Source organism: Rhineura floridana, chromosome 8 (assembly GCF_030035675.1).
Source record: "Rhineura floridana isolate rRhiFlo1 chromosome 8, rRhiFlo1.hap2, whole genome shotgun sequence".
Classification (NCBI taxonomy): Eukaryota; Metazoa; Chordata; class Lepidosauria; order Squamata; family Rhineuridae; genus Rhineura; species Rhineura floridana.
Window position 1 is genome coordinate 22,751,286 of NC_084487.1, and position 144,179 is coordinate 22,895,464.

Below are 144,179 nucleotides of genomic sequence, written 5' to 3' on the forward strand. Positions count from 1 at the left end.
GGCCTCCCGTAATGCCGTATGAGTGCGAAAGAGTACCTGCAGCACAAAATTGTAGTAGCCAATCTATATACAGCATCTCACTGGAACTTTTGAGGCTTTAAAAGAGGGATGATCTCTCCCCTACCTCCAATCTTCCCCCTCTATGATGCTGAAGAGCAGAGACAGATGGGCCATTATGAAATTCATAAAGAGAGCAGGCGATTGAAAAATGTTCATCCACTGCACTGTTGTGTTTGGACTGGGATTACAACTCTCGTTTGGAGCTTTAACTGAGTCATCAGCTGGATGAGATGAAATCGCCTTCATAATGTGACACAACTTGCGAAGTGAGCATTACCTGAGCTTACTCAAAGGGAAGATGCTCTTTTACTCCTCAGGCATCATATAAAAATGAATATATACATATATGTAAAAACAGCCATGACTGCTATAGTATCCAAAGGGCAGGGAAGCTACAGAGAAAAGTTCTCAGACAGTGTGCAGTCATTTAAACCAATCTAGTGCCCTCCGGACATTATGGACTACAACTCCCATCGGCCCAAGCTAGCACTGATCAAGGGGATGGAGCAACTCCCCTGTGAGGAAAGGTTGCAGCGTTTGGGACTTTTTAGTTTAGAGAAAAGGCGAGTAAAAGGCAACATGATAGAAGTGTATAAAATTATGCTTGGCATGGGGAATGTGGGTAGAAAGAAGGTTTTCCTCTCCCTCTCTCATAACATAAAAAGCTCATGCACATCCAATGAAGCTAAAATTCAGTACAGACAAAATAAAGTACTTTTCCACACAGCGCATAGTTAAACTATGGTAGTGATGGCCAACAACCTGCATGGCTTTAAAAGAGGATTAGACAAGTTCATGAAGGACAAGGCTGTCAGTGCCTGTGCTGGCTATGCTCTGCCTCCACGGTCAGAGGAAGTATAAAGCATGCTTCTGAATACCAGTTGCTTGAAGCCACAGGAGGGGGAAGAGTGCTTTTGTGTTCAGGTCCTGCTTTCAGGCTTCTCATGGGCACCTGGTTGCCCACTGTGAGAACAGGATGCTGGCCTGCTCCAGCAGGCTCTTCTTATGAGGGAATGAAGTTGACAAAGGCTGGTTTAAATTATGTGAAGTCACACAATTCTTATTCAGTAAATGAAGGTGCCCCAAGTAAGGATTAATCTAAAAGAGATGACTCAGTGCTATCTATGAGGTTAACAAATAAAATAAGGAGTTCCTCCCCAAGTCAGGCTTCACTGGCACAATAGACCCATAAATAGTATCACTCCCTCAGCAAAACAATGCATTTAAAAAAAATACAGGGAGTAAATGGCTGTATTATGGGTGGTTAATCTGTGGACCTCCAGATGTTGCCGGACAACTCCCATCTTCCTTGACCATTGTCCATGCTAGTTGGGGCTGATGGGACTTGGGAATCCAGCTTCATCTGGAGGGACACAGGCTAACCACCCACGTGCTGTATACTCATCATCAAAACTTTGAGAGGCTCAAACTGGTCTATTTTGGATGTTCTGTAGTTATGAAGAGAGCTCTACAGAAACATGCAGGCAGGAATCTCATATTCATTTTTATAGTTTTTTTTTTTTAAAGTTCTGGCTTGATCTTAAACGAATGAGAGAAAGGAAGGTTAACACATACTTTGGGATCTCCCACAATGCACACTTGTTGTCAGGTAAATTACATGTGCCTACCCAGAGCACAGCCTAAAGAAACGTTAGCAAGACGTTCAAGGCTGTACCCATCAGAGGATTATTTAAAATTCAAGCGTTGATCTCACATGGGAGGAAAAAACAATCTGACTGAGAGAAAGAATGTGTTTGGCAGAACATCTCCCACTTTCACTCTTCTGTTCCCTTCACAGAGCAGAACCAAACTAGATGCGGCAAGGCCATCAACCCCACGCCCCCTCCATTCACATATTTAAAAAGGCTAGGGGGATGTCACAGTAAGTAAACATTTACATGGGAGAGAGGTGCCAAATCCACTCCCCTCCTGTGCTTTTCCTTGCCTCAGTCTGTCGCTTCAAGGACCTTCCTCTATTCCCAACTTCAATATTGTAATGAGTCAGGAAAAATTGTTAAAGTGACAGAGTGAGGGGAGAGTTTTGCACCTCTCTCCCACACCCTTCTTTTTCCAATTAAAGTAAGATCTCCCCACCCCTCACTTTATATGCGGTACAATACCCTCCTACTTACAATTGCTTTATGGGTTTATAGAGATACATTTTCACTACTCTTGATCCTGGAAAAGTAATATATAACTATTTAACAACCAAATACCCAGGCACAGCCCTGGCTTCTCCAAACACAATATGCTGGACCACATCAGAACCCAGATGTATATGTTTCAGCAGTTCAGTCTTTGCCAACTAGGTGCCCTCCAACTTGGGGCTGATGGGAATTGTAGTCCAAAACATCTGGAGGGCAGCAGGTTGGCAAAGGCTGCAGTAGTTTAGTGCCTCTCTTAAAGTTATAGGTCAAAATCCCAATGAGGATGTAAAGAAGATTTTTAAAAAATAGGTTGACCCTTCCTTTGCACGTGCTTCACATGGGACGGACAACAGAGTGGATAGAAAAGGTTATAAAAAATTCTGTCAGATCCAGTTTGCTTATATGAATGATCCAAAAGAATTGAGGAGAGTATACAGAGTTCCTACAGGGTGTAATGCATAGGAGCTGCTGGTCTCTGAATGCAAGGAAAAAGCCCATCCAACTGCTTAAACCTGCTATATATTTTGGAAAGTTGTTTTGTCTCTTTGCTATGTGTTTAGACACCTCGAGACATCACAACCAAATTTTGCGTGCTGTTCCCTGAGATAAAGGAGCAAGTTTTCATCTATGTTCGGATACAATTGGACGCCATTTTGAGCCAAGATGGAGGACTGAACCTTTCAAAACTGCACTGATTTTAACCACCAATTTCAAAACTGCACTATTTTTTTGGTTTCTTAAAATTCCCAAGCAACACTGGGTACAAGGCTGCCAGTTATCTCGAAGGACAGCTTATATCCCATTTTCCAAAACAAAATTTAGAATACATTTTTTTTTAAATCAGAAGGGGGATTTGAAGTGGTACTGTTAACTTTCACCCTTATGTAAAGGTCAAATCTAACTAGGCTCATTCATTTTTGTAATGGTCCTCTCCAACATGGAAAGTAAAAACTTGGGAAAATTCAGACAATGTGAGCATTCTGGTGCACGTAAAAATATAAGGGCTTTATTTAAAATTATACCATCATCCATGCAATTAAAATACCTCCTGTCTGTTTAACAGAGATTAATCCGATACCAGAAGCTGCTGAATTACAAACAGTAAAAAACATTTATTCCACATAAAACCAACTAGTTTTCTGAATTAAGCATTACTGTGACAGTTTAATGTTCGTGAACCCAAGGACTTGCAACTCTCCCTTGAGGCCTATGTTAAAATCAGCAAGTGTTTTCCTCCATAGATAATGATGCTTTTTTACACTGCTCTACACTTCTCTTATAGTGTAAGACTTACACAAAGGATATGGGAAGTTTATACAACAGCCTTTGTTGTTCAAGATGAAATCAAGCCAATTCACTGTTACTTGTACTAGGATCAACACAATTGTTGGAAGGAAAGAAATGCCTTCCAAACATGGCGTGCTAAAATTCCAAAATCCACCACTTACTGAGAACTTAAAATTAAGCAACTCTGCACAGCGCAATCACAAAACATTGTCATTTTACCGCGCATGGTAAGAGACAAGGGGGAGAGCTTTTTGCAGAGTGGTCTTTCATTTCTCAACAGTAGGATTGGCTTTCCCTTGATCTTCCACTTTCTTGATGGCAGCTTGGATTGCTTCTTGGTCACCAAGAAACTGGTGCTGGCCAAGCGGATGTAGATTTTCATCAAGCTCAAGGAGAACTGGGATGCCAGTAGGGAGTGTCACGTTGACTATGGCTTCATCAGAGATGCCTGCAAAGGAGGAAACAGAACATTTATGTGTCCTTTATGCTCGGTTCATGGTATGCTCTTGGGCCAAAGTTGCTGCGAAGTGTATCCCTAAAAGAATATTTCCCAAAATCTGGAAAACCCTCTTTTCCAGACCAAACCTGGAGAAAAACTTCCATTTTCTACTCAAAAAGATACAAAATAGATTTTCCTCAGTCATTCCCCAGAACAATGGGCTGCTATCATGGATGTCCACTGGGGGGGGCAGTCCCTCCTTATCAGATGAACCATAATTCCCAGATTCTCAGTCTTCATTTTAAACAAAGAGTAAATTTCTAGCATTTGTAGAACCCGAGGTGTGATGTAAAATTTACAGGCACAATTCCCATCCATATAATATCAGTAACTGGTATTAGGAACACAGGAAGCCGCCTTATACTGAGTCAGACCACCGGTCCATCTAGTTCAGTATTGTCTAGACTGACTGGCAGCAGCTTTCCAAGGTTTCAGGTAGGATTCCCTCCCAGCCCTGCCCTACCTGGAGATGTCAGAGACTGAACTTGGCTCCTTCTGCATGCAAGGCAGATGTTCTACCACTGAGTTGCAGCCCTTCCCCTAACATGTGCTGGTATACAGAAGCATGTAGCTTTTGAACCTGCCAGTTCCATGCAGCCCTCACAGCTAATACTCATATCCTCCATAAGTTTGTCAAATCCTTTTGTTTAAAGGCACTTAAGCCAGTGGTCCATCACATCTTACGGGAGTGAACTGTGCAAGTCCATGATGCATTGTGCCTTCTGCAGCCCTTTTCCAAACCAGACCGGAGGCGCCACCTGTAATGTCAGTACAATCTCTTCATTCACAGTGGCCTCACCCTTTTCCTCAATGAGCCAGTTCTCTTTGCTCAAGCATCTGAGGGTAGCATCAATGAGTCAGTATGAACAATGGAGCTACTGTATTATTAGTCAAATTTCAGCAAAAGGCATAACTAACTACAGCTGAAAAGTGATGGGGTTTGCCCCAGTTGCTATTCTCAGTTGCTTGTGACTCATATGGGAACAGGGAAGACACAGAACAGCTTCAGGAACATCCATCCTCCCCTTTGGCAGAAGAAGTGGAACAAGAGAACAAATAGCGGGGAACTTGCTGACAGCTGAGCAAATAGGGAGTCTTCTCAGATTTGTCAATGGAGGCAGGAGGATATGCTGGGAAATTCACAGTTCCATTAAGGCTGCAATCCAACACAGCATGTCTTACTCTTAAATGTAATTAAGCATGCACCTAATTATCTTGTTAAAGCAAAAAACAATGACCTCAATTCACCCCAACAGATGTTATAGTACACACGTTGTAAAAAAGCACAAAAAGGAAGTTGTGTTGGTCCATAAGACAATAAACTGCCCAAAGTCCACAGTTGGGCAATATCTTTATTTGGGACCAATAAGATGTCACAAAAATGTTGCTTTCAAATTCTCCAGGACTCTTTATTGGGCAAAATGTTACCCAAGGGAGGAGGTGAGGGGGACAAAGAAAAACACAAAATACAGTGCCTTGCAAAAGTATTCAGACTCCTGTCCAATGCTCTCATATTACTGAATTACAACAAATGATACAGTTTTTTATGTTTCTTACAAACATTTCCCAACATAAAACCAATGTCACCTTACAATAATTGATTTTGAGTTTGTGCTTCAAAATAAAATATCATACAAAAAGTAATTACAATGTACCATTTGTAATTCAGTAATATGAGAGCATTGGTCAGGTGTCTGATTACTTTTGCAAGGCACTGCAAGTACAAATTTTCAGCTGATCAGCTGGTCAGTTTGAAGACAGTTCCAGGATGGAGGCTGCAGGCTGAATAACTCTTATTTAAGGCTGTATTGATTGCATGACCTTAACTCACACTAACAGATGCTTTAGCATACACCCTTATTCAAACTCTTATCAATTATAAGCCCTTCAGATAAGCTTCTGTTAAAAAGCTTTGCAAACATGTCCATAAACATCACTAGATAGCCTGTCCACCAGCATCTGTCAAATTTGTGGTACGTTCACAGCTTTCCTAAGATCAAGCCTTTCTCCTTTTGTTGATGGAAGGCAAAATGTGTTACTCATTACAGGCAACCAGGCAGAAGCAACAGCCTAGAGGTGGGGAAACCTTGGGGCCTCCAGATGTTATTGGACTACAACTTTCATTAGCCTTGACCATTGGCTATGTTAGCTGGGCCTGAAGGGAAAAGGCAGTTCAGCAACATCAGGAGGGCCAAAGATTCCTCACTCCTGGGGTCTACGAGAGTATTTTTAAAATATAGGAGTGGGATGTTTCCATGTCTGTGTTTTTAAATCCATTTTGTCAAGCTGAAAGGACAGCACAAAATCATAAAGACTGTGCAGCAGGAATCCAAATGGCACTACTATAAGGGTTGCCTGTTGCAATAAGGAATGTGATGGTTTTTGCCAAGTCCAGTTAGATAAGGGGTTCCCAATCTTTTTGGGAAGGTGGGCTCAGGGGCACATCTGGAAATCTAAAGCTGTTGTGGGTACCACAAGATACCCATTTCACAGCACAAAAGCTGGCAATTCCCCCCCTCAAAAAACAGGCAGAACACCTAAAACACACAGGCCAGAAGCAGGAACCCCCCCCCAAACAACCAACCCCTTCTCAATCAATCAACCAACCAAAAACGCAAAACCCCACATCCTTTTTTATGAATAAATAAAAGTTGAGAGGGGCAGGGGGACTTGACGGGCCAAGGGAAATGTGCAAGCGTGCTGTTATGTCCACAGGCATCACACTGTACAACCCAGGATTAGACCATGCCTTTAGAATAGGGAATAGTCATCAAGTCCTTTTAAATACACATCCTTACCTTTCTAAAACAAAGCCAAGAAGTGGCACCTCCTAAGCTTTTTCTTGTAGGGTATCAAGATAACAGGTCCAGATTTGTTTAAAGAAACAGAGGGAGGATGGGGCACTTTTGGTGGTTCCCCATACCTGAGGTTCAGCCAGCCTTTACTCAAGGGCCATACCTTCAGCATGGCGGGCCCCGAGGAACTCCTTGCCAACAGATGTTTGGAACGCCTCTCCTGACATGAACCCACCTGTACACTACGCTAAACATCAAAGGTCTTCCTCCGGGTGCCTACTCTGAGGGAAGCTGGGAGGCTGGCAACAAGGGAGAGGGCCTTCTCAGTGGTGGCCCCCAAATTATGGAATGATGTTTATATATATCTTTAATTTGCGGTCAAAGACCCATATCGGCTATACAATACAAACAGTATAAAGGAAATAAAAAGAGATATACAGTACATTTGCAAGTATCATACAATCTCATTTAAATGTTAGCACGAATTGGGCGGCGTAAAGGAATTTAGCAACTTGAATAGTAATTCCTTTGTCTAAACCAGAGAGAGCAAAAGCAATCATATCATCAGGAGATTGGTGATAGGGAATTGAGAATATAGGGTTGAGAAATTTATATCTGATCTGAGTATAAAAAGCACATTCAAATAAACAGTGATAGGGAGTTTCGATATTATCAGTTCCGCAAGGGCAAATGCGGAGATCATATGGAACTCCATTAAATCTTCCCTCAAGGATTGCAGAATTTAAACAGTTAAATCTTGTTTTAGAGAAGGCTAAGCGAAGTTTGGGAATAGTAAGGAAATGCAGGTATGGAGCAATCTTACCATACTGTAACGGTAATTTTAAATGTAAGGGGGACCATATTTTCGTAGCCCTAGTGGTTGAGTTCTGGTAATCCATGTCTTTAAAGCGAGAGCGAATTGAGACTAAAGCATCACTTGGCAAATATTGAATTAGATGTTCTTTAGCTAGGCCCATTTTCAGTATTTTTAGTTCAATTTTGGTATTCCAGAGGGAAGGACTAGAGTCTTTCCAGTATGCAGAGAGAAGGCCCAGCGAGTTATTAGAAGAGATTTTTACCCAATAATTGGCCGTCATTAGCCAGGCTTGGCATTCCAATGAGGAGAGACCACATTCAACCCTAAGTGCCGCTGATGGAACACATCTCGGAACGCCTAGCAACTGGCGTAATAGGCTAGAGAGAACTGCTTCAACTGTATGATCCATAGAGTGGATCCAGAGTGGAACTCCATACAGAAGTTGGGGTATGATCTTATAGTTGAATAATTTAAGAATTGCTGGAACAAAACAACCTCCTTTATAATAGAAAAACCGAAGTAAGTTCTTAACAGAGTATCTTGCTTTCGATATTGTGTCTTTTATGTGCGTAGTCCAGCCCATAGAAGAATGAAAGATTATCCCTAGATATTTATAATGGGCAACTTGGGCAATTTGGCAGCCGTTAATTTTCCAAACAGGAAGATTTCTTTGTTTGGAGAAGACAAGAATTTTAGTTTTGTCCAAATTTATAGAAAGTTGGTTCTCGGCACAGTAGGACATAAAAGCTCTTATCATGCGTTTGAGGCCAATCTTTGAAAAAGATAAGAGTACAGCGTCATCGGCATATAGGAGCAGAGGGCAGCGCACATCAGCAATTTTAGGGATATGAAACTCCTGAGAGAGACAGTGGTCTTTCAGATAATTTATGAAGAGGTTAAAAAGAAGAGGGGCTAAAATGCAGCCTTGCCTCACCCCTGTAAACGTTGGGATACGGTTTGTTAGGCCCCCGTCCTTAGCACAAGAGACTTGTATAGAAGTGTGTTGGTGCAGGTTATAAATAAGGAAAAGTAATCTTTTATCAATAGATGTACACGACAATTTATGCCATAGTTTGTCACGGGGTATAGAATCAAAAGCAGCCCTTAAATCAATAAAGGCTGCGTATAGGCCGGTACCCTGGTATTTCCTATATTTCATTGCCAAATGATGTAAAATGAGGCAGTGATCTATGGTCGAAGATCCTTTTCTAAAACCTGCTTGTTCCATACCGAGGATATTATAGGCGTCTATCCAGGACTGCAGTTTTATTCTCAAGAAGGAAGCATAAAGTTTTCCTGTTATTGATAATAAACTGATGGGGCGGTAGTTAGAAGGATCTTGTCTATTCCCTTCTTTAAAAATGGGAATCACTATTGCTTCCGTCCAAGATTTTGGAAAACGGCCGGAGTCATTTAGACTAGTAAACAGCTTGACTAATAAGGGGGCCCACCAGTCTTGGAAATTGAATGATGTTTGTGATGAGGTGCGCCTGGCGCCAACACTGTTATCTTTTTGGTGCCAGGTCAAGACTTTCCTCTTCTCCCAGGCAGTTTAGCATGTGTTTTTAAATTGCTTTTTAAAAATGTGTTTTTAAATTTGTATATTTGTTTTTAACTGTTGTAAACCACCTACAGAGCTTTAGCTATGGGGCAGTATAAAAGTGCAATAAATAAATAAATAAGAGTCATCCTTATCTTCATTTAAGACATTTTTTAAAACTGTACAGTATTTTAGGCCTTTCAAATGAGGTGGTTTAAAAAAAACCCAACCAGCCTTCTTTAATATTTTTATTGAAGTTATTGCTGTATTATATTTTTAGGCTGTACGCTGCCTTGTTATTTTTTTATGAAAGACTTACACATATTTTAAAAAATAAAATAAGAGGCCTTGGATAACCTAGGGCTCTTTCCTCTCTTGCCTTGTCTCCTCAATCATTAGCAAATGCTGAAAGCCAGTGCTGGGAGATTTCCACAACATGCTGATGGCACAACATGAATGTCAACTAAGGCTAGGTTCCAGTTACTTCACACACGTGTAACATGAGCCAGTTGACCTTTCATAGGATTTCTGCATCCATCTCTCCTTGTGTTGCAATCCCAGCAGTTTTCAGCCAGCCAAGCTGAGCAAAAGCAATGAAGTCTACATTGAGACTAACAGGAAATCATCCATGATTATCTTCTACCACTCCTACATTTCACGCTGTTCATTGGCTGTATTTTGGTTCTTCTTGTCAAGGATCACTATTTTTTCCCCAAGAGATGATCTGTACCAGAATGTTCTGCCCTCCCCACCCTCAAAATGAAAAAGGGTTTTGGAGGGAAATCATAAGAAAAAGATCCATTTAAAACCAGAATGTATCAGCTTTGCAAAAACAGAACCACAGAAATTACTAGCTAAAAATTAAGCCTGTTCCGAAGCAGGCTTACTCACAAGCAAGCTCCATCTAGTTTATTCATAATCGTATAGCAATAATGGGTCTTGTTTCTCCAAGTATCAGTCCTCATATAGCCAAACCATCACCCCAAGTACAAAAAGTCTCAACAAGTTCAGGGGAACCCTAAGGTTTGTAGAAGTATAAAAAACTTTTTAGGGAAAAAACCTTAAGATGGGAATTCCAAAAACCATATGAGTGAGCTCAATAGGTAACTTGTATAATTTAAACTGGGATATACATTTGTAGAGCAAAGAACCTGCAAATCCAGCGCAAAGTTCCTTAAGGACTACTCACAGGTCTCATATAGTTTAAAGTAGCCCCTACACCAACATGGCCATAATTCACTAAGAGGCTGTCATAGCTCTGGCATGACCTATTTGCTTGGAACTGCTCTTGCAGACCCTCCATCACTTCTGTGTCTTGAACCCAGCACAAGGAAGAACCTACCTCTCCATCAATAAAGTGAATCTGGGACTGACTTTAGTGGCTCAGTACAGAATGCCGTAATGATTAAAATGATAAACACCTCAAAAGGTTACTACAACAAATACCTGCTGCAAAGCATAATCGTGCATTGCTCAGTCTGTGGGAGACCCATATCAGTAGTTCTCAGTTGAATCGTGGGGAACTTGGGGATTCAACTTGGGGAACCACTCAAAAAGCTCACCACAGTCAGCGCACCATTAACCTACAGAGTCTAATGATCCTCAGACTTCCTCCCAAACTCGGAGCTCCGTGTGTCTCAGAAGCACAGCGCCATTAACAAATCCCAGGCCACATCTCCAGCGTGTAAAGTGCACCTTGAAAGCTACCAATTAAGAAACCATCTCCTGATGGTTGTCCATGACCAGATTCTAACTTTCAGAGGGGGTGACACAAGGTCAGGAATAAAACCCCATCCCTTGGGAAGGGTTCTGGGGACCTCAAATTTGGGACTGAGTAAAGATGCCAACCCTTACAAGGTATCTTGGTGCTCTTCAGAAGCTCATCAAAAGTTCCTTGATAAAAAAAAAGATCAAGAGTAGTTGGCAAATTTCCTCAGAAAGCTGTTTTGCATACCACTAGCAAACTTCCCCTGGACTGTGCAGCCACAGAGAAGCAGTAGCTGTGTTCTAGGGGATGCACCCAGGAATATACACCAGAACCATCCTCTGCAAGTGGATAAATCCTCAACCAGGAAGGTGGCCTTGGGCCATTCACTCTCAGCCTAGCCTACCTTGCAGGGTTGTTGTAAAGGTAAAACGGGAGCAGGGAGATCTACATATGCCACCCTGAGCTTCTTGCAGCAAGGATGGAATGAAAGAAAATCAGTAAAGTAATAGTCCAGGCTCAGTCACCAAATGGCTTGTTTCTAGCCGAGATGTTTTCATCAACCATCCAGATATGACATGATCAGTACATTATTTAGCCAAGTTCCCTTGCCAACCTTCGGAAGCCACACATCACTCAAGAGATAGGTGGCTCTTGTCTTAAAATCCACTGTGCTGATCCAGCGTCTTAAAGCAGAAGTGGGTCTGAGTAATTTGCTGTAAATATACAACTGGGAGTCAGAAACCCTTGCCTAACAATAGCAACTAAGAAGCTTCCACTCCCCACCTGCCTGGTTGCTGAAGAAAAACCTTGCAGGAAAATACATGTGGGTGTGAAAGGGTTTGCAAGTTTGGTTTTGGTACTAACTGCAAATTCCTGAGCTTACCATGTGCTCAGAAAGACCCTGTTCTTTAATTCTTTGTGTATGTATGTCTACAGGAACCGCTATTTGGCACCTGCCTCTGCCTGGTGGACCTCAGGGTTCTAGCAATAAACAAGCAAATAATCCCACAATCCTGAATCTGCCCACCTCTACCTTCTAGGATAAACTAAGGATCCTAGCACCCATTAATCCAAAAATGGGAAAACCTCTGGCTTTCCATATGCTGTTGGGCTACAACTCCCATCAGCCCCAGACAGCACAGCCAATGGTCAGGGATGATGGGAGCTCCTGGTTCCCTAATCTTGCAATAGCCCAAGCGTCCGCTGCAATGCTGAGAGTTACTGCTTGCACTCATGCTTCTTAAGCCAATTCCATAGGATTGCCAACCATACCATGCTACCATGTTTCAGAAGCTAAGATACCCCCAACAATAAGAGACAAAGACGGTGAGGGAATGTAGGAAGCCACCTTATACCAAGTCCTACCATTGATCCATCTTGGTTGATATCATCTACGCTGACTGGCAGAAGCTCTCCATGGTTTCAGACAGGACTCTCTCCCAGTTCTACCTGGAGATGCCAGCGATTGAATCTAGGACTTTCTGCATGTAAAGCAGATGCTCTAGCACTGAACTACTGCCTTTCATTATATCGGACCCATATCTGCACAGACACAAAAACAGTTGTTTAACATTGAGCACTTTCTCAAAGAATAATGATATGGGTAGAGGTTAAAAAGGACGGGAAGATCTACAGCTCCGTGGCCAAGCACATATGCTCAACGGCTGAGCATGCAAACCACTCCAAGTTTAGTACCTGGCAACTGTAGGTAAGGTATTTGCCCAGTACCTTAGAGAACCACTGCCAGTCAGTGAAGGCAATACTGAGCAAGATGGCCCAGAGATCTGAATTATTTTAAGGTAGCATCATGTGTTCAAAGACATTTGAGCTGTCTGGAACAGAGACAGACTCAGAGGCCCAACGCCGCAGATGCTGCCTGCAAGGCTACCAGTTGCTAATATACATTTTAGTGCATGGTGTCCTTCCCACCAAATCTGATACTACACAATTTTGGCATTAATGGGTTCATTTGATGCTGTTCATATGCAAAATTGCGTATATCAGCAATTAATTATGAGCTGCAAACTCTCTTCTGTGTTACCCCTGAGTTTTAGGAAGCCGTTCCATAACCTCTTAGAGAACATTTTCTTGCCAAGGAAAGAGAACAGACTGGTCCAGGCTGCAGAATTATTTGAATAGGCTTTCAAGATCAGTAGCGCTCCAGCAGGTGCCAACTATTACTAAATCTTCCAGATTCAATTTACCACGCTTAGAACAGGACATGCATCCATTCTCCAAGATGAGAATGGCTTCCTATTCCAACCATAAAAAGTAGCACAGTGAAAACACAACCTTACTAGGAGGGGAAAATGCACAATTTCATTAACAATGGAGACCTTGGCCATAAAACAGCTTGTCGTGGCTATGAATAAAGCCTCCATGTTCAGAGGAAGTACATCTCACTGAAAACAGACAAACCAGGGAATAGTTACCTCCATGATGTATTGCTTGAATTCAGAGCTGTTCGCTCCAGTTGATCACTACTGAATGCAGCTACTGCATAAGGTGGACTTTGATCTGATCCAGCAAAACAAAGACAATTCTCTTCCTACTTTCTCTCACATTGTTTCCCCCACCACTACCCAAAAAGAGAATTGCCATCACCAAACTTTCTTCAGGCTTATTATTTGGCAGCAACCAAATCACACATAGAACACTTCACTTATTCAGCTGGCAGTCTAGACTGCAGGGACATACTACAGTAGGAGGATCCAATACCTCCCTTCCTTATCCAGTTTCAGACAAATTCATTCACACGTAGAATGGAGACCCTCCATTTTGTCACTATTCAGGAGATGAAGCCAACTGCAGCCACTTAGCATCACATGGAAATGAGACTACATCTCTAGCTCAGAAGTTTTGTTGTTGTTTTTTAAGGCCAGGGATGGGAAATATGTGGCCCTCCAGATGTTGCTGGACTATCATCAGCACCAGCCACCGTGGCCGATAGTAAGGGATGATGGGAGTGGTAGTCAACATCATCTGGGGGGGGGGGAGAGGCACAGGTTCGCCATTGCTGCCTTAGACAAACTCACAGAGAAGGATATGTGATTGTATATCTCTGAATACCAAACGCCAAGGACAAAAAACAGGGAAACAGCACCCTCTTCACGCCCTGTACATGTGCATCCCATAGACATCTGGCTGGCTGCTGTACCAGAATGCTGGAGCAGATAGATATTCTGTTCTGGCAAGGCAATTGTTTTGTTCTCAGGGCATAACTAGAACAGAACAGCATCCAGATTCATAGCATCTCAACAAGTCAAAATTCCAAGAATGGATACATGTCACTTTCCCTAGTTCCTATACACATAAGCCCATAGAACAAACTCCACCTTGAATTATAAGAGTTGTAAGTCAGAGATGCTATCAGGGAAGAATGCCAAGAGACAATACCTCTATTTAAGAAGAGAGAAAGACGTGAATGGATGACTGATGAAACTCTTAAAATGGTTAAAGAAGGAAAGCAAAAGCAAAAGGAGATAGAAACACGGTCAGAACCCTAAATGCAACAATACAGTGACTAGTACGTAGGGACAAATAGAACTATTACAATAGTCATTGTATAGAAATAAAAGAGGACAACAAAAATGGTAGAACAAGAGCCCTATTCCAAGTTTAGAGAAATTAAAGGGAAATTTAAACCCAGAGTAGGGATGTTGAATAATCAATAGGGGAACACACTGACTGAGATAAAATTTTATTTATTTATTTATTTATTTGTTAAATTTTTATACCGCCCCAGTAGCATAGCTCTCTGGGTGGTGTACAACAAGAATACAAATATATAACAATAAAATTCCATAATATAATACAACAAAAACATAAATAAAAATAATAAATCAGAATCAATTACAGCAAACTTAAGAACTAAATTAAAATTAGATTAAAATGCATTGGAAAAGAGGAAGGTTTTAACTTGGCGCCAAAAAGATAGCAATGTCGGCGCCAAGCGCACCTCATCGGGGAGACTATTCCACAGTTCGGGGGCCACCACCGAGAAGGCCCTAGTTCTTGTTGACACCCTCCGAGCTTCGCTATGAGTCGGAACTCGGAGGAGGACCTTCGATGTAGAATGCAGTGTACGGGCAGGTTCATATTGGGAGAGGCGTTCCAACAGATATTATGGTCCCGCGCCATATAAGGCTTTATAGGTTAAGACCAACACTTTGAATCTGGCCCGGAAGCGTATTGGTAGCCAGTGCAAGCGAGCCAGGACAGGTGTTATGTGTTCAGACCGCTTGGTCCTCGTTATTAATCTGGCCGCCGCGTTTTGCACGAGCTGTAGCTTCCGAACTGTCTTCAAAGGCAGCCCTACGTAGAGCGCATTGCAGTAATACAATCGCGAGGTTACCAGTGCATGTACAACTGATGTAAGGTCCTCCCTGCTCAGTAAGGGACGTAGCTGGGCCACCAACCGAAGTTGGTAGAATGCATTCTGTGCTGCCGAGGCTACTTGAGCCTCAAGTGACAGGGAAGGATCTAAAAAGACCCCCAGACTACGAACCCGCTCCTTTAGGGGGAGTGTAACCCCATCCAGGACAGGGTGTATATCCACCATCTGATCAGAGAAACCACCCACCAACAGCATCTCAGTCTTGTCTGGATTGAGCCTCAGTTTGTTAGCTCTCATCCAGTCCATTATCGCGGCCAGGCAATAAAAGGAAGATGGAAGCATACACTGAAAAACTATATAAAAGAGATGCAAGGATGACAGATTCATTCACGGAGGAACCGTATGATGAAGAATCAGAAATTTTAGAATGCGAGGTGAAAGCTGCTCTTTAAATACTTGGAAGAAACAAATCACCAAGAATAGATGGCATACCAATAGAGTTGCTACAAGCTACTGAGACTGAATCTGTCCACATTTTGACAAAAATTTGTCAACAAATATGGAAAACTAAACAATGGCCCACAGACTGGAAGTGTTCGGTATATTTCCCCAATTCCAAAGAAAGGCGATCCCAGGGAATGCAGTAATTATCAAACAATTGCCTTAATATCCCATGCAAGTAAAGTAATGCTCAAAATTCTACAACAAAGGCTCTTACCATATATGGAGCGAGAAATGCCAGATGTCCAAGCTGGATTTAGAAAGGGAAGAGGTACAAGAGATTATATGGCAAACATATGTTGGATAATGAACGGACCAAGGCATTTCAGAAGAAAATCACCCTGTGCCTTATAGATTACAGCAAAATCTTTGATTTTGTAGATCATGAAAAGCTATGGAATGCCTTAAAAGAAATGGAGGTGCCACAGCATCTGATTGTCCTGATGCGCAACTTATACTCTGGAAAAGAGGCTAATATAAGGACAGAATATGGAGAAACTGATTGGTTCCCCATCGGAAAGGGTGTGAGACAGGGGTCTATTTTATCACCCTATTTGTTTATATGCAGAACATATCATATGGAAAGCAGGATTGGACCAAGATGAAGGAGGTGTGAAAACTGGAGGGAGAAATATCAATAATTTAAGATATGCTGATGATACCATACTAGTAGCAGAAACCAGTAATGATTTGAAACGAATGCTGATGAAAGTTAAACAGGAAAGCACAAAAGCAGGACTACCGCTGAACGTCAAGAAGACTAAAGTAACAACAACAGAAGATTTATGTAACTTTAAAGTTGACAATGAGGACATTGAACTTCAAGGATTATCAATAGCTTGGCACAATCATTAACCAAAATGGAGACAATAGTCAAGAAATCAGAAGAAGGCTAGGACCCGGGAGGACAGCTATGACAGAACTAGAAAAGGTCCTCCAATGCAAACATGTATCACTGAACACTAAAGTCAGAATCATTCAGACCATGGTATTCCCGATCTTATGTATGGATGTGAATGTTGGACAGTGAAAACAGTGGATAAGAGAAAAATCAACTCATTTGAAATGTGGTGTTGGAGGAGAGCTTTGCTAATACCATGGACTGCAGAAAAGACAAATAATTGGGTGTTAGAACAAATTAAACCAGAACTATCACTAGAAGCTAAAATGATGGAACTGAGGTTATCATACCTTGGACACATAGTAAGACATGATTCACTAGAAAAGACAATAATGCTGGGGAAAACAGAAGGGAATAGAAAAAGAGGAAGACCAAACAAGAGATGGATTGATTCCATAAAGGAAGCCAGAGATCTGAACTTACAGGATCTGAACAGGGTGGTTTATAACAGATACTACTGGAGGTTGCTGATTCATAGGGTCGCCATAAGTCATAATCGACTTGAAAGTACATGACAAAAGGTACCTCAAAGATCATCTAATCCAACCTCTGCCCATACAGGACATTGACTGCTAAAGCATCCCTGATAAGTTGCCATCCAGCCTCTGCTTGAAAACCTCTAGTTAACGAAGAGTCCATCACATTCCAAGGTAGACTGTCCACTGTTGAATAGATCACAGCATCATGGAATTCTTCCTAATGTTTAGTCTAAATCTCCATTCTCCTAATTTGAACTTGTTGGTTTGAATCCAAACCTTGGGGTGCAACATCTATATGACAGCTCTTGCAGTAATTGAAGATGGGTAGCAGAACAAAAAAATGGCATGCAGTCCCGTTTCTACGCTTTACGTAATGTAACCTATAGCTTGGGCAGTAGACATGCCATTTGATTTATGGAGACTTTTAGACTTGGAGTCACCTCTATTTAAAAAAGTCCTGCTATAAGTTTAGCAATAGCCTAGACATATTATGAACTAAACACCGCCCTTTCCACCTTGAGGAACCAGCTGACATCTGCACAATTGAGACCTGCTCGTTTCATTGGCAATCAGTAGGTAAGCTTGATATTGGGAAAGGTTTGATATTTGGAAATATTGTGCCTATGGAGGTCTGAACCATTAAACCTGATAGTTTAATTTTGATCAATTACTCATGGAAAAATGCCACACTCAAAAACAAAAGATAACATCAGCTCTCTGTACCAGTGATGAGCAACCTGGTTTGCAAGAGTGCCACAAGTCACACAATACATATTCAGCCTCCCATGCCTTTGGTGGTTTTGCCTCTCATCTATTGAAGAGCAAGCAACAGCACAGTGCTGGTGAGGCAGGCATGAGTGGGCATATGAATTTATGCCATAGCCAGGCCTGTGGGCTCATCTGCTTACGTTTCCACTGCCTGCACCATTCATGGTGTCCATGCTCTACCGCACCAAATGTAACACAGGACAATTGCACTGTATATTATGCTGGGGTCAGAGAGGTGTAGTGGAAAAAAGCTAAGATTTGGCTGCAGGATCGTCATGGAAAGCCAGGCGCAACACACACTTCCGCAGCCTCAAAGATGGGAATGACGAAGGCAAGAATTGCATAAGGCATTCTGTGAGCTGAAAAGTGCTCCAGAAATTGTAAGCAATGATAATCAGGCTACCTAGTTGCAAAGCTGAAGAAGCGCATACCTTATACTCTAAAGCAGGGATGAGGAGCCCATAGTACACCAGATGTTGTTGGACCTTTGACCATGCAGACCAGAGCTGATGGAACATCTGGAGAGGCACAAATTTCCCGATCCCTGCCCTGAGGGCATATCCACACAACACAAAATTAAGCTCAGTATTTGCTCCCTCCCTCTAGTGAACCAGGGAACTGTAATCCTCCAAGGACAAGAGATCTCCAAAACAGAATTCTCAGGATGCTTGATACACTATGATTCTCAAGAGTCTTTGAGAGAAGTCATGATAGCTAAAACTGGTATAAAAACTAGTAGTATGTTAAATATGGCCTTTTTTAATTAAAGAAAGGAAAGAATTTCTTTCTGAATTAGGATCCGAAGAAAATAGGATGATCAATAACAAATATACTGTACTTACCAAGTTCAGAACAGATTAATAGTGAAAGATTACCTTCCAAATGTTTCAGCAGAGCCCTCGTGCTATTCCCATGAGCAGAAATTAGAACCGTCTTGCCCCTCTTCACCTCTGGAGCTATCCTCTCATTCCAATAGGGAAGGAGTCTATCAAGCACTTCTTTTAAGCTCTCAGCCTTCGGAAGTTTTTCCAGTGGTACATCGCAGTGCTTATACCTGCAATCACTATAGATTTCATGATAGTAAGGATGGGACTCGGTGATGGGAGGTGGAGTGACGTCGTAGCTCCTTCGCCACCTTTTCACCTGCTCTTCACCATGGTTCAGAGCCATTTCTGCCCTGTTGAGACCTATCAGGGCACCATAGTGCCGTTCGTTCAGCCTCCAGGAGGATTCAGTGGGAACCCACTCCTGCCCCATCTCTTCCAGCACAAGCCAGGCAGTCTGAATAGAACGGCTGAGGATGGATGTAAACACAAGGTCAAACTCAATACCGAGAGACTTGAGGTGCTTGCCACAGTTCTGTGCCTCCTTTATCCCATCGCTGCTCAGCTTCTGGTCTACCCAGCTGCAGAAGCGATTCTCTTTGTTCCAGGCCCCTTCACCATGCCTCAGTAAAATGAGTCTGTACTTCGCCATTTTGTCTGGAATTTCCTTGGGTTTGTGACGGGGGTAGCGTCTAATGGGAAACCATCTATATAAAAATGAAACAAATAGGTCAAATGCCTTGGGCAGCTGTGTTGCAGGAGACCCTCAGGTTTCTCAGAAACTTGTCAGGAATTCCTGGATGAAGTGATCTGTAGTGACAGATGAGCTGCCCTTGAAGGCCTCTTATCTACCATTCTGCAACATGCAGCAGCATCATTACACCCAAGTGCCTCAGGCTCACATGCCCACCCTCTCCTCCTCCAGTGTCGTTGTGAGGAGCTACGTTTTTGCTTCTGAATTTCAATTAACCACAGTTTAGTGTTATAAAATGTAAATGTACTGCCTTCAAGTCGATCCTGACTTATGGCGACCCTATGAATAGGGTTTTCATGAGGCTAAGGGGCAGTGACTGGCCCAAGGTCACCCAGTGAGCTTCATAATACATGGTTTGAAGTTGGCTTGTTTCAGTAAACTGTAATCAAGTCTAAGCACAATTTCTCAGGTTTGGACATAATGCTTAGCTGTGGCTATTTATTTTAATTTATTTATTAAATTTATATCCCACCCTTCCTCCCAGTAGGAGCCCAGGGTGGCAAACAAAAACACTATAAAACACCTTAAAAACAGACTTTAAAATATATTAAAACAAAAGATCTTTAAAAACATATTTTTTAAAAAAGCAATTCCAACACAGACGCAGACTGGGATAAAGTCTCTACTTAGAAGGCTCGTTGAAAGTGGAAAGTCTTCAGTAGGCGCCAAAAAGATAACAGAGATGGCACCTGACTAAAATTTAAGATGATGGAATTCCAAAGGGTTGGTTCCACTACAGTAAAGGTCCATTTCCTATGTTATGCGGAACAGACCTCCTGATAAGATGATATGTACAAGAGGCCCTCACCTGCAGAGCATAGTGATTGAATGGGTATATAAGGGGTAAGACGATCTTTCAGGTACCATGGTCCCAAGCTGTATAGGGCTTTGTACACCAAAACTAGAACCTTGAACTTAGCCCAGTAGCTAATGGGCAGCTAGTGCAATTCTTTCAGCAGCGGGGTGACATGTTGGTGATACCCTGTCTCAGTGATCAGTTGCGCAGCCGCATTTTGCACCAGCTGTAGCTTCTGGACCATCCTCAAGGGCAGCCCCACATAGAGCGCATTACGGTAACACAGCCTGGAGGTTACCAGTGCATGGACAACAGTGGTCAAGCTATCCTGGTCCAGAAACGGCTGCAGCTATCTTACCAGCCAAAGCTGGTAAAAGGCACTCCTAGCCACTGAGGTCACCTGGGCCTCTAGCGACAAACACGGATCCAGGAGTACCCCCAGACTACAGACCTGCTCTTTCAGAGGGAGTTCAACCCCATTCAAAGCAGGCAACTGACCAATTATCTGAACTTGGGAACCACCAACCCACAGTGCCTCCGTTTTGCTAGGCTGGCTAAAAACAGAAGTGAGTTTCCAAACTTCTGCTTGCAGATGCAATCGAGGACAGCACACACACCCACAGCTCACCTAGGCATGATGAACCTTTATTGATCACTATCTCCAAACAAGGCCACTGTGTGAGAGCAAGGGGGTTACCTAGGACAGGACCTTCTCAACAGCGGAGTCAAGACTCTGGAATTCATACCCTAGGGAAGTACAGCCTGCTTCAGTCTTTCCCAACCTAGATACTACAATTCCCATCAGCTCATCTCAGCACAGTTCAATACAGCTAGAGGGTGCCAGGTGGTTTGCCTTCACATTGTGTTGAAAATCAGTTTTTCCAGAGGGCATTTGAGGACCTTCTTGAGTTTGAAGTGATTTCCTTTCCTGGCTGCTTTAACTGAAAGCCCCCACACACACACTTCTGCTGGTTTTAAGGTTTTTTCTCTCTCAAAAATAAGCCGATAAATTAAATGGGACTTGCTCCCATGTAAGCAGGTAAAGGACTGCGGCACTAATTAGGTAATTTGTTCTTGAGATTTTGTTCTGGTATTATGTGTTAGCAACACACAGATAGGATACAAAAGTTTCCCTCCCAAGTTTGAGACCTCATATGTTCTTTTGGAATACCTGAACAAGGTTTATGTTTCAATATATTCACTAGAACCTACCTAATTAGAAAACAGATTATGAAACCTCTTTCTTCCAATACAGCTGGTTAATTGCTGTCACTGGGGGAAGGCCCAGGCTATGGTGACCCTTTTTCTCCCTATCTCATTAATACAGGTTAAGCTATTAAAATGCTGTATTTGTGCTTGCTCTTCTGATGCTTTGGGAGTCGCTGGCACCTTTGCTGGTTCAATAGAAGACCTCTGGAAGATTCCACTAGTCCTACTGATGCTTACGTCTTTGTTAGTTTCATTTGTCTAGCAGTAGGCCATTATGTAGGGGTAGATTGTTAATAAATCACTCTTCTGTGGCCCTCTCATTGATAAAAGTTCCTTGATAATAGACCCTCTGCCAGGATCACTGGAATGTTAACATTCAGGAAGCGCTGACTAGCAGGACTGGTCAAACCTTGTGGAAGTTCAAACCCAAAAGAACCAAGATCCACTCGTATTGGTAGACAAAATGGGACTAATGCACACTCTACACACTGGCTTAGTTTGCACATTATGCTAAACCACAGTTTGTTCAGGTTTCCTTGAAACCACAGGTTTCTTTGAACATGCAAACCCAGCCCAGCAGGGTAACTATGGTTTGTTTTCTGCCAACAAACAATGATGTGAAGCTATGTCTGTCATTGGCTTACAACCATAGCTTGTTTTAACTATGGTTGACATTATGGCGAAACCCAACAGCTTTGTTACACCATGGTTTATTTGGCCACCCCATCTGAAGCTCAGATGCTACAAAGGGATGAGCAGCTGGAAAACAAATCTAGCTTCGATGGCTGTGCTCTGCCACCCTAGTCAGAGGCAGCATGCTTCTGAAAACCAGTTGCCGGAAGCCTCAGGAGGGGAGAGTGTTCTTGCACTCGGGTCCTGCTTGCGGGCTTCCTCCAGGCACCTGGTTGGCCACTGTGAGAACAGGATGCTGGACTAGATGGGCCACTGGCCTGATCCAGCAGGCTCTTCTTATGTTCTTATGTTCGAAGAACAAATCAGTTTGTCTGTGAAACAATTCATGGTTTCTTGAACAAACTATGGCTAAGAGTTATGTGTGAATGCAGCCTTCATGGAATGATTGCTGTTCCTGCATGATTGGTTCCCATGTTTCATCTATCAGGTGGGTCTTCCAGATCATACTGGTATTTTCCACTCCATTGCTACATTTAAATTGGGCCTAACATTATCAAAGCTATTTCAGACTATGAAACTGATCCCCTTTTAATCTAAACCACACACATGCAACTTTAAAAAAGACACCACACCACACAAAAACAACTTACACTCACCTTATCTGTTGAAAACCCTTTCACAAATCTCAGGCAGAAGACTGTACAGGTAGACTGCAGTATTAGAAGAGAAAAAGAAGAAATTAAAGAGTGCTATTGGTACTTCTAAAGCAGCCTTGTACATAAGCACACAAAAGTTACTAGCATGCAAAACATGATACTAGCCTTCCAGGGGCTGGACGAGAAGGAACAGAGAGCCGCATTTCTACACTGATGTTGAGGAGGAGACATGGTGCTAGCTCTATATTTCTATGTAAAGGGTGGGGAACCTCCAGCCTGCAGGCCAATCATGACACCCCAAGGGGTCCAATTTGGCCCTGAGCCCATTTCCCCCAAACCTGCTGACATCACACACACACCTGCTGACATCGCTAGTGAAGCATGTCACAGACTTTATTTTCTTACTCCTCCAACCTGATGCCCTCCAGATACCGCATAATTCCTGTCCATTGGCCATGCTGGCCCAGGCTGATGGGAGTTGGAATCCAACAACTTCTGGAGGAGAAGTCTGATTATACTGCCTTTATGTCAGGGCATTCAAAGCAGCTTACAATCTAAAATACTAAAAGCAAAGTTACAAGAGAGAAAACAATAAAGTTTCCTCAGGCCATTGGTAGTCACTTCAGGAATGGATGACCTGAGCCCCCTGGCCTATATTTGCCCCCTTCTGCCTTCCCCTCAAGGACCACAAATCTTAGGAAGTCCCAGGAAAAGGGGTGGGGGCTATCCCAGGTGGATTCTCAGGCCCCCTGGTTAGGAGCCAATGGCATCAGACTTTGTGACAAAGCCACTTTGTTCCAAGCATCACAGGAAGCACAGGGAACACTAGCCAGAGCTAAATTTATGGTTGCCCCTGGCAACTGTATCTGTCTGGCCAAGGGGGGTTAAGTAATGCTGCTGGAAGGTAATGGGATGCGAGGGGCCCAGAACATGAGGGGGAGGTCAAGGACAAATGGGACCCTTGTGGAGAAAAAAGCTGAGGAGATAGGGAAAGGAAAGAAAGGGGAGAGGATGGAGGAAAGCAGATAGTGATGAGCAGAAATGGAGAAGCAGGAACTAGTGTCATTTAAAAAACTCTTTTATGGTGTCTGATTGCTAACATCAAGCTTCTGATGAACATTTGACACCATTTTTGATGAACTCTAAAAACATTGGTTTGGAGTTCTTTTGTATAATTATGTCCATGTTGTTCTAATTCAGCTGTGAACTGTGTACATTTATATTACAGAGACCAGAGTTTAAATGGCCATCAGTCCAGAGACTGATTACCAGCCTGCCTCCATTTGTGCCTATAATTGAGAGAGCAGCTTGCAGGCAACCATCTGTATTCAATGCTCAATTGGTGTGAAATATCCCAATTTGTGTATAGCCACTGAAAAATAAGGAAATGCTTAACAGTGTGATGTAGCATCCTACTTGGTCATATATTTGTACAGAGAAGCACCATCTGACATTCCCAATCCCCAGCTCCAGAAATTATTCCCTATCCCTAAGAGTAGAAATGTAATCTAGCCAATGTACACATGCAGGTTAAAATAAGTAGCTTTCAGCATTAACTGAGAAGGTTTACATTCACTGAGATTTACTAAAGGGCCGTATTTTCCCATATGAGCCTGTCCAAGCCCCGAGATCATTGGAGGAGACCCTTCTCTCGGTCCCGCCACCCTCATAGGCACGTCTGGTGGGAACATGGGAAAGAGCCTTCTCAGTGGTTGCCCCCAGGCTTTGGAACTCCCTTCCTAGGGAGGTTAGGCTGGCTCCCTCCCTGTTGTCCTTCCGTTGGCAGGTGAAGACTTTCCTGTTCCAACAGTCTTTTCGGAGCTGTTTCCAAAGGCTACTAAATAGGGTGCTGTTTGTACCAATTGGTATTTCGTAGTTTTTTAACCACTATATTTTAATTGGTTTTATTTATTTATTTATTTATATCCCACCCTTCCTCCCAGCAGGAGCTTTTAATTTTATGGTTAGTTTAATTACATTTTAATTAACTTCTGTGTGTTTTGTTTATATGTTTTTAATTGTATTCATTTTAATTTTTGTAAGCCGTCTTGAGCCCAGTTCTGGGGAAAAGGCAGGATATAAATGAATAAAATAATAATTACATGCTAGTGTATAAAAATAAGGAAAATGTATAACTTGTTTGTCTGTTAAACTGCAGGTCATTGAACTCAGCACCAAGCAAACCAAGTCTGTCGACAGTCAAAGAGAGATCTCATGATGAGATAACATTTGAGCTGCATTAAAAGAAGATTGCATATGTATTGTAATTAGATTAAAAGATTCATGCCACTCTTTCCCAATTTATGCAGCACCATATTCTGGACTCTGAAGACTATTGGTTAATTTTAAGAGAACTGGTCAATGTACAGTCTTAACGTTTTTCTATAACTCAGGAGGAGATGATTTCATTGAGGTTTTGAGCTCCACCACCACCATCTGCAGCACAGGGAGCTACTAGAATAGCTTACTGATTATGCAGCACACTACATAGTCAGACATCTCCTTTATTTATTTTTTAAAAAGGACACAACAGAACAGAATGTGGGAGATCTGAGTCTTTTTTTCTGAGTAGGCATGTATAGGAATGAACTCTTAACAAAAAAATGAAGCAAGGAAAAGTTGACAAACACACACACGGCTATACAGCAATCTGGATCCCACACTGATTCATCCAGCAATGCTAACCATCCCAATTATATTCATCCTGCTATTAATTTCTACTTCTGCTCCAGCCTTTGAGCCAACCTACCACACATCCACCGCTTGGTTACCACAGAGGTAGGTCAGTCAGACAAATGGATTCACTACACATCAGGGGCAGATGTATGGTAAAAATGTGATACAACAAGCAACAAAATGGTCATCTGTACCCAGCCTCTCTCTTGTCTCCTGTAACCTCTACATAGATCAGAGAAGGGGACACTGACCCTCTAGGTGCTGCTGGAATCCCAGCTCACATCACCCTCAGCCATCATGGCCAACACTCAAGGATGGTAGAAGTTGTGGCCTACATAGGAATGGAGGGCCACAGGTTCCCCATTCTTGCCATAGACTGTTTTTCATGAATATTGCAGATAATGGTAAAACAGAAATAGTGAGGATTCTCACCTAAGATGCACAAATGCTATTTGCTAATGAAAATAATGCAATCTACCCTTCTGTGTGTGTGCCAAATTCAGAACTCCTCAAGGCCATCATAATTCTTTAACAGTGATGCTAAGAACTGGCTTAGAGCTGAAATTGTGATAAGTTCTGAAGATCACAAATCCTTGACACTTACTCCAAGGAGAGGAGGATCCAAATTTCCTCAGCTAACCAAATAGCACCGTGCCTCATAGATATTAATAGAAGCCATATATGCCAAGTTCCTCTACAAGGTTAACCTTTAACATGAGAGGTCTTCTATAGCTTCCGCTTTCATTTACTCTCCCAAGTTTAAATAAAGGCAGATTTCTTCAGAGGAACTCTCAAACGGTTAGCTTTCAGTGCTCTATTAAGGCTACTAATGCTGCTAGTCCCCTTGGAGATTCCAGATTACAGTTAACCCTTTAAAATATTTGTCCTGCTTCTGTGCCTTTATGCAGAAATTAAGCAGATAAAAAGTTTTCCCCATCAATTTTATCTCTATAAAGCTTTACATGCTTATACCTCTGGATAATGAGACACTGGATTAGGGCTACAGAGAGATAACTCTATTTCTCACATACCCAATCTCAGAAAGAGGTTTGTCACCATATTTCTGGCAGAGATCTTGTGCCTTTAACACCTCCACAACAGACAGGAAGACCAGCAACTGAAGTTTCAAGTTATCACTGCATCTCCACACCGGAGAAACAAAAATCTTATGTTCAATTTCTGCTTTCTCTGCAGCTGTTCAAGGGAAAAAAGGTGGCAACCCTAGACAAACACTTTCAAAGTACAGCTGAATCACCCAGTACTTAACCATCCAGAGTACTTTGAGAATTACAAAGCCATCAAGGACACAAAACAAGGACCAATTCAGCGCACACACTGTGATGGCTAGAGCATTCCTTTTGTCCCTGCTGTTCCTTATTTGCCTAGGAGAATAAAGGAAAGCTTTCCCATGAGGCTGCTGGAGAACAAAAAGGCAGGGGCAATCCAGGATAAACCACTTCTGCAAAGAACATCAGTGTACAAACAAGACAGGTGGTGTGTTGTTTTTTTACTAACAAGAATACCTGGGCGGCTTGGAATGGGGTTGGGGATATATATACATCAGTGTGTGCACATGCAGTCATTACCACGTATTAGCACTTTTAGCCAAATGGTGCTTTACTGAAACAGAAGAGAACCTCTGGTGGGTGAGCCTAATTAGGCCTGGGAAAGTCAAATTTGGCCCAAGGGGCTGTTCCTCATAAATCACACCCACCTGCCCCACAACTGAAGTCCTATGTTACATAAGCATGGGGCAAGTACAGACATGGCCATAAAGGAAAAGTGAGCTTCTGACTGTTCTTTGCAAGCAGGGCTTGCTGTCAGCGCTGATCAACTGAAGTTCCATTGGGATTGGCTGTGTCCCCAGTGGCCAAGGGGGGCTTGTTTGCTCTGCTTTGAAGCAGGTTGGATTCAAACCACTTCCTAAATGTTGAGGAAGCGGCTTGAAATGGAGCAAGCTCCATTCAAGGTGTGCTCCCAGTGCCAATGAGCGGACTGGTGCAGGAAGCCTTCCTTCAAAGGGGCTTGCTCTGTTTCCATGAAGCAGTTTGCATTCAAATCATTTCAAGCAAACAGAGCACACCTTCAAAAGAGGTTACTGTAATCTCCAATCACCTGTTATAACAGTTTAGTTTAATTAATGTATTTATTGCATGTTAACTCGCTCTGCCTCCAAGGAGCTCAGGACAGCAGACATGGACATCCCCCCCCACTTTTATATCCTCACAACAACTCCATGAGGTAGGCCAGGGAGAAATGACTGGTCCAAAGTCACCCATAAGCTCCATGGGTGACCAATGATTTCATGGTCTCCCCAGTCTTTGTCACTCTTACCATTACATCAGGGGTAGGCAGCATGGCCAGAGACCATGGACAATTGCACTCCACCAGTACCTGGGTACCCCTGCACTTTTTGTTGTTGTTATGTGCCTTCAAGTCGATTACGACTTACGGCAACCCTATGAATCAGCGACCTCCAAGAGCATCTGTCATGAACAACCCTGCTCACATCTTGTACGTTCAGGTCTGTGGCTTCCTTTATGGAATCAATCCATCTCTTGTTTGGCCTTCTTTTTCTACTCCCTTCTGTTTTTCTCAGCATTATTGTCTTTTCTAGTGAATCATGTCTTCTCATGATGTGTCCAAAGTATGATAACCTCAGTTTCATCATTTTAGCTTCTAGTGACAGTTCTGGTTTAATTTGTTCTAACACCCAATTATTTGTCTTTTTCACAGTCCTCCAACACCACATTTCAAATGAGTGGGTTTTTTTCTCATCCGCTTTTACATCCATACATAGAGAGCAGGAATACCATGCTCCGAATGAGAGTTTGGTGTTCAGTGATACATCTTTGCATTTGAGGACCTTTTCTAGTTCTCTCATAGCTGCCCTCCCCAGTTCTAGCCTCACCCAAATCCATGGCATTCTGCCCATGCTGACCCCGTGGATGTTTTGACTGCTAACAGAGCAACTGCCAAGGCCAGCATAGACTTTGCAGAACATGGCCAGATCACAGTCCTCTCCAGAACCTTTGCACATTTGTTCGCCATGGTTTAACTTAATGTGAGAAGGAGGGCTTTGTATTAATGGGACACCAAAGCTCAATACCATCATTACAAAGCAATATTTCCTTTTGCTAAAAGTGTCAGAACAAAGGTAAGTTTTCCTTTCAAAATAACAGGTCCTAAAAATGTTATTTAGGGGCAGAATCTGATTTTTTAAACAAAAACAAAAGTTTGATTGACTAAGAAGGTGCTCCCAGTGACTGAACAGTGGATCTTGTTGTTTTTAAAGGCCTTACAAGAACTACAGATTGCAAGCACAACCTTTCAAAACAGGCCTTCTCTTAAACATTATCTGTTTTTAGGCACCAGACAAAAGCCTTCCTTTTCACCCAGGCTTTTGGCCCTCAATTTGAAGGGCTTCATAGATCAGCAGCCTCTTTCTATGTGGCAGGTTTTGCAAAACCTATCTTTATATGTCCTGATATGTTTTTAAGTTATGTTGTTTTTAACGGATTTGTTAGTTATAATTGGTGTTAACATTTATTGTTCTGTAAGCCATCTTGGGTTGTTTTGCAAAGAAAGCAACGAATAAATATAGACAATAATAATGGAAGAACACCTCTTCCACAATCATGCAGGCATGCATCATCTAAAAACAAAGGAAGTGTGTATCTTGCTTCGGAAATACTGTTTTCACCCATACTCAAATTTAATCTATCAACTCATTATCAATCCATATCTTCAGTCTATTCAGATGTGTTTAACTGGACTGCAGCCCACTATTAATATCTTATTATTTTTATAGGACACACGTTATTATATTATGAGAAGTAAGTTCCTAATATGGCCTTAGGCAAACTATCCTTTCAGCTACAGTGGCCTGATAGAACAGAAAACAGGCCTCCTGCACATGTAATAGAATAGAAAAAGGAATATCAGTAAGTGCTAGCAAATGACAGAAATATGTTGTCTATGCAGCTAGAAAAGCCTGGTCTCCTCTTCCATCTAGCAATCCCACTCTTGGTCTAGCCTCCCGCCCCCCATGAGAAAAATGGTATTGACCTGTGTAACAGGGGAGCCTGCCAGCCAATAGAAGTAAAATACTTGTCCTGCTCTTGAGTTTTTTAAACTGTAATCAGAGGAAATCAATTCAAAGAACCCAGAATTATCACCTCCTCATTGTCTGTAAATTTATCGGCATTCAGCAGAGACTGATAAAAGAAGGCGGCAATATAAGGCTGTTGTAAGTATTACTGAAATAATGAATATAAAGCACTTTGAAATACACACACATATAATAAAATATTTTGCATGATAAAATTCCCTCCTATATTCATGCTATTTTACATGGAATAAAAAGTTCAGGAGTACCATGTATGTTTATATTAGTTTTTATGACTAAACCAAAAATGGCATGGCATGTACACTTAATACATCTGCATACAGAGATCCAACCCTGACTCAGATCAAAAGGGAAAACAACCTATAAATTTCCCCAACACTAACACCCTTGTATGGTTGCAAATCAGCGCAATCCCACCCACATCTACTCAGAAGTGGGTTCAATGGGCCTTAATCCCATAGCCCAGTCACAGAGCATCTGCTCTGCATGCAGAAGACCTCCTGTTCAATCCCCAGCATCTCCAAGTAGGGTTGGCTAAAACTCCTGCCTGAAACCCTAGAGAGCTACTGCCAATCAGTGTATACAATACTGAGCTAGATGACCAAAAGACTCAGTATAAAGCACCTTCCTATGTTCCCGGTTAGTGGTCATTGGACTCCATCCTGCATCTCAGTAACCTAGCTCCCAACATCACTAGGCACCCTTTTAAAGTCACCTTTTTAGCTGAGCTTTAGAAAAAGAGTCAGATAAGATGAACAGGAGACCTGTATGCAAAATCAAGATAAAAAGATGCATTTCAAGCCAAACAAACTATCCTGATGAATCATCCTGTTAAATTAAATGGGAGAATCTATTCTTCATTAAATTACTTTGGCTTAATTTAAAGCTACATGAGAATTTTGAAAAAGAAAAGCCCTCTAGATTACCTTGAAACCCGAGCCAAAAGAACCGTGCAAATACCTCTGATGCAGTTGCAACAACCAACAGCTATTACCAGCTTCAGGTTATTCTGCTAATGGGAGTTAAATTGTGACCATACTCGGCCTCTCCCTTTGATTGGAGCTTTGGGTTGTCGCTCATTGATAGGCGGCCGCTCTGCTTCCTATCGGGAAGAATTCAGCGATGACAAGAGGATGGATTACGTGACCTCATATATTTAATTCCGCTTCGATACCATGTGACGCTACGGAAGACGGTGCTAGATTGGCTGAATGAAGATTGACGCAACCCAGAGCCAATGAACAGATTGTTTAAAGGCCGTCACAGTTTTTGGACCTTTGTGTGGGTAATCTAATAGCAGGGATGGTACTCTTTGTGGAGAACAACCGTGCGCGTGTTTGCTGAGCGCAACTGTGATTTTAGGGTTGGACATGTAAGCAGAGAAGGCATGGAGCATTTGGGCACGAATCACATTCACCCCTAAATTGAGCATTTTTAACAGCCCGATCCTGTCATTTACTTACGAGTAAGCTCCCTTGATTTCGGTGGACCTCACTTTAAAACAGGTGTAGCCAACGTGTTGCCGGGTTACATCTCCAATGCTGACTGGGACTGATAGGAGTTAGGAATCCAACATTACGAGGGCACCACGTTATCTACCTCTGCTTTAAAGTATACTTGCATTGATCTGGACTGCGGGTTCCAGGGATTTCAACGGAATTTCAAATTCTGCTGAAAAATCGGTGGTACTTTAAAGCGCTTACCTTTGGCTAGATCCTACCTGGCTCTGTTAAACTGTTTGAAACAATACTGCATGCCTTTCTGTGCTTTTTTTGAAAGCATACTTTCTCTTCTGAAAAGAACAAAAACAGCTTGGGCTTATTTCCCCATTGCAATCTAAAGGAAAGCACTTTCATGTATAATTGCCAGATTTTTTCTTGGAGCAGACATCCTCTGTTTTTATCAGGTCTATAAGGCGGAAATTAAGCCTTCCCCCCCCCCGCCATTATCACCCCTCCACCAAAAGGCATATTCTGTTTTCTAGCCTGTGTACTGTTTGCCAGTCCACCATCTTCTTTACAAGATTTTTACTATCCTAGAGATCTTTCTGTAGATCTTTGCCCTACCTTTTTCCTTGCTTTTCATTTACGTGCATGCAGCAGAAGCCAACGTGCATTTACTCAGATGTAAGTCCCACTGAATTCAATATGACTTACTCTCAGGTAAGCATGCATAGGATTGTAATCTTAATTTACTTTGGCCCATACAAAATTGTTGTTAGCTGTATAACCAGCTTTGTCACATTTACAGAGACCTAGAATGGTCAGATGTGAAAGATAGGGTTCCTGCACCTTTAATGGTTGTGTAAAAAGGAATTTCAGCAGCTGCAGCTTGTATGACAATCTACACCTGAAATATAATCTTCTGATCCAGGCACTTTTCCTACTGGTGTTCCCTCTTTAAGGCCTAATTGGGCACATACATTTGCCACTGTTATAATCAAATGTAACTGCAATGTGCACCAAGAATCACAGCCCAGGCATAACATAGTGGACTGGGGATGCCTTGGGGTTTTTTTATCGTAGGAATGGTTCCTGACCTATCTCAAAATGCTACATTGACATCTGTCACTCTATGCATTCTGGATCATGGTAACTGGACTTCATATGTGGGCTTGACATTTATACTAGCATGCCCATCTGGATGCTTATGTGAACAGCAATGGGACATGACTATCAGAAGTGGGAGGAGATTGCCTTAAACCATTTCTATTCATATGAAAGGTCAAAGTAAACACATAGTTCAGAAAAACAATTTCAAAGGTAGTGACCGCTCTGTACACATGGGTGCACATGGGTAGAAAGTTCCAGCTTTTCTATAGTCAAGGCTGCCCAAAGAAGAGTCATGAGGATGATCACAAAGAGCGTCTCCAATACACAGGTTTCTTATTCTCCATTTGATTATTATAAATTCAGATGAAGACTTGCAAAAATGCAAAGAGCCATCACAATTAAAAATGTTTGCTACCTTCTAATGTAATTCTTTTCATTAGAAGTAGTTCATATATCTGGCAGAGCAACCAAGTTGCACATATGTACATGTATGTACTATGTACCTGCCTTCAGACTCCAACTGCAGAGTTGTGAATGCAAACACATCAGTTTGGTGTGACATTACAGTCAACAGACACTGCCACCTTGTGGATACTTTGTAGTGGAATTTTCCACCTATTCGTATTCGAAGCAGTCAACTATTTTTGGCAAAAACAATGATGAATCTTTGGGCACTTTAAGCTCTAACAAATTAATTATAGCTTAGGCTTTTATGGACTAAAGTAAAATCATTTGAGGCATTAATGACAGGTGTGGGATAATGAAAACACTGCAAATTCAGTCACCATAGAACTAAAAAGATTGAATTAAGTCCCATTAATCCACTATCGCCCACCGAGAATGCAACATTATCATCAAACAACCCCCCCAACAATAAGTAAAAAAAATAGACATTAAAATAGGACTTTAGACAAGGCAACTTTATTGACTAAAGGAAAAAATGGGTTCTCAAATAAATGTGTATTTATTTGAGCCTGACTAGCTTTTTGGGGGGGGGGGATCTGCTTGTTGTGATTTTGCTATTACCAAGCCCCCTTCATTGTTTTCATCCTGGAAGCTCACCACACATAAGTAGGAATGGATGCAGTCCTGGAGATGGGGGAGAGACAGAGAACTAGAGGTGGAGGGACCACCTCATCCAGTGCCCTGCTGAGCCAACATCCTGCCACTCTTGTGCTCCTCCATCCTTTTTGGAGGTATCCCCTTCCCCTTTCACAATCTTAGTACGCCAACACTAGGGCTAGTATGGCTGGTGCAGTTTCCTCCCTGATTTGGGGATGTGTGTTGGTGGACTGGGTAAGCTATGGACGCCTTCCCCCCATTATGCCCCTAATACGCTCCCAGCATGCTCCCTTTTGGGTCCCAGCCAACATTAGAGCTTCAATGTTGGTAGATAAAGAGCCACAGAAAATCCTGAAGTAGTGGGGAGGAGCCATCTGACAAAGGCTTTCTCTCTCAGGTCGCACCTCTCTCTTCACCCTTGGAGAGGAAGACCTGATGCTTCCAGTGACCCCAGGGAAACCCTCCCAAGGATCACCCACAGGAGTGCAAGGCTTAGCCTCATTGTAAATGAATGGAGGAGCATTATCCTTTTGCTGGTTTTTGCCCAAAGTCAACATCAGGAGGTGGCATTGCTCTTTGATATATTCCAAGCCTTTTTAAAGAGCGTGGCTGGGGAGAAATCTAGGATCTTGGAATTTTTTGCTCTGGGTAAGGTGAGTAGTATGCAACAACTCTCTACTAGCTGTCAGAAACCATTGCACAAGGCATCCAAAATCCTGAATGCCCCGACTTCCGGGAAGGGTGACTTAGCCTGTGCCTGCTTTTGAGACGGGCTCCTGCCTCAAAAGAAGCTTATTCAGATATATCAGTCAGTTTTTTTTTTTTTTTGACTGATTAAACTTCTCCCGGGTAGGGAGAAACGAAGAGATTAACCTCAAAGCCTATTTTTGTTGGGACGACCAGATCTCATTAATTTATGGGACGAGGTCCAGCCGACGAAGGTGGGACGGATTTTCAACAACAAGCTCTATCTGATAAAGCGAACGTTCATCTTATCTTCTAAGAGAGAACGCACTAACAGGCAAGCACCCTTCTTTCTATATTTTTCTTTTACTTGACTTAAATTGTTGCTGTTTAAAAGAGATTTGCCAGATTGATCGGTTTTTGACATCTCACTGGGGAGCCATAACTTCTCTCTGCTACTCACTAATTAATAGCTTATCTCTGTTTTTGTTGCAAAAAGCTGTCCTGGATTTGCATTCTAAAGATATACACAGAAGAGGGATTTCTATTCCAGATTTTTATTTTGAAGAATATTATATTGTCTGAGACTACTCTCTTTTTGGTCTATTTTATTTTGACGAATCTGTTTCCTGACGACCGCCATTAATTGTTTCGATCCTGGGAACTGCATTTTGTTTACTTAAGCATGGAGAGATAAGGCTGTCTGCTCTGTTTATACTGTGATGTCACCAAGTTTGGAGTATTAACCCAATTGTTGCTGAAATAAGAAGTGGTTTTCCTATATTTTTCTTTTAAAATGGCAATTAAGAAAGTGGCTGAGAATCTGGAAATAACTATGTTTCAGAAAATAATGGATGAGATTGAGATAACGAAACAAAACCTGCGACAGGGTTGTAAGGAGCTGAAAATTGAATTGAGTAAAATGAAGCAGGAGATTAAAGATATAGGGGTCCCTGTGAGAGAGGTGACCCTGGAAGGGGTCCCTGTGAGAGAGGAGACCCCGGAGATTGGAACAAACGTGGAACAGGAAAAAGATTTGGAGTCTATGGACTTTAGAAACAAAATCTATTGTTTGGAGACACAGGAGATTAAAGACATAGGGGTCCTTGTGAGAGAGGAGACCCTGGAGACTGGAACAGGGGTCCCTGTGAGAGAGGAGACCCTGGAGACTGGAATAGGGGTCCCTGTGAGAGAGGAGATCCCGGAGATTGGAACAAACGTGGAACAGGAACAAGATTTGGAGTCTATGGACTTTAGAAATAAAATCTATTGTTTGGAACTCAATGTTATCTCTGAAGAAATTAATGAAGATTCTAGAGATAAAGTTATCAATGGCATGGATAATCTTCTGGACTGGAATGATGTGATGGAGCCCAATATAGAGAAAATCTATGGAATTAACTGCAGCCATGTGACAATGGAAAAACTTTCAAGAGATGACCCAGTGTATTTTGAAAAAAAGAACAGAGATATGATTTTACAGCAGTATTTCAGCAACCTATTCAGAATGGATGGCAAGAAAATATTTGGGATAGAGGTAATTCCCATCAGACTCTTACTATATGACTATGGCTTTGACAGCAAGATTATTATGGAATACTGATAATGGAAGATTGGATACTGAAATTACTGGACTTAACAAGACTACTGAAGATGGAAGATGGAAAATGGAACTAATAGGGATAATAGAACAATGGCTACTGAAATTACTGAACCTAACAGATTCTGATGTGATGGATTAATTGAAATGTTTATTTTGACTATGGTTATGACAATAAGATTATCATAATTAGTAATGAGATGGATTAATCGATATGCTTATCTGGAAAAAAAAATTGATAGATATATTTCTTAAAGAATTGAAACCTCTCTTTGACTTTTTGTGGAAAGAATAAAGTAATGTTTATGAGATTTGATGATTAAGTAAGATAACTACTGGAGGAAAGTGATTTTATAATATGACTTAAGAGACAGGATTGTTATATATTATAGACTTATAACTGATTTGATCTTTGACAAATGGGAAGTCAATATTTTACTCTTTATTTTTTATTTTTGTTTTTTTTCTTTTTTTCTTTTTGTTTAACTATTTTTGATTTTGTTTTTTGTCTTTGAATGTTTTATGATTTCGTCTTGTATGTTTTATGAAAATCTGAATAAAAATTATTGAAAAAAAAAAAAAAAATCCTGAATGCCCCCTCCCCATTTTTCTCAGAAGTTCAGAATGGATGCCCCCACCTCCAAAATTTGTAGATTGGCTTCTGTTAAGAAAGACAGGTAAAAAATCTACATACATACACACTACTGTGCTTTTATTATATAAGCCTACTGATTGTAAGGGTTCCCTGTAGAGTTTATGGTATACCCAATGTTTAAAAAGGCCAGTTACTATGGCAACAGAACAGGCCTCCTGTTTCTGGGCCTAGACTTTAAACAGAAATGCTAGAAGGGGTACAGCAATGGTGAGGAACCACAGACCCCGGGGACAAATGCAGTCCTCCAAGCCTCTCTATTTGGCCCTTCGAGATTATCCTAGACCATACAGTCTCCCAAGGCCACATCCATGCACCAGCTCTGCTCTGCGCTCTCCTTGAGTGCTTTTGCCAAGCCTGAATGTATTTCCTGAACTGTGACAACGCTTCTTGCTTCCCTGGATGGAGAGGACCGGAGTGTGTGGGGAGCATTCTGACTTTTGCCTGGCAGGAACGTATCCTACTGTCCAAAAGTAAAAGTCGCAGCTGCTCACTTTTGCCTCTGACCCCATGCACCTCTGGCCCACAAGGGAACGTGGCCTTCAACGTGAAAAAGTTTCACCACCCCTGGTGTAGAGAAATTAGATTGTTTTTAATTGCTTTTAATGCCCTATTTTAAAATTGTTGTAACCCATCATGGGACCTCTGGGTGAAGGGCGGGTAATAAATAATGATTATGATGATGATGATAGCAGCAGCTTAACACAGAGGAGTAGATCTGGAATAGATTTCTCAGAGGCCAGGTCTACTCAGGTCTTGCCACTGCTCAGTCACCAGATTTACCAGAAATGTAACAGTACTCACCAGCACAGAGTACTGGCACATCTTCTTTTTTGGTGCCCATGGCAGGCATTTTGTGCTGGCACCCACAGCACTTTTATCAATATATGAGTAGCAGCACTTCCATTTTTTTTAACCAAAAAAGCACTGGGTAGGCCTGTTCTCTGATACTAGTTATGATTTGTTTGTTTGTGTGGAGCATTAACTTTGGAAACCCATGGAAGTAAGTTAGAACATTATTGATTACCCAGAGAAAACGAGTAGAACTGAAACATAATGATAATTAAAGTTATGGCTGTGTACACACCATACATTTAAAGCCTATGGCTTTTCCCAAAGAAACCTGGGAACTGTAGTTGGTTAAGTGTGTTGGGAACTGTAGCTCTGTTGAGGAGTAAACTACGGTTCCCCAGATTCTTTGAGGAAAGTCATGTGCTTTAAATGTATGGGGTATATGCGGCCAAAGTCTGTTAGGACATTAATCAGAAATCAAATATTCTATGTGTCTGAACAATAAATATACCTTCAGTGACAATATTTACACCTAAAAGCATTTTTAAAAATCCAGATTCTTCTAATATTCTTACAGATGCCCACACATCTAGACCAGATTTGTCCAATCTCCACCCGTGCCAAAAAGTTTCAGGTTTGGCCCACAGAACCCATACATCAAACAAATCTAGAAATGAAAAGAAGATACACGGAACACCAGACCTTTAAAGGCCTCCTTTTCATCTCACAGTGACAGTAGTTTCCACAGAGATTTGTAAAAATTGCTAATGCTGGTTGCAAGGCCATCCCTGGGGGAGGGGGGCAAATTGCACTTGCCACCCACCAACCTGCCTCGCCATAGGGCTCTCCAGAGTCCTGCAGAATGAGGCCTGCTGCCACCCCCACTCCTCCTCTCCTACGCTCCCCATCCTGTTTTAAAATTATTTTGCCACTTCGCCAACGCTCTCTGGGCGAGGTAGCCCAGAAGAGTGTGTACTGCTGTAGCTAGAATTTTTTTTCTAAAATTAAAGTAACTTTTAACTCATTTTTTTTAATTGTAGCTACTGTGACAAAGCAGCAGCAGCAGTGCAGGCACTCTCTTGGGCCATCTCTCCCAGAATTCCTCCCTCTGAAAAAAAGAGGACCATCACCTTCCTTAGAAGCAGAGAGAGAGCACAAAAGGTGCTGCCACCATGTTGGCAGTGGGAAAACAATTTCAAACTGGGGGTGAAGAGAGGCTGGCAAGGGGACGTGGCGCCAGCAGTGCCTGCTTTGCACTGGCCCCGCACTACCCCCCCAAGCTTGGGATCCAAGAGTTTACACCCATTCATCCTACCCTAGGGACAGCATTAGCTGATTGTGTTTCAAGCCCTTATTTCTTGGGTGACCAAGCCTTCACCAGATCTCATGGACTGTATGATGTATTTTTAAAATGACAAACAAAAATTCTTGAACCTAGTTGCTCCATCTGCAGTCCAGCTGGCTAATTATCCTGAACAGCCCCATAATGCCATGCTGCGGGTGCCTTCAGAGTTGGAGATATGCTGGTCCATTGGGACCAATATCCTGTTGGCAGGAGGATATTCCCTTGGCTTACAAACCAGCTTCCTCTCATATATGAGTTTATTTATTTAGACCATTTATATACCGCTTGTATTTAAATAAAACTCTAAGCTGTGTACAATGTAAGTTAAACATCTTAAAACAGCAGATACAAATAAACCACAATAGATAAAATGCAATTAATAACTGAACAAAACATCCTCTTTAGTATCAACATGTAGTATAAGCATTGCATTTAAAATTAAGAACAAGAAATACAAGGGAAAAATCAGTAACATACTAGACTAAACAAAATAGTCCCTAGGTTTCAAGAAAAAAATAATCAAGTTTTTAAAAGCTTATTTTTAAACATAGATTAAACAAAATAAATCAGCTCATTTCTTAATCACAATATAATAAAAAGCAGCCAGCCCCCTTTATAACAGAATTTCATCTAACTACAGTTGAAAATAGGTATCATTCTGTTTACTCAAACACACCTTAAAAGATCAGCACATGATGTCACAGAGGATATTGGCAATTAAGGGTTTGGGGTCCCTTGATCAGTGCAGGAGTTGTGCATTGAATTTTAGCCGAAGTGTGGTTATTGTTAACTGGAAACTTTTCCCACTAATGAGGGTTTGAAACACAGCCAGCATAATGCACTTTTGCCAGTCTCTGTGGAGGCTGCTGACTCTGAGTGACCAAAAGCAGAACAGCAGCTATTAAAGTGCTTTTTGCCTTGGGTGGTATCTCTCTGCATTCAGTTCAGTGTTCAGGGTTCCTTGTAGTCCCTGATCTATCTTGGCATGGGAGTACAATTTGTTCTTTTTGCTTGGTCTATGTGGGACTGTGGGACTAATAGAAATATTAGTGTGACGAATAGAAATAGTTGAAGTGAAATAATGTTGGAAACATTTTGCACATTTTCCCTGCATTTTTATCTTTGTGTGTATTTTACTTCTTTTATTCATTCTGTGTAACAAATGTTAGTAAGTCATGGTTATTCAGTTAATTGCTGAATATGCTACCAGATAATATAATGCACCGCTTTGCCTCTTCAGCCACCAGAGGTCACCTTTGCATTAATTTAAGGAAGAAATTAAGAAAAGTAAAGATTCCTTGGCCATTTATCTCTATTGATCACAGATAATCTGAACTGCATGTTTATGTGTGTGTACCTATCCTTGGTATATCATTGTCCCTATTGTTCCTATTCTACCTTTTGGGGAGTTTAGCTTTAACATTTTTGTTATTATATGTACTAGAGCACTAGTAGTGACATTCTTATGGGGCACTGTCCATCCCTCACATCTTCATCCCTTATATCTGGTGGTACATTATCTAAGTAGTTTCAAATGACACCCCCCCACACACACACTTCAAATAACATTTGAGGAGGTTGCAGGGCCCCACTGGCTAGCCCCACCCCCGGACACCAATGCCACACACATACCCATTGTCCACATGTTCAGTGCACATCAGAAGAGGCTTTATGCAGCTACCAATGTACATGCACTGAGCTCCACCATGTAAAGGAGGATTCTGGTCCCACCTGCCACTAGCATGTGGCTCCCAGAAGGTTGCCCAGAGGGAAATGCAGCCCTTGCTCTGAAATAAATTCCCCATTCCTGCTATAGTAGCTCCAAGTCAGATGAGGTTTTTATTAATCCCTGTTGGATGGGAGCCTAAAATGATTAAAGCAGCAACAGCCCTGTCCTATATCCCTTGTGTTCGCTCAGCTGACTCCTTCAGGAAGATGATAATAGTATCATCCGCACACTTCTACAAAAAGTACCCAGAGTGGTATACTACATAATCCTAACACCATGTAATATAATCAATAAATAATCCAAGTGCAAATAAGAATTTCTAAAATACAACCAACATTTAAAACAAAACAGAACAAAACCCCACTGGCAGCAGGAGTACAAGATGTTTATATATTAAAATTAGCAACAAACCTAGGTCTTACACATTTAAAAGCCCATTGAAATAAAACTGTAATTTTTGGTGAAACACACAAAAGAGGGAGCTTGATAAATTTAAACTGAGAAGGCATTCCGGAGTCACTGTACCACCACAGAGAAGGCCCTGTCTCTTGTGCTCAGTCACAGAATCTCCCCAGGCAGCACCCTGTTCGTAATTCCGTGGGCAGGCCTATATGGGAGCAAGCTCTTACGAAGAGGATGAGTATGACAAGGGATTATTGAAAGAATGTTTGGGCTCCAAGGAAAGCAACACTTGTTGCTTCAGAATAGTACTTAATTTCTAAAAAAGGCAGGTGCTAGGGCTTACAACTGCTTAGAAACCACACTTCTCATGAACCTGCAAGTTCTGCCCTGTGTGCTATAGAATTGCACTCTGCGCCTGCTCAGACACCAGCAGCTGTCCTGCAAGCAAGATGTGACATTGAGAGGAAGAGTTCCATCTCATATAGGCAAACTATTAGTGGCAGGAAGGTGAGAAGCAGGCAGTTCTTTTTCTCATTCAGCATTCTAGCCAATGATGCCCATCAGTGTCAAAGTGTTGCTTTGTATTTCTATCTTTTCTGGTTGTAGTTAACATTTTTCAAAATGGGCTGCAGGGTGAGCAGCAAAATTGTGAGATATATTAACATCTCAAGTACTGGAAGAGTTTTGGTGCGTAAGATTTAGCTTTGAGTTTCTGAAATGGAAATGGACTGCCTTCAAGTTGATCCAGACTATGGCTACCCTATGAATAGGGTGTTCATGGTAAGCAGTATTCAGAGGGGGTTTACCATTGCCTCCCTCTGAGGCTAGTCCTCCCCAGCTGGCTAGGGCCTGCTCAGCTTGCCATAGCTGCACAAGCCAGCCCCTTTCTTGTCCGCAACTGCCAACAAGGGGACAACTGGGCTCCTTGGGACTATGCAGCTTGCCCACGGCTGCACAGGTGGCAGGGCATGTAACTCCCGAGCCACTCACTGTGGGGTGATCTTTAGCTGGCCCTTTACACCCAGGAGACACAAGTGGGGATTTGAACTCACAGACTCTGAACTCCCAGCCAGGCTCTCCTCCCCACTGTGCTATATGCACAATAAAGCACATGATTCCCCATGGGGCTGTTTAGCAGAGCAGAATTTCCCCACGAGATAAAATTAATTATTATTTACAGCTCTGAGGTGGTTGTTCTTGAACTGCCTTGGCTAGATGATGGTAGAACCTTGGGATTATTTATGAATAAGTGGAAAGCTGAGGAATATATTTCATGGTTTACATAGGGAAGGGTTTCCTGGTTTAAATGTATGCCCTCCAAAACCAGTTTTCAGGCCAGCAGGAGGGCTTGCATTTGGTGAAGTCAATTCTCCTCTTCCTATGAGCTGTTCAGTTGCAAATCCCTCTTATTCCTCCTGTAAACCTTTCAGTTGCAAATATGGAGTTCCTCTCATAGTTTGAAAAATGTTAGGGATTAGAGGGGTTACATATTATGCCTCCTCTGAGGACAATTGCCCCACTGAAGAGCAATCTCACTGGGGATGGGGGACCAGTGACCCTCTAAACAATGCTCACAGCATGGAGGATTATCCTCTCAGAAGCCATTCATGTTGAGCAGCTCACCATGCAGGTTTCCAGGACACCATAAACCACCAAACTTACTTGTGCACGTGAATACCACTACAAATGGACCAAACCTGAGCTGAGCTTACTCACATATGCTTATTACGCACACAAGCCACAATTTACAGTGAAAGCTCTAGGCCAGGGGTAGGAACCTGTTGTTGGACTACAACTCCCAGCATCCCTTATTATTAACCATGCTAGCTGGGTCTGATGGGAGTTATAGTCCAATAGCATACGGAGAGCTAGATTCCCCACTCCTGAAAATAATCCTTTGATAAGGGGGCTTGAGCAGAAGGCCAGATTCCTTCCTCCTTTAGACCCAGGCCAAAGGGGACAGCTTAACTTCCAGCATCAGTGGCTGAGAACTTGTGTCAGCACATTGCTCTCCATCATTGGCTCCAGCCAGTTTGTTACGTTTTGAGGGGACAGGGTGTGGAGCCAGTAGTTTCAAAAAGCATTACTGTCTAGCTAAGAAGTTCCCCATCCCCCCCCCGCATTTGGGCACCCTGTACAACTTTACTAATATGAGTCCGAGTAATGCACACGACCATGGCCATTATCCACTTTTCCTTCTCAAGTCTGCGTATTTTCTGCTGGTGATATAAAGAGAATTCTCTCCCTGCTGCTACCCTTTTCCCCCCAGGCCTAGTTTCTTTATAGAATGAGTACAATCAGCTAACCTTGCTAAGGGACAGATTGCTGCCAAGAATGGAGGGGGTGAGAAGAAAGTAATGGGGAAAATGTCATTTTCAGAAACTTATCAGAACCAATGTGTCAACAGATTTTGATTTTTAAAAATGTGTCTTAAACAGAGAGCAAATTCTGAATGGGCAACTGGAAACAAGTGAAAAAGTATAAGGGGGGAATATAGTGTGTAGAATAAATGGTTTATTTCCATTTATAAATTGCTTCCTATGTTGAAGTGATTAAAAAACATATATATAGGATAAGAACTTGAAAAGGATTTGTCTATATCCACTCCACACCCACGTTGTTTGATAAAATAAGAAAAGGTGTACACGTTAAAATCTATTTTTCCCTGGTTTAGAGGCTTCACCCTTTACACTTACTCATAAGAGTAGCTGTACAAAAGAATACAATCTGAGTCCCTAAGCAATTTTTTCTGTTCCTCAAGATCTCACCAATTTTAGTGGCGGTAGCAAAAAGGGGGGTTAAGATAGCCATAGCACTGGGGTGGGCAAAGTCAAATGCCCTGATGGGGATTCCAGTCATTGCCTCCCCAGTCATCAGATTGATCATTTGATGAATAGTGAGATCACCTTCCTCCTCAGTCGGAGACTTTGTGCATCCTCTGTGTGCATGGTGCATGCATGCAAGAGTGTGCATGAGTGGGATGGCCACATCTACTTTTAGACACACCCACCACTGCCATGTGAGCCCTAGAGGATTGACCAAGGTTAATGATCCCAGTAGCAGAGGATGCTTCAAACCCGAAGACGGTTGTCTATAAAAGAAGACACATGGGCGTTTTATGCTGAGGCCATATCCTTGAAGGGCCCATTGCTGGCCTTGCTCCTTCTCCTTGCTGTTCCTGCCTGTTCACCTGCCTTCTTCAAGCCACAAGCTCCACTCGCCTTGCCCTCTACCTCTGAGTAGTTGTGTGCAGATCAGACGCAGAGGGAGAGGGCAAGTGACTTGGATGTGGTGAGTAGTCAAACTCAAGAGAGTAAGCCCACTGAGGTCATCTTACCCAAGAGCCCTCCAAATGTTGGAGCTAGGTGACATTGGGCCAGTCATAGTCTTTCAGCCTAGCCTACCTTGAGGGTTGTTTTGAGGATAAAATGGGGAGGGGAAGAACCAGGCACACCACCGTGGCCTCCTTGGAGAAAAGGTGAGATATAAAGGTAGTAGTAGTAATTAAATAACTTTCAAGTGCTTTGTTTTAACCAATAATACTTATTTTTTTAAAAATGAAAGTGATCACAGAGTAACAGGATTCCGTTCCTCCCAAACAAAAATTGCAATACAAATAAAATGTGATTAGCATAAAGCTATGCAGGTGATGGGAATTTTCATGCTGCTTTATAAATCTTTACCAAAGCAGATCAGTTGCATTTTAAGGCACGCAGCAATTACTGAATAAGTCACTCCTCATTTTATAATACCCAGAGGATCCTCACTGCACTCAATCATCACATTATGTGGATTAATATAAAATCTTGTATGGGTGTTTGTAAATTATAAAAGATTTTGTGGCTCATGACTTAAGACTCTTCAAGCACAAATGTTTAATTGTGAACTCCATACAGAACGATGTGATCCACAAAGTAGTGAATGACTAACATTATTCCCTTGAGTAGCTTCACTAGTTTCAAAAGGATTAATATGCAGAGGAGAAAGCTAGTCTGAGAAGTCAATAGCACTTAGCAGTACAGACAGTGTAAGGCAGGGTTCCAAAATATATTTTTGTTGTTGTGTGCCTTCAAGTCAACTATGACTTATGGAAATTATGAATTAACGATCTCCAATACCATCTGTTTACGAACCACCCTGTTCAGATCTTGTAAGTTCAGGTCTGTGGCTTCCTTTATGGAATCAGTCAGTCTCTTGCTTGGTCTTCCTCTTTTTCTACTTCCTTCTGTTTTTCCCAGCATTATTGTCTTTTCTAGTGAATCATGTCTGCTCACTATGCGTCAAAAGTATGATAACCTCAGTTTCATCATTTTAGCTTCTAGCGATAGTTCTGCTTTAATTTGTTCTAACACCCAATTATTTGTCTTTTTTGCACTTCATGGTATCTGCAAAAGCTCTCCTCCAACACATTTCAAATGAGTTGATTTTTCTCTTATCCACTTTTTTCACTGTCCAACTTTCACATCCATACATAGAGATTGGGAATACCATGGTCTGAATGACCCTGACTTTAGTGTTCAGTGATACATCTTAGTATTTGAGGACCTTTTCTAGTTCTCCCATAGCTGCCCTCCCCCGTCCTAGCCTTCTTCTTTCTTGACTATTGTCTCCATTTTGGTTAATAATTGTGCCAAGGTACTGATAATCCTTGACAAGTTCAATGTCCTTGTTGTCAACTTTAAAGTTGCATAAATCTTCTGTTGCCATTACTTTAGTCTTCTTGACGTTCTGCTGTAGTCCTGCTTTTGTGCTTTCCTTTTTAACTTTCAACAGCATTCATTTCAAATCATTATTGGTTTCTGCTAGTAGTATGGTATCATCTGCATATCTTAAATTACTGATATTTCTCCCTCCAATTTTCACACCTCCATATTATTATTCATTTTTTACAGATTTATACAAAATCAAATTACATGCATATATATACTCCATGAAGTGACATAATATTATTATATTTGTTAGTTGCTTGTCACCTGAAGGTCTCCAAGCAATTTAGAACAGTCATATCATTGACAAAACTGGAATTTTAAGACATATATAATCTTTGTACCTTTATATATACATTGATACCCGTATGGGTAACTGCCAGCATAATTCAAAACCATAAAGGCGGGGAGAAAAGAAAAAAGGCAGGTAACAAGCGGTTGCTAACTTTGGGTTAAAGTACTGAGTTAAATAATAAATATATGCATCATTTTACTTTTTTTGGTGATGCTCTATTGTTAGTTAATAGTGCTGTAGTGTGAAAGGTCAGACATGCTGTTTTGTTTTTAGTCACTTTCTCAGTGATTTATTTTTTGTGTAATTGATGGTCCTTGACTAATAAAGACTTTGAGAATACTTCAGTATCATTACTTAACATTTTTTCTGTTGTTGTTTTACAGTACCCCCAGTATATCATAAGGTTGTACCTTATCCTACACGCTATTGCTCTAATACGTAACAAAAATGGACCCTTTTCCAGGAAAGCTTTTATTCCTGTCCACCTTCCACTATTCTGAAATATTTGTAAAGTTTCAACATAAGCAAAGCATTTTGTTTTCAGGACAACCAGTATGTGTCTAATCCATCTCCACTATATCTGGAACATTAGACTGGGGAAGGGTTTAGCGCATCAGATGCTCTGCATGCAGAAAGCCCCAGGTTCAATCTCTGGCATCTCCAGGTCAGGCTAGGAAAGAGTCCTGTGAATTCCTGGAAAGTTCCTGCCAGCAGTGCAAGAATACAAAGCTACCTGGCCCAACGCCTTTGCTCAGTGTAAGGCAGCTTTTCATTTGTTATCATCGTCCTATATCTTTGTAACATTACGTTAGAGTCCGTGGTATGTTTCCCATTTTCGTCCCTGCATCAGATGTGGAGAGAAGAGGCACAACGGAGCATCTATAAGCAGGGCTGGATTTTATCTTATTGTGGCCCTAAGCTATAACATGAGTGATGCCCTTCCTCCTTCAACAAGTATATGCATTACTTAGTCTTATAGGGTTAGCACAGTTGATGATGACACATGGACTGTTTTCTGCAAGAATCCAAAAGGCTGCATGCATACACGTTCTACAGAATTGTTTATTGTTGTCAGCAAGCGAGCCGCAACAATGATATTCAATATCTACCAAAAATTATCTTAATTTTGTATGACGTTTACTGTTTCCCAGTGGCAATGTTGTAAACGAGATTTTTTTACTTCTTTCTTCCTAACCAGAGGCCCCTCGTAATGTGAGGCCCTAAGCTGTAGCTTGTTTAGCTTGTACGTAAATCCGGCCCTGTCTATCAGCCATGGTTCTTTATGCAAAAGCAAGCACAAAGCATGCACCGTTTGCAAGGTTGCCTCTCAATTGTTACACTGCTTACAGTTCTTATAGGGACCACAACCACCCCGTTGATTTCATAGGAATCCGCCTCCTCTTTCCAGTGGAGAGAGCAGGGTCAGCTACCTTCCTTTAACGGGAGTGAGCCTCTACAATTTTGGCGGCAGCCAATCCCGAGTCCCTCTGCAGACTCCTTCGCCGGGAGCAGGCTTCTATCCTCGGCTCTTTTGTGCTCTCGCCCACCCGCCACCGAGGCACGCTTCCGTGAATAAGGTCTCCTGGCGCGTCCTTTGCAAGCGGGGTCCCTTCCGGACCGTCCTAAAGTCTTCCTCCCCACCAGCCTGTCTCCTCCCTTTCTTGCTCTCCCCCTGCCTCTTCCTACAGAGGAGTCGGTTTGCTTCTTGGAGTTGCCCTCGGAATGGGCGAGAGCCTGGAGGAAAAGCTGGCAGCGGGCCCTGCCCCACCCGCAAACATCTCTTCCGGACCAAGGGCGTTTGCCCCCCCCAATGTTGGGTGGTGTGGGTTGCCAGTGACCTGTAGTAGTAGTAGCAATAATAATAAAAATTTTATTATTATTATGAAAAGTATTTCTATCCCACCCTTTTACCCCCAAATAGGACTCTCAGGGCAGCTCACAATAAAATCATATATACTAAAAACTAAAAAAAATCTTAATTCATAGGACACCCCCCTAAAAAGATATATATTTCTGCAGTTAAGGTGGACTACGACCTGGGAGACCAGGGTTCAAATCCCTACATAGCCATGAAGCTCACTGGGTGCCTTTGGGCCAGTCACTGCCTCTCAGCCTCATGAAAACCCTATTCATAGGGTCACCATAAGTCGGAATCGACATTTACATTTTACTGCAGACACTTGCTCCGGCCTCCTTCCCGCGCCCTTCCCGGCCCTGGCTCCCGGGTAGCTCCTCTTGCAAGGTTTCCCTCCTCTCCGACTACACACCCACCAAAGCGCTCAGCCTCTTCCCTGGACACTTGCCTCCTCCGCCTCTTCCTTTCCTTTCCCAAGCTGATAACTCTGGGGTTGCCGGTGCCAAACCCCCAGGCTTCCCCCAGGCTGCGAGCAGGGATCCCACCGGTTCTCACGCACCCCGACCTCCTTCCGCTTCCATAGAAGGCTATCTCCGCAGGAGCTACATCTGCACTGAACTCAGCTGCGCGGCGGTGAGTGCCAGGCCAGCGGCTTCCCTGGGTCCTGCTGCCCCGCTACCGGTCTGACTCAAGAGGAGCTGGAGAACGAAGCGCACAGGCGCATCCCCAAGCGCCTTCTCCGGCGGCCGACGATCCCCTTTTATACATAATACGTCGGAATCTAACCTTTAGAGGAGTGAGTCAATTGTCTCTTTTTGCCCACCCTCTTCTAAGGCAGCAATCTTATGCTGGCTTGCTTGAGGGAGCAACTCTCGCTTCAATTAATGGGGGCTCAGTTCTGAAGAAAAATGCATTACGTTGGCTCTGTACTACAAGCCACTGTCTGCTCGCGGGGTCTAGCCCGCCCACCTTTACCACCTCCAAAATTTAAAACCCGATGCTGAGCTTGCCTCTTGAGCGGCAGGGACTCTCATCCCACTCCCACCCGGGTCCTCCCGCCTAACGCCTGCCTGGGCGGGGCTAGCGCGTATTAAATGTGCTCGCTTTGGAGGCGGCAGTGCTGCGTCTTTGGTCGGTAACGCCGCGCTCGGCCTAGCTGTGCGTTTCCCCATCGGCGATCGGACGTGGGAAGTCATGGCAAAATACGTGGAGCTGTACACCAAGGCAAAGGTGCCCATTTTGGGCCTGGGCACCTGGAAGGTAGGCGTTTGCCAGCAAAGGCGATGACATGCATGTGCCTGAGGTCTGTGGCATCTTCCGTCTCTCCACCTTGCCTCCCGTTCCCCGCCACCACGCTCCAATTTGTGTTTGCTGAGCCACCACTTTCCCTCCGACAAAGCTTTCAACTCTGTCAGCAAAAAAAAATTAAAGCGCAGCTTTCCATTCCTTTTGTATATGGTTTCCTGTGCCCTAAAATAAGGCGCACGTTTGCGGCTTGCAGTTTTTGTTTTCATTCTGCTTTTGTTGTTTGCTCTGAATCAGATCTGCGCCTTTGGGCGCTCTGGTCTCCGTATCCCCTTTGTTATGTTATGTTTTGTCAGTTTTGCTAAAGTTCGTTTTGGCGGGGGAAGAGAGCGGAGGAATTCCTTATTCTGTGAAATGAAGCGGCTGTTGGATGACATCCCTTCCGCTCTTTCGGAGTGTCGGACGCAGGCTTGTTCAAATTAGGCCGTCGCAGAAATAAGGTTTCATCTGCTTTTTTTTCTTGGATTGAGATGGGGGAGGAGGAGAGGCAGAAGACAGGGCTGGAATAAAAAAAAGTTAGGGTTAGATTTAAATCTGTTTATAAAATGTCTATCGGTTGATCTGTTTACAGAAGTGATTTCGACTGTAGTTAAGACCGTTTCTAAGCTAGTTTTCCTCCATTACCACTATAACGTTCCCCTAAAATGAAAAACCTTGGTTTAAGGCCAATGATTTGCCTCCATATTTCGGGCTGCTGCTCTTCAACTCATATTTGGTAGTAAATCCCATATAACATTGTGGAACTGAGTAACCAGGCTGAACTGCATGGTTGCCAACTTCCTTTTTCCTGGGAGGCCATATTTTTGATATAAATAATGGTATGACAAGAAAAAATCTGCAGAAAGATGAATGCTTGTTTCTTACCACATCATTTGGCTGCTGCAGAAAAAGATTTGCCTGCTGAATTTTTGCTGCTTGCCCAGGCGTTAAAAGGTAAATAAGCCCTACCAGGGGGAAAAACCATAGCAATCGTTCAGCCTGGCTTTATGCATGTTTAATTCGAAGTTAGTCCTACTGAGTTCAGTGGGACCCTTTCAAAGGGGGGGGGGAGTTGCCCATCCTGTTCCTGTTTAATTTTATTGCCTGTGTAATTTTTGAAGGAGAATCTGAAAAAACAAGGACTGTTTTGCTCTCCTGAGCCTTGCTAATGCAATTTTAAAGGTCTGGGCTTTGTAAGTAAACATTTATTTTAAAAAACAGGTCTCTTTGTTTCTTTAAAAAGGGGAGGCATTTTTCCAGCTGGAGAGAGAGATGTTCCAAATATGACTTCCTCTGTTGTCGATGTTCAGGGGTGAGCTCCATTGCTTGTCGCCAAAACAGCACCGTTCACACTCAAAAGGGAGATATCTGCAGACTTGGGGGAGCCCAGAGGTTGGCAGAAATACATTAAAATATATAAGGAAAAATCCCTAAGGGGAGGGGGTAGGTCGGAAAGAGATTGTCATGACCAGTGATCCCATTGAGGACTGAATATTTTCAATGGCCATGGAATGCAAAGTGATTGCTGGGAGGCGGGATGCAGAAAATTAGGTGGAAAGGGGAATGAAATGGAGGGTATGGCTGACTGGAACAGGAGCACTCCACGGAAGCAACATTTTAATTTACTATTACATTTATATCATGCCTGTCCTCCAAGGAGCTCTAGGTGCCATAAGTGGTTCTCCTCCTTCCCATTTAATCCTCACAACCCTGTGAGGTAGGCTAGGCTGAGAGACAGTGACTGGCCCAAGGTCACATAGTGAGTTTCGTGGCTGAGTGAGGATTTGAACCTTAGTCTCTCAGGTCCTAATCCGAAACTCTTAACCTCTGCCTCACCATTGGTGTAGTTGCAAACTAGTTGCAGGGTTCACTTATAAATGTTAAATCTGAAGCAGGTAAGTTAGAAGGCAGGCTGAAGCAGCAGCTGGGAAAATGACAGGCAAAAAATTTTGTAGAAATTTCAACAAGGAAATTCTTTTTGGTGCACATTATATTCTTTGGGCCTCTTTAGTCTTATTCCGGGTTAAGAATATGCATACACATTCGTGTTCTAGATTTTTATGGGCAGGGTGGTATCGTGCATGGCCAAACATGATGTGTGGGCCTCAAAGGAAGAAGGAAATAAATGGCCTTTTCTCACAAAGAGCAGTGGTGGCTTCTGTATTATAGATGGCCAGTTTATTTTAGTGAGGAAAGGGCATTGTTTGTTGGATTGTTTTTCTTCCAGCATTTTGAAGATCATTGGTTTCATGGGATTCTCTAGAGTCTTTGGTACACAGTGTTTTTAGTATTGCCAGCTTAAAATGATGACATTCTGACATGACAAAAACATAACATGTTGGTAAATTTCTGGATGCCAGCCTGGTGATCCCGGCTCATCAGAGGCTTAGCGTAGTGCACCTTTCCCAATCCCGGTGTCCTCCAGATGTTTTGGACTACAATGCCCATCGTTTCCAGCCACTAAAACATCTGAACAGCACCAGAGGGAAGAAGGTGGGCATAGTGGCTAAGGGAACAATCCAAGTCCAAGATTCGCCAGGTTTATTTATTTATTTGTTTAAAATATTTCTATCCAGCCCTTCTACCCTATAATAGTACACTCAGGGTGGCTTACAAAAATAAAATCAGACATGTACATAATAACATTGTAAGCAGTAAAATCACAAAAACATTGACGTGTCAGGCTCCACCTTCAGTCCCAGGTTGAGCATGTTGGGATCTGGTGGATCTTTGGCTCAGCCAGGGCTATGCCAGCACAAGTCCCTCACCCTGGCTTAGCCAAGTCCCCAAAAAGGGGTGTTCCAGTGGCATGAGGGGACAGGGGGAGACTTACACCTAATCCAAACTTTTTGCAGCTCAGTCATGTGACCTAGCAACCAATTGCAATGTACACTGGCAAACAAAAATGGTGTAAGTCAGACTATTTTAAAGGCCTGTTTTCTCTCTGCCAGGCTTGGGCCACCTTAGCTGGCAGTAGACTCACTCCTGAATGGAGTTTGGAATAGGGGTAATTTATGCCCACTTAATTTAAGCTGCTGCACATTCTGCCATCTCTGCCTGAGACTGTACTTCACGTTAGGAAATCTCATCGGCTGTGAATTTGATGGGTAGGCTAATGCAAGCTTTCTCTCCCTCAGTCTCTCTCTCTCTCTCTCAGAGTAAACCTGTTTTTGCACCACTGCCCCAAAAGGTTTAAGATTTTTTTGTACTTCAGCAAACTTTGCAGCTCTTCTCAAACCTGCTGATCCCTCCATCTTGTGTATAGATGGTGCCACCCTGACCGCATAAGGAGCAGCCCTCGGAGAACAAGAGTTTGATATTAGTATATACGATAACTTGTATTCAGTGTGGAATGGAACAAGGAGTGAGTGCAAACAAAAGTTAACAGAAGATAGGTTATCTGAACAAGAGAGGTTCTGGGGCCGCACAGTTGCCTCATGTTCTTTTCCGTAGGAGCACAGGGTGGCGAAGCACAAAGCAGTAAAAACAACACAAATAAAAATAAAACATACTTTACAGTATTAAGAACATCTGAAGTGTTTGAAAATTGCCACATACCCTTGCAACCAATAACTTCAAGGTTGCTAGAAACAGAAACTTTCATCCATCAAATGCCTAAGTGAACAGGAATGTTTTAAAAGTCCTCCTGAATGTTAATAGGAAAGGAGTCGCACCTCACTAGGGAGAACATTCCACAAACAGGAACCACCACCGAGAAGTCCCTCTCACAGGTCGGTGCTGATCAGGCAGCACCCAGCGGTACCACTAAGTGGCCCTCCCCTGCCAATCATTGCATCCATGGTGGATGATTTGGGAGAGGTGCTCTTTTAGGTACTAAAGCCATTTAGGACTGTGCATTAGGGCTAACATCTTGGACTGGGCGGCATAGCTCACTGGCAGACTTCCTGCATCCAGGGAACATAAATAATGGGGCCTTTTGAAGGATGCTTGACTCCCAGTACCAATCTTATTAAGGAACTCGTAATAACAATCCTAGGGTTCCCTGGAAGCACGTTGGAAAACCACTGACTGAAACCTTGCTGACAATCTGACTTACCACTTCCTTTCTGGCAGGCTAGTGGCACTGTTTTTGCCTTTTTACAGAGCATTTTCCATGTGTGGCACATAGCAGAAAATATGTCAATGTTTCAGCCTGAAAAATAGTGTCCACCCACCCATACACATTGGGATTTTTTTCTCTGTTGGCAGTTTGTTTCAATAAACTAGCTTCTCAGTGCAATCCAAAGATTTATGGTTGGGCAAATCACTGTGCCATTGATTAGCAGCGACACAGAGTCAGTTAGGCAGGATCTCTGGCGGTAGGTACCATCTCTCCCAAACAAGATTTCCTTCTCCTGATTCTTCTATCTAATAAACATTACAGCCTTTAGCCCCTAACGTTGGTGGTGTCTAGACATCCTTAATCAAATGGGCCTGCAAATTTATTTGCTGTTCAGCTAGATTGCCCTGAGGGAAAGAAAGATGCTGTTCCCTAGACTAATAGCTCCAGCAAGCTCTTGATCACTTGAACTTCAGTTTCTCACTCTCTACTGGTTTCCTATGACATCCCTTGGATCTGAGGGGGCAAAAAGGAAAGCACCAGTGCAGAAATGAGAGAAGAGAGAGCCAGTCTGGTGCCTGAAAATATAATTTGGGCAATCCGTTGCATTTTGATTGTCAGAGAGACAGATAAAAATATCCTAAACTACACAAACTGGCCTCAACGCTGATGTCATTAATTCCTGGCAATCCCTGCCTCATATTCTATGCCTCAACCCAAAGGGCCAGAAAGTTCCATTTAGACTGCTTTTTATATGAGCCTCTTTGAGCACAGATGCGTTTGCAGGAAATACATTATATTCAGTCTCTTGATTTTTATGACTAAAACAGTGTGACACCAGCCTTCTTAAGGCGTTCTACTTGCACGCAAAAGCAACATGCAAGAGGAGATGAGCATGCTAAGCTCCACCCCCTTGCTCTCCATAAACTGGAGGGGTCCCTACTTCAGAGGTTGGCTCTCCAAGCCATGGAGAGTGACAGGATGGGGGAGCATGCTTGTCCCTGCTCGCCTGTTGCTTTTTACATGCGAGTCGAATGCCTGAAGAGACTATTCCAGTTTCTTTATCCTCTGTTGTAAAAGCTCACTTACAGAGGGTTTGTTTGCCTTATCGGTACCTCTGACAAAGACTAATTGAAATGTTTTGGGCTGTATAAATTAAAATGTCGCTGTGCGCCCTCACCCACCAGACGTGCATTCAGGGTTCCTGCCAGCCACCCAACCATACCTACCTCCAGGTATAGTATAAGCTGTAAAGAGCTAAGAATGGGTACTCTGCTTCCTATCCACCCTACACGTGCACACACACTTTTTCATTATCAGTTGACACTCAACATTTCTTGAGGTTAAGGATGAATTTGATTTAATCTTGACTGTAACACACATTTGATTGCTGCATGGGAGATGAGTACCCTTAGGTGGTTACTTGTCTATAGTCTTTTCAGTTGTCTGTGCCAGATCAAAGTAATGACAGTTGTCACAAACAAGATTATATGTGGAGCAAAGATGAATGTGTGGCAAGTTGATGGAACATCTGAACAGGATTCCTCTTGTCATTCAGTCTCCACCAGGGAAAGTGACAGATGCTGTGAAGAAAGCCATTGATGTGGGATATCGCCACATAGATGGTGCCTATGTGTACCAAAATGAAGAAGAAGTTGGCAATGGAATCCAAGAGAAAATCAAGGGTGGAGTTGTGAAACGTGAAGACCTTTTTGTTGTCAGTAAGGTATTAATATTTGGATTTATACCCTTTTCTGCCAGTAAGGGTCTTAAAAGTGGTTTACAATATGATTTTTATGTAATTCTGAATTTTTTTTCAGGATGTTATACCCTCCTAACTGTTCCAAGAGATATATGGTCAAGTAGAGAATATAATATTTTAGCTGGCCTGCCCACAGCTACAGTTACTTAAAATCATAGTAAAACAAAAGTGCTAAAAACTGATGCAGAATCGCACTTTGTTGAGTATATATTATATGAGAGAAATGTAATTTTGTTATAATATAATAACAAAATTTAGCTGCTCTTCCTTTATTTGAATGACACCGTAAAGTTTTATGATAGATACTAAAATAATAAAAATAGATATTAATTGCAGGGTTTATTTATTTTTAAAAAGCCTGGTGCATTTTTAAACAGCAGCAACATTTTAAAACAACAAAACCTGGAGGCCACAAGGACTAGTCAGAAAAGAAAAACTTTAACCAGATGTCTGGAACTCCAGTAAGAGTCAGTCTGAGAGATATTGCTTGGAAGAAGTATTCTATGGCACCAAGGGCCACTGCTGAAAAGGCCCTGTTTTAACTAAAAGAGCATCTCATAGCTGATGCAGCATATCCTCTGATGAGAAGTACTAATGCATTCCTTAAGGTTTGGCTCAAGAAGCAGACAAGCAGTTATGGGGGTGTTAAGAGAACTGATTCTGGATGTGATAAGCTTCCTTCTCATTGTAGCAGTGTAATGTTTTAACCCCCCAAATTGGAGTGGGGTCTCTTAATGTGCCTAATGCTGTAATAAAAAAAGAGGGGAGATAGTGTAATATTCTTTCCATTTTGAGGAGGTAGGGTGTTCTATCTATCTGGCCTTTTGGCCCTTCAGTTAGTGATTTATTCTGGGCCAATGCCTTGCTTAGACCACTCTGGTCCGTGCCTGTTTATTTTGTTTTTATGTGTGAGCAACTCCTCAAAAGTAGATTACAAAAGTATTAACATTGGAGGGAGGGAAGGGGCCTTAAAAAAATCATACATTAAAAAAGGCTAGTAACAGGAAAAAAGCTTCTGTTAAAAAAAAAAAACACAGCTATCAGAGTAAAGTTTTAAAACATATTAAAAGGCCTGTCTAGGCAAATAAAAAGGTGCTTGCCTGGTAACAAAGAGATAGTGGACTGTGGCACCAGGTGATCTTCCCTGGAGAGAATGTTCCAGAGGTTGGCCATCAAATAGAGAAAGCTCTGTCCTAGGTCCCCTGCCTGTTCCATTTCAGACAGCGGAGAGGCCTACAGAAGGGCTTCCAAACAGGAGCATCATACGGGATACAAGTTCACATGCGAGAAGGTACTCCTTGAGTTATCCTGGTCCTAAGGTGTTTAGGGATTTAAATGTTAAGACTAGCACCTAGTATTTAGTTTGGAAACAGACTGGGAGTCAGCACAGCTTGTTCTAACTGGGGAGATATGTTCCGTACACACAACCCTGGTTGCAACTTAGCTGCTATATTTTTATTTTTTTTACTAACTCTGATTTCCAAATCATCCTTAAAGGCAGCCCTATGTAGAAAGGATTGTATCCAGTGTTAGACCCATTGAAGTTAATGGCCGTGACTAAATGAGGTCCATTAATTTCAGTGTGCCTGCTCGAAGCAGAACTAGCACTGGATGATGCAACCTAAACTATTCCAGTGAGGGATATTTCCAGGAGCATGAATTACTGTGGCCAGGCTGTCTCTCTTCCTAAGAGAGACCAGTGCTGGTGCAGAGGTCTCAGCTGGTGAAAGATGCTTGGGCCCCCAAAGATAAAGGTAGATCTAATAGCAACCCCAGAATGAAAACGTGATCCTTTGGTGCAGAAGGTAGATTGGGATCTACTGATAGATCTCTGATTTGCAGATTACCAAAGGTTTCTGACTCCCAGTTGTTTAGCAATAGCAACAGCTTCTCACCTCACCAACCCCCCCCCAAAAAAAAATTAAGGTGCTGAAACAAAGGAACTGGGGGAAACCCTGGGAGTGGGTTTTTGTTTGAAAGGACTGTGAGCTCAGTTCTGGTACTTTAAAAAAAAAGATCTTAAGCTGAGATATGTTCAGAGGTGCCTTGTTTGTTAATTCTGTGTCCACCCCATTTCTGTTTTGCACTTGGCTCCAGCTGGTGTACCTTGGTTTCTAGGAAGGATAAAGTAGTTCCTGCAGGCTTGAAGTCTGCTCATCCCTACTTTAGAGAGAGTGAGTCCTATACAGGACAGACATATCCCAGATCAGATGAGCCATCTACCAACAGCTTAGCCCTAGCTAAGACTGAGCTTCAGTTTATTGGCTCTCCTCTATACCATTGCTGATCCCAGGCATATGTTGGCAGGCAGTAACTTTTCTGGAAGACCACTTTTGTGCTGTCCAGATTTTTCAAGTGTTCTCTTAAAAAAAAAAAAAAAAAACACTAACATTTCCTGAAAGTTCTCTGCACAGGACAGCTGGGTTGTTCTGAAAATCCATGTGCAGTTTGCTGAATCCTTGGCTTTTCTAAAAGTTTGTCTCTAGACTATATGTTATGAAGAAGATACAAAGCCATCCTCTGCTTTCTCTATATCAGGGTGGGGAACTTGTGGCCCTCCAGATGATGTTGGACTGCAACTCCTGTCAGCCCCAGGTATTGTGGCTGATGCTCAGGGATGATGGGAGTTGCAGTCTATCAACATCTGGAGGACCACAGGTTTCCCATCGCAGCAAGATTGTTGGATTAATGGGGCCATTTCTGTTACTTGAGAAAAAAAATTGTGGATAGATTTCAGTTGGTGAATTAATCTCTTTTTGGTGTTCTTCCCCTTCTCCACCTACAGCTTTGGTGCACATTCCACGAGAAAGCCTTGGTGAAGGGTGCTTGTAAGGCAACTCTTAAAGCCCTGAAATTGGAGTACCTGGACCTCTACCTTATTCACTGGCCTGTGGGATTCAAGGTATTCTGAATTTCCTCTCCTTTCTGGATGAACCTTACAAAGACCTAGGCATTATAGCAGTAGAGCAACATATGGAAACCTCTGGGCACTTCTGGGTATGATTTGCTCTCTTGTCTTATTCATACCTGACAAAGCTTCTGGGCCATCAATGAGTGAATGAATCATTTATTACAGTCACAGACCAGAGAATTAAAATCAGTTTAAAAAGCCACAAAAATTAAAATACATACAAAACACAACTACTGGTAATTACTGCAAACCAAATAAATACAGATTAAGTAGACTGTTGGTCAGAGGACTGGCAGCATTTTTTCCTAATTTGCATTGTGATAAAAAAGAATTTTGCCACGCTTTCGGTAACAGAGGGTGAGACATCCCTTAAACAGAACAATACCAAATTTGCAGAAATACCCGTAGGCAAAACTGTTAATAAAAGGGAAATTTTCTTCTTTCTGCAATCACTGTACAAAATACAAGACAGTAAAATATGTTGAAGAGTTTCCACTGCACCAGCTCTGCAAGGACATGTCCGTTTGCTGACTGGGATTTTGTTGAATCATCCTTTCAACAGTGCCGATGGCAGTACATTGAAACGGGCAAGAATTCTGGGCTGTGTTAGTTCATATCGGCCGTGCGTTTGGGATATTGGGGACGAGAGCTATGAGAATCCTGTCAGAGGTATTCCAGTACAGAATGCTGCAGCTTGCACCCATGCCCCCAAGCATGCTTACAAATTGAGTAGACCAGTAGCTTAGACTGCTTCAGCTACCTTCTGGAAGTCAAGTTTTTCAGGAAAGCATTAAAGTGGTTGACGATGTGGTTGTTTGGCTGGTCAGCGGTGTTGCAGGTCAAAAGCCTGACTTTTCTAGCCCTGTTGTAGAAGGAAGATGAGACACTGTCCCTTTTACATAGGGCCATATTTCCACAGTAGAGCATTTGCTCTGGGTGCAGAAGGTGCTTGGTTCAGTCTCTGGCATCTCCAGGTAGGGCAGGGAACGACTTCTGCCTGAAACTCTAGAGAGCTCTTGGCGGTCAATGACAATGCTAAGCTTGATGAGCCGATGGTTTGTCTCAGGAGAAGGCACCTTCCTTTGTTCATAAGCTCCCAGGTGCAGTTAAAATATATTGGGGAGTAGGAAAGACCAGTTGTCTGATTCGGTACGAGACAGCTTTATATATGTTCAAAAGACAACTCATGTTCTTGCTTTGCATTGACAGGCTGGCGATGATTTATTTCCTTCTGATGAAAAAGGCATGATAATACCCAGTAACACAAAGATTGAAGACACTTGGGAAGTATGTTTGGCTGCCGTTAAAGGGTTCTTCTTGTTCTGTATGCAATTGCTTGCGTGCAGATGTTGCATAAATTGCAGTGATTCTCTGCATATGTTCCAGGTTTGATGAAGTTGTGCTATATATCAGTCCCCTGAGGATTTTTCCACATGCCTTTTTTTCACTAAGTAAAGCTTAAGATTTAAATTGGGTTCACCATGTATATTTGGGAAATGGAAAATGGACTGCTTTCAAGTCAATCCCAACTTATTGCTACCCTACGAATAGGCATTTCACGGTAAGCGGCATTCAGAGGGGGTTTGCCATTGCCTCCCTCTGAGGCTAGTCCTAGCTTGCTAGGGCCTGCTCAGCTTGCCACAGCTGCACAAGCCAGCCCCTTCCTTGTCCGCAACTGCCAGCTGGGGGGCAACTGTGCCCTTGGGACTATGCAGCTTGTCCACGGCTGCACAGGTGGCAGGGCATGTAACCCCTGAGCCACTCACTGTGGGGTGATCTTTAGCTGGCCCTTGACACCTAGGAGACACAAGCGGGGATTTGAACTCACAGACTCTGGACTCCCAGCCAGGCTCTCCTCCCCACTGTGCTATACCAGCTCATATGTATATTTGTAAATACCAGTTAAAGGTCCCCCTTGACCAGGGTTGGGGGAACCTCAGGCCTGGGGCTCAAATGTGGTCCTACAGACCTCTCTCTGTGGCCCTGGGAACTCTTCGAATGCCACACCCCCTCTCCCTAGGCCCTGCCCCTCACTGCCCCTACTTTGCACCCTCCTCGAGTGTTTTTGCCTGGCTGGAATGTTTCCGTGAATTCTGATCGTGCAGATTTATCTATGAAGCAAATTTACTTAGAAGTATGTACCGAGGCCTCCTTCACCATCCTGGCAATATAAGACTAAATGCCCTGTGCAATAGAGCCAGGAGAAGGAGGCAGGCAGCCTAAAACATCATCACATGCCTGCTTTCCCCCACCCTCTGTCCCCAGTGAACAAATTGTTCTTCATGTGTGGAAGGATTTTTTTTGCTTTGCTTTTGTTCTTGAGTTCGCAGTTTCTCCTGTTTTGCTCTTCAATGACCTCATTCCATTTATGGGGGCCGTGGTTGATAAAGACAGAAAGATCTCTTTACAAGCGTCTATTTAAAAGTACAAGTAAATTTGCTGTTAGCTACCCTCTGCTACTGTTCCCTGCAGGCAGTAGGGAGCAGCATTGCTTCCCTGGCTTCCCAATGCCCAAGAGTGCTGCCATTTACTGAGGGTGGGGCAGGGGAGGCCTCAGGGAGCGCAGTGCATGCACAGCAGGGGAGCCAATCCACTCCACCTGCACTAAACTCCCTGCCGCCTTGTGCTCTTCATCTCTGAAATCAGCAGTGGCGCTTGGCATTGGACAGCAAGGTGAGCAACCTTGTGCTATGCTGCCGACTGCCCCTGAGATAAGGGTGTTGTCTTTTACAATGGGGGAAACTTGCAAGCATATGTTTCCTCCCCACCTCAAAATCTGCAATATAGTCCCAGAAAGACAGTAGTATGTGATAGTTTTGAAGATGAGTGTTTCGTTAGAAGAGAGCATAATAGGTGCTTAAGATGTCAGTTTTCCAAGATCAGCCTAGGAAAAATTTATAAGGACAGCAGCGAGATTGCTGTGTGCATCATGTTCATATAGTATTTGGCCTTTGGTGTCCCTCTAGGCAATGGAGGAGCTGGTGGAAGCTGGGTTGGTGAAAGCCATTGGTGTTTCCAATTTCAATCACGATCAGCTTGAAAGAATCTTGAACAAGCCTGGGTTGAAGTACAAGCCTGCAAATAATCAGGTAAGATGCCCAGTGATAAAAATGGAAGCTGTTTGTGGCATTGTGAAGAGTTGATCATTCTACAGTGCTGAAAATAACATGAAAGTTTAAAGTCATGAACAGATGTCAGAGCCTGTAAGGAACCTCTGAAGTCATAACTGCTTTCCTTCTGCTACACTTTGTCATGTCCATAGCCATTTCCAAGATTGCTTTGCAGTCCTTAATCTTGCAGCAGCCCTATGATGTTGGCTAGGGCTGATGAGCACGATGTGTACAAGACCACAGTGATTTTTCATACCTGAGCTGAGTCTTTAGTCTGCTGGTTTGGGTGTGGTGTCGCAGTCTATCTGGCATTGGGCAAGCACATTGCTTATAGCAAATTCAGAAGGGCGGTCTGCAGCTTGATAATGCTGTGTCCGTGAAGAAGAGCATGCCTTTGTTGCATCAGTGGCTGGATGACGGTACAGAGCTTCTTCAAACCTGTCATTGCTGGCCTTTATCAAGTTAGTTACGCTTGAGTGGGAGGGATGGTTTTAATGTGTGTGCAACCAGGCTTAAGATGTCCTCTACTTGCCCCTGAGCAAAACGTTTGAGCCTTGCTCTGTCTGATGCATAATATTATCCCTCATGTTACTACGCATGATCTAGCTCCCATGTTACTGCGCATGACCTGCCATGTAATCCCATCCTCTTCAAAAGAGTGGAGAAATGTAGTTGTCATAGTGATAGGACTGTGCATCCATTCTTGCATGTACAAGAGAGGTTATCTCAAACGCTTTTTCAGGGCCGCTAGCAAATTTGGTTCAAAAAGGTGTTTTGGTAGAAATTATTTTATTATTATTTATTAAATTTATAAAAAAAAACCCTTCCTCCTGAAGGAGCCCCAGGAAAGCTGGTGAAGATCTAAGAATCTTAAAACTACACGCGCAAAGGGAAATTAACAAGAGTTAAGCATGCATATCTTGCGATTGACTTTAATGGGAGAGTTAAGAGCATACAGAACTTTCCCCGTTTGGAACCAGTGAGACTTAAAATATGCAACTTGGGTAGGTCTTGCTGCTAGTTTTATGCTCTTAAGCCTTGAATTGCTTTTGTCTTTCTAAAGCAGACTTCTCCAGTGTGGTGCCCTTCGGGTGTTTAGGACTACAACTCCAGTAGCACCTGGAAGCATGGCCAAAGGTCAGATGATGGGAGTTGTAGTCTGGAGAGCACCGGGTTGCAGAAGGTTGCTTCAAAAGACTGATGAGCTCTCCATATACTTATATTGAAACACAGTTTCAATATACAGCCTTCTGACTATACTTAATGGTGTTTTCAGATGACTCAATCTGTTTTCCATCACAAACTAGGAGGTGGCTAGATGGCACTTCTTGTGCACCTAGCTGGGCACAGGGTAGTTCAAGAATGGTTTTCTCTTGCAAAAAGTCTAGTTTGCTGAAAATATCAGAGCCACAAAGTCAGGGTGAAGACGGGTGTAACAGTTTTAGAGCAGACATGATGGATACTTGATCTGTGCCTGGGCCCCAACTTTGTGACCTGGATTACCTATTTGCATACAAGCACGTCAAATGCAAGGTCACCCGTCAGTTTTGCGTCTGGTTATTTAAAAATATATTTTTTAATTAATTATTGGCATGTGTGTGTCACATCATTCTCCATACCCAAATACAAAGAAAGAAACTTACAAGAAAACAGTTCTAAAACTACTGCAAGGATTGGGGCATGGTGGTGATGGCACTGGCTTTTCAGCCCCCTCCACAGCAATCTTTTTTCTTTCTAGTTCAGACTCATCATGCTGGAAACTTTGTACAGTTCTTAAAAACTCTGTAATCCCCTCAGTCACAGTTTGGTCCTGGCCTGTCAACGTAATTAACTTCACAGTGGGAAACTCAGGCAGTCAAAAAAATAATGGTAACATGTCAAATTCAGCATCTGAGCACTTACATTTTAATCCTTTTGAAAGTGCGGACAAAAGGATGGTTGGAATGGTGTGGGCAGGTGTGTTACTTATGCTCAGGCTGTGTATGTACCACACATTCAAAGCGCATGACTTCCTCTAAAGGATCCTGGGAACTGTAGTTTAAGGTTGCTGGAAATTGTAGCTCTGGGGGGGTAAACTACAGTTCCCAGGATTCCTTTGGGGCAGTCATGTGCTTCAAATGTATGGTGTGTACACAGTCTAAGTGATTTAAGTCCCAAAGAGCAATACATACCTCAGTATCATGCAACAGAGACAAGGATGCTCCGGGATTGTATTGCATTCTAAATATAGCCTATGTGTTCTGCTAGATTCATATCTGGCACAGATACCTTCCCAATGTGCTCGGCTTCTTCCTTCAAACAAGCAGTTGAATTTCTAAACAAGGTATCCCTATCTACAGAGTTCATTGACAGAGGCCTAGCAGTAAACTGGTGACAAATATGCAAAACCCATATATGAAAGTTCCGGGAAGTTGCCACTATGTCTCTTTAATAAGCACTGCAGTTGGGCCTAGAAATATAACTCCAAGGAACAGTGTAACTCTGTCCAGTACAGTTCATCTTCCTTGTTGGCTTTTCATCAAAGCTAAATCGCCATCTCTCCCACGCCTCCCCCCTTCCCGGGAGTGTCGAAGGACAAAACAAATACTGCATTTGATAAACGGTTTCTGCAGGGTTTTGTACTGTTTCGAAAACCTTGAAAACTTGCTTGACCTGAGATGGCAGCGGGACAAAATAATGTGTGTGCTTTTTTTCAATCAGTATCTCTGCTCCAACATAGATTTGCCAGATTGCTTCCTTGAGTTCCTTCAAGCAATTGTTGAGATTTTTTTTTTGTCATCATGGGGCGTGACTATAGTGAAGTGTGAAACATTTGATGGACATAAATGCACCTTTATGAGATCATTCAAATACTGTGAAGTTGTTAGGGCAGGGTCAGCAACCTTTTTGGGCCAGTGGGCACATTTGAAATTTTGAGAAAGTGCTATGGGTGCTCATCACAAAATGGCTGTTGTAGGATATGTGGCATAACATAAAATGGCTGCCACATCTAAAAGAGCAGAAAAAGAGGGAGGACCACAACATCATCTAGGCATGTACCCTCATTAGTCACTCCTTTCAGTGGGGAAAAAGGCACGCATATCAGCCACTGACATGCTCAGTCATGAAGTCTTTGCACATCTCCTCAGTTCATAATGGAAGGTGGGTCTCCAATCTTGGCATCCAGTGTGGGCATGTTTACGAGTTTGTGTGTTCAGTGTAGGAGAGGCTGAACCAGCCCAAACAGGAAATGAGCAGGAAGAGCAAACAGTCTGTCATGCATTATGGGGTTTTTTTAAGGGACTAGGAGCTCTGCCCCTGCACGGTCTGTGCACCAACCCCTTCCCCAGGTCATCAAGGCACCTCTCCACTCTTCTCTTCACCTCCCCAGGTCACCAAGGTTCTCCCTTTCTCCTAGGTCAACAACCCTCCTCTTCTTCCCCCACCAAACAGGTCACCAAGTCTCCTCTTCTGCCCTGCCTCCCCGATGGGTCACCAAGCTTCCTGCTGTCCAGGTGTTGCTGTAGTGACACCGAGGGCTGGTGGAGTTGCCCTGCCCTGTTGCTCTGCACCTCACCCTCTCCAAGACACTGTCCTGTGCGCTCTGGCACTCCTGTTTCCACAGATACACACGGATTGTCAAACTTAATTAGACACACATACACACACGGGTCGCCAAGCTTCACCCCCACACACGTGGGTCACCAGGCTTCCTGCTCTGCAGACCTCACAATAGCGATGCCAAGGCCTTCTGGAGCTGCCCCGCCCTGTTGCTCTGTGGCTCCCACAGGCCTCTGGCCAGTGCCGTCTGCTCACTCTCTGTCTTCTGCCAGTTTGTCATGTTATAGTTTGCAGAGCCACAGGCTGAAGTGGGAAAGGTTCAAGGCTTAGAAAAAGATTAGACAGATAGATGAAATAGATTAAATTAGATTAGATATTTGCTGACATCTTTAACAGGTGTCACAGGAGGTACTAGCAGGCATATACGTGCCCGCAGGCACCATGGTGATTGCCTATATTATGGCTGTATGTAAGATCTTGGTATAGTAAATGATTGGTGGATTGAAAACCCTACTGAACAAGATCATACGTGTCTTGCCCTTAGAGATAATTGGGGGCTAATTTTTTTTTGAGTTTCTAACCATTTCCTGAAAAGTCCTATAGCATGCAAAATTGGTTCAGTAACAATATTAGATCATATCCTTGTCCCCTAAATATTTCATGGTGATCTCCTCTAGTTAAATGCCAAAAAGGCAAGTGAGACTTTTGTCTTGATGGCTGTTGTTTTTGTTAAGCAACTGATAAAAGGGAAACCGGGGGATTTCTGGGTATTAAGATACCCACAGTCCTCTCTTCATTATTTGCAGGTGTATTCTGCAACATGGTCTTGGCACAATAATGGTGCATTAGTGGTGGATTTTTTTCTGCTTTTGTTTGTTCTGCGGTGGTTCCCCAACGCTACCATGCTGTTGCTGTCTGGAGAGGCTCTAGTGCAGCAAAAGCAGGACAAAAATAAAGAAGAATGTTTGTGATGTGAAAAGTTTCATGATTTCAGTAGAAAGTTTCAGGACACGCACTAAATGTAAACAAAGCAGTGTGACCGCTGCAAAACTTTTGCAAGCACAAAGTATATTGAAAGTGGGATTGTGTGTGACTGCCCCAGTACCATCATGAGCACAAATAATCATGAATGCACAATAAAAAGGACATCTGGAGGGGCTCAGAGTTTGTTTGTTTGTTTCAACAATGTATATGCTGCTTAATTGGTCTTTTCTAAGCGGTGTACAAAAGATAATTCAATAAAACTAAAAATGAGTTGGAACTATAAGATAAGAATTCAATGAAAGCCTGCTGGAATTAAAAAAAAGTCTTCCGTAGGTTCATTTTATTTCTGCTGTCTTCTCCATCCTCTTTCTTTCCCTTCTGCCTCAGGCTAGTCTCTGCAGCTTTTCCATGCTTCTTCTCTCAGCTGTCCTTTTCTAGGTTAAGGTTCTATTATTTATTATTATTATTAAATTTTATTTGGAAACTTGTCAGGAAACATCCTAATGTATGCATGGTTGATCCTTGAATGCAAACCTTAATTTTTAAAAAATCATTGTGTATTGTTTTATTTTGAAAGGCTGACTTGAATAGTTGTTACAAAAAGGTGGGGTATAAATGCTGAAAACAAATAAACAAAAATGTGTTCTTTTATGTTTACAGATAGAGTGCCACCCATATCTTACCCAGGAAAAGCTGATCAGTTACTGTCAGTCCAAAGGAATCACTGTCACAGCATACAGCCCTCTTGGCTCTCCTGACAGACCATGGTGAGAACATTTGGTACCCTTTCTCTTTTTAGGGCTTGCCCAAATGTCCCTTGAACTCAGAGCTTCCCAAATCTGACTTGTTGACTGTCAACCACCCTATCGGAGCGAGTAAGTGGGTAATGAAAGTCGGTTAAAGGATAACTTGTCCACATCCAAAAGCTCTGAATATATTAAAAAGGTAAAGGTGTCCCCACACTTGTAGTGTGAGTCGTTTCCGACTCTTAGGGTGACATCTTGCGACGTTTAGTAGGCAGACCATATATATGGGGTGGGATTGCCAGTTCCTTCCCCTGCCTTTCTTTACCCCCCAGCATATGCCAGGTACTCATTTTACCGACCACGGATGGATGGAAGGCTGAGTGGACCTCGACCCCTTTTACCGGAGATTCGACTTCCTCCTTCCGTTGGAATCGAACTCCGGCCGTGAGCAGAGCTTTCAGCTGCGTTACCACCGCTTACCACTCTGCGCCACAGAGGATCTGAATATATTAAGCCTTAGTATTTGAAGTTGTCTGTCTGTATTGTTTTGCTAGAAGGAAGGGTAGCAAATCTGCCTGTTAAGTGATTTCTAGGGGGATTGCTTGCAATGAGGCTTTTGGGTCGCGCCTTCAAGTATTAAGTACTTCACAAGCATTATCTAGTTGTAATCTTTATAACAACCCTTTAGGGTGAGCTAGTATTAACAGCCCCATATTGCAGAATGAAGTGCTGAGGTTGGGAGACAGTGGACTAAAGCCAATACATTAGTTCCTTGTAAAAAGTAAGATTCAAAAACTGGGGACTTCCCAATTTGTAGCTCAGTCTTTCAGCAGCTGCTCTACAACAGCTCGGTACTCTTTCTATGTATAGTTCATTGATTTTTCTGTAACAGTACAAGTAACATGCATGAACGATAAAGGGGGGGGGAACATAGCAGCAAAACATGTCAAGTCATAATACTGTTAAGAAAATGGGACATACGTTCTTAAAAAGAGAGAGAGAGAAAAGAAAAATGGATAAAAATAAATAAATAGGGAGAGAAAGGGTTGGATACGGAAGGGAGGGAACAGGCTCCAGCAGAGCTCCATATGGTGTACCGATCATGCAGACAGCTAATAGTTGCATAGAAGAGGTAACTTCAGCTAGCTATACAGTGGGGATAAAAACTGCCCTTGATGAAGGATTAAATTCATGGAGGATAAGGCTATGCCATGGTCTGAAACAGTAGGCTTCTGAATACCAGTTGCTGGAAGTTACAGGAGGGGAGATTGCTGTTGTGCTCATGTCTTGTATGTAGGCTTCTCTTAGGCATCTGTTTGGCTACTGAGAGCACCGTGCTGGATTAGATGAGCCTTTGACGTGCTTCAGCAAGCCTTCTAATGCTCCCTATTAAAAAGTGCAGGAGCTCTGTTTTCCTCTGCATCTGATCTGGCTTTCTGTTCCTGTTAAATGCAAGTCATCTTAGTCCTACTAATTAACAGTTGGCTTTTGTTGTTGTTTTTTCCTAGGGCCAAGCCAGAGGATCCATCTCTCCTTGATGATCCCAAGATCAAAGAGATTGCTGCTAAGCACAATAAAACTGCAGCTCAGGTATGTGTGATTGATGTGTTGGATGTGTGCATAAGCAAAGAACCTGGTAAAGAGGTGGAATCCTGAATAGCAGATGCTTTTGTCTAACAAGAGAATAGTACAAGGCAATGCGGTTTTAAATTTCAGTGTGTGTATTGAAAGGGGGAAGAAGAGGCTTTATTAAAAGAGAGATGAGTAAGCAGACACCTGCTCAGCATGCGGAATATCCCAAATTCAATCCCTGGCATTTTTATTAAAAAAAATGGAATGGACTGCCTTCAAGTCGATCCCAATTTATGGCTACCCTATGAATAGGGTGTTCATGGTAAGCGGTATTCAGAGGGGGTTTACCATTGCCTCCCTCTGAGCCTCGTTCTCCCCAGCTGGCTAGGGCCTGCTCAGCTTGCCACTGCTGCACAAGCCAGCCCTTTCCTTGTCCGCAACTGTTAGCTGGGGGCAACTGGGCTCCGTGGGACTATGCAGCTTGCCCACAGCTGCACAGGTGGCCGGGCACGTAACCCCTGAGCCACTCACTGTGGGGTGATCTTTAACTGGCCCTTGACAAGGAGTGGGGATTTGAACTCACAGACTCTGTACTCCCAGCCAGGCTCTCCTCCCCACTGTGCTATACCAGCTGTCTTTTTACTTAAAAGGATGTGGCAAACGTTAGGAAATATTTCTGCCTGATACCTTGGAAGTTAAGAGTAAAATACTATTAGGTAGATGGGGGGGGGCTTGATCAGGAAGACTTACTTTGGCTTTATCCTGGTCATTAGGTCCTGATCCGGTTTCAAATCCAAAGAAATGTGATTGTGATTCCCAAATCTATCACACCTGCACGTATTGAAGAAAACTTCAAGGTAAGATTGACAGTAACAACACCTCCCGCCTGCATCACTTTGGAAGCTACATGGCACATGCCGACCTGTAAATAAACCATTCCCAACCTGTTAGGAAATATCTCTGCCTGATACCTCCAGTCAGCATGGCCAATAATCGGGGATGATGGGAGCTGTAATCCCAACAACATGTGGAGGGCACTAGGTTGAGGAAGGCTGGTCTAAATAGAGGATTATTTGTCCTCTTAAGGCTGTTAAGCTTCTGATAGATTAGTCACTTGTATCACGCTCCACATATCTGCAAGCAGATGGACCATAGCTCAGTGGGAGAGCACATTCTTTTACTACAAAAGGTCCTGGGTTCTATTCCTGACTTCTTCAGTTTTAAGAAGACCTTGGCAACAGAGCTGGGGAATACTCTGGAGAGCCAGTGCCGACCCAAAGAAGACTGTCATGAGCAAGATATACCAATGGCTGTTGGTCTAGTTTCTCCTCTTGGAATTACCGTAGTCATCACTATGGGTTGAAGAGAGTCTGAAACAGAGGGTGGAGAGGGGATAGTAATCAGCCCCCAATTGTCCTTTTCCCCGCCAGCCCCAGTTAGCATCACTTTCTCCAGTTTGAGAGATATCAGTGGCTATTTATGAAGGCTTTCTGCCCCTTTGGGAAAGGTCATAGCTAGAGCATTTGCCTTGCAAGCAGAAGGTCCCAGGTTCAATCCCTGGCATCATCAGATAAGGCTGGAAATGTCCCCTGTCTAAGCATTTGCTGCCGTCGTTGTAAGCCCCTCTCCACCCAATAAGGGTGTGAATCACTTCACTGCTTCCTTTCACCCCATTTCAGAGTTTGCCCAAATGCCCACCACTAATTGAAGCAAGCCCCAAAAGAGACCAACTTTTGGCCAGTCACTATCTCTCAGCCACATCAACTTCACAAGATTTTAGTGAGTAGAAGTAGAATGGAATGACTCCTATTTTTCTTTTATTTATTTATTTATTAGATTTATGTCCTGCCATTCCTCCCAGTAGGAGCCCAGGGCAGCACACAATTTTTAAACTTCCCTTGCATCAGTTAATCCTAGGGCAGTGCAAAATAAATCCCTTTTTTAAAAAACCCAAAGTTCCAGTTTAGAACCATAAAAATCCTGTAAATGCTGCATTGAGCTCTTAGAAGGAAGAGGCAGGATATAAATGTAATAGATATGTAAAATAAATTATGTTGCCTCCACAATTCTTGTGAATCTTTGGACTTGCTGGCATTTCTTGGAAATTCTTTTTTCCCCCCTCTGTGCTAGGTGTTTGACTTTGAATTGTCTAAGCAGGAGATGGAAACCGTTCTCAGCTTCAACAGGAACTGGAGAGCGTGTACACTCAGCACGTAAGTAGCAGAGGGTCTGAAAAACCTAAAATGGCTGAAAGCACCAATGTTGGACTCTGATATCCAGATCAGTGTAGTATAGCTCTGTAGTAATTTAGGATGTAATCCAATACACGTCTATGCAGAAGTAATCTCTATTGGGTTCAGTCAGACTTACTCCCAGGTAAGTGTATTGGATTGCAGGCTTAGTCAAACAATTGGTTAGATTGATCAAAAAAAGCTTTTAATCCATTTTTAAAGATGATAAGCTGGGTAACGGAACTTTAAAAAAAATAAAGTATTTATATTTTTAAAAGGCATCTGTGCCAGCCTACTTTTACATGGGGGGGGGCAGCTTCTTGTAAACCTGGGGTGGGCAGACTTCAAGCTTATGGGATCAATTTTGGTTTTTTACTATGATCCTTAGGTCTACCAACCAGAGCCAAGTGCAAAATGATGGTACAGGGAGGCAGACATACACTAAGAATTAAAGAACGCTTCTAAGCCTATGCTCAGCCCAGGAATTTGTGATCGGTACCAGAACCAAACTAACAAGCCCTTTCACACTAAAATCCACTCATTTCCCCCTAAATTCAGCAACCTAATTTGCGGGGGGGGGGGGAGTTAATCATTTCTGACGATTGGCAATTATGATTAAGAGAAAGTTAAACATTCACCTGCAATTGCCAGCCCTATGGAACAGGTTCTATATCTTGGCAGTTGATAAGCATGGCCATTGACTTGATCAGGTCCTATTATAGTTGGGAACCTGAAAAAGTGTAGCAACTCCTTTTACACAGTATCTTGCAATTTTTAAGATCTCCTGTAGGTTTTACCAGAGAATACCACCACCACCACCACTTTCTCTTGACATATCTGCTGCTTCCTAGAATATTATTGATCAGCCTTCTCTCAAGAGAATCTTGAGGCCTGCTTTAATTTCTATGTCAGTGGTGCAATTAGGTTTGGAGTCTGGATGTAATAGTGCTTTGGGGACCTTCCTCTTTAGATGGTAAGGTGTAACTTATTTCAAAATGTGGTAAGCCAGCCCTCTTGGGTTTGGGGCCTCCTGCTCATTCTGCTGAGTGGGTCTCTGGATGTCAGCCCTAAAATCTTGCTCTGATAGCACCAGTGTTTGAAAGAGCTGGTGTGTCGGATCCAAAAAGTAGTTTCTCGGCTCCAGAGGTAGCCCAGCAGAGAAGGGTAGAAATTTTTGTTCATTTGTTTTCCTCGTTACCTTTTATCTGTGTTTCTGAATATAAATTAGATGGTTTCCCTTTTCAGGCTTTCTTAATGTGGCTCCTTCCACACTTGTGAACAGTCAGTGTTCTGCAGATGTTCAAGGTTTAGTCCGCTGACCACAGTGTGGTTCTGGTTTCTTAAGATTTTTAACGGATGTTCTTGTGTAGTTCAAAAATATCTAGGGTAGGTAAACTTTGAAGGTTGTCAATTAGTAAAATTTCAAGCTTGATTTCTGGACACTGCTTTAAAATCGTAAACCCACCCCCAGGCATTTGGTTTCATGCAGCAAGTACATCCATTACAGTGCTAAGTGTTTTCATGTTGTCAGCTGACATCAACAGGATGTGATACTAGATCAGGCTTTCACAACATGTGATCTACCAGGCATATACTGTGGCTTGCCAGATGCTTAAAAACTCCATCTTCGCAGTTCCAGGGAGGCAGCAAAAACAGGGTTTATCATGCCTTGGTGGAGCAACATACATGACTGGTAGGCTGTTTTTGCTTACTGGATCATAAATTGTACAGGCCTGAATATATACTGTTCTGAAGTTTAGGGATATTATGTTTAGGATACTCCAGTTCATGCTTCCACTTTTGCCCGGTCCCTCAAAACAGGCATTGGCATAAATAAAGTTTGATTCAAAGTTCTAATTTAACTCTTTCTTTCCATAGGTGTGCCAATCACAAGGATTATCCTTTCAAAGCTGAATATTAAGCCCGCTGATCCTGAAAATTTTCAAAGCGTAGAATGGACTCTTTTTATTGACTTCTTTGCTTTTTTTTGACAAAAAAAATCTGACCTCTCTACACATCATCTGTACACCTTTTCCAGCCTGGATGCAATAGGTTCTAAATGACAGCATTTTTAAGAACAAAGTGTTGTTTTCCTTGTTTGCCAGGAACATCTTGCCAAGACACGTGGTTGGAATTGTAGAGAGGTCAATAGTAACTTCAAGTTCTGTATCAATGCCTTTTTTGAAGCCACATCAGGCTGATTTCTTCTCTCATCTCAAAAGAAGGAATGTGTTAACATCGTTTGTAAGAAAAGCGAGTTATAATGCCTTTTGTATTTTAAAACAGCTGTTTTTGGACACTCCTTTGCCTTGGCACCAGACTTGAGGACTTCAAAGTTTTAGTTGTGTTTGTGTGCAGTGTATTTGGGTTTTTTTAAAAGTTGCTCCATGGGTAGCTCTTAAGATTTAGAGTATTTTCTTCTGACAGCATTGCTTTTAATAAAATTGTCTGGTTATTATAATGGTGTGGGTTGTTTCCTGATAATGAAATATATTCCAGCTGTGCAGTATTTCAAAAATCTACACCTGTCCCCGCCATAATATATCACTCTTAGTCTTAGAACATATGCAAGTGCAAAATGCTTATTTTGCTCACATTGCCATCCCAGACAGACCATAAATAGTATGCATACTAGATTTGTAATGCAAAACCTTTGTTAACTAAAAAAAAAAAAGCACAGAGAGCTTTATGTTATGGGATGGCATACAAATGCCATTAACTAAATCAGTTAGCTTTTACAGCTATATTAGGTCACTGTGTTCAGAGGCAGAATGTCACTGAACACCAGTTGCTGAGGAGCAACATCTTCTACATGTGGGTTTTCCAAAGGCATCTATCTGGTTGGCCGCTATGGGAAACAGGATACTTGATTAGATGGATCTTTGATCTGACTCTTTTATATTAAATCAAATATAATTGGATGCAAAGGGATAAACCAAATCAAGTAGCCTTTCATATATAAATCAACATTTGTGCTTGCCATGCTGTTTTTCAGGGACACAGGCAATGTAACTTCATCACAGACGACCAGACTATGATACAATTTTTTTCTCATAATACTAGAACCCAATGAGGTCAACCAGTACAGCTGAATGGTGGGAGATTCAGGATAGACCAAACATTTTTCACATACTGCCTAGCTCATTGCTTTTAGTTAGGAGTGTTTAATTTTTTTGAACAATACAAATAAATACAATGTACAAAAGTTAAATTCAAACAGAAAGTTAGTGTTAAAATAACAAAGGCTGACAAACGGGCTATTGGTTCCATTGTCAAACTGCTATTACTATCAAAAGAAATTCAACTAATGTTCAGCCCAGATCTACCCTCCTACAACTTAATCTCACTATGTCTTACCCAGACTTCTGGGGCAGCAGAGAGCAAGTCTTTGCCATCTTTAACATGATAGGCCTTCAGGTATTTGAAGAGTGCTATCATGTCCTTACTCTTGACTTGATTTGTTGTCTGCAGACTAAACATGTCAAGTTCCTTTTATCTTTCCTCACCAGACTTCTTTCCATGCCACTGACAATCTTTGTTGCCCTCCTCTGAATCCATTCCAATTTGTCTTCATTCTTCTTAAAGTGTGGCAACCATAATCAGTAGTCCTGATGAGGTGTGACTACTGTAGAATAAAATGGAACCATTACTTCCCATGACTTGGAAATTATGTAGCCTAAAATCACATCTGGTGGGTCACAGATTCCCCATCTCAGGCTTGCATAAAAAAATTATGAGAACAGCACCTGGGCCGCACAGTCCCCCTTTCTGCCCACAACTTCATAATCAGATGTGATACATTCATAGTTGAGACTGACAGTGTCTGTCTTTTCCATGTGAATGAGCAGGAATGGATAATGATCAGTGTGCTTGATGAGTCTTGGCAACCTGTCAGTCACATCCTCAATCTGCACACTAAAGATACAGCATATTTAATGAGTTAACAAATCCAACTGGCATACAGCCACCTTCATACCTTCATACCAAAGAAGCAAAGTTTCTAGATATTCTAAATGACTATTCCCTAGACCAGTTGGTCATGGAACCGACCAGAGGGATGGCAACCCTGGACTTAATCCTCAGTGGGGACCGGGACCTGGTGCAAGATGTAAGTGTTGTTGAACCGATTGGGAGCAGTGACCACAGTGCTATGAAATTAAACATACATGTAACTGGCCAATTGCCAAGAAAATCCAACATGGTCACATTTGACTTCAAAAGAGGAAACTTCACAAAAATGAGGGGATTGGTAAAAAGAAAGCTGAAAAACAAAGTCCAGAGGGTCACATCACTCAAAAATGCTTGGAAGTTGTTTAAAAACACTATATTAGAAGTTCAACTGGAGTGCATACCGCAGATCAGAAAAGGTACCGCCAGGGCCAAGAAGATGCCAGCATGGTTAACGAGCAAAATCAAGGAAGCTCTTAGAGGCAAAAAGTCTTCCTTCAAAAAATGGAAGTCTTGTCCAAATGAAGAAAATAAAAAAGAACACAAACTCTGGCAAAAGAAATGCAAGAAGACAATAAGGGATGCTAAAAAAGAATTTGAGGAGCACATTGCTAAGAACATAAAAACCAACAACAAAAAACTCTATAAATACATTCAAAGCAGGAGACCATCTAGGGAGACGATTGGACCCTTGGATGATAAGGGAGTCAAAGGTGTACTAAAGAACGATAAGGAGATTGCAGAGAAGCTAAATAAATTCTTTGCATCTGTCTTCACAGTAGAAGATATAGGGCAGATCCCTGAACCTGAACTAACATTTGCAGGAAGGGATTCTGAGGAACTGAGACAAATAGTGGTAACGAGAGAGGAAGTTCTAAGCTTAATGGACAATATAAAAACTGACAAATCACCGGGCCCGGATGGCATCCACCCGAGAGTTCTCAAAGAACTCAAAGGTGAAATTGCTGATCTGCTAACTAAAATATGTAACTTGTCCCTCGGGTCCTCCTCCATGCCTGAGGACTGGAAAGTGGCAAATGTAACGCCAATTACAGCTTAACTTCTGTCCCTGGAAAACTGGTAGAAAGTATTATTAAAGCTAGATTAACTAAGCACATAGAAGAACAAGCCTTGCTGAAGCAGAGCCAGCATGGCTTCTGCAAGGGAAAGTCCTGTCTCAGTAACCTATTAGAATTCTTTGAGAGTGTCAACAAGCATATAGATAGAGGTGATCCAGTGGACATAGTGTACTTAGACTTTCAAAAAGCGTTTGACAAGGTACCTCACCAAAGGCTTCTGAGGAAGCTTAGCAGTCATGGAATAAGAGGAGAGGTCCTCTTGTGGATAAGGAATTGGTTAAGAAGCAGAAAGCAGAGAGTAGGAATAAACGGACAGTTCTCCCAATGGAGGGCTGTAGAAAGTGGAGTCCCTCAAGGATCGGTATTGGGACCTGTACTTTTCAACTTGTTCATTAATGACCTAGAATTAGGAGTGAGCAGTGAAATGGCCAAGTTTGCTGACGACACTAAATTGTTCAGGGTTGTTAAAACAAAAAGGGATTGCAAAGAGCTCCAAAAAGACCTCTCCAAACTGAGTGAATGGGCGGAAAAATGGCAAATGCAATTCAATATAAACAAGTGTAAAATTATGCATATTGGAGCAAAACATCTGAATTTCACATATACACTCATGGGGTCTGAACTGGCGGTGACCGACCAGGAGAGAGACCTCGGGGTTGTAGTGGACAGCACGATGAAAATGTCGACCCAGTGTGCGGCAGCTGTGAAAAAGGCAAATTCCATGCTAGCGATAATTAGGAAAGGTATTGAAAATAAAACAGCCGATATCATCATGCCGTTGTATAAATCTATGGTGCGGCCGCATTTGGAATACTGTGTAGTTCTGGTCGCCTCATCTCAGAAAGGATATTATAGAGTTGGAAAAGGTTCAGAAGAGGGCAACCAGAATGATCAAGGGGATGGAGCGACTCCCTTACGAGGAAAGGTTGCAGCATTTGGGGCTTTTTAGTTTAGAGAAAAGGTGGGTCAGAGGAGACATGATAGAAGTGTATAAAATTATGTATGGCATTGAGAAAGTGGATAGAGAAAAGTTCTTCTCCCTCTCTCATAATACTAGAACTCGTGGACATTCAAAGAAGCTAAATGTTGGAAGATTCAGGACAGACAAAAGGAAGTACTTCTTTACTCAGCGCATAGTTAAACTATGGAATTTGCTCCCACAAGATGCAGTAATGGCCACCAGCTTGGACGGCTTTAAAAGAAGATTAGACAAATTCATGGAGGACAGGGCTATCAATGGCTACTAGCCATGATGGCTGTGCTCTGCCACCCTAGTCAGAGGCAGCATGCTTCTGAAAACCAGTTGCCGGAAGCCTCAGGAGGGGAGAGTGTTCTTGCACTCGGGTCCTGCTTGCGGGCTTCCCCCAGGCACCTGGTTGGCCACTGTGAGAACAGGATGCTGGACTAGATGGGCCACTGGCCTGATCCAGCAGGCTCTTCTTATGTTCTTATGTTTAGGTCCATTTACCCAGAATGCCTTCTGATTCTCTTGTCTTCCATGCGAGTTTCCTACTCGTTATAACTCTTCCAACTTTTGTGCTGTAGTACCGTGTCATCACCTCCTCCACCCCTCCAATTCTCATTGGAGAATGAAATCCCCCCTACTTTTTTGGTACCCCCCCCACAAACGTTTAGGCAGACTACGGGCCTGCACCCTACCCAAATTCACTCATAGTCACAATCTAGTACAGCTACAAGTCACAATCTGCCTGACACTAAATTTTCTCCTGTAGTACATCTGACTGCTTTGACAGTTTGAAAAATGGAAATGGACTGTCTTCAAGTCAATCCCGACTTATGGCTACCCTATGAATAGGGCTTTCATGGTAAGTGGCATTCAGAGGGGGTGCCATTGCCTGCCTCTGAGGCTAGTCCTCCCCAGCTGGCTAGGGCCTGCTCAGCTTGCCACAGCTGCACAAACCAGCCCCTTCCTTGTCCGCAACTGCCAACTGGGGGCAACTGGGCTCCTTGGGACTGTGCAGCTTGCCCACGGCTGCACAGGTGTCAGGGCATGTAACCCCTGAGCCACTCACTGTGGGGGTGATCTTTAGCTGGCCCTTGACACCCAGGAGACATAAGCAGGGATTTGAACTTGCAGACTCTGGACTCCCAGCCTGGCTCTCCTCCCCACTGTGCTATACCACCTTAGCTGATTTTAAAAATACATTTTGTCATTGTCTTCTGGTAAATTTTTCACAAAGGCAGGCTCTTACCTAACACAGCTACCTGCTCCCTTCTGATCTTCACCAGCAAGGTGTTATCACACCAGGGAAGAATAGCTTAATATTCTAGCCTCACCTATCCACTCAATTTTCTCTGTTCTTTGTCTAATACCTTCATCATCAACCAGCTTTCCCCATTGACATTTTTTAACTCTGCTCAGTTAACTGCTCTTTCTCTATTGACAAGATCCTCCAGCCAGAGTCTACTGTTTACCTGATTGATGCAGCTCCCTTCTATAAATACTAAAAACCATTCTCTCCCCCTACCCTTTGGAACCTGTCACTAAGCAGCTACTGCTAAACAGGCTTAAAACAGTAACAAAACAAGCCGTAAAACTTTGACATTCGTACTCTGACATCATCAAAGATCACAGAAATTGCTTCTAAAGCACAAAACACAAACAGGCAGTTACATGCAGAGGATTTCTTCACATAATTACCAGTTAATGTAACTTTCTCATCGGCCAACAAAAGCCTTTCTATTCCATTGACAGCCCTGGAGCCAAGGTCTCTAGCAAAGGAAGTGTCTTTGTGTCAGTAAAATTTGCATAGAGCTAGACTTTCTCCTGTTATCATCTGTCTTAGTTCATTATAGCTGGCCTTGAATTAGCAGAATCCAGTGGTTTTTTTGGGCCAGATTAACAATGTACTGGGGTAACTTGCACAAGCTCTTGCCCACAGCCCATTTTGTAAGTTACAATATTTAGGTTTTAACTTGCCACAACAAGACCAGTTTGAGCTATAGCAGGCTAACATGGCTGCCCCTCTGGTTATCAATAGCCTTGAGTCATAGAATAGTAGAGTTGGAAGGGGCCTATAAGGCCATCGAGTCCAACCGCCTGCTCAACGCAGGAATCCAAATCAAAGCATTCCTGACAGATGGCTGTCCAGCTGCCTCTTGAATGCCTCCAGTGTTGGAGAGCCCACTACCTCTCTAGGTAATTGGTTCCATCGTTGTATGGCTCTAACAGTTAAGAAGTTTTTCCTGATGCCCAGTCGAAATCTGGCTTCCTGCAACTTGAGCCCATCATTCCGTGTCCTGCACTCTGGGACGATCGAGAAGAGATCCCGGCCCTCCTCTATGTGACAACCTTTCATGTACTTGAAGAGCGCTATCATATCTCCCCTCAGTCTTCTTTTCTTCAGGCTAAACATGCCCAGTTCTTTTAGTCCTCCAAGTACCTAGCAGAATCATGGTAATTTGTATGAAACCAAATGTGCTTGGATGGTATAAAGTCACTGATTTGGGATATATGACCTCAAGATAAAATGTATTTCCTGAAAAGATGCTGGCACTATTGCCAGAATTCTGCCTTTCTATGATGCACATGAAGTAGCAATGCAATAGATTTATAGGACACAAATGGGATCTGCAACAAAATGTTACAGTATATTCTCACTCCTTAGAAGTAGTGTTCCAGCCAACCATTCCCTCCAGGTAGGGCATTTCACTCCCCCACCCCTTGCAACCCACTGCTCTGCTGTCTTTTCTAACTGTCACTCTAAATTCTGTGACTACTGAGCATGCTCAGTTCTCACTGGGCTATTATTTGGGGGCTTGCCCCCTTTTTAGTGTTTTTCTTTTCAATTTTTTATACATCTGCAAACCTTGGGGTTTCCCCAAACACACTGATATTTTCCTCTTCCTCAGTGGCTCCGTTTTGGCTACAGTCCTGTTGGCTCTCACGAACTGAGTTAGCTGTTAGAAGGCATGATACACACAGAGACTCATTACTTCATTTCTGTATATATGAAACTGAGCACCCCTTGATTAAAATTCTGTCAAATGGCCACAGCAGGCCAGATAAAATTGGTTTGGGGACATTTCACTTAGCAATTGTCACAACACCCTCATTAGACAGGTCACTGTAGTTGTAAGATCATGAATCAGTCATAGTCAATTTCTAACCCCTCCAAGCACATCAATCAAAGCACAAGAAAAGCATAACAGTTAAAGATATGCCTTTGAACAAAGCATCAGAAAAGACTAACAGTACCAAGCCTGTTTATTTTCCATTAGCTTCTGTTTACCAGGGAGGAAGGTCACATTGCCTAGTGCTTTGATGATATCTTGAAAGACCTTATTGTAAATGTGTATAGAAAGAGTGAGAGCTTGCATCACTGTGGCAACCATAACTGTACGTTTCCTTCCTGACTAGTTTTTAGCATTTCATCAGGCATTAAACGAGGGCTTAATCCCTCCTGAGGAAGGCCTATCTGCATTCTCCAATTGATAAGCGCTTCCCTCCTAGGAACAAGACCCATCCAGCAAGTTCACCACAAAGCCTAGCACTTAGGAAGCCACCAGTACCTGGGAAATAGGGGAGAGGACAGAAAACTTGATGCAGGGCCAGCTGAAGACATTTTGTTGCCTGAGGCCAAAGACAAGGTGGAACTCTCCCCCGCTTCCATTTAAGAAGCATATCGGGCAAGCATATGAAACTAGAATAGTGAACTGCCATTTTATAGTGTATTTTTTAAAAATGTATATTTGGGGTGGATCTTAATTGTTGCAATGTAAGCTGCTTTCAGGATCGGTATACACACACGAGTGACTTTAAAGAGCTTTTACAATTCAGAAGCAAGGAGCTGTTGTATGCTAAGATAATCTAGTCCAGGGATGGGAAACCTGTGGCCCTCCAGATGTTGTTTGACTCCAACTTCCATAACCTCCAGCCAGCATGGCTATTGGTCAGGAAAAATAAGAACTGTGACCCAACAAAATGTTGAAGACTACAGGTTTCTCAGCCATGGTCTAGTTAAATGTTATTTCCATTAGGCAGCTGTGATTTTCCAGGATCTCAGGCACAGGTCTTTCCCATCTATTTACAACTTTGAATCTTCTTGCAGAAACATGTACTTTATCAATAAGGTATTGTTATGGGTTGGGGTTGAGATGGATGATTTCTATGAGGACCCTTCCAGACTCTGATTTGGAACCCTGCACCTGGAGGTGAGAAATCTGCTCTGCTGGTCAGATCTCTCTTTGTTAGTCTAATAGAGTGTCCAGGTGAGTTAATGGGCCCATCAAGTGCCCATTAACTAGTGAATGAGCCAGGGAGGTCCTATTGTTGGTGAAACTCTTCAGCAGAGCCCCCCCTTCCTGAGGCCAAGGAGAGGCTTGAGGTTTTTGTAAAGAAAGAGAAAAAGGCTGGGGACTGAAAGCAGGCAGAGGGGCTGTCTGTCTGCACCATGACTTTAGGGTAGCGATTTTCAACCAACGTGCCGCAAATGGTCTGCAGGTGTGCCACGGGAGTTTGGGGGAGGGTCATTTATTAGTAGGGCCATTGGGGGAGTTTGAGGGAGGGCAGAACCAGTGTCATTCTTCAGTCAGCTGTTGTTCGGATCGGGTGTGTTATTCCATGTAAGCTTGTAAGTTCCGTGTTATTCTGTGTAGCTGCTACACAGTTAGAAATGAAATACACTGAACACTGCTTAGTCGAGCACTAACGACGCACCTGCAAACGCACACCAAGATACTCAGGGAAACACTTCCAATGTATTTAAAAGCTAATGGGGCACCACTGCAACACAATCACTGCAGGGTCAAGCTACAGAGGGCGAGGAAGCGGAAACGGACTGTCATAGTTACCACATTCCGACCACATGCATAAAAGCAGTCCCCAGAGTGGATCCAATCTATTTACTTTTGATTTAGCCTTTTATAATGACAATTTAAGATCTTCTGGCGCATTGTCAGAACTCTGCCTTTTGTATAACCCTGTATTAAGTACCAATCCACACGACCGTTCTCGAGTGAATCCGAGCAAGAATGAACCCAACATCATTTTCCCTCCGCACTGTGCAAGGGTGTTTGAAAATACGGGGTATGTGAGCCTCGGGCGTGTCCGGTGGTTGTGCAATGTGAGGCTTTCCCAGGTTCATACACATACATAGACTTTGCCTAAAACGCAACCCCCCTCCAAAGTTTGTCTGGCGGGGTACCTGGCCACTCCATGCAGCGCAAACATGAGTGACACTCAGCGCATCCAATAGGCAACAGTTTCTCCGCCTACTTTGGGTGATTCCAATCTTAATAGATGATGAGCACGGGTCAAAAGCGAAAGAGGCTTTTGGGGAGCGTGCTGCCTACGGGGGCTGCTGACAGACCAGAAGCAGAAGGGGCGATGCTGCTCCAGCTGAGCGCCCAATTTGATCTTCAGAGAGATGTGGTGCCCTGGCTTTCGAAGCAAAGTGCGAGAGCTCCGCTGGAAGACTCCAACTATGGTGAGCATTGTTGTTATTGCTTGGTAGAGTTGCGTATGGCTCAAAAAACTGATCCCCAGTCACCTCCCAAAGTACTCTTGCCACAGGGACAAAAATGTCAAGGTAAATAGTTTGTTATTTCTATTTTGTTTTAGTTATTTTGTTATTTCTGAATTTAGTTCCTAATTATGTGTACTTGTTGTTTCAAGGGCTTATTAGACATGGATAGATTTTTAATTAAAAAATGTAAGTTAGATGATGACAATGAATCAGGTGTAGCTGGCACTAGTTCAGGTAGTAACGCACATAGTACCATCAGTGTTAGATCTAAAACCGTCGTGCGCCAGTATAATGAAGACTATTTGTCCTTCGGATTCATTTCATCTGGAGAAGAAGTGCCATGTCCTAAGTGTGTTGTTTGCGGTGAGAAACTGGCAAACCAAGCTATGGTTCCAAGTAAGCTGAAAAGACACCTTCACACAAGGCACTCACATTTATGCAAGAAACCAATTGATTATTTTAAAAGGGTTATAGCTGATCAAACACATCAGGCTAAACAATTTACCAAAATCACAACTATTTCTGACAAAGCTCAAGAAGCAAGCTATGCCATTGCCGAAATCATGGCAAAAAAAGATGAAATCACATACAATTGCTGAGTCAGTAATTTTACCAGCATGCTGTAAAATTGTAAATATGTTTGGCGAAACATATGAAAAAGAGATCTTGAAAATCCCTGTGTCAGATAACACTATTAGTCGGCGTATACATGACATGTCTCAAGACACTGAGTCACAAGTGATAGCTAACATTAAAGAAGCCGATTTCTTTGCCATCCAGTTGGACGAGTCAACTGACATCAATGGAAAAGCTCAACTCCTAGCATTCAGCAGGTTTGTTTGTAATGGAGACAATTGTTATTTTGCAAATCACTTCCAGAAACAACAAGAGGCCAAGACATTTTTGATGTTGTTGACATCTATTTCAATTCTCACGATTTGTCATGGAAATCATGCATCAGCATCTGCACAGACGGTGCTCCCTCTATGTCGGGAAGCCTAAGAGAATTCGTCGCACTGGCCAAGCAAAAGAACCCTGGCATTGTTTTTACACAGTGTTTCCTGCACAGAGAGGCCCTCATTTAAAAATCTGTACTACCTGAACTCCAGAAAGTACTGGCTGAGACAATCAAAATGGTTAACTACATCAAGAGTAGGCCATTAAAATTGAGGTTGTTTTCAGCACTGTGTTCTGCCATGGAAGCTGCTCACACACAACTGCTACTGCACACAGAATTGAGATGGCTATCTCGAGGGCAGGTACTTTCAAGGTTGTATGAACTGAGGGAAGAGCTTCTAATTTTTTTTATGTCAGAAGAGTCTGAGCTGGCTGACCTCCTTAGTGATGAGACCTGGTGCAATAAAGTTGCATTCCTAGCTGACATTTTCCAAGCCTTGAACACTCTTAACAAGAGTATGCAGGGAAAGAATGAAAATATTCTTACTTGTACTGATAAAGTAATCTCCTTTAAGGAAAAACTAACACTGTGGGGAGACAGAATCAAAAAAGAGAACAAAGTTGAAATGTTTGAACTGACAAAAAGTTGCAGACTGGACAAAAATCTTGTCGATTTAATTCTACAAAGTTTGTCACTGCTGAGTAAAAACATTGAAAAGTATTTCCCGTCAATTGATGTATTTTCCTTGGACTAGGTGAGAGATCCGTTTGTGTTAAGTGCGTGCAAGTCAGCAGAATTAACTGTTGCAGAAGAAGATGAGCTGATGGAAATCAGAAATAATACAGGACTGAAACTGAAACACTCATCAACAGATATGGCCTCATTCTGGTTGTCTCTCCAAGAGGAATACCCCATCATCACAAAGATGGCGATTAAAGCACTTCTTCCTTTCTCAACATCCTATCTGTGTGAGGCTGGTTTCTCTGCTATGAACTCAATGAAGAGCAAGAACAGGTTGCGGCTTCAAACACAGGAGGAGGACTTGAGGGTATGCTTGTCAACCATCCACCCTCGGACAAGGGACATCATGAAACATCACCAAGCAAAGATTTCCCACTGATTTATTTTTTAAAAAATAACACAATGATTAAAATTTTAGTTATTGAACTTTAAACACAATCTTAATACTAATTTTTAAAGGATAAAATATATCCTTTAAAAACTGATAGTGTGCCCTGACAATTTTAACACCTTGTCAGTGTGCTGTGAGATGAAAAAGGCTGAAAATCGCTGCTTTAGGGTGTCTCCTGTAAGGAAAAATGCAAGATCTATTGGACTGCTGATGCCTTGAACCCCTCCATCCTAAGCTCAGGTTGGAATGTGTGTAAATAAATAAACCATATTTCATAAAGACACCATAGTCTCCGCTGACCTTCTTCCCAAGGAAACCAAACCCTGAGTGAGTGCAGGGACCCCTGGAAATCTCACCACTCAGAGATTGGGGTGGCGCACAACACTGGTGTAAGCAGTGGGGTTCAGTTTTCTGGAAGAAGCATTGGGAGCAAGGTGTGCCTGAGTCAAAATGGAGGGAGAAACAGCAACCCTCCTGGAACAGATGAAATTGATGTTCCTGCAGCAAAGGCAATGAGACCGCCAGGAGGACCAGCAGCAAAGGCAATGAGAGCACCAGGAGCACTGGCAACAAATGGGGGAGATATTGGGAAGCACCTTTGGAGAGAAAAATAAGACCCCATGTGAGGAGGTGAGAGCCCTGCCTGATCAGCCACTACAAGAGGTTGAGAGTGACTCTGGAGTCCAGCTGCAGAGCACCCAGACTGGGATGGCTTAAACAGATCCAGAAAGTGGATGGGCAGCTGGAGGGCTTGGACTGTAAGGAGTTGCAGTCAGTGGTGGAGGGGGAAGAAGCAGCTTTGGTTGTCCAGGAGCCTGCCAGGGGGAAGACACCAGAAAGCTGGAAGTAAAGCCCCAAGAACTGAAGGAGGACAGGCTGGAAAATTAAGAGGAAGATGCCTCGGAAGAAAGTGGGGTAGAGGCTGGAGAAGAGATGCTACTGATAGATTTCTCTGCTCCATGTGTTCCTGCGGTTAAAGAAGTGGTGCAGGAGGAAGAAAAGGCCTTAGAAAATGCTGAACTACAGGCTGGTGAAGAGCCACTATTGATAGATTTCCTCACTCTGTGTGTGCCAGCTGTAGAAGAGAAAGTGCAGAAGGAAAAGTTGGAGGCGTGTGAGAGGAGCTGCCAGTGCCTGGAGAAATGGCTGTGCAAGAAAAAGTGCAGGAGGAGAAGCCTGAGGTGGGAGTGCAAGTCCAGGAGGGGCTCCCAGCACCTGGAGGGATGGGTGGGGTAAAATCCCCAAGTGACTTTGCCCCTTGGGTGCCCCATAATGGTCTTATGGGGGGGGATACAACTCCTATGATGGGTGTAGTCCGTGGGCAAATTCCAGCAGTGAGAGGCACCCAGCGCCCTGTGAGTTTGGGGGGCAAGAGACAATGGGAGAGTTACGGGCCTCTGTTTGGGCCCATAATTCACGCTAGAGATGGTGAGGGAGAACAGAGAAGATTTCTTTCTGCCAACTTGGGTGAGCTAGGCCAGCTAATCCTGAAGAAGATGCCCCCAGATAAAGACTTGTGGCAGGACTTTGATTTGAAGTTTGGGCAGGAGATAAAATGGACTGGCTTAAAGACTTTTCTGAGAGCAGAGAGTGGGAGGAAAATGGCCACAGTCTGCCGTGTGCTGATGAGGAAACAAACACGTTCCTGGAGATGCATTCCAAGACCCTGCAGGCAGCAGTAGGAATCAGCTTGGACTGAGAACTCCATGAAGCCCCAAAACGAACAGTGATGTGGGCAACTGCATGGTTTGGGGGCAGGGGTTATGCTATGTGGGACTGTGTACTGATTTGCTGCAGGAATTCTTCTGATGGCTTTAGTATTGCCTTTTGAAATGATGTTGATTTATGCTTTTTGCATGTTTGTGGAGATATGATCTATTTAACGATTTCTTAGAAATTATGCTGATAGGTTTTTGCAGTAAGATTTTAATGTTTAAGATTTACTATACTTTGCCTGTTTGATTTTGTGTGTGTGCAACTTTTTTGGGGAGCAAGGGAAAAATGTGTGTGTGGTTGAGGGCTGCTGCTGTGCTGCAGTGGCACAAGGCAGGACAAAGAAGCTCCACTGTGGAGGCTGTAATCTGGTTTAAACATGTGGGAAACTCACTATCTTGGCCACTGCCAAGTATGAGGACTGGGTAAGTGGTATGGATGCAGAACTGTGACTGGGAGCTCCAAGAAAGAAGAGGAAACCTAAAGACAGTAATTAATTGAAAACGTGGTGAAAGGCATGGACTGTTTTTGTACTTGTGTGGATATGTGACTATAATATGACTATGCTTGTGATGATGTACATTTCAATGTCTTATTAACCTGTATCTGTTATTTCTTTGTAGGAAAGATCTTATTTTGTTGTGTTTGCAGGTCTGGGATAGACCTTTGTCAGGGAAGGGGGTAGTGTTATGGGTTTGGAGTTGAGATGGATGATTTCTATGAGGACCCTTCCAGACTCTGATTTGGAACCCTGCACCTGGAGGTGAGAAATCTGCTCTGCTGGTCAGATCTCTCTTTGTTAGTCTAAGTGGCCAGGTGAGTTAATGGGCCCATCAAGTGCCCATTAACTAGTGAATGAGCCAGGGAGGTCCTATTGTTAGTGAAACTCTTCAGCAGAGCCCCCCCTTCCTGAGGCCAAGGAGAGGCTTGAGGTTTTTGTAGAGAAAGAGAAAAAGGCTGGGGACTGAAAGCAGGCAGAGGGGCTGTCTGTCTGCACCATGACTTTAGGGTGTCTCCTGTAAAGAAAAATGCAAGATCTATTGGACTGCTGATGCCTTGAACCCCTCCATCCTAAGCTCAGGTTGGAATGTGTGTAAATAAACAAACCATATTTCATAAAGACACCATAGTCTCCGCGGACCTTCTTTCCAAAGAAACCAACCCCTGGGACAGCACAGGGACCCCTGTAAATCTTGTTTAGTGTAACAGTATGAATGATCTCCACGTTACATGTTTCATTGTCTTTAGAATGCATGTTTCTGCCTGGAAAATAATTCAAGTGTCAAAAAAGTTACACTGAGCCCAAAGTATCACCCAACACAAAATTTGTGGCAGAATTGGGGTTTCTGGGGTGCAAAATCCCCTGGAAAAAATGACCCTAAAATCCATTGCTACTATGAGTGTTTGCAGCCATGATGATCAACACCATTTTGTTCTTTCAGCCTGTGCCTTAAATTCTACTGCAGAAAACCAGGAGAGTTGCCAGTCTGCCTAGGCCTAGGCAATGCAAGGATTCTTTCCTATCTTTCAGAGCTATGCTCTGCAGCACAGTGCATTATTCTTCTGGTTGTGTGGAGAACAAGATGATCAGTACTGGCTCCAGGTTTTCCAGGACCCTGAAGCAAGGTGCTCTTAGTGTCCCCTCCTTGCCTGCTCACTTACCCTTTCCCCATGGGCCTAAACTGCAGAACCACGAGGAAAGCAGAAGATCCTATTCCATCTCTTTGCTCTCATCATTGCTTGCATGCTCAGAGAGGGAAGGTGATCGATCTGGATTCTTAGGATAGTGGCAGAGGGCCCACTGCAGGGTGTGGATCTCAGCAGGTGCTCAGCCAACAATGTCTTTTGCTGATGCCCTGAAGATAACATTACTGATCTTGCTGCACTATGCTGTCATGTAGCACCAGAAAATACGGAAATAGTATCCATGCAGTGAGCTTCTTCTCATTCAATAATATTCATAAACTCTGTATTTTTTATCCCTTTTGGATTTACATTTTAATTTAATATTGGACAGCATTCACATACCCCCCCTAAATACTAGCTACCTCATGCCTTTTCCTTACTGTTTGACATACACTCACAGAGTCTTGCAGCACCTTAACGACTTAACAGATTTCCCATCACCTTTAATGGACAAAACCCACTTCATCAGATACATTGTTATTCTCCAACTGCGTATCAGTTGGCAGATATTTATACATACCTGGGTGTGCAGCCGAGGTGGGGTGGAGACCTACCTTTGTAAACAGTAAGGCCAAATGGCCATGGAACAGTTTGTGACAGTTTTATGCATAGCTTCAGTGTACTCAAGATAAGTACCACTGTGACCATTAGTCCACAGTGGTATTAATTGGTGATAACCATCTTCCTCATTGTTGAGTGATTGCAGCCTGCCAGTTCAACACAGCTAAAAATAATGAGGGCAGGACAAGACAGGCATCCAGATTATTATTATTTTTAATTCCAGGTAAAATTAAGCCCAGGCATCCAATGTTTTGTTGTTTTTTAATCTACAACGAGGCAAAGACAAACATGATCTTGATCTAGAGAGGCTCCATCTATACGACTTGCATTAAAGTTGATAACTTTATGGGAATTTGCATTCACATCTTGAACTAGAGCTCAGTAGCCATTCCCAGTGGACAACAGATGTTTATAGCGACTGGTTCTGATTTCTAGGGTGGCCACTTAATGAACCTCCAAAAAAGAGGTCAAAACAGGACATTGATTTGTATATTTCATATGCATAAAAGCAAATTTAGAAATAATAAAATGTAAATAACAATATCATACATCTCACATAGTGGGGGAGACAGTGACCAGGTGACCTGTGTGCCTGCTCAGTCTGCTCTCTAGTTGCTATATGTTGATGGGCAGCTTCAAGGCCCTTCCCTCTCTCCCTACTCATAGTAGGTTATCTTTAAATACACAGCCTTCAAAATAAAGGATGCCTTCAAACAGAGTAAGTACTGGGAACCTCTGGCCCTTCAAATGTTGCTGAACTTCAACTCCCATCATTCCTAGCCATTGGGCATGCTTACCTGGACTGACAGGAGTTGTAGTTCAGCAACTTCTGGAGGGTCAAATGTTCCCCACCCCTTAAAAAGAGGACACATGCCGCTCTAGTGCTTTCCCTGTTCACAATTTACACCAGTTTAAACAGCTGTGTAGCCTTGTCTGAAACTTTACTTCCTACATGCACCAGCATCTGGGATTGATGTGCAGATTATTTTTTTGTTCCTGAGTTTGAAGTTATCTATTTTTTCCTGTGTTTGGCCTTAACCAGAGCCAGTGTCAGCCTAAGACATTTTACTGCCTAAAGTGGATCTTAACTCTCTCTCTCTCTCTCTCTCACACACACACACACACTTTTAAAAATATTGCTGCACGACTTCAGACTCTAGTGGGGTGATTACTATTTTGAAAACTCCCCCACGTTAAAACACACACACACCTCACTACAAATAAAAACCTGTACAACAGGCAAATGTTTGGGCTAACCTGAATCAGATCATTTCTCCCTGATTCTCAATTTGCAGACTACTAAGGTTTAATGACGAAGAGAGGTGTTTATTTTTGAGTCTGTCTGAGGAAGAGTGGAAGATACCAGAGAGGAAAGACCGGGGGGGGGGGGGGAAGAACCACAAAGAGAGCAGCTAAACAGCACTATCTAGAGGCGAAGGTGGAAGAATTGCAGCCTTTGGGCCTTGCAGAGCATTCATCCACAGAAGTTCTGCAGACTGGAAGTCACAAACATGCTTAAAAAGCAGGGAGGCCATTTTGTCTTGCTTTGTTTTGAAACAAATGTGCACATGTTTGCACACATCTTTATTGTTTGATTCATATAGTGTTGTAGTGGCTCCATGCATACACACCAGTGAGCTGAGTGGGGCAATGTTTTTTTACCCACTTACACATGTAGTGGAAATTCCTTCTTATTCCACACCAAGATAGTTTGATCCCAGGAAATTAGTGCACACGAGACTTCCAGACAGAAAGCTAGCTTTTATTACAGTACTTACATAATGAGACAGCGATCACACAAGCATGTCTGCCTGAACACAGACTGAGACTCCCTTATATACCCTCGCAACATCCAAGGACACGTGATTCCACATAGCGAATGAAATAATTTCTATCTGCGATGTGTGCCAGAACAGCTGGCAGTAACCCTGTTAGCTGTTAAAGCGGCGGGAGTTTTAAAGGTTTACATCATCACTTCAATCGCTCCACCCTCCTTTGTACGTGCAATTACCCTCGCCCACCACAGCTGTGGAATTTTCCACATCACACATTCGTTACCCATCGCATGTTTGGTATTCCGGAAGCTTCCCTTTTCCTAGCCATGAACCTTTGTGGCACACCTTCCCTCTTTTTCTGTATTCACCAGCATCACCATTACCTTGCCTTTTTCATTGGAGCTGTGCTGTGCTGAACTTATGAGATGAAACAGAGAACTTATTTTATTTATTTTATTTATTTTATTTTATTTATATACCGCCCTAAGCCCGAAGGCTCTCTGGGCGGTGTACATAAAAGGTAAAAGCAAGCACAATATATAAATACAATAAATACAATAACTCAAGAAACAAAAACACACAAACAATACGAAAACCGAACAACATCCAGAATACAACATAGTAATAAAATACTGTAAAAATACACTTTAAAATGCCTGGGAGTATAAAAAGGTTTTCACCTGGCCCCGAAGAGATAGCAGCGTCGGCGCCAGGCGCACCTCATCAGGGAGACCATTCCACAGTTCGGGAGCCACAACCGAAAAGGCCCTATTTCTAGTCACCATCCTCCGAGCTTCTTGATGGGATGGTACTCGGAGGAGGGCCTTAGATGTTGAGCGCAGTGTACGGGTAGTTTCATATTGGGAGAGGTGCTCCACCAGGTATTGCGGTCCCATGCCGTGTTCTAATTATGGAAATCTATTTATAAATTGCTGCTTTTAAAACTTCTGCCCCACTCTAGAGGTGCCTCTTTAACACACACACACCCAACACACACACAAACCAGATCAGGGAAAGCGTATTGAGGGCACTGCTATTTCAAACTTCTGCTATTGCAACAACAGACCCAGGCCCTGCAGGAGAAAGAAAGCATCGCCCCAAGGGAAGGAGAGGCTGCTGCTGCTGTGCTGCTGCTGCTGCGGGACCACCACCTCCACCACCCTTCCCAGAGGGACTTCTGCCTGGCAGGACCAGGCCCCAGGTACCCAGCCAGCCAGGACTGATTCTTACCACCTGTCCCTCTTTGGAGGGATACATAAGCCGGCTGGCTGAGGTGGCCTGGGAGACCCAGGCCCTGCAGGAGAAAGAAAGCATCGCCCCAAGGGAAGGAGAGGCTGCTGCTGCTGTGCTGCTGCTGCTGTGCTGCTGCTACTGTGCTGCTGCTACTACGGGACCACCACCTCCACCACCCTTCCCAGAGGGACTTCTGCCTGGCAGGACCAGGCCCCAGGTACCCAGCCAGCCAGGACTGATTCTTACCACCTGTCCCTCTTTGGAGGGATACATAAGCCGGCTGGCTGAGGTGGCCTGGGAGACCCAGGCCCTGCAGGAGAAAGAAAGCATCGCCCCAAGGGAAGGAGAGGCTGCTGCTGCTGTGCTGCTGCTGCTGCTGCTGCTGCTGCGGGACCACCACCTCCACCACCCTTCCCAGAGGGACTTCTGCCTGGCAGGACCAGGCCCCAGGTACCCAGCCAGCCAGGACTGATTCTTACCACCTGTCCCTCTTTGGAGGGATACATAAGCCGGCTGGCTGAGGTGACCTGGGAGACCCAGGCCCTGCAGGAGAAAGAAAGCATCGCCCCAAGGGAAGGAGAGGCTGCTGCTGCTGCTGTGCTGCTGCTGCTGCGGGACCACCACCTCCACCACCCTTCCCAGAGGGACTTCTGCCTGGCAGGACCAGGCTCCAGGTACCCAGCCAGCCAGGACTGATTCTTACCACCTGTCCCTCTTTGGAGGGATACATAAGCCGGCTGGCTGAGGTGGCCTGGGAGACCCAGGCCCTGCAGGAGAAAGAAAGCATCGCCCCAAGGGAAGGAGAGGCTGCTGCTGCTGTGCTGCTGCTGCTGCTGCTGCTGCGGGACCACCACCTCCACCACCCTTCCCAGAGGGACTTCTGCCTGGCAGGACCAGGCCCCAGGTACCCAGCCAGCCAGGACTGATTCTTACCACCTGTCCCTCTTTGGAGGGATACATAAGCCGGCTGGCTGAGGTGGCCTGGGAGACCCAGGCCCTGCAGGAGAAAGAAAGCATCGCCCCAAGGGAAGGAGAGGCTGCTGCTGCTGTGCTGCTCCTTTCTTTTTCTTTTTTTTTACTTTTTGTTGGTGTGTTGATGCAATTTGAGATGAATGGGTGCCTGATTATATGAATGTATGTTTGTTTATATGCTGTATATATGGCTGTATATATAGCTGTTTTTATACGTTTAATTGTTGTATATTTTAGTTGTATTATGTGCTTCAGAGAGAGTTTTATCCATCAGGCGGGGAGACTTGAGGGGGCCCCAATTGCCGTAGTGACGGGCAAAGGAAGGTATGGCGCTGTGAGAAGGACGTGCCAGGTAAGGGGAACGCGGTCCAGACATGTTGTGGCTGTGCCTTGTTCCGGTCCTTCCCACACCCGCAAGGTCGTTGGTAGTCCTATCAGCCAACTCTCAGATCTCCAGTTGCTGTTATTAAATGCCAGATCGTTATATAATAAAACCTCCCTCGTCCACGATTTGATTGTGGATGAGGCAGCCGATCTGGCATGTATAACCGAGACCTGGGTGGGTGAGCAGGGAGGAGTTGGTCTCTCTCAGCTCTGCCCACCGGGGTACCTGGTCCAGCATCATGGTAGATCTGAGGGTCGGGGAGGTGGGGTTGCTGTCATCTATAAGAGTTCCATCTCACTCACCAAGCACCATGTTCATTCAGTTACTGGCCTGGAGTGTTTACACCTTGTGTTGGGCCAGAGGGACAGGCTGGGAATCCTTTTGGTGTACCGCCCACCTTGCTGCCCAATGGCTTCCCTAACTGAGCTGGCGGAAGTGGTCTCGGATATATTGTTGAGGTCCCCCAGACTAATAGTACTGGGGGATTTCAACATTCATGCCGAGACCACTTTGTCTGGCGCGGCTCAGGACTTCATGGCTTCCATGACAGCCATGGGGCTGTCTCAATATGTTAGTGGTCCAACACATGTATCGGGGCACACTCTAGACCTTGTTTTTGCTACTGAGCATGGGGAAAGTGATCTGGATGTGGGGAGTTTTACAACACTCCCTTTGTCATGGACAGACCACTGCTTGCTGAAGTTTAGACTTTCAGTAACCTCTTCCCTCTGCAAGGGTGGGGGACTTATTAAAATGGTCCGCCCCCGGAGACTAATGGATCCTGAAGGTTTTCAAAGGGCTCTGGGGGATTTTCCGGCTGATAGGACTGGCGCTCCTGCTGAAGCCCTGGTCGCTCTGTGGAATACGGAGATGACCCGGGCTGTAAACACGATCGCTCCTGCACGCCCTCTCCTGTGTAGAGCTCATACAGCTCCATGGTATACTCCGGAGCTGAGAGCGATGAAGCAAGATAGGAGGAGGCTTGAGCGGAAATGGAGACGAACTCCCGACGGACACAATTATGCGCTGGTTAGTGCTTCGACTAAGCTCTATGTAGGAGCAGTGAAGGCAGCTAAAAAACATTTTGCTGCCACTATTAAATCATCTCTTTGCCGCCCAGCGGAGCTCTTTCGAGTTGTCCGGGGGCTTCTCCATTCAAATCCTCCGGACAGGGTGGAATCATCGGAGGCCCGCTGTAATCAGTTTGCCGATCACTTCCAGAATAAGATCTCATGTATCCGCCGGGACCTAGACTCTCAAGTTATAGCAGTAGATCCTAGTGAGGTGTCCGGAGCACAGTCTTGTCCTGTTTTGTTGGATGAGCTTCAGTTGGTTCAACTCGAGGACGTGGACAAGGTGCTTGGACAGGTACGTGCAACCACTTCGGTACTGGATCCTTGCCCCTCCTGGCTGATAAAAACTAGCAGGAATGGAACAGGTAGCTGGGCCAAGGAAGTGATAAATGCCTCTTTACGAGAGGGAGTGGTCCCGGGCTGTCTGAAAGAGGCAGTGGTGAGACCACTCCTGAAAAAGCCTTCCTTGGACCCAGACAATTTTAACAGCTACAGGCCAGTGGCGAATGTTCCATTCCTGGGCAAGGTCTTGGAACGGGTGGTTGCTGGCCAGCTCCAGGCGCTATTGGATGAAACTGATTATCTAGATCCATTTCAATCGGGTTTTAGGCCCGGTTTTGGCACTGAGACAGCCTTGGTCGCCCTGTACGATGACCTATGTCGGGAAAGAGACAGAGGGAGTGTAACTCTGTTGATTCTCCTTGATCTCTCAGCGGCTTTTGATACCATCGACCATGGTATCCTTCTGGAGAGGCTCGCGGAGTTGGGAGTTGGAGGTACTGCTTGGCAGTGGTTCCGCTCCTACTTGGCGGGTCGTCTCCAGAAGGTAGTGCTTGGGGAACATTGCTCGACACCGCGGGCTCTCCAATATGGGGTCCCGCAGGGGTCAGTTTTGTCCCCCCTGCTTTTTAATATCTACATGAAGCCGTTGGGAGAGGTCATCAGGAGTTTTGGAGTGCGTTGTCATCAGTATGCTGATGACACGCAGCTCTACTTCTCCTTTTCATCTTCTTCAGGTGAGGCTGTCGATTTGCTGAACCGTTGCCTGGCCTCGACAATGGACTGGATGAGAGTTAACAAACTGAAGCTCAGTCCAGACAAGACTGAGATGCTGTTGGTGGACGGGTTCTCTGATCGGATGGTGGATATATACCCTGTCCTGGACGGGGTTACACTCCCCCTAAAGGACCGGGTTCGTAGTCTGGGAGTCTTTTTAGACTCTTCCCTCTCACTTGAGGCTCAAGTAGCCTCGGTGGTTAGGAATGCGTTTTACCAACTTCGGTTGGTAGCCCAGCTATGTCCCTATTTGAGTAAAGAGGACCTTACATCAGTGGTACATGCTCTGGTAACCTCACGTTTGGATTACTGTAATGCGCTTTACGTAGGGCTACCTTTGAAGACAGTTCGGAAGCTACAACTAGTGCAAAATGCGGCGGCCAGATTGCTGACAAGGACCAAGCGGTCCGAGCATATAACACCTGTTCTGGCCAGCTTGCACTGGTTGCCAATATGTTTCCGGGCTAGATTCAAAGTGTTGGTATTAACCTATAAAGCCTTATACGGTGCGGGACCACGATACCTTGCGGAACGCCTCTTCCGATATGAACCGGCCCATGCACTACGTTCTGCTACGAAGGCCCTCCTCCGGGTTCCAACTCACAGGGAGGCCCGGAGGGTGATGACAAGATCTAGGGCCTTCTCAGTGGTGGCCCCCGAACTATGGAACAGTCTCCCTGAGGAAGTACGCCTGGCGCCGACTCTGCTTTCCTTCCGGCGCCAGGTCAAAACCTTCCTATTCTCTGAAGCATTTTAAGTTACATTGATCTAATTTTAATAATGTTTATTGTATTGTTGATTGTATTTTAATATTATTTTGTTATTCATTGTATTTTTATACTATTTTATGTTCACCGCCCAGAGAGCTATCGCTAGTCGGGCGGTATATAAATTTAATAAATAATAATAATAAATAATAATAATAACACCCTCTCATTTTGTGACACTCCTTTTGTAAGTGTGCTGTTTCAAAGACACTGAAATAACATGCATTGAAATAAGCCTCTCTTCCCCCCTCCCCTGGCTCCCCTGGAGGAACCGGGGGGGGGGGGGGGAGAGAGACCATAAAGTGAAAATAGGTAGGTGGGGGGTGTCTGCCGTCTGTTTGTCTAAAACACACCAATCCCCCTGACAGCATCTGTGTATGTGTGTCTTGCAACTTTTCACTGGGATACAAAATCCCCTTAGCTCTGTCCAAATTTCTTCTTTCTCCCCCACCTTTACCTTGCCTCCCTTCTCCATCACACCCACCCACACACCTTCCAATTCCCACATGGGGTTGGACTTGATGGCCTTATAGGCCCCTTCCAACGCTATTGTTCTTTGATTCTATGATACCTTCCCTGCCCCTATGGAAGCAGAGAATCATGGGTACCTAAATCTTTGGTTCTGTTTGTTAATGTATACAGAAGGTCAGAGTGTTTGTGGATGTAGGAAGAGAGCAATAAGATTGCAAAGCCTGGAAAAATAAGCAAACACAATTAATGAGTTAACATGTTCCTGCTATTTCCTTCCCCCTTGAGGTATCAACTTATTGGGTGCAACACTGACTCCCTAACATGGTTGCCATAGTAATTTAATTATAAGAGACTGATGATTAAAGCAGTGCCTTTGTTCTTGCTGTAGCTGTACCAAATGTATGAATGTAAGTTTCTCTTTGTCCAGTTCCGTTACTGAAAGACTATAAAAAGCTACACCAGGCCCTGAGAGTCAGAGTCAGAGTCTGGTGTGGATTGCCAGGTTTCTGCTCATTCCCTCCAGCGCTGTATTCTGAATAAACTTGAGATCTGTTTCTATACAAAATTGCCTCCGAGGGGATTCTTGCACATGCCTTCCACCTCCATTTCTCTTTCCAACCACCCTGCTTTGACAAATGACATCCAAGCAAGCAACTTGCTATCCCTCACACAACCCCCCCCATAGGGGGAGGGGAGCTCTATTACTAACATTTATCATCATCATCATCTCCGCCCCCTTCTTCACTCTTTGCACGAGTTGGAACCTAAGGAATAATTGCTTTTGTCTGGGAGACTGTATTCGTATACTGTTTAAGCATAAAAATCTGTTTACACCGTTTACACAGAATGCTATAAAAACATTAAAAAGAGCAAGAAAATGTCTTTAAAAACAGTAGATATAATGAAATGATCAAAACAGACACACAATTATAAAAAAACAAATGTATGTAACAAGATTACATGTCTGGGTAGACATGTCTAAACAACAGTGTTTTTAGGCAGGCATTAAAAATGGTATAACGAAAGCACCTGCCTAATCTGTACACTTTACATAAATTGTGCACAGCTTGAATGTTAAGTGCGAAAAATTGTACATGTATACAGATCAATAATCTAAGTACACAGATTGTTCATGTATTGAATGTAACATAACACGTCTGTTTGAGTGGCTGAGGTGCATAATAAGGATATTTATTTAGGTATTTTTAAATGCAGTTCATATTCACCCTTTCCTAGAAAGGAGTTCAAAGTGGCACACATGGTTCTCCTTTTTAACTGTCAAAACAACCCTGTGAGGTAGTTTAGCTTAGTCCTCACTCTGAGAGAGGAGGAGAGGGTTAAGGGCAGATCCAGTGGTTGTTCTTCAGCCCTTGCTCACTTCAAACTGTAGCCATTTAAAAAACTGGGCTGCAAAATTGGCTGCAATGGGGCAGCAAAATCAATGTTGAGCTGTCTGCATTTTAAAAAGAAAGAGGAATCCCAAACCACAAATGTTAGAAATGTTTAGACTCAGACTAAACATGTCCTGTAAGAGACAGGTATCAAAAATGAAAAGAAGCCTTTCAGTTTTCACCTCATTTAGAAGTATTATGCTTGACACTTCTGCCTCAGCAAGAAGTTAGGCCAAGCTTGTGAACAGCCAAATTAGTACAGTAAGCAGCCCTGTATTTAACAGCTATCCTTGCTTGCCCTCACCTTTCTGGAACTAAATTTTGCAACTAAATTTTCCACGCTCCAAGGAGAGGCTGTGCTGTCTGTTCCTAGGGAGGAGTTATTCAGTGAGTATAAAAGGCATTTTATGACTGGATGATGGGTTTCCAGTCAAATAAGGTGTAGAGGCTATGCTAATCTAGGGAACACCGTTCTGAATGTCAACAACAGAGGCCCTGTAAACAGCAAAATGCAAATATATTCAATCAAGTCACAACAGAAAAAATTGATCTGACTTGCAGGATCAGGCCATGAGTCAATTGGATTCTGTTTCCAGCAGCTGCCAGGTAGATTTATTATTTATTTTATTTATTTGGTTGCATTTATATACCGCCCTTAGCAAATAGCTCTCAGGGCGGTAAACAGCATAGGGTAAAATATATATATGGCAATAATAAAATCACAAAAACATATATGACATAAAAACAAATACAGTTAAACAGAAAATAAAAATAAAGACTTAGTATACAAGATTAAAAAGCTAAAAAGATTAGAGTGATTAAGATGCCTCTAGGATTGCACAAACAGGACATGAAGGCAAGCAACAACCCTGTCCTATACACCCCCCTCTTGCAACTGATACTCATGATTAGACAAACCTGTTTTATAGCAGATTGCTATCATCCCTCTGAACCTGGAGATGGACTTAACATCCACAAAGACACAGGAAGGCTGGATGAATAATAGCTTGCCTGAAATCGCCTGGTGAGTTATGCCACAATGGCTGCATTCTGCTTCCACGACTGAAGGCAGTATGACCCTGGTGCTGGGAATCACAAGTGAGAAGAGTGCTGTTGTGTACAGGTCCTGCTTGTGGGCTTCCATGGGCATCTGGTTGCCCACTATGAGAACAGGATGCTGGGCTAAATGGCCACTGGCCTGATCCAGCAGGGCTCTTCTTACATTTTTTTTCTTATGCTCTTATGTGTTGGGAGTTGAACCACAGTTTGAATTTAGGCCTCCTGCTTGGAAAAGTTACTTTTTTAAAACTACCACTCCCATCAGCCCCAGCCAGCATGGCCACTGGATTGGGCTGATAGGAGTTGTAGTTCAAAAAAAGTAACTTTTCCAAGCTGGGGACAGGCCGGAGTAGAGCAGTTGCAGTTGAGCAACATTTGGCTCAAAGTGCCAACACATGATGATGATAACACCATGTACACCCTTGGATATATATCCCCCAACCCCAGCCATCCTGCCCAGATATCCTTAGTAAAAAAAAAAATCCTGTCTTGTTTGTATATTGATGTTCTTTGCAGAAGTGGTTTATTCTGGATTGCCCATTTTTGTACTCTGAGCATTATGTGTGGACAGATGAAGAAGAGGGGGGGCATCTGTCGGAGACAGAAATTATCTTAAATTAACTTCAGTTATCAATGTTGGGCATTTCACATGTCCTTCAATACAGAGACCCCTATTTCCCTCAAAGAGCTACACACTAGAAATTCTAGCACTGTGAGGAGTCTCTTAGTGTAGGGTTCTTCGACCTTGGATCCTCAGATGTTGATGGACTACAACTCCCATGATCCCTGACCATTAACCATGCTGTCTGGGGATGATGGGAGTTGTAGTCCAACAACATCTGGTTACCCAAGGTTGAAAAACAGTCTCAGCACCCTTAACACTCTACAATTCCCAGGATTCTTTGGGGGAAGGAATGATTGCTTAAAGTGGTATGATACTGCTTTAACTGTATAGTGCAGAGGGGGCCCTATCAACCATAGACAGAAAATATTAAGTATATGAAACATATTGTATATAAACAAGACAAAGAACAATATAACATTAAATGTAAATGTGCTGCCTTCAAGTCGATTCTGACTTACGGCGACCCTATGAATAGGGTTTTCATGATAAGTGGTATTCAGAGGGGGTTTACCATTGACTTCCTCTGAGACAAGATGATCACATTGCAATCCTAAGCATGTTTGCTCAGAAGTAAGTTCCATTGAGGTCAATTGAGTTTACTTCATATATTAAGTGTGCTTTGGATTCCAGCCCAAAATTCTCCATGAAAGTGAGAAGAGGGCTCTAGAATCACTCCCTAACTACAGGGCAGGGCGGGGGATTGTGGTCCTTCAGATGCTGTTAGACTCCAGCAGTCATAAGCCCTGACTATTGGCCATGCTGCCTGGGGATGATGGGAGTTAGAGTCCAACATCTGGAGGAGCCACAGCTTCCCCACTCATGCTACAGCAGGAGCTTTTCAATGCAAGCCAAGTTAACAACTGGATGGGAAGAGAGTGGGATGTCCCCTCCAGGGCTCTATTGCTGCCTTCATGAGATCAGGGGGATTAGATGCCCCTTTTTCTTCTGGCAGGGCACTCTTTCTTTTAACTGAGGCACAGCAAGGAAAAATTCAACAGGCAAAGCTATCCTAACATTGGATTGTCATGCTAAAAAGTTTCATTCATTGAAGTGCTGCCTGTCCTGAAGCTGTTAAAGCCAGAGAAGCCCTGTGTTTTTTTAAAGATGGCAATCCTAGTTATTAAGGCATTATTCCCCACTGTTCCTATTTTATGTCCTTTTTTTAAAAAAAGAGGGCAAAAAGCACCCTTTTCTAACAGGGATGTTGCTAACATAAACTGGGCTAAGGATATACTGCAACTTTCTGTGATTCCTCAGGATAGGGTAGGAAAAAAATAAAATAAAACAAAACAAGAATAGCAGGGACTAGCACCTTAATATGGAGAATTAAATCTTAATAAGAGCCTTGCTTCCAATGGACCAGAGGCCAAATAATGGCATCATAAGCTCAGGTGACAAATGAGGTCATTCTCACTATACATCAGGGGTCAATATTTGACTTACTCCACCTGTCTTCTATTCTTAACTGATTGGCGAAAGAATGCTAGACTTTTCATTGGTTCTCCAAATGTCAATCTTGATCTCCTTGCTCTGACTCCATGACATCATCACAGGTATTTAAAAGAGAAAAGGAAGGAAATTTGCATGCTGTTCTTGTGTGTTTTTCCTACAGGTAAGAGGGTTAGTAAAAGGGGTTTGCTGAAGTGATAGGTATGCATGGAATAGGTTATTTAGTTACAGTCATTGGCATTTTTTTTGTTTTTAATCTACATTTAACATATTTCTGTTTGCTCTAGGTTTGTGTTTCTACTTGTGAAGCTTGTTTGTTGTTAGTGTCTGCATAGGTATTAATCTTTATGGATTTTTGGTGGGGAAAGAAAAGGAATATAACCATATTGAGAGTAGCAGCTTTCACACAACGATACCTATGTATTGCTCTGCGAATAAAAGGCGAGGGAAGGCCTCTTCTCTTACTGCTGTATGACAATGTCTTGAAAAAAAGTTTAAACAGAAATGAATGAAAAGACAAACTATCTCAGTAAGCGACAGGTTGCCTGGCAACACATCCTTCTGAAAATGCAGTACTCTACTCAAAAGTAGATTTTGCTGAGTTCAGTGGTGCTTAATCATTTTTAAATACTTAGTGCAATACTTTCAATATCATAGATTTTTGATAGCTCCCTCCCTAGCAAGTTCATTTAGCTGTGCAGTGCTCTGTATTCTCACTGGAGGAAGGGCTGTAGTTGAGTGAAACGGGATCTGTTTTGCATGGAGGAGGTCCTAGGTTTGATCCCTGGTAGTTTCAGGTATGGGTGTGAAAGGCTACTGGTCTGAAGCTGCTGCCAGTCAGTGTAATCTGGGGGTTGCTAATGTGGCACCAGTGTGCCTGTCTGTACTGCTGTGGTACCCATGAAAGATCTTAGTAAAACTTTCCTCAGAGATCTGCAATGTAAGACGCACAGTTCCTGTTTACACTGGCTTGGCCTCTTCTGCATCAGTTGCATCAGTTCCTTTAAATGTGCCCACTTCTCATTAGATACCAGAATGTGACACACACACCCTTCCTTCCACTCTGAGCAAGTGTGGTAGTGGCTGAAGTGGGTGCCTTTCCCACCTCCATTGTTAGGGGAGTATGCCTGCACCCCTGTGCTTTTTTCTGAATGTGGCAGCCATTTTGTGTTATGCCATGAACCCTTGGCAGCCACTTTGTGACTGATGGCTGTAGTACTTGCTCAAAATTCCAAATGTGCCCACTAGCCCCAAAAGGTTGGTGACTCCTGGTATAGACAACACTGAACTAGATGGGCCAATGGCCTTTCTCAATATAAGGCAACTTCCTGTGTTCCAAGTTGCATGGACCTACCCCCATCTGGGATAGCCCTCTTCTAAGAGAGAGCAATGGATATAATCTATTCAGTGATGGAGGGTTTAGAGAGCTGATAGCTACAAAACATTTCCCTTAAGCACTCAAGAGTTCCTAAAAGATGAGAACCTTAACATGGCAACCTTCCTAAATTAAGCTAAGACACTTTGTCCTATTTAGCTCTTGTTAGGCCAATGCAGGCTTTGGTGCTGTAAGTCTTTTGTTCTGAACTAAGTGTTGATGCTTCTTTTTTTCTAGCCCTTGCTAGTTGCAGCACCAAGTTATGTCTTCCAAGAGTCAAGTAAATGTGTCTTCCCATGATGATGAGGCAGGTGAATCGGGACAGGAGGTGAGTTCAAAAAATGGGCTGTAAACAAGAATATGGAAAGAACAGCTTTTAAAACGCATTCTTCCCAAGCATATTGCTCTCTCCCTTTTAGAGATTGTTAGGTCTTTTTTTTTTTACCACTGAAGGTGACATAGTAAACATTGTTTCATGCGCAGCACCTTACTGTTATTTTATTATAATATTATTATTGCATGTATGTCTTGCCTTTCCTCCAAGGAGCTCAAGGTGGCGTACATGTTTCTTCCCTTCTAAATGTTATCCTCACAACATCCCTGTGAAGTAGGTTAGGCTGAGAGGCAAATACTGGCCCAAGGTGACCCAGTGAGCTTCTTGGGCCATGTGGGGATTTGAACCCTGGTCTCCGCGGTCATAGTCCGATATGTTAACCACTTTGCCACACTGTTGGTTCAAATTTCCCAGACCTGGTTTCCTAAAGATAAGAGGGACAAAATGTGTACACCAGGGGAACCGATAACCTTCACTCTTAATCCGCCTTCTACCCTCATCTAGCCACAGAAGTCCCTACTTGTATTGGTGGTATTGCAAGTTTAGTCATCCGATTACTGTGAATGGGTTACTGTTCTAACATAAAGTGTTGCTTGATGATCTGGGGGTTAGACAAATGAACCTTTATGTTCCTTTTAATCAGTGGTGTAGTGGCAAATTCAGAAGTGCAGGGTCCCTTCATAACAGTCACAGCCATGCCCTCTTCTAAAATTATACAACCTTCTAAGATTATAGAATAATCTGTCCAGGCTTGAATACTGCTTTAGAAGACTTTTCTCAGTGGCCAACACACTCCCCTTTCATGCTGATTGGCTCATAGGACACTGGAGACATGGGGACCTTGCTGGGACATGGCTCCCAAAAAAGTAAGGGGCCTAAGACACCCCCCCCGGGAGACCCTGAATGACTACACCCTTGCTTTTAATTACTGTTGATAGTGTTGCAGAGGAAAGAGAGATGTGCAAAACAGCAGCAGGCAGAGAGCTAAGAGTTTCTAGCTCAAGTTAGCCTTGCGGGGATACACTGGTTGTGCCATAGTCTAACCAAATATTTTCTCCACTTTTAGAATGTCTTGAGGAGAGTAGCCAGTATGCCGTTGGTCAGCTCTGCTTATGACATGGCTGCCACTGCCTACCACTCTACCAAGGATAACCATCCCTATGTGAAGTCACTCTGTGATGCAGCTGAGAAAGGCATGAAGACCCTGACGGAGGTGGCAATCAACACTGCTCAGCCTATCCTAACTAAACTTGAACCCCAGAGTAAGTCGAGAACAGACTTGTGAGCAAGCTTGTGCAGGTGAAGTGTTGTTGCTGTTCCAGCCCGATGTCCACTGATGCAATGACCATGGAACACGGTCATGCTTCATAAGATTAGCAGCTTCGTATGTTCAGATTATATGGTGGTATGGTTGCATGCAAGGGTGTCCACAGGAATCTTTCAACGGGGCAAAGTAAATATTCCATAAATAGTATTGGGGAACTGGTCTGCCATTTCTAGCAACTGAGCAGAGGTGTAGTCGTCCAGGGTCTCGGGGGCTCTTAGACCCTTTACTTTTTTGGGAGCAGGGTCCCTATGCCTCCAGCATCCTATGAGCCAATCAGCATGAAAGGGGAGAGTGTTAGCCATGATAGTCTTCCAACATGCTTCCTTGTCCTTTCCTTTTGAGTGGAGCCAATCGGAATGAAAGGAGGTGAGTCAGCCACTGAGAAGACTCTTCACAGTAGTTAACACTCTCCCCTTTCATGCTTATTGGCTCTTAGGGATGTCTGTTCTTGTGGGAGAAAGAGCTCATTCTCAACCCAGCAGCAAAAAAGGGGGGGAGGGGGATGGCTGCAACTAACATAAAAGGACCCTGCACTTCTGAATTTGCCACTACACTACTGCAGCTGAGTGGCAGTAAGGTCTAATTAGACCTGGCCTCTGAAACTAGTATTCTAAGTCCAGTCCTAGGATAGACATGCTGTGTAATCTGTGGGTAGACCTGGCATCAAGAGAGGGTCTTTCCATCTCCAGCTGAAACCCTCAAGTCTTTCCCTGACTTCCCTAGCCTATAAGTGCATTGGTATGCATAGAATCATAGAATAGTAGAGTTGGAAGGGGCCTATAAGGCCATCAAGTCCAACCCCCTGCTCAATGCAGGAATCCAAATTAAAGCATTCCCGACAGTTGGCTGTCCAGCTGCCTCTTGAATGTCTCCATGTTCCCCCAGCACATCCCCCATAAAAAAAAATCACAATAAACAACAATGGACTACAAGATTGGCATAAGACTTATAACAACCCCCCTCCCCTCAGCAAAATGGATTTATTACTGGGTTACTTTGCAGGGCTGGCAGAACATGCATGCTGTTGAGTGCAACCCCGTTCCCTTTAATCAGAGTTTAGTGGCATTTACCTGCAGTAATAATGGCAGGGTAATCTCTTAAACGTTCATATGAACTCTGGAAAAATCACTTCTGGAGAGTATGCCCAGAGCTGGGAAGATCATGAACTTCCATTTTTGCTGCTACCTTTGTTTTTGGGTGCTGTTGGTCCCAATCACAGCTACACTAAAATTGTGGATTTGTTTTCTGTTGCACAGTAATTGCTTCATCTCCGTGGAAGACCAGCATAAAGGACTTTAAAAAGTTCTTTCTCTAGAGACAAAGGGTGCTTCACTTTTAACCTTCACTTTGTCTAATTGGCTAGATCTGTTTTCCTAAAATGTCACTCACCACCGGTGCTCACCGCTGTGACTTCATTCACTGACTAAAAAACACTGAAAGGTGGGAGCAGGCTAGCTGATCACAAAACAAATGAGCAGAATAGGAACATGGGAAGCTGCCGTATACCACATCTGACCATTGGTCCACCTAGGTCTGCATTGTCTTAAGATCAAGCCTAAGTACTATGATGATTTTTGTTCTTGGTGTGTGCTGCCAAAGCTTTCTGTGGCTGTAATGTGTGTGTGGTGGTGGGGTTGTATATCTTTATTAACTGCACATGTTTTATTAATGTTCCAATATTATAATGCACTTATGTTTTAAAACATGTTGCAAGTCATTTGGAAACCCCATAACAAGCACCTAACAATGAAGAATAATGGGCATGTGCTTTCAAGACTCTGCCTTAACACATTAATCTAGCATCTATTTGGGTTAGCATCTGCAGCACTGGAGAGCTGCTGTCATCACTATAGAGTCTACACTGTGCTACTAGAGTGGTAACTATATCCCTGCAGAGCATGTGCATATGAGTTGAATGCCAGAAGGCTCTTAATAAATCATTTTTGAAAACTGGTACCACTGTCTTGGTCTCTGTGCCCCTCCTCCTCCTCCAATCCTGGGTTGCATGCATGATGGCTCCCTACCTTTGGTAGGAACCTTTTAAACTCCGAGTCTAGAGACTTTAAAATAAATAAGGCGTGGCTCTAAAAGATGCAGGCAACTAATAACAAATGGGTGTGTAGATGGAAAAACTAAAGCTTGTCAAAATGAAGGCTTGAAAATACGCTGGGGTATATGAGATAACATTTTCTGTTTTTGTAGTTGCAGCAGTGAATGAGTATGCTTCTAGTGGCCTGGATACTCTGGAGGAGAAGCTGCCAATTCTTCAGATGACGGCTGATAAGGTAAGCCATCTTAGCGTAGCACGGGCTGGACCTGGGGGGGGGGGGAGTCAAGGGATGGAGAAATTGAGGGGACTCCAAATGACCACCCAGAATTGTTGATAATAACAGCAGTGGCAAACAGGCCCAGCATTGGCACCTGGGCAGGCATGGGCTGATGCTGGCCATTCACCACAGCATCCTTATTTTAAACATTTTCTGGTTGGGAATCATTCATGTCAGCCACATATGTACATAGTTACAGATGCTGTCTCTATTTTTTCTTTAAATATATATCCTTTTGTTTATGATGCCTATCCCAAGTAAATATGCGTACAATCAAGGCAGAAGAAATAAACTCCACTTTATTCCTGTAGTCATTATTGTGCTGTGAGGTTTTTTAAAATGCAAACCTGCACATACTCAGAAGCATATATCTTTTAAGAGGGTTGGCAACTGTTTTTGTTTTGCTTGAATGTATAAGAATGCAGGAGCAGTTGTAAAGTGTGGAATGGGAGTGGGAAGAGAACTGTGAATTGTGTGCTTTATAACTGGAATAATACACATGGTTGTTGGCCTGGACAAGACCATCGAGTCTAAAATTACATTGCTTTCAGCGGTACAGCTAGGTAACATAATTGGTGAAATGCACGGTCACTTGTCTGACTAGGAGGGTAGAAAGAGGATATTTCCCATTGGCAAGTAGCCACTGCCTATGTGGTATAATTTGTGGTGTATGTGAGGCTACTTTATGTTAAACCAAGTTTTTCCATGTGACTTGAAGCCTAGAATTGAGAAGGAATTGTTTCTCATGTCGACTGTAACGGCATGATTCTGTCTCTTAAGTTTCATTTCTGGTGAGTATTTATATCCACACAATGTGTAGTCTTTTGTTGCTTTGCAGGTTGCCTCTGACACAAAGGAGATGGTGTCAGCCAAAATGGCAAGTGCCAAGGAGGCTATTGCCAGCAAGCTGTCTGGAGTTGTAGGCATGACCAGAGAAGCTGTGCAGGATGGCATGGAAGCAACAAAGTCTGCTATTGGCCACAGTTTGACCATGGTTATGGAATCCAGAGTGGGCCAGATAGCTGCCAGTGGTGCTGAAGCAGTGCTTGACAGATCTGAAGACCTGATTGATGAATATCTCCCCATAACAGATGAAGAACTGGGTCTGTGATTAAGGATCTCTCTTTCCTAATTATGAACTGGGTAACTGAAACAACCAGGTTTGACGCCGGAGTGTCCTGAACTTAACTGTTTTGGACAGCCTGTTTCTTCACTGTGGGGTGCTCTGGAGACCTAATTCCCCTCTTGACAAAGCTTGTTTCTACTTGTCTGCTCCCAAATCTGGCACCAATATTCTAGTGACCCTTCTAGGAAGGGTTTGTAAAAACACTGCTCTGTAGTTAGTAATGGTTCTCATAGTTGCCCTCTTACTTTGTTATATGAATGATACCTGAAGTAGGGCTTTACTTCCTGTGCGGCAAATAAGTCCAAATCTCAAGCTATAGTGTAAATGGGAGATAGAGGGTTTTCATGTTGGATTTCTCTGTCCAGAAAGGTAGTGTGGCTGATAGAAGGAACCAAAGTGTCCCATGAATGGTTGTACAGAGGGAAGTAGTTCTATGTGTAGGAGTTTTAATTCCTTTTAAAACACTCCGCAATATCCAGCATAAAGATTGACCTTAGATATACGCTGCTTGTAGGCCTCAGCATAGTAGGACTGCCACAAACCCGTCAATGGCAAGTAGAACATCATGTCTGCCCCACAGTAAACAAGGTGGGAAGTTGTGTGCAGCTATTTGTGGGGGGAACCTTTTAATTAAAAATTTATACTGCTTTTACAGTCTAACAAGGTTCCCCCCACAAAGCAGTTTCCCTAGAAGAACAGAATTGAACAGTCCCATCAAGTAATAAGTCCAAACTAAAACCTTAAAATGAAAAAAGGAGCAGCAGAGTTAAAATGGTCAACATCATATAATTAAATACATGACTGAAGGTTTTATTAAATAAAAAAAAATTATCCCCCCTAAAATTCCAGGGAAAGGGCTAGTCTTGCTTCTCCTTGGGAGAAATTTCTTCAAAAGGGGTAGAGGCGTTTACCACAGATAAGATCTCATCTTGTGTTTCTACTAGGGTTGTGCTCAAGTTCTGCAAAATCTGAATTTGACACCAGATTTCCTATTTATTTGCTTTTTTTTTTTGTCTTCGGAGTGGTTCTTTTCTAGCGTTTTTTTGCAGCTGAAGTGGATGTTTAAAAAAAAAATTGCCTCAAAAATATAGATATTGATATTTTCTTCAATATCAATATTTATATTTTGAGGAAAATATCAATATTTTTAAAAAATGTGATTTTAAAAAATATCGATATTAATATTGATATTTTTGCAGAAATAACCCAAATCAGTATTTATCACAAATAGCAAACATTCTTCCCTTATGAAGCAATACCAGAAGGAAGTTTGATGGAATGAAAATTGAACCAGCACTGAAATGTGGATTCCATCTCTGGTTTCCACCAACCAAATTACTTTTGTTGGTAGGACCTATAACAAGGCCTCTGAAGATCTCAACCTGCAGGCAGATACATACAGAAGGAAGTGGTCTTTCAGGTATCCTCTTGCTTAGTTAACATGCTCCAGTGTACAGCTTCAAGGGGATTCCAATAAACTATCTCTCTCTCTTTTTTTTTAACTAGCAGGACATTGCTGAAGTGTCTGGAGTTTGGGGCAAGTGAAGGGATGGAAGGGTTGCTCTTCAACACTGGTACTTTTGACTTCCATCTGGAGAGGAAACCTCAAACACACAAAAGTTCACAAGACATTGTGGGGAGTAGTTGTGATGTTTATCCTAATCATCAGGACCTAATGTGTACCCCAAAAACCTATGGATACATTTCTTACGCTAAAAAGCACCAAACGTACTCTGAGAGATGTAACTTCCATTTTCCACTAGGGACCAAAGTATTGTACACTGGAATGATTGGAAAGCACATTTTGTGTACCAATCCGTGCCTTCCCAGTGTGTACATAGTGAGCAATACACCAGACATGCCAAAAGGCCCTAGATGCCCTGTCATGATGTCTCTTCAGGTCATCAAACGGGGAGTGAAACTCCTTCTCTGCACATACTACTTAGGATGTGTAATGGATCAAGGCTGCCCTCTGCTGATTTCTTGTGGTTCTCTATTCCTTAGCTGAGATTACAGCAACTGTAAAGGATGGTGATGTGGTTCCTGTGCAGCAGCATGAGCAGCAGAAGTATCTGGTGCGCTTGGGCTCCCTTTCAAGCAGACTCCGCCACAGAGCCTACCTGCATTCTGTAGCGAAGATCAAACAAGCCAGGCAAAGGATCCATGAATCTCTTTCCCAGCTTCAGCAGATTATATACCTGGTATGAACTACGCCTCCAACTTTGAGATCCCTTTTTAAGGCTATCGTAGGTCATTGCCAATCATCTGTTAAGAGATCAGGAATGCCATGGTCTGAATGAGCCTGACTTCAGTGTTCAGTGATACATCTTTGCATTTGAGGACCTTTTCTAATTCTCTCATAGCTGCCCTCCCCAGACTTGTACTAACAGGACTGCGGCTCAGTGCTGCATTAGATGCAACCCATGAAGTATTCCTTAGCTCTAGGATGGGGAATCCTTGAACTTCCAGAAGTTGGACTCAACTCCTATCAGCCTCAGCCAGCATAGCGTGGCCAGGAATGATGGGAGTTGTACTCCAAGCTCCTTGGAAGGACCACAGGTTTTCTACCACCACCTTAAGTCTGTAGAAGTACCTATCACAATTTTACATTCAGGAAAATCAGAAAGGTCCAAGAACGCATAGCCTGAACAGGATTATGCCTGTTATGTGCCTTCAAGTTGATTTCGACTTATGGCAACCTTATGAATTGGCAACCTCCAATAGCATCTGTTATAAACCACCCTGTTCAGATCTTGTAAATTCAGGTCTGTGGCTTCCTTTATGGAATCAATCCATCTCTTGTTTGGCCTTCCTCTTTTTCTATTCCCTTAGCATGTTTCTCCTTGTGCAACAGGACTTCCCTATCTCCCAGGGGCAGCTGGTGGCTCCATGCAAATGTGGCAGTGGAATCCACTCTGGGTTTTAGTCTGAACTTTCAAGGAGCTGTCTCATTGCACAAGCAGAAATCCTTGCACTAATATGACATGTTCATTAGTTTTGTGCTCAGATTGGATGGATGGATGGATGGATGGAGCTTAGAGAAGTGTTTCTATTGGGTACCTTGGATATTGACTGGATAATGTAACAAATCATGATGTAGGACAGGGATGGGGAACCTGTGCCCCTCCTGATGTTTTACTCCCATCAGGCCTCCCACCATGGCCAATGGTTGGGGATGATGCGAGATGCATTCCAGGAACACCTGAAGGGTTGCAAGGTCCCAGCCCCTGACATGGGGGTTCCATACATGGCATTACTTGAACTCTGTTCCAATACACTTGGGTAAATCGATCCTGGGTTCACTTCCCATTTACAGAGAAGTAGGCCTATAACAGAGCTTAGCACATTGTCAGTGGCACAGTATTTTATATCGTGCAACTTCCTCCAAACTAATATCCCCAAATTTCAGCCACCTGCCATTAATTTGTTTCTGTAAACAAAATGTCTGGGGCACAAAGAAAACCCCATGAGATCCATTTTTTTATTTTGGCTGAGACAAAACAACACCCAAAGTTAGCACTTTTTTACCCAATTATGGTATGTAGCTTTTCCAACAAAAGCCCAGGGAAGCAGACGAACTGCCTTTCTTGTCACCATGCATATGGACTTGTTTGGGGCCACTTTACAAACATAGGATTTGGCGGTGTTGGCTTATTTCTGTTGGAGGTTAAACTGGTGTGTCTTCACTCACTTTGTTCCAGATCGAACACATGAAGAATGGTGTGGGACAGAAGTTTCATGAGGGTGAAAAAAAGCTTAGCCAAATGCTGCTGGAATGGAACAAGGCAAACCCAGAAGCAAAAGATGATACAGATGGGGCACAGCTAGAGGTATGTCTCTGCCTGGTGTTCAGAACTCCTACAAGAGGCTAGTGGCGGTGTTTGTACCTGCCTCTAATAGGAAAGATGGGTTCTCAGTAATGGCTTGCTTGTTCCATCAGGTAGAAAATCAAACCCTGACAATGTTTCACAACATGATCCAGCATCTGCAGACCACTAGCCAGACCCTGATGTCCAGCATCCAAGGATTCCCTTCTAACTTGCAGGATAAGATGCAGCAAGTCCTCCAGAGCAGCAGAGAACTCCATGCCTCCTTCTCCACTGTTAGATCTTTCCAGGAACTCTCTACCACCCTCCTGGCCCAGAGCCATCAGACAGTGCAAAAAGCACAAGAATACATGGATGAGCTGCTGGAATATGTAGCATACAACACTCCACTCTCATGGCTGGTGGGACCTTTCATATTGTCTGCCAAGCTATCTATGGAAGCTGTGGAATAAACAGAGTAAGGATATCTTGCAAGAGGTCTTGCCTCTTCCAATAACCTTGCAATTTACTCCTATTGCTGTAGATGTCAGTACTGTAATTTGATAACTTAATGGGAGAACAGCCCTCTTAGTGTAAAAGACAACAGTCTTTGGACAGGGTTCACTTTGAAAATGAATATTCAAAACAGAACTTGATTTAAAAATGGCAATCTTCCTAAGAACAAGCAAACTGTAGAGTAAAACTGCTAGTATTGACGTGGTGGCAATTGAATAGATTGTCAAGAGCTAGTGTTGTTGGGAGATTTGTTGCCCTCCCCCATCAACCAAGACATGATTGTACTGTCTAAGCTAGTGAATTGTCCTGTCAACTAGAAAAGTGTTAAAAGAAGGCAAAATAAACACTACTGCATTCAGACTTTGGCCTCTAATATCTTTCTAGTTGCTACAGATGAAATGAGGCCCCTAAATCCGTTTGCCAAGCTATATTGTGTGTTCAACAAACTGGAGTGTGTGGTGGAACACAACAAAACAAAAGAGGGAGTTTCATCTACAAAAAGTCGTACTGGAAATGTATCAGAATATTATACAGCACTGGAAGACAACTTGTGGCCTGCAGGCCATGCAGCCTCTTATACTTGCCTGATGCCAGGAAACATCACTGTAGCTGGAGAAGTGACTGGCCAGGTAGGCATTCCTGCACATGCATTGGCTTGGTGCAGAGTTTAGAGCAGCCCTTTTGCAGCACTGCAGTAGGCCCTTGCTCAAAAAAGAAGGAACAACAAACTTCCAACTACTTGGATAGCATCGCACCAGCCAGCACTCTTGTTGCAAAGGGAATTGCTCAAAACATGCTGGTGAAGTTTCTGCTGTAAAAGCCTGTTTGCAGCATGTATGTAGCTGTCTGGAGTTTACAGTACTGGCAAACTTGTCTTGCTATTCAGTTAATTTCCATGATATTGTTAGAGCCCCTGTTTGTTCCCTGTGACCAAGCCTCCAAAAACTAAATCCAGTGGGTGATCTTCAGTGTTAGTCATACTCAGAGGAGACCCCTTGAAATTAATAACCACAACTAGCTTAGGTTCATAAATTTCAGTGGGTCTAGTCTGAATACGACTTACATGAATACAACCCATTTTTGGGGATTCATAGCAGTAAGCAAGAAGAAGGGCTATACTGACCTATCGATTTCAGTTTCTTATTTTCTCAGTATCCAGTTTGCCACATTTTATTTATTTATTATTTGATTTATATCCTGCCCTTCCTCCGGACAGGAGCCCAGGGCGGCATTTACACATCATTTTCAAAAAGCCCTTACATCTATTAGCATTTTTTAATGTTCATTTCTCCTAAAATACAACTTTGCAAACAATTTCCTGTAATATAATGCATATTTAATGTTTTTCACTAGCATATTTTTGTACACATTTTGGTGGGAAGAGTTCATTGTAACCTTTGGAGAATGCAAATTTTGAAGGATAATTGCTTCAGTTTGTGTATTTTGGCAACTGCAAGTTAGGTATATATCAAAATTTGAACCAAACCCAATTTCTTCCCCATCCCTAGAGGTTACCCAACATGGCCAATGGTCAGGGATTATAAAAATTGTAACGCAGAAACATCTAGCGGGCATTATATTGGCTATTCTTATACTATTTCTGTGCAATGTGCTTGAACCTCCTGTCCATTAAATGCAGCCATATGGCAATAGGGGAATACTGTGGTTAAAGAGCAGCCTTATCACCCCTTCTTCAACAAGAGGACTGTTTTAGGAAAGAGGCAATAGTAAAGGAATTCTTAATTCCCCATGCTTAGTGTCAAATAAGCTGAAGAGTTGTGGCTCAGGGGCAGAGCATAGGCTTTGAATGTAGAAGGCCCGAGTTTTAACCTCTGGCATCTCCAAGTAGGGCTGGGAATATACTGGAGAGCTGCTGATTCTGAGCTAGATACACTCAATCAGACCTCTGGTCTAAGGCAGTTCCCTGTGCCTAAATTCCCCTAAGTTCTGTTCCTTAATCCACGTATTGTAGTGGGGTTGGCCATCCCCATGCGCTCCAACCACTTTTAACTCAAGTCTGAAGTCTTGACTAAGGGTGCTGGGTGTTTAACTCCAATCAAAGTAAATGGGGAGAAATGAAACTACAGAGTCATGGCTCAGATAGTACCTTGGACTGAAGTACTGAGGATTCCCATTTAGCAACCTCTGCGTTGATCTAGCAGTTGAGAGAGATGTCAGCTAACATTGGATTGATTCTTACTTCAAGAAGCTTTGAGTTGAAGGAAAAGATGTAAGGTATTGGGTGTGGGTGTAGAATCTGACACATAAGTTAGCATTGAAGATGATTACAGAAGGGGTGTCAGAGGCCTGCTTGCTGCCCTATACTCTTTCAGTGTGAGAGTAAGCTGGCATAAGTATCAACTATACATAGGGCAACCCTATGCCAGTGTGGTGTAGTGGTTAAGGTGTTGGACTACAAGCTGGGAGACCAGGGTTCGAATCCCCACGCAGCCATGAAGCTCCCTGGGTGACCTTGGGCCAGTCCTGCCTCTCAGCCTCAGAGGAAGGCAATGTTAACCACCTCAAAATACCACTTACCAGAAAAACCCTATTCATAGGGTCGCCATAAGTCAGGATCAACTTTAGGGCAGTCCATTTCCATTTCATGTCTACTCCAAAACAGGCCCTTTACATTTTACCTGGAAGTCCTATTAAACTTGGGTGAGCATTGGGTTGCAACCTAAATTGGAGTCTCCTGATCCCATATTGATTTTAAAAGGTGCCTTCTCTTTGAGCAGCGAGTATGGTTTTCCCCCAAAGATGCTTTCTGCAATATCTCCATGGAATAGCTTGATGTCTGTGTTGCAGGCAGATTCTGTGCCAGCAATGGGAATCTATCCTCCAATGAAGTAGGAGAGGAATGGAAGCATGCAGCCTTCAAAACCATACATCCAGGCTTAAAATTATACATTGTCTCTGAGTAGTGGGGATGGAGGGATGGCCTTTCCTTACTATCCCCCCACAAAGGGCTACTTTTCCTGTAACATGTTACCCCAAAAGCATATACTGTCACATATTCCAAAGAGTTGAAGGAATCTTCACAAAGGCTTTAAACTTCAAATAACTTGGCCAAACCTTCAACAATCCAGCACTATGTCAATAACTGTACTGGGTTGAGCTTAGCTTTGGAAATCATTTTCTTAAGGAACCCATTTTTCCTCCTAAAAGCAAGAGCAGGCAAATGTCAGGCTTGTGGGATATATTGGCTTGTTGTTGTTGTTAGAACCCCAGTATACAACTAGTGGTGGGGGTCAGCACAGAAAAGAAACAGGGTGCTTCTGAGCATACGCTCATCCCAAGAATTTGGTTCAGTAACACAACTAAGTCCATTGTCTTTTCACACACAAATCCACGCCTGGTTTTCTCCCCACACCCAACTTTCTTAATCTTATCCTAATTTTAAAAAGGGCAAATTGGGTGAGCATTCATGCTTTGTTTGCAGGGTGATTATATGATGCTGCTTCAAGCAACTGTTTTCTACATTTTTCCATTTAAAAAAGTATAATTGGGGAGTGGGGTGGAAGCAGACCTGTTGCAGAAGACCACCAAATCCACTTTAATTGCACAATCTGAATTTGCCAGTTGAATCCCATCTACAAAATAGCAGCAGTCTGACAGCACACTTTTATTGTTGCTGTTGTTAAATAATTGAAATCAAAATCTTGCTGATCTACTGCAAATTACTCAAATATCTGTAAGTAGATCAAAATGCCAGACCATGTTTTTTCTGTTTAATCTGAATTTACCCTTTCCAGGGGGAAATCTGGTAACTTTTTTTTTTTAATTGCCAATGACTTATTTCTGATATCTCAGTGATCTGTCCGCAAAATCAGCTCCTCTCCAGAAACATCCTCACTCAGTGACATTTGACAATATGCTGAGAGAATCCATTAATTTCAATTTCTATCAGTTTCTCATTTTTCCAGTCTTCAGTTTTTCACATTTCTATATCAGGTTGTGATTTTATTTTAAAGTCATGAACATTCATCAGCATTTTAGTGTAAATTTCTTCTAAAGTACACCTTTTTGTATGCACTCTTCCATAATATAATGCATTTTGTATGTTTTTCCTGATTTATGCATACTTTACATGCTTTATTTACACATTGGCTGGAGAATTGCATTGCAAAATTCAGGTAAGTGCAAATTTTGAAAGATGGGACGTGCATAATAGGTAGGTTCACCTTTAAATGCAAACAATCAAATTTCTCCCTCATCCATGGCTGTGAGGTATTGACTTTTGCCACGTGAATATTAATCAATGCAGTAAATGATTGGGATTGGCACTATTTTCAAGCACTGTCATAGTCCATTAATGTGTAACTTTTTAAAGCCTCTAGTGTAAATACAAACTGGCAAAGAATAGCTAAAGTGGTCATTTCTAACAGCAGCTGGAATTGACTTGCATTGCTTTCTATATATCTGGCAACATTTCTTTCTCTGTTTGCTATTGCACATTGGTTTAAGATTATTGGAAGTATTTGTGCTGCGCCAGAGATAACTGAGACTGACTAAAGGTGCCGGTAGTGCAATGAAAGATTACTCTGTTAGCTTCAAGGGTCAAACATCACTTTCAGTAATCTTCTTTGAAAGGGTAGTCTTTATGCAGCTTGCACCTGCAGGGAAAGAAACGTAGGGTTACTGCTGTCATTATTGGTCAAGGCAAGGAATAAACTCCTAGATGTTGAGATATTTGTACTCTACAGTTCAGACCAAAGGTAGCTAGCCTTTCTGCCCCCAGACATTGCTGGACTACCCTCCATTCCTACGCAATGGCCATGCTGGCTGGCCATTGTGGGGAACTGTAGTCCACCATCTGGAGGACCACAGGTTAGCCATCCCTGGTTTAAACAAATATGATGTTGGCAGGATATGGTGAGACGAGCGTGAAGCATTAAACTCTATGTTTAACCTCCACCTGGCTTTGTTTCTTACATTTTTAGCAAGTAAAAATATTTAGTGATGGCCTGTGTCCATGCAGGATGCATGTATCTTGCAAAATCTGGCAAAAATTAGTTTTCCAAAACTGACCTAATCATTGTACATTGGATTTGTTTCTGACTCTGAGAGTGATCCCAACCACTCTGTGGCTGTTCAGGTACATATGATGTATGTAAGCTACACCGTAAGATGGAACAATAACTGGTTTTATTTCTTGGCTTCTTTTATGCAGTTCCCAATCTCGCATCCATCTAGACTAGAACATTGTCAGAGCTAACTTTTCTAAAGACACACTTCTGCCTTTTGGCCACTAGGTGGCAACCACCAAAACATATTGTTATAGGATTTGGGGATTGGGATGGATGATGTCTTTGAGTCCCCTTTCCAGCCTCTGATTTGGAAATATATACAGGTGAAATTATAGCTGAGAAACCTGCTCCATTGGTCAAACAAGTTCTTTTCATAAGATAATAGTTATAGCCAAATTCTTTGTTTGCTTGATGGCCCAATCTGCATACCTAAAAAGAACTCTTGTTGCTATGGGAACTCACTTGGCTGGAGGTCCCTCCTCTTCCTGGAGCAAAGAAATGGCCTGTGTCTGAGGTCACTGAATCTCAGGTGAAGCTGGTAAGACAGAGTGAAGCTTGCAATGGCTTGGGGGATTCCTCTAGAAACCTGATAGGGAACCAAGATCTGTGGGAGTGTTAATGCTGTGAGCCACTCCATCTTACCCTCAGGTTGTATATCTGTGTAAATAAACCATATATCTTAAAGACACTGCAGCCTCAGCTGATCTTTCCAAGGAAACCAAATTGTATCTATTCTACAGTTTACATCTGAAAGGGGAAATAGGAAAGGCTTTACCTCCTTTTCTAACGCATATCCTGAAAGCTTCTAAAGTTTTTTTTTTTTAAATTTTTTAAACTTACCAGAGTGAAATATGTATATAAATAAATCTGTAAAAGTTCCCCTCATGAAAGGCCTACTATTATGCTGTATACACACCAGCAATTTAAAGCACATTTCTCCCCACCACCACCAAAGAATCCTGGGAACTGTGGTTTATTAAGAGTGCTGGGAATTATAGCTCTGTGAGAGGTAAAGTATTTTCCCATGATTCTTAGGGAGGAGGAATGTGCTTTAAATGAATGGTGTATATGCAGCCTTAGTCACAGTGGGACAGCTCTGTTAGGTAGCAGATTTTAGGTGTTATGAAAGGGCAGTAAACTTGCCCATTTTGAAATGTCTCTAAATTACTACAGTAGCTATTATAGCTGGGGAAGGATGACAAAAATGCCTTGGGCTGCCTCTACCCTTAATCCCATCAAAATCACACGTCACATGAAAAGCTTCCATGAAGGAACTCCTACTACCCACATGAAATCTGAAGGACAGTCACGTGAAAAGCAAAATCCTATGGATATTTACTCAGAAGTCTATCTCACTTTGTTCATTGGGGCTAGTGTGCACTGGATTGCTGGCTTCGTGTTTGTTACTAATCACTTTTGATACTGCAAGGCTTTCTTACCTCCTTTGATTTTAAGGCACGTTATGCAACACGGCTGTCTGCCACACAGAGTTTGTTGTACATTCCCTCCCATTGCTTCCTGTCACCATCTGGTACAAGAGCTTGCCCTATGCACAGCTCATAACTTGAAGCTGTGCTTTCACTGTAGTGGGCTGAAGCCTGTGGAATTCCCTCCCAATTGAGATTAGACAGTCACCTTCTTTGTTGAATTTCAGGCGCATGCCTAAGACTTTCTTGTTCCAGCAGACACTTTAAGATAACATTTGGTTTTATGATGTTATTGTTTATTTCATGTATGGCTTGTTCTTACATACACCGCTTAGAAATGCAAATGATTACGTGGTATATAAATGTTTTAAATAAAGATTTCATTATTTTTCTCCATGTCACCACAAACCTTTTCTTTTGAATATCTGTGGCTTAAGAAGCTGCCCCCAAGCATGTCTATAAATCTACTGTGCACAAATGCTACTCATGTGGTAACAGGTGTCATGCGGGGCAATTTTTAAATGGCCTTAAACTGACTCTGAGCTTAAACTATTGGGAGAGAGTGTCAGCAGTGTTCTGGCAGCAATAAAAAATGTGAACCTGCTTAATTTTGGACCAGAAGTGGCAAGTAGTGATAGTAAAACACTATTTCTGCTTTAGGTAGAAACCACTATAGCTTATGAGCGCATTCCTTCTGAGTTTTGGAAGCTTTCTGGTTGTTACCATAAACATTATGTGGTGGAGTTCTATTGCTTATCCTTTGGACTAGGGGTAGCCAATATGATGCTATCTGGTTAGAGAAACTGTCCCCACCTTACCTTTAAAGAACATGACTTTCCCTAAAAAATCATGGGAAGTGTCATTTGTTAAGGGTGCTGGGGATTTGTAGCTCTGTGAGGGGAAAACCACAGCTTCCAGGATTCTTTGGGGGAAGTCATGTGCTTTAAATGTGCGTTGAATGTACTTTAAATGCAGTTTGGATCTGCCCATTGTTGGACCCAACTCCCATAAGCCCCAGGCAGAATGGCCAATCAGGAATGATGGGAGCTGGAGTCCAGCAACACCTAGAGGATACCATGTAGGACATATGCTAGATTATTTTGGTTTTAAGATGACTGGATTTTGTATTCCACACCTATACAGGTGACACTCACGCGTTTAGTGCACAAATCCTGTGTCTCTTCTTTAAGCTGAGTAGAGTTTTCATGTCCTTTGGGTTCAATTCAAAGTCAAATACCTGAAAAGGGAGATTTTGTCCACCATGATATAACAACTGCAAGTACATCCCAGCTCCAGCTGTCAGTTAGGTATTTGGGCTGCAAACCTATGCACTCTTGCCTTGAACTCAGTAGGGCTTGCTTCTAAGTAGACATGCATAGGATTGTACTGTTAATTTATTAACCAAATGAGCTTTAATTAATTATTGAATCTGTAGGATTGTTGTGTATTTGTATATGCCTTATTTGGAGGGAAGCACAAATGCAATGATGGAGAAGAACACAATCCCATTTGGCAGGCTGGGAGGAACCCACCAAACAAATCCCATGCATAATCTTCCTCCTCCTGGGATGGGGAGGTGTATGCCTGTCTCCATCTCTGCAGGGAGAGAATGTATGTGGGGGAGTGTGCACGCATGTCCACATATGTGTAGGCTGCTCAGAAGTGTAAGAAGAAGAGTTTTCCAGAAAGACAGTGCAGAAATGTACATAAAGGGGTTAAACAGTGTGCAGGACTGCCAAGGTCAGCTCACAGCAGATGCGGCTGGCGAAGGGCAGTGTAAACTATATAATCTTGATAGCTGAAGCACAGAGTGTGGGGGTGTTACTAGGAGTAAGGAGAAGCCAGGATTGTCTTAAATGTCTGTAACTGCTAGTCAGTAAAAGACTCTTAAACCTATCACGGACTTTGTCTATCTGTCTTGGGCATACGCTTGGGCTGGATGCAACCGGGTACAACCGGTCTCAGTGCATACGCTGGAATCACCGCTACAACAGGGGTTATGGGCCCAGCCTACGGCACAAATTAATGCCCAATCGAACCCAGGATACAGTCCAGAGTGAAGCAGAGTAAAGAAGCAAGAAAGCCAGAAGCTTGGGAGAAGCGGTATCATGGCTGAGTGCTTGATCGAGAGAGGCGGGGAGGAGAAGTGTGCTGTGGAGATGGCAGTTTCACTTTTGGCTGGTATGCCTCTGGAAAGGCTCACTGAAAGTAATTATTCAAGCTGGAGACTTAGAATGCAGACTTTCCTAACAAAAGAAGATTTATGGCAAGTAATTGAAGACGACCCACCAGGTGCTCCGCAGCAAGCGTGGATTTGCATGGATGAAAAGGCAAGAGCATTTATTATATTGGCTTTAGATGACTCTCAATTGTTACACGTGAAAGAACGGCCAACAGCAAAACTCATGTGGACAGCTTTGAATGAAGTTCATGTGAGACAGACAGACAGTAGCAGGATTTTCTTAGCGCGTAAACTTTATCAAATTAAACTGGCTGAGGACAAGACAATGTCTGAGCATTTATTGGAATTACAGAGACTGTTTGCAGAGCTGCAGGAGCGGAACGTAGAGCATACACAGTTACAAACAGTTGATATCATCCTATCAACATTGGACTCAACTTGGGATCCATTAGTCAGTTCCTTAGAAGCTATGCAAGACGCAGGCTTGACTACGGATTACATCTCAGGCAAGCTTCTTCAGGAATGGGAAAGAAGGAGAGATGCCGGAGAACGAGAGAAAACAGAGAGAAGAGACAGCAAGAAGACTTCACACTTCAAAGAAACAGAAGCAAGACCGTTTGGACTTAAAGCTTGTTATTATTGTGGTTCGAAAACACATTTACAGAGAGACTGTGATGCAAAGCGTAGAGGACAAGGCTGGAAGCCGAAAAGTGTGCAGCTGGTGAGTATTGGAACTTGTAAATCAAATAGCTGTGAAAACAAAGACAGTGATAAATGGGCAATTGATTCGGGAGCAACCCATAGCCTAATAAAGGACATAAATATGTTCAGAACATCACTTCCCGTGAAAGAGGTTGTTATACTGGCGGATGGAACGAAAAGGGAGGTGTTGGGCAAAGGTACTGTGAAGCTCAGTGTATTAAATACAATTATGACAGATGTATTGTATGTACCGGGTTTGGAATGTAATATACTGTCTGTAAAGAAGCTAAATGCAATGGGATATACTGTAACATTCAAACAAGGGATGTGTGAGATACAGAAAGGAGACAAAATCTGTATGAAAGGGTTTCTGAGAGATTCACTGTTCTACATTCAGTTCAAACACGCAGGTTGTGCTGCTATGAGTGCTAACAGAAAGCCTCATGACAACTGCGTTCATTTATGGCACAGAAAACTGGGACATGCTACTTTTGGGACAATAATGAAAACTCCCAGTAATAGTGTGGATGTGACACTGAAGGAGTGTGACAAGTATATTGATTGTGAAGTGTGTAAACAAACAAAAGCCACAGTAGTTCCCATAAGCAAGGAAGCAGAATGTAACACAAACGCTCCATACCAGTTGATTCATGTCGATTTAGCAGGACCGTTTCAGAGTTCACAAGGAGGTGCCAAGTATTTTATGGTGATTGTGGATGAATTTACTAGGTATTGCACCATATATCTGCTTAAGAATAAAGATGAAGCAGAAGGGAAACTGATGCAGTTTGTGACAAAGGTGGAAGTGCAACATGCTGTCACTATACAAAGAATACGCTCTGATCAAGGGGGAGAGTTTACTGGAAAGTCCCTAGAGCAATATTTAACGAAGAAGGGAATAGAACAGAATTTCACTGCACCATTTTCACCATTTCAGAATGGGATTGCAGAGAGGAAAAATAGGTCACTTCAGGATGCAACAAGAGCCAGGTTGAGAGATTCTGAATTGTCAAATGCGTTTTGGGGAGAGTGCATGTTGTATGCTACCTACATTCAGAATAGGCTATTCCACAGAGCACTGAACATGACACCATATGAGAAGCTCACAGGGAAGAAACCGAGACTTAGGCACATTGCACGGTTTGGGACCAGGTGCTGGGTGCACATACCCAAAGGGAAAAGACATGGAAAACTAGCTCAAAGAGCACAAAGAGGGAATGTGATTGGATTTCAGAACGCATACTACAGAGTGTGGATACCAAGTCAGAGAAAGGTTGTACTAAGTAGAAGCATTGAGGTACATGAGCAGGATTGGGATCAAAATACATATGTTGAGCTAAACAATGCACACAATGCAACCACAGAACATGAGGTAGAGCAGGAGGTAAAACAAGAAGAAGAACAAACTGTGACTGAAGTGAATAGGGAAAACACAGAGGAAGCTGTGACATTGAGACGCTCTGAAAGAGCAAACCTGGGGAAACCACCGGAGAGGTTTCAAATCAGCACAATCAGAAATAAAGGAACAAATAAATACACAAAAATGTATGATGAGGAAACGTATCTGGATTGTGTAAAATCATAGCGTCTGTAATGATTGTAAAACAATGTAAAAACATGTATTGTTGTTGAAACTGTATGTCTTTATGGAAAAGGTGGGAACTGTAGGCTGCTCAGAAGTGTAAGAAGAGTTTTCCAGAAAGACAGTGCAGAAATGTACATAAAGGGGTTAAACAGTGTGCAGGACTGCCAAGGTCAGCTCACAGCAGATGCGGCTGGCGAAGGGCAGTGTAAGCTATATAATCTTGATAGCTGAAGCACAGAGTGTGGGGGTGTTACTAGGAGTAAGGAGAAGCCAGGATTGCCTTAAATGTCTGTAACTGCTGGTCAGTAAAAGACTCTTAAACCTATCACGGACTTTGTCTATCTGTCTTGGGCATACGCTTGGGCTGGATGCAACCGGGTACAACCGGTCTCAGTGCATACGCTGGAATCACCGCTACAACAATATGTACCCACCCCCACTGTATGAGGCCGTTGGAGTGAAAAGGCATGCCCACCCAGGCATTTAAATTTAAATTTTGTAAATTTTTAAATTATTTTAAATTTAATATTCTAAACTTAATATGATCTTAATTTATAAATCTCAATGGCAATTTTATTAATGTTTTATAATTGTACTATATATATATATATATATTTTCCACACTTGCTCATATTTTAATTGTGATTTTATTTGTTGTACACCGCCCTGAGAGCTTTTTGCTATAGGGCGGTCTAGAAATGTAATTAAATAAATAAATAATTAAATTAAATAAAACAATAGGGTGGCATCCAATGCTTGTTCTGCTCAGAGTTAGATTCATTGAAGTTATTAGTCATTACTAACTTAGGTTCATTATTTTCAATGGGTCTGCTCTGAGCAGAACTTGAATACAACCCATAGTTTTGAAGGAAACCCCCTACTTTTGTCGAGAGGCACCATGTTAGAAGAGGGATTCCTTCTTACATGTGAGTGCAGAGGGGAATACCTCTTCTAAGAGACCTAGTTTCTCTTTATTGCCATTTTCCAGTTATTAAATCACCTACTCACTTTACCTAAGGATAGGGGCAGATTTGGTAACAGATGGATTTTATATTTTCAGATATGTGGGAATCAGCTATTGTATGTTCCTTCCTCCCAGCAGCTCTGGGTGCAACCTGAAACCTGCACAAAACCTCTCAGAAACTCATTTGAATGTCTGCTACCTCCTCCCACATTCCATCTTGAGGCTGTGTATATAAACAGCATAGAACAGTGCTAGTCAATGTGGTGCCCACCAGATGTTTTGGATGATAACTCTCATGAGCCCCAGCCAACATGGCCAAGTGCCAGGGAAGATGTAGTCCATGCCATCCCTGGTATAAAATAATGGGTGGTATTCAATGTTACTCCTACTCAGAGTAAACCCATTGAAGTTAGTAGACATTACTAACTTAGATTTATTAATTTCAGTAGGTCTCCTCTGAGTAGGACTTAGACAACATTCACAGCATACATTTATTCCACTTTAAAGAGTTATGGCTTCCTCCAAAGAATCCTGGGAAATGTAGTTTGTGAAGGGTGCTGAGAGTTGTTGCAATGGCAATGGCCTGCCTTCAAGTTGATCCTCACTTATGGCGACGCTATGAGAGTTGTTAGGAGACCCCTATTTCCTTCATAAAACTACAATTCCCAGAGTTCTCTGGTAAGAGGGACTTACTGTTAAACCACTCTGAGAACTGTAGTTCTGTGAGGGGAATTGGAATCTCCTAACAACTCTTAGTACCCTTCATAAACTATACTTCCCAGGATTCATTGAGGGAAGCTATGACTGCTTGATTCTACAACAAAGGCTTTTACCATATATGGAGTGAGAAATGCCAGATGTCCAAGCTGAGTTTAGAAAAGGAAGAGGCACCAAATATCATATTGCAAACATACATTGGATAATGGAATGGACCAAGAAATTTCAGAAGAAAATGTGTTTTATAGATTACAGTAAAGCCTTTGATTGTGTAGATCATGAAAAACTATGGAATGCTTTAAAAGAAAGGAGGGTGCCACCGCATCTGATTGTCCTGATGCACAACTTATACTCTGGACAAGAGGCTCCTGTAAGGACAGAATATGGAGAAACCGATTTGTTTAATCTATATGCAGAACATATCATATGGAAAGAAGGATTGGACCAAGATGGAGGTGTGAAAACTGGTGGGAGAAATATCAAAAATTTAAGATATGCAGACGATGATACCATACCACTAGCAGAAACCAGTAATGATCTGAAATGGATGCTGATGAAAGTTAAAGAGGAAAGCACAAAAGCAGGACTACAGCTGAACGTCAAAAAGACTAAAGGAATAACAGAAGAGTTATGTAACTTTAAAGTTGACAAAGCGGACATTGAACTTGTCAAGGATTATCAGTACCTTAACCAAAGTGGAGGCAATAGTCAAGAAATCAGAAGAAGGCTAGGAGAGGGGAGGGCAGCTATGAGAGAACTAGAAAAGGTCCTCAAATGCAAAGATGTATCACTGAACACTAAAGTCAGGATCATTCAGACCATGGTATTCCCAATCTCTATGTATGGATGTGAAAGTTGGACAGTGAAAACAGTGGATAAGAGAAAAATCAACTCATTTGAAATGTGGTGTTGGAAGAGAGCTTTGCTCATACCATGGACTGTGAAAAAGACAAATAATTGGGTGTTAGAACAAATTAAACCAGAATTATCACTAAAAGCTAAAATGATGAAACTGAGGTTATCATACTTTGGACACATAATGAGAAGACATGATTCACTAGAAAAGATAATAATGCTGGGGGAAACAGAAGGGAGTATAAAAAGAGGAAAGCCAAACAAGAAATTGATTGATTCCATAAAGGAAGTCCCAGACCTGAACTCACAAGATCTGAACAGGGTGGTTCATGACAGATGCTATTGGAGGTCACTGATTCATAGGGTCCCCATAAGTCGTCATCGACTTGATGGCACGTAACAGCAACATTTGAAGTGAAATAATAGTGGGATAAATGTGTGGCGTGGATGTGACTGAGCTGAATACAACCCAATCTTCCCATCTACATAAATGAAAATTTCTACATGAAAAGACAAAGGGTGTCTTATTGGCAACCTTACCTCAAAATTCTCTTTAATGCGATGTGGAGTCACCGACTTGGGGATTACACCCACGTTTCTTTGGATCTGGAGACGGATCAAAACCTGTGGGAAACAACATAGTTTATTGTTAAATGATAGGGTGAAAAACTATCCCTTCACATTCCTTTACATACCCTCTATGAATATGTCTAATCCTCTTTAAGAGATATTCACCGCCTCTTGTGGCAGCGAATTCTATAGTTTAGTTTAATTATGCGCTGTGTGAAGAAGTGCTTTCTTTCATCTGTCCTGAATCTTCCCACATCCAGCTTCATTGGATGTCCCTGAGTTCTAGTGTTATGAGGGAGAAAAGCTTTTCTCTATTCCCTTTCTCCATGCCATGCATAATTTTATACACCTCTATTGTGTTTCTTCTCACCTTTTTCCTAAATTAAAAAAGGCCCAAAATTGTAACCTTACCTCATAGGGAGCTGCTCCAGCCCCTTGATCATTTTGGTTGCCCTTTTCTGAACCTGTTCCTGCTTTACAATAATCCTTTTTTGAGTGTGGTCACACCACAGATTTGCATAACACCACTATAGTAACAGCAAAGTCAACAAAGCTATTCACGAGGGACAGGAAGGCCTCTTTTAGAAAATGGAAGTCTTGCTCAAATGAGGAGAACGAAAAGAACAAACTTTTCCAAAAGAAATGCAAGCAGACAATAATGGATACAAGAAGAAGAAGAATTTGAGGAGCATATTGCTAAAAACATTAAGACCAACAACAAAAAAATATTTAAATACATTAGAAGCTGAATACCAGCTAGGGAGATGGTTGGACCTTTGGACAACAAGGGAGTCAAAGGTGTGCCAAAGGAGGAAAAGGAAACCGCAGAGAAGTTAAATGAATTCTTTGCATCTGTCTTTGCATCTGTCTTCACAGCAGAAGATGTAAGGCAGATCCTGGTGCCTGAGCTAACTTTCTCAGATAAAGCGTCTGAGGAACTGAGGCAAATAGTGGTGAGATGAGATTAAGTTCCTTAATGACAGATTAAAAGCTGACAAATCACTGTGTCCAGTTGGCATCCACCCAAGCAGGAATGGGAAAGAAATTCGATTCAGTTCTCATTTAAAGCCAAATTTATCATGTTCACACTTTCTGAAATAATGCAAGATCCAAAACACAGCCATCCTTCAAAATTCAGTTATTCAGATTTTGCAATGCAGTTCGCCAACCAAACAATGTTTTACAAAAATGCATTTATTAGAGGAAAGTGTGCATAAAAATCAATATATTTGTGAAAATAACATAATACAATGCTTTAGGAGAAACTGCTTGCCAAAATGTTTACATTAGTCAAAACCTGATAAAAATGTGGTTATTAAGAGAAATTAACACTAAAATGCTGATGAATTTTCATAAGTATAAAAAGGCAAATTGCTGCAAAAATGTTGAGAACCAAATTTAAAAACTGGAAAAATGAGAAATTGAGAGAACCAAAAATGACAGATCCTTCCATCCCTATACCCAAGACAGTATTAGCTGGTGGAGCTTGCTGGGTACCAAGAGTGGGAGGGGTGGGTACAGCATCAGAGCATCAGATGGGGTCCACTGCTGCTCCACCCAAGCTCCCCTTTCCCTCTTTTTAATCAGCAGGAACGTGAACCATTGGGAAGCCAGCTGAGCAATGCTGTTGGCCAGTGGCTGCTACTGACCCAAGAGTTCTTAAAGAACTCAAATGTGAAATTGCTGATCTTCTAAGAAAACTATGTAACTTATCTCCAAGATCAACTTCCATACTTCAGGACTGGAAAGTGGCCAAGGCAACACCAGCTTTTTAAAGGGAATATGGGAAATTACAGTTTAATGTCTGTCCTGGTAAACTGGTGGAAAGCATTATTAAAGAGAGAATGACCAAGCATATAGAAGAACAACACTTGCTGAAAGAAAACCAGCATGGCTTCTGCAAGGGTAAGTCCTGTGCCCCTAACCTTTTAGAGTTCTTTAAGAGTGTCAACCAGTATATAAGTAGAAGAGATCCAGTCAATTGTGTACTTAGGCTTTCAAAAAGCTTTTGACAAAGTTCCCCACCAAAGACTCCTGAGTAAGCTTAATAGTCATGGGATAAGAGGAGGGATCCTCTTATGGATCAGTAGCTGTCAAGGAACAGGAAACAGAGTGTGGCAGTGACAATGTCTAGAAGTTCTGTGATTTGGAAGGCAGGTCTGGTAAGTAGAGTAGGTAGAGGTAGACACCAACTCACTCCCATATGATGTGTATCTTCTGACCTGGAACATGGTTTCTTTCTTAAAATACTGTACCAGATGACCCATAGTTGTATGATGTGAACCATACTGTCATGTAAAGACCTTACAATCTTGGCACAAAGTGTCATTAAATAAAGAGGAACAAAAGATACACCAAGATGTCATACCTGAGCTGATGTTTTATTGTGTTTGGCTGCAATTTCTTTGACAATGGGGTCATCCAAGAGAGAGAAACCCTCAGACTGGGACCTACAAAAGTAGAAAACTGATTTTAATATTTAAATGTCTGATCTTAGCATGCACTACTAAAATACATCTCGATTTATTATAATTTATTAATTAGAATGGCTGTATGAAATTCAAGGACTTTGGGCTTCTTCAGACCTTATTATGGGATATTATTTTCATACACATTCACCAGTAACTAGCGTGACCAATGCAGCAGATAAGATGCAAAGGAGCATTTGGACCAAGTTGAAATAACAAGAAAAGGGACGTCAACTAAGTGTTAGCAAGAGCTCCATGATGGTACAAGCTGTCTGACAGTGGAACAGACTGCCTCAAATAGGGATGGACTCTGTTAGAGTTTTTAAAGCAGGCACTGGATGGGTTACTTCAGTGGCAGATGGTTGGACTAAATGACCTTTGAGCTCCCTTTGAGTGTTGACTCTGCAGCAACAACCCCACTCTACAGATCTCCCAAATGTGCCTTCATGATCACCAAAACTGCTATTAGGGGAGGTTTAGTAGCCCCCACACACATGTGGAAAGAAATGTGTGGGCGCTAGCTCTTTGACAACATATGCAGTGGTCCTGCCCTCTGTGTATTTAGCCAGCATGTACATACAGTATGTAGGACTTCTCTGTGTGACAAGGAACCCTCACCCAATCAGGGTCCTCCTTCACATAGAAGAGCTCCAAGTATGTACATCAGTACACATGTAGAGCCCCTTCACACACTGGCTGAACATGAAGGCAACCGGGTGTGTGGCTGCTGTGCATGACAGCAGAGGACGGCATAGCTAGTCAGGTCATGTGACTCCTTCACATGTTTTTACAAATCCCTATAGAGAAGGCTCAAACGACATATGATTGTGGGAGACTTACTTAAATATGGGTCTATGCTAATGTGTATGAACTGTGGAGCATCTGGGGGTTTTTTGATTAAAAAAAGTCATGTAGATCAGCGATTCCCAACCTGGGGGCTCTGACTCCCAGGGGGGCCATGAAGTAATCCAGGGGGGCTGCAAACAGTAAAATTATTATTATTGTTATTATTATTATTATTATTATTATTATTATTATTAAAAAGTCTTCATTCCCCGGATGCTGTCTGCTCCCCAATGCCGCTGCAGACTACACCTCCCCCTTGCTCCGAATGAGAGAGGAGGACTTTGCCTGAAGTGGCAGAGCATTTTTCAGACGTGCTGAGGGCAGGCGTCTGCCTATAAAACATGTGGTGGACACCAAAGGAAGCTGAGGGTGGAGCTACCAGGAAGAAGAGGGGATTACTATCACAGACTCCTGCCTCCTTGTACTCCTGTCTCCTTGCTGCTGACAATGCCTTGGCTCAGAAGAAGAGGAGAGGGCTTTTTGTGAAGCAAAAGAAGCAAGGCTGCAAGGAAAGGCTGCTTTCCTCATTCCTTCCTGGCAGCCAGCCTGCCTGCCTTTCTTGACTCCTGCTTCACTGCCATCTCCTTTTAAAAATGATTCTTACTTGCGAGGCCACTGTGATGTTCCTGTATTAATGCATATATGGTAAGTGCTGTTTGTATAGAAGATATGTGGTAAGTGGAATGAAAGAGGAGGGGGGAGTAAATGAGCAGTAGAATGCTGGATGATTGGCTGAGTGTTTGGATGGCTGAGAGTATAAATGGAAGGATGACAGTTGAATCTGGGTGGACGTGAGTGGGTTGTTTGAGAGGTCTTTGGTGGACGTTAGTGGGTTGTTTTGGTGGAGTTTGGAGGTGGGTGTGAGTTGGTGTATGTCAGCAGAGTGTGGAGAAAGAGGGAGGTGGAGTTCGGATTAGTAATAAGTCAAATATCACAGTAATAGATGAAACCATAAGCTTGTAGATCATTATCAAAGTTATCTTGTTATTAATGTTATTTAATAAATACTATTTTGGTTTACCGAAGGCCTGATCCTTGGCTGGGGTTTCACAGACCAGAAGGGAGGGTAAGGTAATAACCAAGGCTGAAGGGAAACAGTAACAAATGGTGGCAGCGGTGAAGAGGAGAAGATAACATTATAAGTATCCAGAGCAACCTCGAGTTATGAGTTATCTGCATTGATACAAGGGGGTTGGGAACAGCATAGGCACGCAGTCACGAATGTAACTGGATAGAGAGACTCAGGCAAGGTCTCTGGGAACATTGGTTGTAGAACGTGACTGGTGGTGCTGCCTAGCAGGGGGATCTATTGAGATCCGTGCTAGAGCGGAGAGAGAAACCATAAAAAAGGACAGTCCGGACTGGTGGAGTCCCAGGTGGTGCCTAGTGAAAGGCAGTAGCCACGAGCAGGTAGGAACCTGAGAGGGAGAGCCAGGGAAGGGCGTCACAGCCAGCCAGATCTCACCTTTGGCCCAGATGGAGCAAAGGACCAGTGAGGACGCTCAGGATTTGTTCACCCCCCCATCTCTGAGGCTAAATGTTTTTGCCAGTATCCCCCCTTTCTTCCACCTACACTCCACCCCCCATCTCTATCCAAGATGCTGCGGCAGTTCAGGGCGCCCCCCCCTCCCATGTGCCTAAATGCATGCACGCTTGCAGATACTTGTAGGAGAGGCAGGTGTGTTGGTGTGTGTGCATGCACTGATTTGTCTTCTGCTCCACTCTCATTCCCAACTGCATGCTAACCAAGTCATCAGTTCTGATGATCATCCCAAGGTCTAAAAGCACTAACCTCCCTCCTCAATCTATCCACCCTTTTGTCTTCACAATGCAGCATCCTCACCATGACCACATTGCTGCTTCTTGATTTTTTTTTAAAAAAAGCTCAGCAGGAAAATGGAATCGATACCAACAATGGAAGAATGGCTATTGAAATTAATGGACTTAGTTGAGATGGACAAATTGACATGTCTTATTAGAGAAAAAACGACAGATACATTTCTTAAGGAATGGAAGCCTCTTTTGGACTTTTTGTTGAAAGAAAAAAATGAAATGATGATAATGGGATTTGACGATTAATTAAGATAGACTTTGGAAAAAAGTGAATTTCGTATGTTCTAGGAGACAGGTTTGATATATATTATATACTTATAGCTGATCTGTAACAAATCGGAAGTCAAGTTTTTCTTTTTATTTTATTTTTTTCTGTTGTATTGTTTTTGTTGTATTTGTATTTGTTTTTATAAAAATTTGAATAATAATAAAATTATTATATATAAAAAAAGCTCAGCAGGTTGACTGAGGCTGGGGTCCACATACTGCAGCTGAAATGTATTTAATTATATAATTATTGCATTTATATCCCACCTTTTCTTCAAGTTGCTCAAGGTGGTGCACATGGTTCCCCCCCTTTCCATTTTATCCTTACACCAACCCCGTGAGATAGGTCAGACTGAGAGATTGTGTCTGGCCCAAGATCACCCAATGGGCTTCATGGCTGGGTGGGGATTTGAACCTGGATCTTAGTCCGACACTGTAACCCATTAGTGTTGGGAGATAGGACTGTACATCTTCAGACTGTGGGGGGGAGGGATATACCAACTTGATTGGACCTTTGCATTAAGAAAAGAAAGCAACCCCTCCCTGTCTGCAGGGAGCTTTTAATGGAAAGGGATCTTTGGAGATGTGATTTTGCCATGCACCATGTTTCAATTAACAGAGGCTAAAATTACAATTAGCATGGGGGGAGTCACAAAAGTTTTTGAGCTTACAAAAGGGGTCCCGTACTCATAAAGATTGGCAAGCACTAATGTAGATGAAGGGCTCTGAACCCTCCCTGTATCCACCAAACACCCCCTCAAATAGCATTCCCCCCCATCCTCCAAGTGATTTTATTTCTTCTGAGTTCACTTCATACCTTGACTAAGGAGAACAGTGCTTTCAGGAGATAACTGGCAGGGCATTAAGCCATAACAAGGAAATTTTTTAGCACTGCTCAAACATACCCATTCGCTTCTCTTTTTTTGACATTTAGTGCTCCACCAACCCATCCAATATATATGTGATTAGGGCAGTAGACCCAGGTTTAAACAGAGGGGTCTGCCACCATCATGCCTAGTATGAGTCCAAGATATAATTATCAATCAAAATATTGCTATCCTGCCTTTCATTCAAGGGCCCCTTAAGGTGACTATTACGTCATCAGGATAAAAATAATTATAACAACCAATTACAGAATAAAATAAATGAAGGAAACACTCCAAGAACTAGGTTTATGAAGAAAGCAGACTTCAGAGCATCCTTACCATGGCCAGCTGGGAGCTCCGAGAGGACAATATGCAGTGACGGAAATCCCTTTGGACTGGCAGAAATTCATTAGTTCTTCTTGAGGTAGGTATGGGTGACTCTCAATCTAAAACACAAACACTAAGGCCTTGTTCACAGTAATATAAGCAAGACCGGCCCAAAAGATTTTGATGCCTGAGGTGAAGGACAAGATGGTGCCCCCTGCCTTCCATATACAGAAACCAATGGACCGGGTGTGCTACTTTTCCTGGGTCATGTATTGCCAGTGATTTGCAGCTGTCCAGCGGTATATTAAATTGGAATGTTTGGGACTAAGATTGAACATTGAAGAAGGCTGCCAGTGGGATTCTACTGTACGCTGTGTTTCTTGCTGCTGATTAATCTTCATTACTGTGGTCTGGATTGTAGATACTGTGGCTGTGTACACATTAGGGATGGAAAGATCTGCCAATTTCGGTTCGATCAGTTTCTCATTTTTCCAATCTTAAATCCAGTTCTCCACATTTCTGGAGCAATTTGCTTTTTTAAAAAATCCTCATGAAAATTCACCAGCATTTTATTGCACATTTCTCATAATAAACCCATTTTTGTAGGCAGTTTTGACTAATGTACACAGTTTTGCAAGCAATTTCTTCTCATATAATGCATTTTGGTACGTTATTTTCACTCATATATTCATTTTTATACACAGTTTCCCATAATATATGCTTTATTGTAAACATTGGTTGGTTGGTGAAATGCATTGCAAAGCTTGAATAAGTGTGAATTTTGAAGGATGGCTGTGTTTCAGTTCTCATATTATTTCGGAAAGTGCGAATGTGATACATTTGGCTTGAAATGTAAACCAAATTGAATTTTTCACCCATCCCTAGTACACACCATAAATTCAAAGCACATTTTCCCAAAAAGAATCCTGGGAGCTGTAGTTTAAGGGTGCTGGGAACTCTAGCTCTCTGAGGGGTAAACTGCCGTTCCCAGGATTCTTGGAGAGGGGCATGTGCTTTAAATGTACTTTAAATGATGTGTACACAGCATCCTCTTACACAAACAAAGGTCTTTGGCTGAGTACACACCACACATTTAAAGAACTTTCGGGTAAACTACAGTTCACAAGATTATTTTGGGGGGGGATGTGTTTTCAATGTATGGTGTGTTCAGAAACAGCCAGAATTTATCCTGGTAGTATAACAATCGAAGAAAAAATCACACTTCTTATTTTTTAAAACAATACACCTGTTCTCTTCACATTTTTGGCCATGTTCATAGGAAACATTGTTTAACAAAATTTATATACCACTTGATTGTAACAGAACCTCTATCACTTAAAAAAGTTAAAAACTTGGAAAATGTTTTTAAAAATGTGTTTTTAAATTTGTGTATTTGTTTTTAATGTTTTTAATGGTTGTAAACCGCCTAGAGAGCTTCGGCTATGGGGCAGTATACAAATGCAAAAAATAAATTAATTAATTAAAATCGACAACAAACAGTGTATCAGTGTCAGTGGCACATATGGGGGAAGGTGATCACTCAAATAAACTGGTCCCAAGCTGTTAAGGGCTTTATAATATCTGTTTATTGGATCCTTGTTGCACTTTAACTTATGGACTGTTTTTAATGAGAAAAGCTTGGAGGTAACATAGGAACAGACTTGGCATCAGCACCTGTCACCCTTGGCAACTGCTGGGACCCAAACATCCTGGCAGGGCCCATTAGCACAGACTGCTGCCCTGGGAGCCCCACAGCGGGCAGCTGGAAACTGCCATTTAATTTTTTTCTCAGTGCCCCAAAGGCATGCTACAACAGCTGCTCTAGGCAATGTGGAAAATTTAAAATGACAACCAACCTTCACTCTCACTTTCTCTGTACCATTTATGTTTCCCACAGTGTCCTGGAGTGACACTTGGTTGAGTGTTCTGGGACACATTGTGGAAATGTAAAATGGCAGCTTATAGCCGAACATCTCTGCTGCCAGATAAGCCCGTGACTGGGGAGGAACATTGAAGGAGGGGCACATGGAGTCTGCTTTGCCAAAGACCTCTCAAACCTGAAGATTACCCCATAAGCAGGAGTCCTGCACATATTGTACTTATCATCTTATGTAAACCACTTTGAGATTATGGATAATTAAGCAGTACATAGATCCAGTTAAAATAAATGAAAATAAAGAAATATTGATCACCTGATCTCGAAAATGCCATGAGAGGATCCAGACACTCACAAAGATAGGATGTCTGACCAACAGCAATAGGTGTAAGCAATTTACCTGGTTATTCACTGGTTTGTATTTTAATCCTGGTTTATTCAAAAGTTTCTCTATCTGCTCACAATTAAAGTTAGAGATTCCAATGGATTTCACCAGACCTGCATCCACTAGTTTCTCCATAGCCTACGGGGACAAGAAATACAATCAACCAATAAAAGGCAAACATATAAGACGGAATGTGATAGAAAGATAAACAAACTAGGGTCACTACAATTCATCTCCTGCTCTGCAAAATAATGGACTCGAGTGTGAAATAGTAATCAGGCACAATCTCCCAGGAACATATCCTGGATACAACTCATTGACAGAAATTGAGTTAATTTATGAAAACAACTCCATACTTGCTCAAATTCCTACCACTGCAGTGGAGCATCATGTAAGGCAGGGATGATAATCTGTGGACTTCCAGATGTTGTTGAACCACAACTCTCAACATCCCTGACCTGTGGCCATGATGAAAGCTCACAGAAGCAATAGCCTATGGGAAGCATATAGTTTTGCACTCTTAATTACAGATGCGGAACTAAGTACAGGCATTAAAGAGAGCCTTCCCCACTCACTCCGCCCACCACTCACCTCCCATGTATCCAGGAAATCTGTATCACTGGGCAGTACCATCCCATTATCATCTTCAGGAAAAAACTTATCTCCAGCCTGCCAGGAGCAAAAAGAGCTTTATTATTCATCTTTTGCACCAACCATTCCCAAAACATTTTGTTTAGTTAACATTAAAAATGTCTCCCATTTTATCCTGACACTTTAAAGCAGGGATGGGGAAAATCTGTGGACCTCCAGAGGTTGTTGGACTCCAACTCCCATCAGCCCTTGCCAGCATGGCCACACGTCAGGGATGATGGGAACTGTAGTTCAACAATGTCTGGAGGATCATAGATTCCCCAGCTCGGCTTCAAAGTGAGAACGTCACAACTGTGCAACATTGCTAGCATTCTAGCCAGGAGACTCTAGTCCGTCCTCTTTGCAGAACAGAGCAGGCGTGGCCAATATGGTATCCTAATCCTCTAGATCAGCCTTTCCCAAGCAGTGTGCCTCCAGATATTGTTGGACCACAACTCCCATCTTCCTGACCATTGGCAATGCTGGCTAAGGCTGATGGGATTTGTGGTCCAACAACATCTGGAGGCACACTGGTTGGGAAAGGCTGCTCTAGATGATGCAAAACTAGAACTCTAATCATCCCTGACTGCTGGCTATTCTGGCTGAAGCTGATGGGAGTTGTACTCTTGGATTATTTTGGCTACCCTCATTTAATATGTATGTGAAGGACACCTATCATAATTAGGCCCAAACACTACCTTCCTCAATGTCTCTCCCTGTCCATTTTATTATCCTTTTATTCCAGGTAGCATATGGTGCCATGGATCTGCCATGTCATGATGCTTCCCGGCATCAACTTCCAGTTCAAGATGGCATCACTTCCAGGTTTTGCAGCAGCCAATCATAGCCTGCACACAGAGCTTGGAAGTAACTAGTTACAAGTAATGAATTACTTGTAATTCATTACTTTTTTGAGTAACGAGTGGGTAATTCCTTTACATTTGATTGTAATAGAACTAGGAGTAATTTTACTACTTTTGTGGAATAATTGTAAAGTTTCCAAAATTACTTTTGGGCATTACTTGGGGGGGAGCAGGGGAAGTCTTCTGCTCCTCTGATTTGTGGATGAAAATCATGTACCTCAAACTGGGCTTCTGTGCAGTGTCGCTCTTTCCTCATGCTCTGTGGATGGGTAGGAGGTGACGAGGGAGGAGGTGGAGAGTGAGACGGGGTGGAGTGAAGAAAACAATTATTTTAAAAAATGGATAGTGGTGTGGAAGAGTGGAGTGGAGGGGAAAAGGATCCGGAGGTCAAGAACATGGATAAGGGAGGAGAAGGAGGCATCAGCAGAATGGAGATAAAGAACTGTGGAGGTGAAAGATGACAACGTGTGTGTGTGTGTGTGTGTGTGTGTGTGTGTTTGCACTTGACACACAAAGTGGCCTCCACCACCCTGTCTGGCTACTGTGCTGCATTTGCAGTATTTTAACTTTTTTGCATCTCAGGGGAAAATGTTTGTGAAAGAGATTATGCTGGCTGGCTGAGTGGGGGGGTTGCATTTGGTTTGACGTGCAAAGATCTGAGTAGTGGCCTCAGCCTCCCTCCCCACCACCCTTACCAGCGGAGAGACCACCATTGCTATCTTATGAATAAAAATAATTATTCTACTACCTCTGTATGTGTTTGTTTATTTTTAATGTTGTTTTAGGCTACTTAAATGTGCAGCAGCCAAGGCCAGCACCTTGTAGGCGTTTTTTTTAAGTAACTGAAATGTAATTGTAGTGATTACTTTGGAGGAAAAGTAAAGTAATCAGTTACTTTCAGAGCAGTTGCAATTGTAACGGTAATCACTACTTTTTTGGGTCATGTAACTGTAACTGTAATTTATTACTTTTTAAAAGTAATCTTCCAAGCTCTGCCTGCACATCCATGTTGGACAGACAAGCAGGTTCTCCTTGGGATTCATGTCATCTAGCTCTGCAGCTGACTCCTCCATCACATAATACATCTTCACAAGGTTTACAACATCATACACTGCTTAATTGGGTCCTTGAAGACCTAAAACAATGGCTTTAAGAACCATTTACAGGCTCTCACCTTAAGAGACCAAAGAATTTGATTCCATAAAACATCTAATATACCTTTTCTGACAAAAGGCATGAAGAATAACCATTAGGAGCAGATCAGTAATGATTTCAAAAGCAATATGAATTAGAAAATTAGAAAATATGTACTAATTTTGTGTTGCCTAATGAACCTTGATTATGGGGTTCAGGCTCCAGACATGTGCTGGTGAGGTAACATATTCTGTTAACGGGGTTATGTGTTGTTCCCTGACAGGACTCTTAATATAGATCTGCAGCAGGTTTCCTTCTCAGCCAGGTGTGGCCAACCTCCCTCCCAATGTTAGTGAATTACAACTTCCATCAGCCCCAGCAAACATGCCAATGGCCAGGGATGATGGTAGTTGCAGTTCAGCAACATCTGGAGGGCCAAAGTTTCCTCACACCTGTCCTAGGCCAAGGGAAGAACAGAAGGGGGTTGTACCTAAGGGGACAGTGCTCAGTTAATTCACATTGCCTTGCTATAATCTGAGTCTACCTATTGATAGAAGTCTTGACCTATTTTCAGATTTTCCCAAAGTGGATAAATATTTGGCGGTCTTCTGATGATAGGGATAGAGCTCACATAAAAACCATTCCAGGGTTCAGAATGAAAATGGCATGAGGCAAATCATAGTACCTTGAATCCCATGGGCCAGTGCATTAGGTATAGGTCTAGATAATCCAGCTGGAGAGATGCAAGAGTTCTTTGGCATGCTCTTTTCACCATGGATTTCTCATGAAATGTACACCACAGCTGCAAAATAACCAACACGTTTCCCAAATAAGCGCCCCAGAAGGGGTCTTAAGGTCATTCAATAGCATCTTCTTTCTGCAGAATTCTTCACTTACTTGATAACTGACACAAGCCATTCTTTAGAAATTTATTCAAGAAAATGTCTAGCAGCAGGGCACGCCCAAGACATGAGGCAAAGGAGAAGGTGGGATCCTCATTCCCATTCCATGAACAAAAGTAGTTAAGATGGGCAGTTTAAAAGGGCAACTAAAATGACCAAGAGGATGGAGGAACTCTCCTGTGAGGAAAGGTTAATGTTTGGGGGTTTTTAGTTTACAGAAAAAGTATGAGGTGACAGGATAGAAGTGTATAAAATTATGCATGCCATGGTGAAAGTGGATAAAGAAAAGTTTTTCTCCCTCTCTCATAACTCAGGGACACTCAATGCAGTTGAATGTTGGAGGATTCAGGACAGCCAAAAGAAAGCACTTCTTCACACCGCGCATAGCTAAAACAATGGAATTTGCCTCCACAAGAAGAAGCAGTGATGGCCACCAATCCGAGCATCTCTACATTATTGCTAGTAATTAGATTTATTAATCCTGAAGGTCTCTGAGCGACTTAAAACAAAAACAAATATATCACACTATAAAAACAAAACCATAAAAACAATAACAACATTGCCATGCAGCCACAGGAAGCTTTGGCAGCATATTTAAAACAGACAACATCATCTCAGTCTATCAAATACCTGGGGGAAAAGGTACGTCTTTACCTGGCACCAAAAAGATGTCAATGAATGCGCCAGGCGGACCACACTGGGGAGTGTATTCCACAGATGGAAAGCAACAACTGAAAAGACCCTCAGGATTAGAAAAATTCATGGAGAATACGGCTATCAATGGCTATTAGCCACAATGTCTATGTTCTACCTCAACCTGTCAAGAGATAGCATGCCTTTGATATGCCAGTTACTAGGAATCACAAGCAGAGAGAGCGCAGTTGCACTCAGGTCCTGCTTGCAGGCTTCCCATTGGGTTGGCCACTGTGAAAACAGGATACTGGCCTAGATGGGTCATTGGTCTGATCCAGCAGGGCTTTTCTTATGTTCTTGCTTCAGTATTGGCAATGGACAACATCCTCCACTGCACCTAAGGGCAGCATACAGCTTAGGGGGTACACAGCCCACAAGTCTGTCCTTCAACACCTTACTCTTGCTTCTGGCCCCACAACATCTTCCACCTGAGGCAGCTGCCTCACTCTGTCCAGTGGTAGGGCTGGCCCTGCTAGCTGTCACCTTTATGAGAGGAACTTTTTATACAGGCCATCAGAGAGTCACATGCTCAACTCTGATGGACACATGGAGGCCTTTTCATTCTCTACAAACAGAGACGGCCCATCTTCACACACAAAAGAATTGGCACAGAGATCTGCTTTCTCCACTGGAACAAACAGAGCAGGGGTTTCCAAACTGCGGTCCCTGAGCTTCATTCAGATGGTCCACAACATATCCGCAATGAATAGGCATATTAATTCTTAACTGTATTTTTATTGCTTCTCTTATTTCTTATATTCTATTACACTTTGCATTCCATACAATTCAAATTGCAATACAAAAAATTCAGTACATAAGAAATAAAAGAAGCAATAAAAACACTATAATTCAGTATCTAGCACAGAGCACTCCCATTGCTACAACAGGTAGAAAATAATTTCAGTGGTCCACCAAGTCCATCAGCAATTTACAAGTGATCTGTGGGGGAAAATGTTTGGAAACCACTGAAGTAGAGCATTCCTTGCAGATAGAGGAACTCCGTACATGCACTGGAGAATGTATTCTAAGTATAGAATGTATAGCAGGGATGGGGAACCTCAGGCCTGGGTGCCATATGTGGCCCGTCAGTCCTTTCTGCCTGGCCCTTGGAACTCTCCCCAGGCCACACCCATCACTGGCCCTTGCTTCATACAGTGGGTGTTTTTGCCTGGCTGGAATAAGTCCTTGAACTCAATGCCCCTCATTTGTCTGGAATGGATGGAGAATAGAGGAGGGCATATAAGGGTAAAGACACACTCACTGTTCTGCCGGTTCCAGTGTGTCTGCACTTCTCTCTTCTGAAAATGCGGGCACATAGCACTAGTCAACCCCCCCCTTTTACTGTAAAATCTGATGGGCTCAGTTTGAGTGCATTTTTAAAAAAAATCAGCTTCAAAGAGTTTTCACAACTGATTGACAGATCAACCTGATCCCCCTCCAGATGCGGCCAATGGAAATGCTTTGCTGTGGGCAACAAATGTGTTCACAGCTTAAGTGAATGTTCTGTACAAAAGTAAAAATTATATAAGTTGCTCTGACCGCTTATACCTCCGACCTCACCAGCTTACAGGCCTGTGGCCCCTGGAAGGCTGCCCAGAAGGGAATGTGGCCCTTGAGCTGAAAAAGTTTCCCCAGTCCTCATGTATAGGTTGTCATTTCCACCCCCACCCACCAGGCAATAAAATGTGGGTTTCCTCAGGAATGTTTTTTTGACATGGCTGTACCTTACTGACAACAAACAGTTCCTCTCGTGCCACAGCCTGTTCCTGCATTTTCTCCTGGATTGCGTCTCCAATCTCCTCTTCATTCTCGTATACATGGGCACAGTCAAAGTGCCGGTACCCAACATCAATGGCAAGCTTTACTGCATCTCTCACTTTCCCTAAAGGAGACTGAGAAGAAAAGGAAGTCTGTGTAAGGATTTAAAAGTATATTTTCAATTTTTTGTGAAGAATCATCACTGCTCCAGGAAGCTGTTTCTGGACCATGTACAACATGCTCTCTGATGCACACACAGAAGCCTTTTTGTTCACTACCAGTGGAGACAACCTGTCTTCACACTAGAGATGGGGGCGAATATCCGCTAAATCAGACCTGATACCGCATTCCAACTGAATTCGCCAGTTCGCTATCCTTTCGGACCAGCATGGATTTCTTGCAGCAGGTGGCGGTTGTAATCAGCACAGATTTTGCAGCTGCAGCTGCAATTGGCAAGAATTTTTTTAAAAATTTCCCCTCTATTTTACGTAATTATTTTCGTAATCAAAGCTGCTGCATTCATAACTGCAGGTATGATCATTCACATGAGCTACCTAAAAATTATGCAATGTTTTTCTCGCCGCCAAAAAAACCACATGAAACACTGTGATCATTTACATAAGTACCTAAGTTAATAATTATGTTTTTTTTGCCGCCACCCCCCCAAAATATGGCTCGAATCATCTAGAAATGTGCACAGCAGATCGAATTGGCAAGTGCCAGAGCAAGCGGAAACAAAAAAAATGGCAGATCAGGATCAAACAACGGACTATCAGAACGCAAGTGGATCAGAACCATGCAGCAAACCCTATCCCTACTTATGCAAAAATTGGCACACTGATCTGGTTTCTCCACTGAAACAAATGGAGCATTCCTTGCAGATAGGGGAGCTCCATATATGCACAGGAGAATGTATTCCAAGCATAAAATGTAGAGCAGGCATGGGGAACCTCAGGCCTGGGGGCCAAATGCTACTCTTCAGTCCTCTGTGTCATCCTTGGAACCATCCCCAGGCCGCACCCATCACTGGCCCTTGCATCAGGCCTCATAATTATACTTCACACAATTCTGCAAAGTCTCAAGAGTTTTCACAATCAAATTGGACATAAAAATATTTATCAAGGGGATGCTGGGCACAGGACCAGGGCCTGAAAAGCTCAGCTGATCACTGGAACTGTTAGCAGCCATTTTCACCAAAGGAAGGGAAGAACATGGGAGGGAGTTGAAAAATTAGCAATAATCAGACAGTCCCTAACGAAACCTACTTCACCATGTGCATATCTCATACAGAAGTACTAGATGCAACTATCTAGTTCTTTGCAATGAGAACGATAACCTGTTTTTTTTAGAGAATTATGTGGTTTTTATTGATTATGTATGATTGTTGAAAACTACTTTGATATTTTTATGAAATTGCAATACACATGCATTTTGATAGATAAGTGTCTTGCTGGATCCCACAAAAGGCCCATCCAATTGAGTGCAATGGCCAAGACCCCTCAAATCCTGCAACTAATGTCAAGTACCCAGTGGGGTTTGGGATATTTTCTTCTTAAACAACAGTCACTCACTTCCCCCTCATGCCACAGGGTATCCAGACAGACAGACAGGAGATAATGAGATATGATCAGATACATAATACTCTTGAAACTTAAGGAAATGTCACCAGCATTGTGGGATACCAATGCTAAAGTGGAAGAAAAAGAAATGTGCAAGGAAGAAATCCAGAACAAAAACTTGAGGGTCTGTGTAGATCTCAGCTTTCTTCTAAGGAGCTCCAGGCACCATACATAGTTCTCCCTCCTTTATCCTCATAACAACCCTATGAGGTAGGTCAGGCTGAAAGATAGTGATTGGTCCAAATTCAGCCAGTGAGCTTCATAACTGGAGAGCTGAACCCAGTCCTAATCTAACCATTACACCATACTAGGTCTCCTATCATGCTTTGCTGGGTGTGGTCCATCAGACCCTATCACTATACTGCTTCAGGTGGTTAGCGGAGCTCTGGCTTTTTGAAAAGGTCTTTGGCTTGAAAAGGCTCTGTTCTGTTACTTTTGTGCTGCTGGAACTTGTTAAACAGGTCAAATATTTATTTATTTATTTCCATCCCGCCCTTCCTCCCAGGGCAGCAAAATATTGTTAATTCATCAATCTAAATGTATACATTGTGTGTGTGTTTAAGGATTACGTCTGTTTTTAATATTTTTTGTTAGCTGCTTTGAGTCTCCTTGGAGAAATAAGTGGGACAGAAATGTTTATGAGAGATACATATTAAAATAATATGGCTGCAAACCTGAGATTAGCAAATGGCCCTGAGATTCAAACTTCCTACTCTGACAGTATATCAAAGAAAGAATATAGAAGCCTGAGTCTCAGGGCCAAAGCCAGCATATTGGGGGCTGCACCATTCACCAGGTCTCTATCCGGCTGAGTCGCTGCAGCATATCAAGATGGAGGGTGGGCAGAGGGGGAAGCGTGGTGCAAATGCACTGGCAGGAATGCCAGACTGGCTCTGATGGTGCATTTGCACCGTGCCAGGCTTCCTACTGTGCCCCCTTCCTCTCCATCCCAGTATGCTGCAGTGACTCAGCCGGACAGAAGTCAGGTGAGCAGTGCAGGCCCACCATGCCGCTGGCCAAAGGCTGAGAGGAGAGACCATAGCACAGTGGCAGAGGACCTGCTTTTCATGCAGACGTTCACAGGTTCAATCCCTGGGATCTCCAGTAAAAAGAGTCATGGGGCAGATGATACGAAAAATCCCTTCCTCAGATTCTGGAGAGCTGCTGCCAATCAGAGCAGACAACACTTGGTTAGATGAACAAATAGCATGGCTTGGTATAAGGCAGCCTTTCCCAACTAGTGGGTCACCAGATGTTGTTGGACCACAACTCCCATCAGCTTCAGCCAGCATTGCCAATAGCCAGGAAAGATGGGAATTGTGGTCCAACAACATCTGGTGGCCCACTAGTTGGGAAACACTGGTATAAGACGACTTTCTCTGTTCCTAAGACCCAGCAAACTTAGCCATTGCCTAAAAAATGTTCTCTCTCTCTTGAGTGCATAAGCTACTTGAGGATTGCTGGAGGTCTATCCCAGAGAGAGGAATGCAGGTATTCAGTCCCTTCCAAAGTTGGTGGTTAACATATTATTGACACGGCCCCTGTTGACATTCTTGACAAGGTGACAGGTGGCAACAAACCAAATATCCCAGCGCTGCTTGACGACTTCGTGGGAACGAATGGGATGGCATGGAGAAAAGCAAGGGGCACAACCTCTAGACTTATTACATTAATTGCCTTGCTGCTGCCTGCCTTTAAAAACAGTGTTTGCTGATTGGCTGTAGGGGAGCGCAACTAGTGCACAATAGACACCTCTGCCAAAGGATGCAGGAACAGACTGCTGGAAGACTGGTCAACAGGACTGTCATAAAGCATTAGACAGGAGGGGAACCTGTGACCCATATGTTGTCGAGATACAACTCCTGTCATCCATAATCATTGGCTATGCAGGCTGGGACTGATGGGAGGTGAAGTCCAACAACATCTGACAAGCCACAGGTTTCCTACACCTGCATTACACTACAGAGTGAGCTTTCTCCCTCAATCTATTCACCTGTCCCTTATTAAGGTATTTCCTTCTTTATCTAGGGTTGCCTGGCATCAAGCCTTTGAAAGGTCCAGACTAGTAGAAGAATATGCTGCTACTCCATCTCCTGCCTGTTCCAGTAGTCCCTTTGCCCACCCTCCTCTCCTATTTGCAGCAAAGTAGATGCTAAAATTATTTTGCAAAAGGGGAAGCAATTGCCGCAATGCCTCTCACTGCCCGCCCCTCCAATGTCGTTCCTCTCCCATCAGCCACAGCCAGCATGGCCAGTGGTCAGGGATAATGGGAGTTATAGTCCAGCAACATTTGGAGGGCCACAGTTTCTCCACCCCCTGCTTTTAAAGTACATACATGTTCTTTGTGTTGATCCCTTGCAACCTAATCTTTATCCTTGCTTGGTTTCACCCTGTAAGCAGTCCTGCCTTCTTCCCAGCTGGAGCCAAGCTTATCTTCGCTTCTCTCGCCTGCCTCTCCAGTGTTGCTAATCATGCCCAACCCCTTCACCATCTGGAGTTATCAGTTCTTGGCTCTGGCCTGCCTTGGCCACTACAGCTCCATAGGGTTCAGCCTCCCAGCAAGCTCAAACCCAACCATCAGCCCCAACCAACATGGCTCATGGCCAGGGATGCTGATGGGAGACGTAGTCCAACAGTATCTGGAGGGCCACAGCCCCACTGCCTCCCCTCCCCCCGTGTTAGAGCTGTGGGCTATGCTTCAAGCTTGCTGTGCTTTTGGTGGCTTCTTGCCTTGTCCTGCTTTGACTTTCACTGTCTCACCTGGCCTGTTGCCTACACCACACCCACTTTGGCAATGGTCCCAACTGTACCTTGGCTTGCCTAGATCTGTAAGCAGGGAGGGGGCTGCATGGTCTGAGAAAAGATATGGATGGGAAAACACTGTAAAAACATCAAAGGAATTATTAGGGTACGCATCCAGTTAAAGCAATCTTAGATGGTTAATTGTTTTAGCTAAATGATTAAGTCTTCCTGAGAAAAACAACAACAATGGTTGCAATCAGTGCTTTTTTGGTAAAAAAAAAATGAGGTGCCAGTGCTCCAAACCAATGAGTATTGTCACCCAAAAAAGCCCCGGTTGTGATGAAAAATCATACTTTGTGCTTGGATAATTGCAGCAGGCAAAATCTTAACAGAGACATGCCCCCCCCCATCCTCCTGTCCCCATGAGAGAGAAAGAAAATTGTACCATCTCTTCTGAAACAGCACTTACTGTCCCATGTTTGGTTTTAATAAGTATTTGTCATTAAATTTTCTTTTTTAAATAAATCTGTTTACCAATTAATCAGGAGCTTCTTTTTTTAGTTGGATAAAATGTCAGTGAAACAGCCCAGCCCCAGAAAAGTTTGATACTAATTTGATATTTGGGGAAAGTTTATACAGGTAAGAGAACTTTGTCGAAGTTCAAAGGCAAGTTTCCTAGTCTGCATGGTTGTTGTTGAATAAAGAATATGGGAGTGGACTCATCAGTTACACAACAATAGCTCAAACAAAAAAACAAAAAAACCCTCAGCATTGAATTTCACTGCACTCAATAGCATTTCAAGTGTTGGAGAAGTGAGAATGAATAAACTCCTTGTAGTGCATATGTAATCATGGGCATGACCTTAAGAGAAAAATCCGTAAGCACACAATTATACAATACCTGTTTTCCCTGTTGAATATAAGAGTGGTACTGAAAAGTTTAATTTTACACATTGAACCTAATTTACACATTAAAC

At 42.9% G+C, this 144,179-nt stretch overlaps 4 protein-coding genes across 7 annotated transcripts in view; 2 read left to right on the plus strand and 2 right to left on the minus strand.

Annotated features, from left to right (window-relative positions):
* Positions 1 to 3,191: 3,191 nt before the first annotated feature.
* On the minus strand, positions 3,192 to 30,651 carry BPGM (bisphosphoglycerate mutase). Of its 2 annotated transcripts, none has more exons than XM_061638537.1 (4): positions 30,476 to 30,651; positions 22,711 to 22,764; positions 18,714 to 19,369; positions 3,192 to 3,942 (listed from the first exon to the last, which is right to left on the minus strand). In XM_061638537.1, exons 3-4 carry the CDS (start codon positions 19,312 to 19,314, stop codon positions 3,761 to 3,763), a joined length of 783 nt encoding a protein of 260 aa, XP_061494521.1. In that variant the 5' UTR covers positions 19,315 to 19,369; positions 22,711 to 22,764; positions 30,476 to 30,651; the 3' UTR covers positions 3,192 to 3,760. The 2 variants fall into 2 exon arrangements, with proteins under 2 accessions (XP_061494521.1, XP_061494520.1); XM_061638536.1 differs by having other exon boundaries at positions 30,442 to 30,651.
* Positions 30,652 to 48,191: 17,540 nt separating this feature from the next.
* On the plus strand, positions 48,192 to 71,850 carry LOC133390267 (aldo-keto reductase family 1 member B1-like). The gene is made up of 10 exons (XM_061638538.1): positions 48,192 to 48,449; positions 54,092 to 54,259; positions 57,081 to 57,197; positions 58,416 to 58,493; positions 60,173 to 60,295; positions 65,501 to 65,607; positions 67,095 to 67,176; positions 67,932 to 68,015; positions 69,289 to 69,371; positions 71,268 to 71,850. Exons 1-10 carry the CDS (start codon positions 48,384 to 48,386, stop codon positions 71,308 to 71,310), a joined length of 951 nt encoding a protein of 316 aa, XP_061494522.1. The 5' UTR covers positions 48,192 to 48,383; the 3' UTR covers positions 71,311 to 71,850.
* Positions 71,851 to 99,227: 27,377 nt separating this feature from the next.
* Positions 99,228 to 111,385, plus strand: LOC133390268 (perilipin-3-like). 3 transcript variants are annotated; one of them, XM_061638540.1, is made up of 9 exons: positions 99,228 to 99,313; positions 100,763 to 100,853; positions 101,926 to 102,121; positions 104,389 to 104,471; positions 105,334 to 105,616; positions 107,644 to 107,840; positions 109,341 to 109,469; positions 109,580 to 109,923; positions 110,346 to 111,385. In XM_061638540.1, exons 2-8 carry the CDS (start codon positions 100,788 to 100,790, stop codon positions 109,916 to 109,918), a joined length of 1,293 nt encoding a protein of 430 aa, XP_061494524.1. In that variant the 5' UTR covers positions 99,228 to 99,313; positions 100,763 to 100,787; the 3' UTR covers positions 109,919 to 109,923; positions 110,346 to 111,385. The 3 variants fall into 3 exon arrangements, with proteins under 3 accessions (XP_061494524.1, XP_061494523.1, XP_061494525.1); XM_061638539.1 differs by lacking the exon at positions 110,346 to 111,385 and having other exon boundaries at positions 109,580 to 110,321; XM_061638541.1 differs by lacking the exon at positions 110,346 to 111,385 and having other exon boundaries at positions 99,230 to 99,313; positions 105,352 to 105,616; positions 109,580 to 110,321.
* A 3,149-nt stretch (positions 111,386 to 114,534) lies between these two features.
* LOC133390270 (aldo-keto reductase family 1 member B1-like) overlaps positions 114,535 to 144,179 on the minus strand; it is a 30,348-nt gene continuing 703 nt past the window's right edge. The window contains exons 2-10 of the mRNA XM_061638542.1: positions 138,808 to 138,975; positions 136,174 to 136,290; positions 133,453 to 133,530; positions 132,877 to 132,999; positions 130,613 to 130,719; positions 126,362 to 126,443; positions 123,964 to 124,047; positions 117,573 to 117,655; positions 114,535 to 114,577 (exon numbers count right to left, since the gene is read on the minus strand). Coding sequence (XP_061494526.1) covers positions 114,535 to 114,577; positions 117,573 to 117,655; positions 123,964 to 124,047; positions 126,362 to 126,443; positions 130,613 to 130,719; positions 132,877 to 132,999; positions 133,453 to 133,530; positions 136,174 to 136,290; positions 138,808 to 138,975 — 885 coding nt within the window. The remainder of the gene's footprint in view (positions 114,578 to 117,572; positions 117,656 to 123,963; positions 124,048 to 126,361; positions 126,444 to 130,612; positions 130,720 to 132,876; positions 133,000 to 133,452; positions 133,531 to 136,173; positions 136,291 to 138,807; positions 138,976 to 144,179) is intronic.

Coding starts and splice junctions, on each gene's coding strand:
- BPGM (XM_061638537.1), bottom strand. CDS start 19,314: ATGGCGAAGTACAGACTCATTTTACTGAGGCATGGTGAAGGGGCCTGG. Junction 3,943..18,713: donor TCTGCTGAAACATTTGGAAG/GTAATCTTTCAC, acceptor CCTCCTTTGCAG/GCATCTCTGATGAAGCCATA.
- LOC133390267 (XM_061638538.1), top strand. CDS start 48,384: ATGGCAAAATACGTGGAGCTGTACACCAAGGCAAAGGTGCCCATTTTG. Junction 58,494..60,172: donor AGATTGAAGACACTTGGGAA/GTATGTTTGGCT, acceptor GTGTCCCTCTAG/GCAATGGAGGAGCTGGTGGA. Junction 65,608..67,094: donor GGCTCTCCTGACAGACCATG/GTGAGAACATTT, acceptor GTTTTTTCCTAG/GGCCAAGCCAGAGGATCCAT.
- LOC133390268 (XM_061638540.1), top strand. CDS start 100,788: ATGTCTTCCAAGAGTCAAGTAAATGTGTCTTCCCATGATGATGAGGCA. Junction 105,617..107,643: donor CATAACAGATGAAGAACTGG/GTCTGTGATTAA, acceptor TCTATTCCTTAG/CTGAGATTACAGCAACTGTA. Junction 109,470..109,579: donor CAGATGGGGCACAGCTAGAG/GTATGTCTCTGC, acceptor TTGTTCCATCAG/GTAGAAAATCAAACCCTGAC.